Source organism: Tachypleus tridentatus, chromosome 13 (genome assembly GCF_004210375.1).
Source record: "Tachypleus tridentatus isolate NWPU-2018 chromosome 13, ASM421037v1, whole genome shotgun sequence".
Lineage (NCBI taxonomy): Eukaryota > Metazoa > Arthropoda > Merostomata > Xiphosura > Limulidae > Tachypleus > Tachypleus tridentatus.
Genome location: NC_134837.1, coordinates 100,938,809 through 101,082,987, shown reverse-complemented (window position 1 = coordinate 101,082,987; position 144,179 = coordinate 100,938,809). Strand labels below are relative to the sequence as shown.

General features: G+C 33.7%; 3 protein-coding genes across 3 annotated transcripts; 1 reads left to right on the top strand and 2 right to left on the bottom strand.

The window, feature by feature from the left end:
* Positions 1 to 40,674: 40,674 nt before the first annotated feature.
* Positions 40,675 to 67,548, bottom strand: LOC143237551 (protein Wnt-2b-like). The gene is made up of 5 exons (XM_076476951.1): positions 67,325 to 67,548; positions 52,013 to 52,242; positions 48,170 to 48,450; positions 45,401 to 45,665; positions 40,675 to 41,256 (listed from the first exon to the last, which is right to left on the bottom strand). Exons 1-5 carry the CDS (start codon positions 67,417 to 67,419, stop codon positions 41,048 to 41,050), a joined length of 1,080 nt encoding a protein of 359 aa, XP_076333066.1. The 5' UTR covers positions 67,420 to 67,548; the 3' UTR covers positions 40,675 to 41,047.
* A 14,319-nt stretch (positions 67,549 to 81,867) lies between these two features.
* On the top strand, positions 81,868 to 105,825 carry LOC143237216 (mitochondrial inner membrane protease subunit 2-like). The gene is made up of 6 exons (XM_076476218.1): positions 81,868 to 81,959; positions 82,701 to 82,909; positions 88,396 to 88,508; positions 95,323 to 95,388; positions 101,742 to 101,844; positions 103,618 to 105,825. The coding sequence occupies exons 2-6, from the start codon at positions 82,787 to 82,789 to the stop codon at positions 103,786 to 103,788; spliced, it is 576 nt and encodes a 191-aa protein (XP_076332333.1). The 5' UTR covers positions 81,868 to 81,959; positions 82,701 to 82,786; the 3' UTR covers positions 103,789 to 105,825.
* A 10,108-nt stretch (positions 105,826 to 115,933) lies between these two features.
* Positions 115,934 to 139,739, bottom strand: LOC143237550 (leucine-rich repeat neuronal protein 1-like). The gene is made up of 2 exons (XM_076476949.1): positions 139,493 to 139,739; positions 115,934 to 119,574 (listed from the first exon to the last, which is right to left on the bottom strand). Exon 2 carries the CDS (start codon positions 119,219 to 119,221, stop codon positions 117,482 to 117,484), a length of 1,740 nt encoding a protein of 579 aa, XP_076333064.1. The 5' UTR covers positions 119,222 to 119,574; positions 139,493 to 139,739; the 3' UTR covers positions 115,934 to 117,481.
* Between the last annotated feature and the right edge of the window lie 4,440 nt (positions 139,740 to 144,179).

Here is a 144,179-nt window from a genome sequence, read left to right as displayed (position 1 = left end):
TTCTTTCCACTTTAGTACATTGTTTTACAAATTTAATGTTTTAAATTTTTCATCGAATGTTGACGTTATGAGCCTCCCTGCTCGAATTAATCAACTGAATAGGGGATGAAACTTTTGCACATGTAGAAAGACCGTATGGTTAAACTGACTGTCTTTAAAAGTTAATGATAAGAATGGATTTACACATCAAACTTTAAAAGTTAATAATAAGAATGGATTTACACATCAAACTTTAAAATTTAATAATAAGAATGGATTTACACATTAAACTTTAAGGCGTATCTGTTTCAAGAGGCTTAGCATTGAGTAATTACTGTAGCCTAGGGCTCTTTGAATATTCATTTGAACAACCGTTTTGTTATAAAAACATGCTGCAATATGCAATACTGAATAAACTAAGTTTGTGTTATTGTTTTTCAAACTACCAAGACCAGAATACTCAGATGATGAACCTATCTTTCAGAAACCGTGAAGAACTCATTAAAAAATATTGCAATACAAACTTGTACCTTTATTACTGAACTCTCACGAATCTTGTCACGTTGAATTTTCTGTTGTTATTTAGGTTTAAACTTTATTTATTGTTTCCTGTTGCCTGTTCTGTGTGTTAAGTTGTATTAAAAATGTCACTATTTATTTTGAATTAATTTTCAAAGTTTTCATTAGTTTATTAGGAATTTAACACCATTCCTCTATATTTCTTTACTTTTATAATATGCGAATTACTCACAGTGGTAATGTTACACAGCATGTGTCAGACATACAGTGCTGGCCAAAATCTTGAGGCCAATGAACATAAAGACAAAATATGTATTTTGCGTTGTTAGACTCAACCACTTATTTGAGGAAAGCTTCGAAAGGTGGCAATAAGAAAATGGAAAATAAAAATAAAAAACTTTTTTTTAAAATTTAATAAGGAAAATGTGAACATTATGAAATTAGCCCAAATACTAGCTGGTCAAAAGTTTAAGACCATACTGAAACGAAGCGTTAATCGGTAAACACGTAACTAAATTTAATCATTTGTGTTCAAGCATTAGCGTTGTCAACATCTCCCACTTAGATCTCCTGTGTTACATTGGGCAAAAACATGGCAAAGGCTAAAATGTTGAAAGAGTTTGAACGTGGCAGAATTGTCGAGCTGCAAAAGCAAGGTCTCTCTCAACGTGCCATCGCTGGTGAGACTGGGCGTAGTAAAACTGCTGTTGCAAATTTCTTAAAAGATCCTGAGGGATACGAAACGAGAATTTTAAGTGGTCGGCCCAAGAAAATTTTGCCTGCGTTGAGCAGAAGGATTCGACGGGTTGTCCGGCAAGAAACCAGCCGATCGTCGAAACAGATTAAGGCCCTTACGAACGCAGAATACAGCTCAAGAACAATAAGACGGTATCTACGAGAGAAAGGCTTTAAAATCCGTAAACACCACGAAACAACTCGGTTAAACTTTGCTGAGAAGCACCAAACATGGAACGTTGAAAAGTGGAAGAAGGTTTTGTTCTCTGATGAGAAAAAATTTAACCTGGATGGTCCAGATGGCTTCCAACGTTACTGGCACGATAAAGATATCCCACCAAAGACATTTTCTACACGACACAGTGAAGGAGGTTCCATCATGATCAGGGGTGCTTTCTCCTTCCATGGAACAATGGAGCTTTAGGTTATATAGGGGCGTCAAACAGCAGGTGGCTACATTGGCATGTTGGAGAGAGCATCCTTATTGACTGAAGGCCCTTGCTCGTGTGGAAATGACTGGATCTTTCAGCAGAACAACGCTGCAATCCACAATGCCCGCAGGACAAGGGACTTTTTCATGACAAATAACGTGATTCTATTGGACCATCCAGCATGTTCGCCCGAACTGAACCTCATTGGAAATGTTTGGTGGTGGATGGCAAGGGAAGTCTATAAAAATGGACGTCATTTCTAAACAGTGCACGATCTTTGTAAAGCCATCTTGACCACTTGGAATAACATTCCAGCCATCCTTCTGCAAACGCTTATATCACAATGCCAAAGCGAATGTTTACAATTATTCGCAATAACGGCCATGCAACTCACTACTGAGACCTCTTGTTGGGCATTTCCTACCCTGTTTAGGACTTGTTTTCAGTATGGTCTTAAACGTTTGACCAGCTAGTATTTAGGCTAATTTCATAGTTCTCACATTTTCCCTAGTAAATGCTAAAAATGTTGTTTTTTATTTTCCCTTTTCATATTTTCATCTTTCGAAGCTCTACTCAAATAAGTGGTTGAGTCTAACAACGCAAAATGCATATTTTGTCTTTATGTTCATTGACCTGAAGATTTTGGCCAACAGTGTATGTCTTTGTATCTATTTCATGTCTTTTTTTTCTTTTTCTGATAAAAAGGCCCAAACCTAGATAACCCTATGTAAAGAGTAGATGCTTCCTTAAGTGAAAAAGGTTAGTTAAAGTCGAATTAGTTTCTTCGTTGTTGTAGTTATTTTTTTTTCATTTCGCGCATAGCGACACGAGGTCTATCTGCGCTAATTGTCCCTAATTTAGCAGTGTAAGACTAGAAGGAAAGCACCTAGTCATCACCACCCACTGTAAACTAACTCTTGGGCTACTCTTTTACAAATGAATAGTGGGATTAACCATTACATAATAATTCCCCCCGACCAAAAGGGCGAACACATTCGGTCTGACAGGGATTTGAACCCGCAACTCTCAAATTACTAGTCAAGTATCCTAACCACCTATCCATGCCTGGCCAATTACCTTAGAGATCTCTTAGAGTATGTGTAATATATTAGTCCGTAACACTATATTGCTTTTATGAATTTAAAATGGTTATATTTCAATTAGAGAACCAATATTTCACCTGTTTATTATCCTGCTACCTCTCTCTACACAACGCGTTGTAGAAATGTGTTTAAGATATCAAACTCCTCCAAAAATTACATTGTCAAAGACGTGGGTTTTTACTGGTCGTAAGACATATTAAAGGATTTAGTATTTGTATTTGTGATTAAGCTGCTAAGATTATCTGCCGCTGTTCCTAATTTTGAGCTACGGGCCACAAGATTTTGCCACTCATCATCCACATGGAGGTATGGCTGTTACTTTTATAACGCATCCACATCGTAAAATACGGGGGAGTATTTAGTTGTATTTTACGGATTCGAACCAGGCCTACCGGCTCCTAAATCCAGAGCTCTGCCAGGTCAACTATGCGCTGTATTGAAAGATGTTTGTGTAACGGTTTGCTGATTCACGGTTATACTGATATTACATTCTCCAACGAATATTATATTTAGAACAGTTCTTTAAGCTAACAAATACCGTCTGTGTGTTTCATTATTTATATTAACAGTATTGGTTCGAACATATAATAAATTTAGTTTCATTATCTTTATTTATAAGCCTTTTTACATTGTTAGATTTGTGTACGGATTTAAAGTTCACCTAAATCTTTTAAGCTGGTCGAACCTGGTAAGATATTATTGGATTTACGTCCAAAAATATCGTTAATTATTGGAAGTATATAATTTATAAATCAATGTAATCTAATCGTTGAAAGAAAGCAAGAAAGAAAAATATATTTGATTAGTTACGTTCGTTACGCGGTTGATTTTCGTTTACTATGTTTTATTTTTTATCTAAGTAGACAGCTACTTTGGTTAGAAATTAATATTAATATCCTGATGGAAACACAAAGTTCTTTTTATTGGTGCTAAGAATTGTTTAATTAAATATGCCTATCTATCTAACACCATCTTGTCACGTAATGTTTCCCAACCTCAGAATAATTTTTAAAAACACTTTTTTTTAATATGCTGACTAAGTATACAACATGTATTTCGGCAACTTAAAAGAACAAGTGAACGCGTAAAAATTTCGTGATTTAATTGACAAGCGACAACCCTCTAAAACTAGGTACCAAAATCTTGACACATTAAACGGATATTTTGGTCTCGTGACTTCTGTACAAACCAACGATTAAAATTTGCGTTTTTCTCTAAAGTTATGTTTCAGTGAAAAGGGCGTGGTTGGCATTCACTTCAAACTCTTAACTGATAGTTCTTGCCGAGAAATAACACAAAATACTTTCAAATTATTGGCTCCAAGAAGACAGGTTAATTACTGAATTGCGTCTTTTTATTTAGAGCTGTCTCACAAATTCCTGAATCATCCGCGATCTGATAACTTGTAGATTAGAGCTTTCCATATTATTAAATATATATTTGGTAGAGGGCGTTGACCAACTTATATGATTACTTGATTCGCAATGAAGTACTGTGACATGAATAGGACAACTTTGAACACTAGAGGGGGTTAGCTCAATTTATCCAAGATTTTCTGTAGTGGGAGTTCTCTTTCATTTAGCTTTCATATTTATTATACATTTGTGAATAATTGTAATGTGTTCATTTAGAACTAACACTTTTCTTTGCTAGGAGCTTATTTACTCCGAAGAAAAACTGAGACGTGGCTGGGCTCAAATACACACAACTTTTCTTCCTAAGTAAGCCTTTTACTGGAAACAAATTTTATGATTTTTTACTATAATAATAAAATAATAATTTTGATAGGGATAAACAATTGTGTGAAATGTTGTGTTATGGTATCATTAGTAATACACGTTTAACAAGTAAAATTCTGTGAAAAGTTTCGATATGCTGCTAATAGATCATTTTATAATCACATTTGAGGAAATATTAATTATTTTTAATCAAAATTTCGCACAAAGCCACACGAGGGCTATATTCGCTGGCTATCCCTAATTTAGCAGTGTAAGATTAAAGAGAAAGCAGATAGTTATTACCGCCAACGAAAAGTAGGATTGACAGATAATTATAACACTCCGACCGCGATTTTATTAGATGTGACGGAGATTCGAAATCACGACATTTAGATTATGAATTGAGCACCCCTAACCACCTGGACATACCAGGACTTTAAGGAAATGTAATGCTGAGATCAACTTGAGAAGTACTACTAAACCTAGGGAGATATTCTTATCTTTCTTATTATAGAATACATAATCAACACGTCTGAAATAATTTGTTACTTTATTTTTGGTGAACACTTAAGAAATAGACATGTTTCGACAGATCGAGCTTCACCAACAGTTTTTAAACAAAGTCATGGAACATTCCCAGTTAGGATCTCTTAAGACTTTAAAAAAAACTAGTAATATGATTGTCTTTTAGTCTTTAATATCTTTTTAAGTCTAACAATAACTGTTATCAATAATACTTTTATATAAATCTGTATCGCGTGGCACAGAATAGCGTAGAAAAAATTATTTTAGAAAATGGTATTGTAGCGCCATCTAGTAACTGAAAAGACACAAAACTGTTTTACAAAAGTTAAGTTGCACAACAAACAGTCAACCAGAATACTTTGACAAACAATTCTGATTTCCTCTTCTTCTATATATTTTGAAATAATAAAGCGATTTTCACCGTCGCTTCAACTAGTATTGTGACTAATTTTCCTACACGTTTTATTCTAAACTATATTTCATACATTTATTGACCACTCAGGTGTACACCTTTAAATCTACTGACCCTTGATAAGTTTTTGGTATCCAGTTGTTACGTCATTTTGTGTTAGTTATTTACCAATGTCTTTCGTAAAACATTTTCTTGATTTTGACTTTAATTATGAGTAGGTATTTAACGTATATTTACTGAAAAACGTCAAAATACCTTTTATTATTGTCCAGTATCAATTAACAGATATGCCTGCAAAATACGAAATATGATAATAACAAAAGAGCTTAATCCAGGATTATTAAAACGAGTATTTTTATCCAAACTTCTATAATATCTTACAAGTAAAACATGGAAATAAACTATTTTAACAATGCAGATTAGTTAATTCTATATTAGTAGCAGTTTATAGGTTTAAATTTTCTTCTACTTCTACTCGAGAATTTTTAAAAGTTTATTAATCCACAACTTTCTTACTTGTTTGCCTCCTGTTCACTACTGGTAGGGTCCAAATATTGGTTTGTTTGTTCGTTTACCTGTTACTACACTCAAGAACTGGCCAAGAAATTGGGTAAAATCATTCATTTACTATGTGAAATACATAAGAAACCTTGAGCAACAATGAGTTTAATTATGATATTCACGGTAGTTTGTTTAAACGGTTTTTTGTGATATTAAGAATTACAGTTTTAATTATTTTAAAGACACAATGTGTTCGTATACTAAGAGTAACAACCGAACCGCAAAAATGAAGTTTTTTTGACACAATAATAAATATAATTATTTAATATAATTTAAGCAAATCAATTTCGGTAAACGTGTTTTCATCAACAGAACAAAATTATATAGTGTCCTTTCAGTAAGTATTTGGCTTCAACCATTAATGGTTGGAAGGGGAGATAATTCGTATGTGCTAGAATATTAAAGATAAACAGGTCTTCCAATAGGACATGTTGATTGGCCCATCATCTCCATTTATACATAGGAGTATGTTTTTAATTATGCAAATACTTTCTCTCAAGTTTCTTTATATGTTAGTTTGTTCGTATCTTAAGATTTTTTAGAATTATTTCTGTTATCAGTTACATCACAGTTCCAGAAGTATTAGTTTACTGCAGAAGACATCATGTTAACACGTTGTATATGAAACCGGTGTTCTTTCCTTGTTGTTTGTTCTATGTACATTTTACTCCAACTGAGTTGATATATTTCATCTTTATCTTCATTCTTTATTCAAAAGGCCCGGCTAGACTCGCTACCTCAGGTTCGCGGGTTCGAATCCCTGTCACACTAAACATGCTCGCCCTTTCTGTCATGGGTGTGTTATATAGTAACGGTCAATCCCACTATTTGTTGGTAAAAGAGTAGCCCAAGAGTTGGCGGTGAGTGATTATGGCTAGCTGCCTTCCATCTAGTCTTAAGCTGCTAAATTAGGGGCAACTAATGCAGCTAGATCTTGTAGCTTTGCGCGAAATTAAAAATAAACGAAAACCAAATAAAACTTTTTTTTTTGTATCTTTGAGCCACTGTCATACAGAAATATTCGGGAAAAATGATATTCTGACGAACTTAGTTTGTGATTTCTGAAACAAATTTAGGAAAGGATTCCGATTAACGAATCATAGAGATCAAAGGTTACAGTCGATCATGGGTCTGTATCTCTGTAGGCAGCTGTGGTAGCATTTATTATGTAACCTCAGCCTTGCTATCTCTCAGCGTTTATTTCAGTCAGTTTATCATTTTAATCATCTCAAACTAGGTAATAACTAACGACACTTTAACATAATTTTACGATGCCTTGTTTTACTTCTGCGGTTTTAACCTTGACCTTACCCTAATGCTTCTTTTTTAAACTTTATCTTTCCAGAGCTGGTCTAATTATGTAACTTGACTTTGGCCTCAATCTTCTTATTTTGTGAACTCCAATTTATCCACTCCAATTCTGCAGTTTTAACTCTAACCTCAGCCACAGTTAATTGAAAAGCTTAAAATTACCAGCTGTGACTTTACCCAAACTTTAACCTCAGCATTTACTTTTTTTAGATAAGAGTGCCAGTTATGGCCTAAGACTACCCACACCAAATTAAGAGAAATTTTGAATAAACGTAATTCAGGCAAGATATCAGGTCATTCCATAAGTAATGTCCGAGTATTTAATACAGAAAGTGCATCATCATTTCTGTCTTTGTAGAAGGCTTTAATGACTAAAATATGTAGTAGGACGTGTATAAAAATGTTCAGACAAATAAAAGAAACTAATCTAACTCCACTTTTTCAAATCATTAATCAAATAAACCCTTATGAAGATGAATGTGTCTGAGGAGCACATTAAGCATATAATGCTTTATGAGTTCAAAAAAGGCAATAGTGCAACAGAAACTACATGAAACATTTGTTTATGGTTTGAAGTCTCTCAATGCAAAAAAATGTTGAAAGTGGTTTCAGAAGTTCAGATCAGGTGATTACAGCTTAGACAATATGCCACGTTCAATAAGTTTAAAGATGACTTTCTGCTGGCTGCATTTGATAAAGATTGTGCTGTAACAGTTGAAGAACTAGCACAGAAGCTTAATTCAACCCATTCAACAGTTCACGGTCATTTGCAACAGCTTAGAAAGGTGCCAAAACTTGGAAAATGGGTACCCCATGATTTGACAGAAGCCAGCATTAGAGCAAGAATGAAAATTTGCACTTCTCTACACTCTCGTGAACGTAACTCTCACCTTTTTTGGACAGGTTAGTGACTGTATATGAAAAATGAATATATTATTAAAATGTTAAGCGCCGCAGACAATGGCTCAATGCAGGTAAACTGGCTAAAGCACAGCCCAAAATGGACCTCCACCCTAGGAAAGTCTTGTTATGGGTTTGATGGGATATTGTTGCTGTGATCCACTTGGAGTTGCTACCACTCAATGTAACGATTACATCAGACTTCTATTATCAACAATTAGAGCGATTGAATGTTGCACTGATAGAAAAGAGGCCTGTTTTGACCAGTCGTAAAGGTGTTGTGTTACACTAGAATAATGCATGGCCCCATACAGCAAGGATCACATCTGCAAAGATTGAGGAGCTAGACTGGGAAAAAATTCCACATCCTCCTTATTCTCCAGACCTTGACACATCTGACTGTCACAGATTCTGAAGTTTGCAGAACTATCTTGATAGAAAAGAGCTTGAAACACATAAAGATGTCAAAACTACCCTCTCTACATTCTTTTCCTCCAAACCCCAAGAATTTTATAGAAGTGGCATTCAGAAGCTTGTCAATAGTTGGCAGGAAGTAATTAATAATAATGGAACATATATTATTGATTAAATAACATTAAAAGCGTTTGAAATCCTTTATCTTTTTTGTGAATCTAAAATCGGACATTAATTAAGGGATGACCTGATAGTTGATGGCATGTTACAATGTTATCATGTCATACTTCCTAAATTGGGAGTTACTAATACTGTTAAACTTTATTCTAATCAGGATAAAGTTTTTGTATTAATAATTTTGGAAATAGTTGCAAAAAAGTTATAAATTTATTAATAAGTACAATAATATATAGAAGCTCATTTGGTTTAAGAAGGAGGAATTTACTTCACCGTATTTCAAATCATCAAGTTAGCAACACTGAGCATGCAAAACATTAGCATGAAATGTCATTGTTTCAGATGATGATCATTTGAAACAAATCTTAGTTTCATTACCTATCCAGAGCCTAATGAATCTAGAATACTTTTATTTAATTGTTTACATCATATGCATCATTCTCAGAAGAATGCCATTCCTGATCAATTACGTCAAGCTCATACTAATCTTGTAGAACTGGAAGAGGTGGAAACGCATCCTTGGGAACCGGATTCCATAAAGTCTAGACACCATAACAATGGTAGCTGTACGCCAGCTTTTCTTGTCCGTGGTTGACATTAGCAATACCAGACACATATATTGGCCAACCATCTTATATTGTCTCATAAGGAATAGACAGAAAGTAGATCTTTAACATTTCATGCTATCAGTAATGTTCTTACAATAGTAGATTATTGTTATGGTACTTTTGATGGAACAGTATATAAACTTTGTGTAAGTCCTTGAGTAATGGGCAAGTACCAATAGATGGGAAATTAACTAATGTCTCTCCTATCTTCATGGGAAGCAATAGAAGTTGTTCCAGTAATTATAGTCCCACATCAGTTGTGAGAAAAGTTTTGGACACGCCCTGAAAATGTTACTGCATTAGTAGGTAAGGTTAAGGGTGCAGATACGGTGTACCTTGATTTTCAGAAAACATTTGACAAAAACAAAATACCACATAAAAGGCTTGTAAAGAAACTTATCTGTATAGGTGTAGGGGATAAGTTAACTAATTTGATCAAGTATTGGTTTGATGAATCAAATCATAGAGTTGTTATAAATGGAGTTCAGGGCTTAGTCTTAGAATCTTTGATGTTTTCGATTTACATCAATAACACAGATAAAGAAATGGTCAATATATTACTTACATTTGCTCGTGATATCAAGGTCTTGGGTTAACAAGTTGTAAAGAGGATGATGCTACTTTACAAAAAGATTTAGATCAATTAGTGAATTGGACTAATAAATGGCAAATGGGTTTTAATTGTGATAAATGAAAGTTATTGCAGGTGGGTTATCATAATTTGAATTATGATTATAATCTGGATGAGAATATTCTTAACAGTCATAAAAGAAAAGGATCTTGGTGTAATGCTTGATCAATCTCTTAAGCCATCCAAGCAGTGTATGATTGCTTGTGATAGGGCAAATAGGAGTTTGAGTTGTATTTACAGAAATATTGAATACCAGTCTAAAAATGTTATAATTTCACGGCATAGGTCACTGATTTGGCCACATCTGAAGTCTTGAGTTTCTTACCTTTGAAAATACATTGACTTTTTGGAAGGGAATCAGAGGAAGGTTACAGAAATGGTACCTGGGATGGCAGGGTTGTCATATGAGGAGAGATTAAGATCCTTAAAATTGTTTTATTCTTGAAAGAAAAAAAAAGATAGATGGGGATCTGATTCAAGTGCTTAAGTCTCATAATATTGATGCATCAATTTTTTCATACTTAACAGTGAGATTATAGAACTAGTGAACACAAATAAGGTAATGTAGACTTTGTCTTCAGCTAAGACAATTTTATTTTTCAAATTGGGTGTTTGACCAATGGAATGGCTTGTTTTCGGGTATTCTGGAGGCAGTAAATATGAGTGGGTTTAAAAGAAAACTTGACAGATACATGAATGATAAAGGCTGGCTATTTTTATGTATTTCATAGTTTTAGTTTGGCTTAGAAGATAGGGCAGTTGAGGTGGACCAACAGTTCCCTTGTTGTCTATAAATGTTATGTTATGTTACAAGGTTTCATGCATATTCCATGATTTCCAATCATATTCATACATGTTTTCACTTTATAAATGTAGGGAAATGAAGTTCTCCATGGAGTACACACTTAATCTTTCCTTCAAGTAAATGTTTGAGTGATTACTATGGAAATACATTCAAAATATCTTACTCTACATTAAACCATTCCAAATGTTTACATCCTTTTGTTTTCTTAAATTTACTTGATTAAAATCGTTTAAGAGTACGTTGTTATCAACGTAAGATTTATATTATATTCAAACAATTGTGAAACCTCATCATGTAGTTACAGTCCATGTCACCATGTTCAGTCATGCTCTGTCTCACAACCTTGAATCTTGATAATAGCGTTGCTGTGTAATCTTCGTTGTCAAAGGCTCTGTCATAAGGCATCATGTTCAAACAGATCGGTCTTCCTGTTAGCCTTCCATATTACACCTAGTGTACTATAGATTTCAAATACCCATTTCAACAGTTCTATCATACAGAAAGCCAAGGGCACTGCATATACGTAATAACACGAATATTCGTTTCATTATTTAGTTGTTTGAGATACGAGGTAGGTCAACGGACATGTCATGAAAATAACTGTTATACACCGACTTGCGTTACTTTTCCAAACAAAGATTCCACTTGCTTATATGCCACACTTACTTACCTGTAGTTCTCTTTCTACGTAGTCCTAGTGCCTCAGTTATACATATTTATTTGTTTTTCAATACTATTAACAACAACAGATACCCTCATTTTCAAAATTCCTTGATTTGAACGCATCTTTATTATAACCAAAATAACTGTTACATACTCTTTTGGTGACATTATACTACGTATGAAACTCCAAGTATTCTCAAAATGTAGTTATTATACATGCATATCCACTACAGCTTTATAATGGTTGTGATTTACAAGTGGCTTGGTTTGGTTTGTTTTGAATTTCGTGAAAAGCTACACGAGGGCTTTCTGCGTTAGCCATCCCTAATTTAGCAGTGTAAGACTAGAGGGAAGGCAGCTAGTCATCATCACCCACCGCCAACTCTTGGGCTACTCTTTTATCAACGAATAGTGGGATTGATCGTAATATTATAACGCCCCCACGGCTGAAAGGGCGAGAATGTTTGGTGTGACGGAAATTTCAACCTGCGACCCTCGAATTACGAGTCGAGTGCCTTAATCACCTGGCCATGCCGGGCAGTGATTGACAAGTAACTCGTTAATTTGAAAATTAAAATATTTTTAATACAAAGGACCCAACCATCTACACAGCACGAGGTTTTGTTATTACTATGACAAATAACATCTTCAATATTACATAGAGACGTTGAAGCATCATCCTCAGCTTATGTTATTTCTTTTGCATGAACCATTTTTAGACTCTAATTCCCTAATTTCAATTTTAGTTTTGGCTACTGTCTAACTTTAGCTTTACTAGCTCAAACTCTGTATCTTTCATCTTGATTTATTGCAAGACCTAGTTTACATTTTGTTTTGTTTTTTAATTCCATAAGGATTAATCAATGCAGTAAATAAACAGACCTCTTCCCATAAACTCTTCTATCGACGTAATATAACAATGAGCTTAGTAATATATTAAATTTAACTCAAGACTTGAACAACGTGTTGTCCGCTAATATAACAACCTAAGCCGCTGTCAATCGATGCTACGAGGTATCTATTTAAAAGGATTCAAACTTGACTAATCTTTTCTTTCACATAAAATTGCAGAACTTTATCGATTTTATTCGAAGTTTCAACTGATGGAGGAGGAATTTCAAAGAATTGTAAGGGTAATTAAAAAACCATTTGTCACTGTCAAAGTTATGAATTTTAGGGGCAGTTTCTACCGTTTGAGTGATTACTATACAGAGCTGAATTTTTTGCTGCTTATTATATATATATTTCATAGAGATTACCTTGAAATTTCTGGTGTGTTGTCTTGTAAATTCTCAAACACTTTTACTCGAGTCACTAAGACGTGGAGTTTTATCTACTGACGGCTTCTACAGAAGTGAAGCTAATCGAAAATCACAGTTTTTTCTTTGTAATTTTTCTCTCAAACACAAACAAACCTTTAAATTATTTCACTTCAAAAATCTCTTCTTCGCTGATTGCCCTGTTTTGTTTTCTGGGTCTATACATTTATTTTATATTTTCCTCAAAATGAAAACAACAATGTACTTGTTAATACCAAAAATAATTACAATATAATCAAACATAAATACGCGTTTAAACTTTATTATTATTAAATATAATTTTAATAAGATAATAAAATATTTTCAGTAGGTTTGGTATCTGAAAATCGTAATGTTTTTTGGAAAATTTTTTTATTCTCTTCATTCATTTTCTCTGTGTGGTAAGTTTTACATTTATTATTTCATAATAAACGCATTTTTTGTATATAAACTAGAATTCAAGATTTGATTTTAAAACAAATAGATGTAACAAAACTTGCATCATTTTTCTTCTCCCAAAATGTTTTCTTTATCAAACTGGTTGCCTAGCATCACAGTATAAAAATAAAAAAACAATAAAAATTAATTAGAAACTTTATTTTCTTCTATTGCTAAAGATAATGATAATAAAGAATTATAAACTTTAAAACTTACATGTGTCGTATATAACATAATTATTGTCATTTTTTGTTTTATTTAAAGTCCACATAAAGTATTATTATAAGTAATTTTATTACAAGTTCGAGCCAATAATGGTACAAATCAGGCTAGTGATAGACTTTGACAGCGTTTTGTGGTGGACGAACTGTTACAGATAAAGCGTGAGCAGAAGAGGTAACAAGTATTTTATAAAAATTAAAGGTATATAATTTAAAACGAAATATAAAAGCCAAAATTCAAACCAAAATATAGCTTAGTGAGAAAAAATAAGCAAATACTATATTAATAAATAATTCTTTAAATTAATAGTTATTTTCAAAATTGGTTTGGTTTGTTTTGAATTTCGTGCTAAGCTACACGAAGGCTATCTGCGCCAGCCGTCCCTAATTTAGTAGTAGTCATCACCACCCACCGCCACATCTTGGACTACTCTTTTACCAACAAATAGTGGGATTGACTGTCGCATTATAATGCCCCCAAAGCTGAATGAGCAAACATGTTTGATGTTATGAGGATTTGAACCGGCAACCCTCAGATTACGAGTCAAGTACTTTAACCACCTACCCATGCTGGGCCACGTTTACAAAATGAGTGAAGGGATAGAAAAATACAAGTCTGGTTCATTAGAAAAATAAGAAAAAATCAGGTAAAGGAAACCAAAAAACACTGAATACATTATTGTACAATGACAGAAGTATCAGTTCATGATGAAATAAAAAAATACGGTCAGCACAGAATAAATAAAGTCAAAATAACAGAAGAGGAGTTTTCTTATTTTGAAGTAACAATCAATGGAGATCAGTACAAGCTTGGCATGTTGTATGCTAGTTCAGACTACAAAATATAGACACAAACTAAAGAGAGTTAATTTAGCGAAACTCTGTAGAGTTTTAAAATGTTATTTGTTTTCCACCTAATGAAAATGGGTCTAAAAGATTATTTTCAGAGAATAACTATTTACCGAAAACGAAATATATGAAAAAAGTGCCATATATTTGCCATGATTGGCATAGTTAAAAAGGAAAGACAAAATGTTCTGTTTTACATCTAACTTATTTAGAAATAAGAAAATGCATCTGACTGGTGAACATTTTTGTTGATAATATACAGTGCTTTGCAACAGTATTCACCTTTTGCAACGATTCCAAATTTTGTTACCGTCTGAGCTTGTAATCATGAAACTATTAAACCTGACTGTCTAAATATCAACTACAAACTGGAAAAGCTAAAAAACACTGATATTATGTAAATAAGAAATTTTCAACGACAATTACAACATTCTTAATTGCATAAGTAATCATCCCCTTTGCTAAGGCAGCCTAAGTCACTACAGATGCAAAATATTGGTTTGAAAGATCAAAAATTGGTGTAATGGTTTCTATCTGTGTGTAATCAAACTAGTTTAACTTGACTTTGAAGTAAATGCATTTATTCAAGACACAACTCACATAGTGATATAACAAACCAATCATGAAGACCATGGAGCTTTCTAATCAAGTCAGAGATAAAACGGTAGAGAAGCACAGATCAGAGAATGTTACAAGAAAATTTCAAAGTCGCTGATTATCCCTTTGAGTTCAATGAAGTCCATCATTAAAAAGTGGAATGTGCTTCATACCACCAGTTACTATCCAGATGAAGCCACTCTTCCAAATTAACAAGTTGACAAGTAGGAAACTGGTTATCACTGTGAAACCAGCATTGACTTTGAAAGATTTACAAAGTTTTATCTCTGACATAGGAGCCAGTGTTCATACAACGACAATATCCTGGTCTCTACACAAAGCTGGCCTATATGGGCGAGTTGTACTAAAGAAGCCATTACTGAAAAATAATTATCTTAAATCTTCTATGGTGCTTTCGACAAGCATATAAATAATACTGCAGACATTTAAAAGAAAGTTTACCGGTCAGACGAGACAAGAATTGAGCATTTTGGTCTAAATTCAAAACGCTACATCTAACATAAGTCCAAACACACATAACCTACTCAACACCAACTCAATTGTCAAGCATGGTGGTGGCAGTAACACGTCATGTGATTCTTCTTATCAATGGGGACTGGGAAGCTTGTCAGGATTGAGAGGAAAATGGATGATGTAGAGTGCAACCGAATTCTAAAGAAAAACCTGCTTGAGTCAGCCAAGAATCCAAAACTGGATCGAAAATTTACATTTCAGCAGGGCAATGACTCGAATCACAAGGATGATTTACACTGGAACAGTTTTAAAAGAAAAAAGCGAATGTCCTGGTGTGGTTCAGTCAAAGTTCTGACTTAAATTCAATGGAAAATATATGGCAAAACTTAAAGATTGCAGTCTACCAACGATCTCCAACAAATTTGTTAGAATTGGAGCAATTTTGTCAGGAATAATAGGCGAAAAATACAGGATCACATCGTGCAACGCATGTAGAGACCTATCTAAAAAGACTCACAGCTACTAAAGACTCTTCCACCAAGTACTTAGGGAACTGAATGCTTTTGTAATGAGTAAAATTTCAGTTTGTATATTTTCTTTCCAAAATGTCCTGACATTTCACATATAACAGTGTTAAATTTGATCATTAGAGTTTTGAACAAAAAAAAAGTTCATTCTTAAGCTTTTTACATGCCTTTAAAAAGCACTGTATTTATATTTGTACCTGGTCACATGACCATTTTTGGATTCCCGTATAATGTCAACGCAATTCAAAATGTTAAGCACAATGAATTACTATGATGATCTCCTCAGCCTCATCGGGTTGGTCAGAGTTTTCAACAAAAATAATATTGCAACAATGTTGAATTTCCAGGTATTTTTCCGACGAATTTGTTACAAAAGCAGCTAAAAGTAAGTTTTCACATAACTATATAAAAATGATATGGATGCACAACATTAATATTTCTTAAAAAATAATTGTTTGTTTGTAATTAAGCACAAATCTGCACAATGGTCTGCTCACCACAGGTATCGAAACCCGCTAGGTAGTTAGAAGATAAAACAGATTTCCTATTTTCGCGTCCAATTTATGTACTAAAAGGAATATAAAATTCAATACGTCGCAGAGAGATCATAATTTTGTCACGACGCTTCTGTCTTCCATTTTGCCATTGAACCACCACTAGGGAGGTGAGCTGAAACGTATTAGAAGTGTATGTGTCTCTTTATGGATACGTTGTACGCTAATGTCTAAGTCTGTTGGCTTCCTCTAAAAGCTATTATCGATATATGCGCGTAACATTGATGCTGTGTTACGTTGCTCCTAGATACAATTACTGGTACAAGTGAACCAGAAAATACTTTCGTTTTCTTCATTTGGACGCAGCCCGTTTATTCTTTCCGCGTATCAGTTACAATAACGACTTCGATCCAATCGATTAATCCTCACATCAGTAGGATCTATGTTAAAAGTCCAACACCGTTGGTCATTTGTCAAAATTGACAATGTTTGCACCAACTAAGGCTTTATCCATTGCGAACTCGCGTGTATTAAGGACATAGTTTACCGGTTACTTTGGCTTTCCGTATTATAAAATGTTCAATTTTCACATCACGACTTAGTTATGTGATAAATTTAGTGCCAAAAAGTTTCGAACACGTTTCTTCCTCCTAAGAATAAGTTGAAAAGTCTTAAGCATCCGAAGAATGGGAAGTCTTATTTCAGTTTCTCTTTTTCTTTCTACAAAATGTCTGCCTTCAGTTTTATTCTCTAGCTCTCTTCTTTCTGTCTTTCTTCCTAAAAATTTTCATTTTAACATTTCTATATACTTATAGTAATCAACCACTTTCCTTCATTCTTGATTGTGGTTAAACAATATATTGTTGTGTTGTGTTTCTTATCTCTTTTACATGCCCGTTTGACAGGTATGCTAACGATGTCTTATCTGACAGTCGACATGTACAAAAATCTACCCATTTTTGTACCTTTAACCGTACACAATGATGGCTTTTATTTTAGTATGTTCCGTGATGGCTGAACTTTTCTTCGCTATTTTTTATTTGGGAAAAACACACACAACTCTCGGATATTTCAATATGAGTACGAAAAAATCATAAAAAAATTTCAGTTAAAGCAGAGTTTGAGGCAAATAAATAAATCATATCTGTATTAATTTATAGTTAGAGTTAACGTAATATTACAAAGTACCAGCTGAGAAACACTTTGTGACAAAATCGTTTCCACTACGTAATTTAAGAATATAAATTTAGAAACTCACTATATATAAAATAATGCAAAAAACAAACAACCTTGTAGTTGATATTGAGAAACTGTAAGAAAGTAATATTAAAAAAACCTTATAAGCTGGTTACAGTAAAATAATTTTGCTACTTTATTAAAAGGTGGATAGGACATAGCCTAGTGATTAGCTTGACCAGGCAATGAATACGAAGGTTCAATGTATTAGTCTAGTTGCCTCAAAAATATGTACCTCATCTTGGTGACATGGGTGCATTGTAAAAGTGATAGTCAAATCCAACATTTAGTAAAAGAAGAGAAGCCACAGGGTTGGCGGATGATGCTGTTGACCAGTCCATGGGCTCAATTTAAACACGGCTATTCACGAGTAGCCCTCGTGTAACTTCATAAGAAAAGTTTAAAACAAAAAAAACAATTAAAAAGACATTAGTTTAACGTTGTGAGCATTTAAATACATATTTCAGTTTAATAACATCAGCTACATTGAGAATAAACTGGAATACAGAAGTTGCTAAAGAGGACAAATCAGATATACCATATTTGTATCTTATGTTTCCTATGTCCATTTCTAAAATACATTAGTATAAATCATTCTGCGGAAAAGTACAGCATAAGTTAAAATTTAAACTGTTGATCTCATTTTACTCTGAAAGGGTCATGTTGACCTATCTGATGTGCCCACCACAAGGAGTCGAAAGCCAGACTTTAGTGTTGCAACATCGTATACTTACCGCTGTCCCACCGATGGTCTTTTCGTAAACGATGGTTACAACAGAAATCTGAGGGAAGTAAAAAGAAATTTATGATGTTATCGAAAAAATATAAATTTAGAAACACCTTTAAACTAAGATGGCCCACTCCAGTGTCCGAAAAAATAGATATATAACGTAATATCATTTCAGAGAGGTTGTTTGTTTGTTGCTTGAATTTATATCACTACAGCTTTGGTGTCGTATACAGACTCAACTCGAAAATTTCGAGTTCGAAACCCGTTTAGCCGTAAGGGATATCATAAAGTGACAGTCAATCACGATATTCATTGGTAACAAATAATCTAAGAGGAGTTGAAGAGGAGTCACGATAACTAGTTATCTTCCCTCTGGTCTATCACTTCAAAACTGCGGACGAGTAGCGCAGATAGTCCTCGAATAGCTGTACGGGAAGTTCAAAACAAACAAACAAATTAAATATGAACAGACATTTCTTAGTAATTATTAGACAATATCCTCTCACTTCTGTTACTGCTGCAATTTGACAGAGTGCGTGACCACACTGACACCTATACTTTATTAGTGGAATTAGATAAGTCAAAGTCTGATGATAGCGCAAAAGTATTTCAAAATGAGACAACGTCATGCCATAATTAAAAGACGTATATGTACTGAAATACAAAAAAATTACGCGAAGTTTCACGAATGGATAAAGAGCACAGCTTATCTTGTTTTTTTTAGAAAATTCCTTTGAAATACCAGCAGTGGCCAGACCCCCAGTGGCACAGTGGTATGTTCGCGGACTTACACACTAAAAACCGGGTTTCGATAGCCCATTGTGTAGCTTTGTGCTTCATTTTATACAAGAAAACAAAGCATTGACCAGATAAATTAATGTTTGCTGCCCGTATCATAAAACACATACTTATTTTCAAGTTTAAGTAATATAGTTTTTCCTCTTGAATTTTATCAGTGTTTAACCTTTCTTTGTATTATTCAAAACATTGTTCATAATGGCCTAACAAAGATAAAATGTAGTTATTCAAACAAAAATTGTGTTAATAAAATTAATCGCTAATCCTTTTGCACGTTACTCACTGGTCAAGCCCAACTACGGAGTTGAGATTCTGTGGTATGCATTCCGTTACAACCAAAACAAAAATTAAATCGTGTTTCATACTTTGGGACCGTAGATGCGTAATAAGAGTGACAGTCAAATCTAATTATTCAGTCTGAGAAGGGTAGCCCAGTGAGTGAGTAGTGTCGGCTAGCTGCCTTCCCTTAAGTCCACAATTTCCAAATTAGAGAGAGCTAGTGCAGAGTTGTGCAAAATCGCGAAAACGAATAAAAACCAGAATGAATCATTATCCACAATTAGATATTGGTTTATTACAGTTATAACTAATTGACAGAGGAAGAAAGCACTGGGAACTTATAGTTTGGATAATATTTTTTCTCTTTCACTTAGTGTGGTAGCTTCACATGTGTGAGAATTCGGTGTAATTACAAATCTGTGCTTAATAACGTAAGTCTATTTACTATAAATTACTTTCCATGCGTCGCACATTTAATTTAGATATGTCACTTCCTGCTATTATTTTTATTTTCAATCTAATTATAACTCATTTTTAAAGATATATGTATACAAAGAAACCGTCTGTAATTTATCATTCTAATTTTTGCCGCATTCGTCAAAGTAGCCGTCTTCTCTTTATTGTCATGGATATTCTCCAAATTCTCTCATATACATGTAAATCTAAATAAATACAAACCTAGCTGTAACACTATAGGTTTTTATTATAATCATAACTTAACATACGAGTGTTCAATTACATTAATTAATTAATAAAGCGCATCTCAATTTTTCCTTGTACTTTCAATATTCTAAACAACAAAATAATAATAATAAATTTTTACAATTATATGGAGAAAGTATTATTAAAATCCAGCTTTAATCAATTCCCAGCAGATGGCAGCACATAATGGCATAACGGATATATTAAAAAACATCCGTATAGTTTGTTGCATAAATTAGCAGGCACAAAAATTCGATAAAATAACAAGAAATGTATAATGTAGAAAAATAAGTACAACACATAGCATACTGCTTTTTCAGGAAGCAGAAATCCAAAGTGTATTGTGTATTTCATAATGATTTATTAAATGTGAAACATAAATCTTGTTAAATGTCAGTATTTAGAGAAATTGGAAATATATTGTATTCATCATAATTCATAAAGTGTTTCTGGTACTGCATTTCTATCACACTGTGTAGTATACTGTCAATGGAAGTTTGGTTGCAATTTAACTGCATTATATTGTACTGTAGCCAATTTAATGGAAAAGAATTACAATGAAATGACTTGTTTTGAATTTTCCGCAAAGCTACACCCTAGTTGTCCCTAATTTTGCAATGTAAGATTAGAACGAAGGCAGCTTGTCATCTCCACCCACCGCCAATTCTTGGGTTATTCTTTTACCAATAAACAGTGAGACTGACCATCACATTATAATGTCCCCATGGCTGAAAGGGCGAGTATGTTTGGTACGATAGGAATTCGAACCCGCGACCCTCAGATTACCAGTCGAGTGCTTTAACCACCTGGCCATGCCGGACGTCCGATGGAATGGTAATTATATGGCAGTTATTTTCATTTCCAAGAGATAACAAGGGACCATTTAGATTATCCAGGCTAACCTATGGCCATACTCCAAATTACATAAATAAATATTATTTTTCTTAGATACAACCCTCATCTTTAAAGCACTTATTTAACCTCTCCTTGACTTTTTTCAATGTTGTAGCGTCTATCACAACATGTTTATAACAAGCCATTTAGTTAAAATAAGAGAGTTATTCTACTAGAAAAGTAACATTACCTTAAACAGAGTTGTTTCCGAGTTTTTCACATCACAAACTTGTTACCTATAGTCTTACTGTCTGTAAACGTTTGAAAAAAAATCTGGACATATACATTTTAAACCTCTAAAAATCTTGAAAACATTAATCAGGTCACTTGAGGTATTTGACACTCCAGTGGGAAAGCATCAATACATATTAACTGACTCAAACCCGATATCATCCTAACATTTTCTAAACCTTCTTCGACACCTTAATACATATATATATATATTTTTAAATACGTTCATCAGAATTAAACAAAATATTATGAACGAGGTATTACCAGTACCTTTTAGTCTGAACTGATGAATCCTTTGACATGTACTCATTATTTCTATGTTTAGTCTGAACTGATGAATCCTTTGACATGTACTCATTATTTCTATGTTTAGTCTGAACTGATGAATCCTTTGACATGTACTCATTATTTCTATGTTTAGTCTGAACTGATGAATCCTTTGACATGTACTCATTATTTCTATGTTTAGTCTGAACTGATGAATCCTTTGACATGTACTCATTATTTCTATGTTTAGTCTGAACTGATGAACCCTTTGACATGTACTCATTATTTCTATGTACACAACATAAAATCATGTTTTCCTAATTACTAGCTAACATACATTGTACAAAAAATATTTAGAGGCTTTGAATTAACTATTCTTACATCTTTTGTTCTCGACAACTTAACTTACATCTTCCCCCCTTAAGACTATAAGAATAACTAAAGTTTGATAACTAATACGAATAACCTAACTCTTAAGACTTATCCGTATTAAGAGGTACATAACTTATGTTCTCGTGATGTTCAACAGTGTGGTGAAAAAAATATGAACCATTCCTTGAAGCATTTCAGTCAAATACAACTTGAAATGGCTGATCTTCAGAAACGAACTGGTTGTATGAGATCTGATCTTGAGCCTAAATTGTCTGATCTTTGAATCTATCAAGCACTTGAATGATAAACAGTCTTTGGAGCGTGTTAATATCATTACTAAATATTTAACCGAGTGTAAATTTAGACAATTTACAATAAAGTGGGCTATGATATATGCTGGGAGAGTTGTCACCCACATTAATGATATACACAATTTGCACAGAAAGGCTTATTCTGCAGTGGCTTTGTTAAATCGCAAAAATATCATTGACATGTTGTTGAAAGGACTGTCCAGTGAAATGATGAGACATCAACTAGGTATAAGAGATCTTCTGACTCCTACTGAAGAACTTGCTATAGCAATTCAGGAAAAAGTGGTAATTTCTCCAAGATTGCCTCACCATTACCAGCTCTCACTAAACTAAAGCACTTCAGATGGGATGATAAAAGTAAACAAGCATTCCGTTTCCTTAAGTGTGCTTTAGTAGATGCCCCAGAACCGGTTTATATATTATAAGATACAATCAGTAGTGACAGTTAAATCAGAAGAGTGTTATCATGGTTGCAGGATACATAAGAATGTGTAGCTGTTTATGCTAATCAAATGATCAATGCTCCTGTATGCAGATGCTGAAAGACAAAGAATGAATTTCTTCCAGTTGTGACCTTCTTAAAACACTATTGACACTACTCGTATGGTTTTGCTGAGTGAGTGGACTATGCGTCACTTAAATGATATATGCACTTTTAAAACTTCCAAATGAATAATAGCATCTTAGGGTGCTGCAAGAGGATGGATTTCTTATAGTCAATAAGGCCCTCAAAACATAAATTGTCTATATACATTATGATACCCAGGGTGATCTTTGTCATTCTGGAGCCCCAGACAGAATTTAATAAATGGGGCTCTACATTGATATGAAAACTAAGAAATAGATTAAAAGGCATAGCATCGGAGACAGTTTCATGTATGGGCCCCTGGAAATTACCCAGTTTACTCAATAGGTAAGACCACCTATGGTGATACCCTGTCTATTCATTGAATACCCTGATTTTGGACACTGTATTTTAGTTAAAACCATTTTACCAAAGTGATAACAAGCACTTTATCAGGAGATTCCACGAGTGAGTTAATACCACAATTAGCACATTGGAAGCTTTGAAAAGAGCAACTCGATGACCACATGGAGTATGGGTAGTTCTTGCCATGAAACAAGGTAAAATATGATCAGCTCAGATTGAGAACTGAAGCACAGACACACGAAACCTATAGCACTTGCATGAACAGTTATAGGTGCGGGATGGTGTACCATACTTTTGCTACAAACCATCAACCAATGGTTCTCATACTGTGTTACAGGTAGTACATTGAGGAATAAGACTTTCAAAATTTTACTTAAAGTTGTTCTCACTGAAAACAGAAATACAATTATACATAACAAATTATGTTCATTACAAAAATCAATAACACATAAATTTATAAATATATTTTGTTTCTTGTTAACAACATAGTACTTCTTTTGCTCTCTCTCTCATCTTCTGGTCTTTTTCTCTTCTTCTGTGAAACTTTGTTTTTATATCCCTTTCTCAAAACTCGTGATAAACACACTTATTTTTCTTATATTGGATTGTAATGTCTCATAATCATAGGGATTCTGTAAATTTAACATTGGTTTAATCAGAAAGTTCACTGATCTTCATCCAATAATTTTCTCATATTTAGTGCTGCAGTCCTCTAACCTTTTAGGGAATGATCAAAATCTTTCCGTTTTTTCATCTGTTTGAATTCTCACTGATGTTCCTTACAGTAAACGTCATAACACACATATATATTTATTTATACACGTATATTGCTATATACATATATCTTCATTACTTACCACATAGATTAATACTTCAAAATATATTACTTTTGGCTCCTATGAAAGTTACGTTAGTAATTCAAATGGTACACAGTCTACTATTTGAAAGTCATTGCACAGTAATTTGCTGTCATTTAGAAACTGTGAAACTCACCACATTTTCCTTTTCAAGACATGAAATACAAAATCAATGACAGAATTTACTTACACTAACACTTTCTATTGAAAGTTTCATAAGTTATGATTATATAATATATCTGCATATACTCAAAAAACACAACTCCCGCAACACATGTATAAGAGTTGTGGTATGACTGTGTTCAATCTCAACTATTTCAACTGGGAGGTTGTTGAGAATGGCTTGAGAATTTATCTGTTATTTCTAAATCTCTTGCTTCCACATCCACTTTCTCCTGAACATCTAGATAAGTGCTCTCAGTTCCTTCCTCATCTTCTGGGTTAGAGCCTGATAAGACGGTGCACCCATGCTACACTAATTTACTAGTCTTTTCCTCTGGTTCCTCGTCAAGAGAGTTTATGAGAGGTTTGTAAGTAATATACAAATGCATATGATCAACAAGTGATGCACTTTTGAGTTCTTTCAGCTGCTGTATCTTGTAGATCAGTGGCATGACTTGTTGGGGCCTGATGAGAGATCTGGTTTAATTAGATCAAAACAGTTTTTGTAGTGCTGACTTATATAAAGTCACAACCGGTCTCATACTGACGCATTTGTTTCTTTACTGTCTTGTATAATATATCTTCTGTGTTATGACATCTTTTCTTTACCTGATGACTTACAAAATCATCCACGACAAGTAGAAATTAACCACTCGACATATTCTTTTGGGCATTGAAGAATGGTTGCTCTAGGAGGAGAATCATTCAACACATTTAGAAGAAGCAGAACTTCCTACTTGAACATCAGCATGTTCAGCAAACAATTTGTTGATCTCTACTTAGTTGTATAATATGCCAGCATAAAAGAGATAAGCATTGGTTCCAGTTGGTTTGGTCATAATTAACAAACATAGTAAATATATACTTGACAATCTGTATTACACACTTCATTATGTCACCAGACTGGTGACGATAACTAAAAGTGTGAGTCTTCATCAAATCTCATCCAGAAAACAGTTTACTGTTAGAGTAAATTCCCTTAACCATGTACATCTCTTCAGGTGCTTTGAACTAGGCTATTCAGTGTTCTGCCAATACATTGTAAACTAACTGTGTTGACATGTCGTTCAATGGATATGCGTCAGCTAACTGTGTGAACAACGCAATGATCATGAATAACATCATTCTGTATCAAGGAGTGGAACAATGATATCGAGGAATATTCTTTGTATGAGAGAATCAACAAATCTTTGCTGAACTTTATTCTATACACACTGTTTTTTTCTCTCGGTGGAAAACACCATACATTTTTAATACCATTACTAAATTTCTTGACTTGATGCTTCAGTCTTTGTATCAACCCTTTCATGTCAACTATTTTACTGTGTTACATTCAAAATTAGTTAAAGCACTTTACAATATGTTTATTTGTACGACATTAACGTTTTCTGGTACATTATAATTCAAATTTTATGTTATTTAATTTTTATTTGTAAAGAAGCTACTAAAGGAATACTTATAAATCAGTTTTATTGTCACATTATGTGTTGAAGTATTTTAACTTTTGTTTATATTGTTTCTATAACACTCCGTCTGCAGTGCATTTGTACGTCTAAACCAGGGATCTCCAAAGTGGTCAATATCGAACCCCAGGGGTCGATGAGACATTTCCGGGGGTCGAAAATCACCTGGGGGTCAGTTAGAAATTGTTAATACAGAAGCATCGTTGCAAGACTTATTAAATATTGTTGGTTAAATCGACATAATATATTGTGAAGAAAGCAACAGTCATATAATCAAGGAAATAAAAATACCAGCTGTAAATTAATTGTACAAAAATGCATGAGTCATTTACCAGTATTAACAAAAATATTCGTTTACCCTCTGCCCACTTAACTGATGGTTATAATTGAGCCAATCAGGAAACACTGCGAGCGTGACGTATTCTTCAATATGTATTAGGCTCATTCTAGCTTACATTCCTGATGATTACCAATGATAGTTTTTTGGTTATTTTAATTATTTGTTGATGTTTGCTGTATCCAGAAGTGAGGTGTGAGTTTGTTTAGTTTAATAAGGACATTATGTATCGTAATTAATAAAACAGTACTTAAAAGGTTAAAAAAATCAAAAGTTCTATACTTAAAATAAGTAAATGAAAATTTTGTGTTTCATATCTACGAAAAGTGTATAATGTTGTGCCACACGGCCACATAATTCGATAGCAATAAAAATTAAACAAAATCTTTATTACTTTATATTTATATGTACTTTTGGTTATGCTTTAAATTTAAAAGGTTAAAACCTTGATCTGTAGTCTGTTGATAAAGTTCATTTATTTAACTTTAGCCACGACCCCATTAACCCTAATGGCAGCCGCAGATTCTAAAGAGATGTACCGACAATATTCGCTAGATTACTTGAAATTTGGATTCATACCTTCGCTTACAAATGAAACGAAGCCTGTGTGCCTCGTATGCGAAAAGGTTTTCAGTAATGATGCTATGAAACTGAGAAGATGAAAGACCACCTTCAAAGAATTCATCCTGATAAGACAGATAAATATCTTGATTTTTTAGAACGTTAAAGAAAAATATAAAAAAATCGACCAATTATAATATCATTTATGGAAGCAGCTGTTCAGGTTGATAATGAAGGAGGGTTAAGGATATCATATAATGTTGTTCTTAATATAGCAAAGAGTGTGTTTTTTATATAGCAAAGCCACAAAGGGCTATCTGCTCAGCCCACCGAGGGGAATCAAACCCCTGATTTTAGCGTTGTAAATCCGGAGACATACCGTTGTACTAGCGGGGGGCATATAGCAAAGAAATGAAAACCCTATTCTATTGTAAAGGAGAGCATAATACAATCAATTAAAAAAGTGATTGAAACTGTTATGAAAAAAGATTCTCGTCCTGTTTTATAAGTGCAAATACAGTTCAAAGACGTGTTGATGAGATGGCTGAAGATGCGGTTAAAAACTTTGGCACCTGAGCTTATGTATTGTAAGTTTTCCATCCAACTTGATGAATCAATTTTTGATAGTTCAAACATTCTCATGGCTCATGTGAGGTATTTTAGTCAAATTCAAAAACAAATTATTGACGAGTTTGGGTCCGCAAGGTGTATCTTAAAGATGGTGCAAAAGGGGTGACGATTTTTCAATACTTGGAAGAATATTTAAACAAGCACAATATTCCACTCAGCAATATAATTGCGGTTGCCACAGATGGCGCACCTTCACTGTTCTATAATGTAATGTAAGATTAAGCTCTTGTTGCAAGAGATTCTATCACAGCGGTTTTCTATTTTTAGGCTTCACGTATTTTCCCCTACTTCACTGCTTCAGCCAGTTGACTTTCCTCATTGGCTTGTGTAGATGTGGTTTCAACCTTCAATTCTTATTTCATTAATGAGTTTTAGTTTCTAACGAACTGATGAATCACGAATCTCACAATACTTTGTTGTGGGTCGTGCTTCAAACATCACTTTTAGATAGACTGTCCACTTTTGAAAACACTTTGTTACGATTCTTTGATAGGTTGTTTAGGCAGAGTATTCATGATGAAACTTTGTAGAACGAACGGCAACTGCTGTTAAGGAAACACGAGTGTAGAGGACGACGTTTTGAAAGTTTTCCGCCTTTCATCTTCAATCAAACTAAACTGTTTTTCTCTACTACTTGTTGTTCTAGGTCATTCCTTTTGGTGTCAGTGTACTTTCTCATAGTAATCGAATTTTGTATGTACATGAAATGAGCAACATACCATGATATTGCAAAAACTGCTGCTTTCTTTAAAAAAATGTACATTATTACCAACTGTTAATGAAACAGTAAATGCTTTATTACTGAAACTTTCTAAAACATACGCTATAACTTCTTAGATACTTGCGGGACTTAAAAAAAGTTGTTTGTTTTATTGCCCATTTTGATTTGAATATTATTTAATACACTTTCCATACTTTATAGATTGGACATTTCAGTACTCTGATCAAAACAATCTTTCTATGCTAATTTCATATTTCTATTGTAAAACACATATGCAAGCTAAATGTATTTGATGTTTCAGCTTAAATTACTTCGTGGTAATGTAAAAAGTAAATCTTATATTTAATTGGAAGTTATTATTACTTCTAAAAATAAAACAACACTAGTAGAGAGCTTACCACGCTGGTGTTCCTGATATCACTTAATATAAAACATTTTGGATTGAAGAATTTATCTTGTGAATGATTTTCATTTGTTGCTAACGAATGTATTCCAGATATTCCATTCTACAACTAGCTATAAAACACCTAGATGTAAGAGTTTATCATTTAGATACCAGTTCTTCAAATAACCATAAAACATTTAGGTTGAAAAGTTTATCATCAGGTTATTCCTCTCTTCTACTAGTTATAAAAGACATCGATTAAAATTATCATATGAATATTCGTTCTTCAAATATCTAGAAACTACCTCAGGTATAAAGTATTCCTCTAGGTATTTGTTCTTCAACTGGCTATAAAACAGATGGATTAAAAAGATTGTCATGTGGTTATTTCCTTCTGCAAGTAGCTGTGAAACATCTCAATTTAAGTATTTATCATGTACATAATCCCTTATTCAGCTAGATATAAAATACTGGGATTTTAAAAGCTTATCATTTCACCATTCCCTTCTACAACTAGCTATAAAACACCTAATTTGTTATGAGGAAAAGCCAACTTGAAGTAAAATTGTGTTCTCAAGATGGCTGGTATGGGTATTATTCAGGTTAACCTGAAGATGGCCTAAGGTCGAAACGCTGCTCTGTACTTTATTTTAAAGTTTTAATACCCATAACAGCAGTCTTGAGAATACAACATATGAAACACCTAACTTAAAAAGTTTACTACGTGGTTATTCCCTTCTATAACTAGCTATAAAACACCTAGATTAAAATACGTATCAAATGTATATTCCCTTCTTCAACTAGTTATAAATAATCTCAGTTAGAAAGTTTATCATGTAGCATTTTCCTCCTACAACTAGACAAAATTATCTGTTGTGAATTGGGCAACTTAATTATTCAAAGACATTGATAAAATTTAGAAAATGTTTGAAGATGAAATTTTAAGCATTCAAGATAAGCATGTTCCTTACAGAAAGAAAAGGGTTACTGCAATAAAAGCCAGGTTGGCTCACAAACAGTATAATTGATAAAATTACACTAAAGCATTACAGTTTTAAGGAATTTAAGTTGATCTATATGACGAAAGATTTGGAAAATTACAAAGATCTGCAAAATGGTCAAACAGTAATTAAAACGTCAATTAAAATATATGAGAAAAGGTGGCTGAAAATGTAAAAATTAAAAGTAAGGTTTCTTTAAATACATTAAAGGCAAAGAAAATATTTGGATGGGATAGGGTCCTTGAGAGATGATAAAGGAACGTTTGTGTTTAGTGATGATGAGATGGCTATTGAATTATACTTTTACTTACAAACACTTGATTGATGGAAAGGAGGTTGAACAAAATACTTGTTGATATGTGTTTATTCATTGAGAACACATTTACAAAAAAAAAAATAAAGTGTGACATCACAATACCTCCTGTTCCTGTCATGAATAATGTTCTCCTACAGGTGGCAGCACTTATCTCAATATTCTTAACACTCCCACTTAATTTTAAGTTTTACACAAACTTACAATTACTGTCAATAATCGTACAGTTATTCTACATGTTTTACAATTACTTTTAATCTGTTATTATAATCGTCACTTTATCTGGTTCATTTATCCATTGGTGCCAGTCCAACATTATATCTGAACCTTTCAAATGCATTTCTAGCAAGTGGCTTTGTAAGAATATCAGCAGTCATACTGTTTGTAGGACAATATTCCAGTTTTACTGATCCGTTCTGCACACATTGGCGAATGAAGTGGTAACGAATATCAATGTATTTTGTTCTTGCATGACCCACTGGATTCTGTGCCATGGCAATTGTTTCTTGGTTATCTTCCATGATACAAACAGGGTCATCAACTTTGGAACCTATTTCTTGCAGTAGTCTTCTCAACCATACTGTTTCCTGTACTACAATACTCAAGGCTATATACTCTGCCTCTGAAGTGGACAGAGCCACCGTGAATTGCTTTTTGCTAATCCAAGTTACAGCTGCTCCTGCTTGAATGAAGCTATTTCCTGATGTGGACTTCCTATCATCCAGGTCTACAGCAAAATCTGAATCTGAGTAACCAGTAATGACGTCTCCTGGTACCTTTTCAAACTTAATACTAAGATCAGCTGTTCCTTTCAAGTAACGTAGGATTCTCTTTGCTGTTGTCAAATGTGATGTGTTGGGCTGAGCACAATATTTCAATATTGCTACCACTGTATATACAATATCTGGTCTTGTTTCCATTGCAGCATACAGAAGGCTGCCTACCAACGACTGGTACAAACTGTGGTCAACCTGAATGCTACACCATCATCCTTTTGTAGTTTCACGTTTACATCTGATGGAGTTGCAACTGCCTTACACTCAGTCATTTCAAATTTCACCAGCATAGTTTGGATATACTGTCTTTGATTTAACCATACACAGCCATTCTTTTCATCCTAAACAACACTGAGTCCAAGGATGTAATGGAGCTTTCCAAGGTCTTTCATGCGGAATTTTTCCTTCAGTGCTTCCTTTATAGTGATTATTTCATCATCACTTTCAGCAACCAAAATAATATCATCCACATATACTGCAGCTATTGCTAGATTTTCACCCTTCCGTATGTAAACACATGGATCTACTGAACTCTGAACAAATTCCAGTTCCATCATCTGTTCATGAAATGATTTGTTCCAACAGCGTGGTGATTGTTTTAATCCATACAGTGATTTTTTCAGTTTACACACAAGGTTTTCCTTCCTTGGAATAGTGTAGCCTTCCGGATGTTCCATGTATATCTCTTCATCCAGATTTTCATTCAGAAATGCAGTTATGACATCCATCTGGTGAAGTTTCAAGTTGTTCTGCACAGCAAATGCAATCAAGGAGCGAATTGATGCATAGCACACCACTGGGGAGAAGGTTTTCTCGTAATCCAGACCATAATTCTGCGAGTAACCTTTGGCCACCAGCCTACTCTTGAACCTCTCTACATTTCCAGTATTTCCATACTTAACTTTGAACACCCACTTACAACCTATAGGTTTTCTTCCAACTGGTAATTCCATCAGATCCCAGGTGTCACTTTCTTGTAAAGACTAAAATTCCAAATCTGTGACTGACTTCCACTCCTTTGCATTGTCACTTGACATTGCTTCACTTAATATGCTTGGCTCTAACATACTGCATAAATTTACAGTGTGACAAACTGATTCATTTGCTGCTACCATATCAGCATACTCATCATATCCATAGTGGATGGGGGGTTTCCTGTTTCTTGCTGGTCGTTCAGCTTTATCTTTAGCTTTAACTTCTGTTTCTTGGTCCACTATTCGTTCACTTGGTGAGATATACTCATTTGTCACAGGCTTTTGACCAAATTCTTTTCATTAAAGATAACATCTCGCCGCATGAAAATCTTCCTGGATTTTTCATCACACAGTCGATATCCCTTGGTGCAGTTATCATATCCAATGAAACGTATCTTCATAGACTTCATGTCTAATTTCTGTCTTGACGCATCTAGCACATGTGCATACGCAAGACATTCGAACACTTTCATGTGTTCTACATCTGGTTTCTTCCCATACCATCTCTCATATGGCGTACTACCATCTTTTACTGCCGATATGGATACTCTGTTACCCACATACGCTGCAGTAGCTACAGCTCCCGCCCAGTACATTCTTGGTAACTTAGCATGTGACAGCATGCTTCTTGCTGATTCCACAAGAGTTCTGTTCCTTCTCTCAGCAACACCATTTTGTTTTGAACAATATGCTATTGACTTCTCATGATGAATGCCTCTTGACTTCAAATATTGCTGAAACTCATTTGACGTATATTCTCCGCCGTTATCTGTGCGCAGGGTTTTTATGCGCTCTCCATATTCATTTGAGTACAACTTCTCAAATTCCTTAAATTTCTCAAAGACTTCTGCTTCAAGAAATACACTCTGCAGCATCTTGAGAAATCATCAATAAATGTAACAAAGTATTGCTACCTCCAGTAGATGGAGTTTGCATAGGACCACAGACATCACTGTGTACCAGTTGCAGTCTTCCCTTTGATCTGATTTCTTAAATGGCTTCCTGTGCATTTTACCTTTAGTGCATCCCTCATAGAAACTGGCTTCATCAGACTTCTGAAATTTGATTCCACTTACATTTCCACTCCTGACAAGCTTCTATAACTGTGAAACACTGATATGCTCTAGTCGTTGATGCCATATATCCAAGCCATTCATGCTGCTGTTTGAGGCTACTGAGGCATTCTCAATAACACTGGTCTTACAGTCCAATTTGTATAGAACATCATTCTTTCTCGTACCCATGCCATGGAGTTGTCCTGATTTACTTCTGATGTAACAGCGATTAACTCCAAACTGCATAATATTTCCTATTTCAGTAGCAGCTCCAACTGAAAATAGATTGTTAGTTAATTTTGGTATATGAAGGACACTCTGCATTGTGACATGCTTTGAATTACTGACTTTAAATGTCATTTCTAGTTTACAGTTTCCAACTCCAAGAGCTTCAACAGTTCTTCCATCACCAATCCTAACTTGCTGAGGTGTGCTAAACTTGTGATAATTTGATAATATGTTCCTCTGGTGTGTTATATGCCTAGACGCACCAGAATCCACCAACCATTTCCCATTTCCTATTAATTTATCCTGGTTTGTTACAAAGGAAAAACCATTGTTTCCATCAGTATAATCTTCCGCCACATTAATATCCACATTCTTAGCTTTGTGGTCCATTTCCTTCAGTGTTGGACAATTGCGTTTTATATGTCCCTCTCTGCCACACTTGTAACACTTGAAGCTGTTACCCCTTTTCTTTGTTTCTTATGTTCCATGTGGTTTGAAGTTGCTGCGAGTGGCTAATGCAGTTGATGATGTTTCATTCGATGTGGTCTTTTTCTTCTTTTGTTTTTGATTAATCAGTGCCTGTTGCACAAATTCTAATGAGATATCATCAATTTTGGTTTCCAGGATTGTTACAATTGTATTATATCTAGCTGGCAGACTACCAAGTAAGGTAACAATTTGATCCTCTTCTGCTATTTCCGCTTCAATCGCAGTAAGCTGATCCATTAATTCCTTCATTTGTTTCAAATGTTCCTGGACCATCATGCTTTCTTTCATCTCACATCGAAAATACTTCTTTTTCAGGAATAGTTTATTGGCTAGTATGTTCCTATCATAGTGAGCACGCAGTACATTGCATGCTTTTTTAGGAGTTGTGCATGAGGTAACAAGACAGAGTTATACACCTTGAATATTCAGAACAATTGTTGAAAATGTTCTTTCCCTTTTCCTGTTGAAATCTGCCCTTGTTTGATTATTGTCTGTCTCTGCCAATACCTCTGTTTCAGTCACATGGCCCCATAGGCCTTTTCCTCTTAATAAATGTTCCATTTGAAATTTCCATGTGGCTCAATTATTTTCTCCCAACTTATAAATTGATATTTTATCTTCCATTGTCAAACTATTTCAACCACAACTGTAATATTCCTTTCTTTGATTTAGATCTATTTCTCCCTTTATATGACTTGAGAAAATAGTGTCAATCAATATTTTACTTACAGTTTATCTTGGTATTTCACAATGGCTTCCAGACAAAGGAACGAATCACCCAGCACTTGTGATGAAGTATCCATGTAAATCTTGTACCATCCAACAAAAATTATCATCCAGAACTGTTCTACAGTAATCATCAGTAACTCCTTGTACTAACAATTTTAAAACAGTTTCATCTGTTTAAGCACTATTAGAGCATTCCTGCGCCCATAATCTGTTGATATGTGTTTATTCATTGAGTACACATTTAAAAAAAAAAAAATAAAGTGTGACATCACAATACTTCCTGTTCCTGTCATGAATAATGTTCTCCTACAGGTGACAGCACTTATCTCAATACTCTCAACAACACTTGTATTAATTCTAAGCTTGTTAAGAAAAACTGGTAAGTTTAAAGAATGATAAACTATCTGAACAAGATAGTTCATCTTGTTCCTCTTAATGTAACAGCTTCAAGTGTTACAAGTGACGTTAGCTGATGTCACTCCTCTGGCCCGGCATGGCCAAGCGTGTTAAGGCGTTCGATTCGTAATCTGAGGGTCGCAGGTTCGAATCCCCCTCGCGCCAAACATGCTCGCCCTTTCAGCCGTGGAGGCGTTATAATGTTACGGTCAATCCCACTATTCGTTGGTAAAAGAGTAGTCCAAGAGTTGGCGGTGGGTGGTGATGACTAGCTGCTTTTCCCTCTGGTCTTACACTGCTAAATCAGGGACGGCTAGTACACAAAGCCCTCGAGTAGCTTTGTGCGAAATTCAAAAAACAAACAATAAAAGGCTCGTAAAATAAGTTAACTCTTTACGTGTGGGATATAAGCTAGCAAACTGGTAGAAGAATGACTGGTTGTTACAAATGCAGTTCAGTCAAACTGGATTAATATCACAAATTGGGTATCTTGGGGGCCAGTCTGAGAATCTCTGTTGTTGTTGTTTCTTTATTTACATCGAGGACATAGATGAAGAAATGTCAATAACTTTCTTAAATATCACAAGTTGGGTACCTCGGGGGCCAGTCTGAAAATCTCTGTTATTGTGTTTTACTTACATCAATAACATAGATGAAGTTATATCAATTACTTACTTAAATCTGAAGATGATATTAAGGTCTTAGGTATTTCTAGCTGTGAAGAAAATGATGCTGCTTTACAAAAGGATTTTAATCGTTTCGTGAGTTGAGCAAATAAATGGCATATTGGTTATAAAATAATAATAAATGCAAGATAATGCAGGTTAGATTATCTTATTTTGAATTATAAATATAATTTAGATGGGAATAACCTTAATGGTCAAGAAAAAAAGGTATATTGATGTAATTGTTGACCAATCTCTCAAGTTATTCAAGCAGTGTGCTATTGCTAGTGGTACAGCAACTATAATTTTAGCTTATATCTACAGACGTATTAAATGTAAGTCTAAAGAGGTTATAATTTCATTGTGTACATCACTGATTAGGCCACATTTGGAGAATTGTGTCAGTCTTAGGTTCCTTACCTTATGAAGGACATTGAATTATTGGAAAGGGTTCAGAAAAGAGTTACTAGAATTGTGTCTGGGATGGAGGAATTGTCATATGAAAAGAGATTAAAATATATGAAATTGTTTTCTTTCCAAAAAAAAAAAGAAAGTAGCTAGAAGGGATCTGATTGAGGCTTTTAAGATTTCAAATATGGTGCATTATATTTTTTCATACTTAACAAAGTCAGTAGTAGGATACAAATATAAAGTTTGGAAAGGTAGAAGCCATCTTCAGCTAAGACAGTTTTATTTTTTTCTCACAGAGTATTTAGCCTCTGGAATGCGTTATCTTCAGATCTTGTGGAGGTAGTAATGTTTCTTGACTTAAAAAGAAACCTTGATAACTATACGAACAATAAGAGCTTGGTTTAAGATTTTTATTTTTCAATTTATTAATTAATTTAATAGTTTTTAATATAGCTTATACGATGGGACAGACGAGATGAACCAATAGGTCTTTTGTTGACCCTAAAAATTATATTATAAAACACATCATGTAGCTGTCCCCTTCTTTAACTAGTTATAAAACACGTCGATTGTAAAGTTTATCATATGGTTATTACCTTTTACAACTAGCTATAGAACATTTCATTTAGAAAGTGTATCATACAGATATTTTCTCCTGCTACTAACAATAAAACATCATTTTATGGTGCAAACGATTTTCACAAAAAGGTGAAACATTATCATAAATAATTATACTTGTAGACGTTAGTACTTTACAAATTACATTCCATATTTCGTCCAATAGAGATTTTCAAGAATTTGAAGATTGCACATAACAGTATTAGTACGTAATGGAATTAGCACGTAACAGTATTCCAACCACGCTATATTCGTAGTAGTCTTTGTCGACCATACGTTTCGCTCAACAGTTCAGCTAGGATACAAGAAAGACAGTGCCAGTTGGAATATTTATTTAAACCATGTTATGGTGTAAACACCTTTTACATAATGAAGTAAATATAGTTGGCATAAGACATTAGTACAAGTACATCCTGAATTGTAACATTTAAATGGTTATTTAATAGTGCTTTAGACACGCACGCACACATATACACAAAACATAGTGGTGTAGCCAGGTTTTCCACTTGGGAAGTGGAAAATTATAAGGGGGCAAATAAATTTAAAAACGGAAGTTGATCTAAATTTTAATACAATGTTCATTAAAACAAATCAAGTCAAACTTAATAGTGTTTATAAAAATTCTATTTTTCTATTAAATGATACAAAACGAGTTTATTACACAAAAAAACTGAAAAATAATATATGATCGATAAGTCTAGATTTTCAGGGGTATACAAATTTTCCTTTTAATGTATTTCCGCTGGGACTTCAAATAAAGTTGAATATATTAGAAAGTTTATAAGGTAATTAACCCATCTTGTTACCGACAATAAAATGCGTTGTGTTGAAGAGATACTATATTTGTATATATATATTTAGGGGATTACTTTGTTTTACATTGTTAAGCTCTTCCTAAGAACAGCGTTATTCGAGATGTTGTTGCCATGATAACGACTTGCATGTTTCATTTAAATATTAAAATATTAACCTAGAATGTGTAAAGTTACGTATAAACTCTTGTATTAAATATATACAGGGTGGCCCATAAGTCCATACCCATCCATATGTTATTATGTTATATTCAATTATGCAAGTATTATAAATTTGTTTGTTTTTTTTCAGAACATTTGGAACATTAACCCTGTAAGTTGAGGAAAATGTCTCACAGAACATGGCGTTGCATAATATTATGCAGCGAGAATGAGGGACAGCACTCAGATACACTAGATACATAAGATATATGGATGGGTAGTGACTTACGGGCCACCCTGTATATGTAGATGTATATGAGTCTGCTTAATTTTTTCTTTCTTATGGTATATTAAAACCTTAATGACACATTGGTTTTAAACACGAAGACATTTTCAATATTTCAGTATTTATAAGGTTTTGTTCGTTTCCACAGAAAATCAATCCTTGTTCATCAGATTTTCGACGTTTTTTGCAGATTTAGACTTATATATATTGCAATACTTGTTTTATTTTTTGGTGTCGAAAATGCTCGAAATTTAATGAGCTGAAAATGAAAACAAAATTATTGACATATGTAAGAAAAAAATACGTGCTAAGTTGACTAGATTTTGAAGGCGGCGTTACTGTTTTAAATTATTATAATTACTTTTTTTTAAAGCTAGAATTATGTGTTAAGTTACATTTATTAAATTCTGAAAGTGGCGTTAATATTATAAAAGTTGTATTTTTAAAACATTACTTTTAGTATTCGTGTAAAGTGCTTTCGGCACATTTTAGAAGATTTGGTGTTCTCTGTTATCTTGGGAAGTTTCTATGTAAGTAATTATGTAAAACATATTCTTTTTTCGTAGTTTTATATTTTCATGTTGTTTTTTCTCTCGTGTAAAGTAATGTAAACTCGTTATTTGCTGCAGCAATCGCTGGTTGTGTAACCACAGCTCTTCTGGGAGGTTTTTGTAAGAATTTCTTGGTAAAATATTCATTAACAGTTTGTTTGTTTTGAATTTCGCGCAAAGCTACACGAGGACTATCTGTGCTAGCCGTCCCTAATTTAGCAGTGTAAAATTAAAGGAAACGCAGCTAGTCATCACCACCCACCGCCAACTCTTGGGCTACTCTTTTACCAACGAGTAGTGGAATTGACCGTCACATTATAACGCCCCCCCACGGCTGAAAGGACAAGCACGTTTGGTGTAAGGGAGATTCGAACCTGCGACCCTCAGATTACGAGTAGAGGGCCTGAACCACTCGGCCAAGCCGGGCCGTTTATTAATAGATATTTAGTTAATTTTATAGAGGGTGCTGTGAATAAATTACAAATTAACAGAAATTTCAATCAAAATGTATTTCTGTGGAGAATGGCTAGAATAGATATTTAGTTAATTTTATAGAGGGTGCTGTGAATAAATTACAAATTAACAGAAATTTCAATCAAAATGTATTTCTGTGGAAAATGGCTAGAATAAATAAGTGGTGTGTTTCGATCACTGTTATTAAAAGTCTATGTTTGTTTTGAAACAATAAAAAGTACGTACTACCATCTTTCTATGAACTGGAAGGCAATTAATGATGCCTCTGACAAAATAAAACATCTAGTAGTATGTTTAAATCAAGTGCCAGATCTTCCGAAAGATGCAACTACAAATACTAATTCGTGCTATTTCATTGGCAGGTATATGTAAAGTACCATGGACTTTGTTTCTTCAGGCTTCCCGAGTGGGTCCTCGTTAGTCGTCATCCCTGCATGGTTGGTGGACGGGACTTTGGTAAGCAGAACCAGAAGAATAGTCCTTCACCACAACTCTCAGACAGAACACCATCGCTATTCAGAGTACGAGGTGTAAAACTTACACATGTATTTTTGTAACGTTTTACAGGTCTTTAACACCTCTTTTTACGTAGTTGTTAAACTTGTATCTCGAGAAACGTTATTGAATGGGTAACTGTTTAGTATTTTGCGCTTGTTCTTGTTTAATAGACGTTAGGTCTTACGATTATGTACAAAAGTTTTTTTAAGACTTAGCTTTAGTCGCTTTTAGATTCAAACACTCGATAGTTAACGTAATGCAGTAATATTTTATGTTTATATTCTGTTTTAACTGTTGTTGTTATCCACTTTAATAATATATCGATTCTTACTGTCCTATATCGTATTTGTTTTAGTTTTAAAATATTAAAGATATAGAGTAATTACGTGACATTAATATTTTATGCAACTAATTAAGAAGACAATCCAGTGAAATCAGAAGAAATCTAAGGGTTAAACAAATGGGTAGACTTGTCAAGATCTGATAGGCGATTATTTGCAAATTATAAACATTTAGTGTTATCTGAACACCTTTTATCAAACTCAACGTAGATTAAACGACAAGGTCAGAAATCCCAAGTTTCGGGGGTAGTGATCTCTAACCTGGAGCTGCTAATCAGATGGAGGGCAGCCAACCAGCGGCGTCTTCAGCTTTCACTGCTGCTCTTAATCAAATAGCAGAATCGAGAGACACAGTTACCACATACCAAATAGTCACAGTTATGGAGTATGTTCAGTTGTATATCGCAGCACTCCACGATACAAATGAAACCTAATCACTGGTACTGTCCAATATATAGAAAATATTAGCATAATTCTCTCAGACATTTGTAAAGACTACTACATAAATACAATCTTAACATAAGGACTAAAGTCGTTTTTAACCCTGGAATAAAAATTAAAAACATGTTCACATAGTTATTTAACAAACCAACACCGTAAGAAAACATTTACAAATTAAAGTAAAACAATTCTCCAACCTATAGCCCTGCGGTTTAACTGCTAGTCACGCCCTGCCCATCAACATGAAAAATAGAACATTCAAAGTTTAGATCGAATGTAGAATAGTTACATCAAAAGAAAATATTTGCAACATACAAAATAAGTGTTGAAGGACTGGGTCAATTGGAATGATGTATGTTGGACTGTACAAGTTTTTGGCAGACTTGTTGGATGCTTATTATTACTATTGTTGACAGACTAATAATAGTTGGTCAAAGAAACAGCCTTCAAACAGGCTTTTTTGGTATAAGTTCAAAAATTCCTTGCTCTTACCTATTGTCTTGTATCAAACTATAACATGATCACACATGTATAGTATTAGGTTTCAATGATAACACTATGTAACAAAATTTTTACTTTTTCTTGTTCCTGGGCAGAAAGTGTTATTTCCCAATTGCTTATGCCTAAAGTAAATGGAAAAGACCTATTTTTCTCTTCAAACTTTACTTATGTGACCTGGGAGCGTATAACGAAAACGTGATGGGAAACTATATTTGGGGGCTGATACGTGAAAGTGATTTACATTACAGACTCAAATCTCGAAAAACTACTCACTTCTAAACATTTTTGTATAACTTTAGTATAAATACATGTAAATCTTGATTCATATGTTGTTTTATTCAGACCTTATGTAAATGAAAATGTACAAATTTGCCCATTTTTACATACAAAATAGGTTAGTTTCTAAATTTCATTATCCAGGTCACAAAAGCAAAGTTTGAAGGGAATAACGGCCATTTTCTGTACTTTTACAACATAAGCAATTAAGAAATAATACATACTATCCAGGAACAAAATTTGTGTTACAAATTATAATTTGTAAGTGTAAACATAAGTTAAACAAATCTAATGTTGTATACGCACATAAATTAATAGTTTTTTGTTTGTTTTACAATTGTTGGAAGGAGAAAGTCCTAGTAATGTAGCAAGTCAGTGTATGTATTTAAATAAAATGAAAATAACGTGAACGAACTTTTCTATTATAAATCTTTAAAACGTTTTATTTAGAGTTTCACATTTATACAGCCTACAGAGACTGAAAAATATCTTGAAGAAACTAAACAGTAAACATAAACCATATTTCTTAAACAACAAGTAATCACAGATCATTGAAGTTATTATGTACAAAACTCAGATCTCTTGGACATTGGCTCATCTTCTCATGGATAACCTGGTTTTCTAATTCAAACTTATTTCTTGACCGCTGTCATGATATAGAATTATACTGGAGTTTAAACTAAAATAACAACGGCGTAGTTTAGAGTGACGCAAGTTCTGCAAAACGTTTACAGACTGACGCAAGTCCTGCAAAATGTTAAATCCTTCCTTCTGTAGCAATCTGCTCGTGATTTTATAAATGTTTATTTTGCGCTTATTTGTCAGTAGGTTTACACACGTGAATGTCTTTCCATTCGTGGCACTCGTTGCAATCAACAAAACAACACCAGTGAAACTTACAGTTACATTTTTTCACAGATAACGCTCTTCGTGTGTTATACCCTCTCCCACAGCACAAGATCTCGCAGCCGTCGGTTCCCACCGAAAACTTGTTACATTCTCTTCCAGATGTTCCCAGAGATCCTGAGAAATACAAAAAAAAAATTAATGAGCTTTATTAGTTTGTAAGTATATCTAAGGTCCTACAGATATATGGTGTAAACTTGATCTGAACTAATAAAACAACTTGCCTATGTGTGACAGTCGGTCAGTTAAGGCCATAACTTCACAAAGAAATATCCTAGAGACCTGATACTTTGCACGCGTACTAAGAGAATTTTGAAGATATGTATCTGGGTATTACTTTTATCCCAAAAGATAAAATTGGCTATTTTTTTTCTATAACCCTCAATCCATAAAAAAAGGAAAAAAGTGTATGTTGCCATATGTCGCTTAATACAATAAATTGTGAGGGAATAACAGTAGTTATAGTAACGGTTTTGTAACAATAGGTTTTAAAAGTAACGCCGTATAAAAGTGTTAGAATTCATGTTATTGGCGGAAATGATTATATTTAAATTTTTGTACTTTTATATCTTAAATAAACTATTTTCAAAATATCCGTGTAAAGTTAAGGAATTTTATCATAATGTTATTATTTTAAATAAAACCTTATATTGAATGTGTGTTTTCTTACAGCAAAGCCACATCGGGCTATCTACTGAGTCCTGTCCCGGCATGGCCAAGCGTGTTAAGGCGTGCGACTCGTAATCCGAGGGTCGCGGGCTCGAATGCCTGTCACACCACACATGCTTGCGTTATAATGTGATGGTCGTTCCTACTATTCGTTGGTAAAAGAACAGCCCAAGAGTTTGCGGTAGGTGATGATGACTAGATTCCTTCCCTTTAGTCTTACACTGTTAAAATAGGGACGACAAGAGCAGACAGCCCTCGTGAAGCTTTGCGCGAAATTCAAAACAAACCAATTATAGGCATTATGTATAGAGACAAATAAAGATTTTTCTTAATACTGTAACTTAAAGGTTCAATTTTACGTTCAAATCACAACAAATAAAGATGCCCAAGCGGTACTGAGTAGTTGCTTGTCTTTGTTTTGATTAACACCCACTGGTTCATTGTCTTGTGCTTGCAAGACAATAGTTTTCTCAGTTTTTCTACGTTTAGTTGTTTCCACAGTTAGCATACTTCTGTCGCTCAGTACTTTGTTACCCGATGTAGACTACGGTAAGAGAGCCAAAAGTTCGCAACAAAAAGTATTTGAACATATAAAAAAGTCATTGTATAATTTTTCGTAGTTCCTTCTGTGATTGTGAGTTCGAACAAACAAAGTTTCTGATTTTCAAACTGATGAAAAATCATTTTAATGAAAGTAGTTTTTACACTTGCAGCATAAAAACAAATTCGGCCTTTGTTCACACTAAACAAGAAGGAAATATGTATGACGTAAAACTTTCTTCAAACTAAGTTTGTGTCTGTTTGTTCGCACCCTTCAGCCCCTATAATAGTGGGCCTATAAAGATACTGAATCAGCGTATTCAGGTTCAATATCTGAGACGACACATTTTTTAGTGTCAATAAGAACTTTGTAATCTATTTGTACAACAGAAGACAAACTGAATTTTTGTCTTATTTAAGTATAAATAAAGTGAGAAACGTTTATGTGCATTTTATAGAGAGATGTGCTACCGTCGTTGTGTCACAATAAAAACACAATCAATTGTGGTCGAACACACAAAATTAGCTTTTTAAATTCCTTGGTACTTGTGCAATGTTCAATGTTCAAAACTCAATTTTTTTAAAAACAACGATTATTTTACAATAATTCTAGAAATAAGACCATTTTTAGTTTCAAAATTACAATAACATACAAATGCTTATTGTAAAGGACTCCAAAACGAGTAAAAACTCGATAAGACTAGAAAAGTCTCATGCACTCTACGTGTTTCTACGTATGACTAATGTGTCACCCTTAGAACGTGTATAAAATAGTCTTTTTTTTAATAAAAGAGAAGTTGAACCCGCGATATTCTGCATAAATAATTGTTTTTTTTATCCTATGAATTGTACATCTGTTTCAAATAATCGCGCAAAACGACACGAGGGCTATCTGCGCTAACTTTTCTTAAGCTTGAGCTGACAGAATAAAGGGGACGCAGCTTGTTACACCACCGAACACCAACTTTTAAGCTACTCTAGCCGAATAATGTAATTTGGCTGTCACTTTTACAATATACTAAATAACTCGAAGTATGAAGCGCGATTTTTTTGGCAAAAGTGCGCGAAATATGGACTATCTGATCTCCAGATCCTCACATTAATTCATGCTCAGACTAAAATGTAAATTATAAAACTAAATATACTAGAAACACGGAGAAATAGAAATTGTAAACTAAGCATAGACTTGGATTGCAGATGTGCTAAAGATTTAACGAAGTTTACTGAATCTTTAACGGTTTATCCATTAGCGATAAAAAAGTATTTGAAAATTATGAGTTAATGTAAACTTTAAAATTTTAGTACAAAAATCTTTAATCATGTTTATTTGAAACGTACAACAAAATATTCACAAAGTTTTTCTTTTTGTTATTTTTTATCATCTTTATTTTTTGTTTTTTGCAATATGGCCGCAGAAGAGGTAGCGAAAAATCTACAATAATCGGTTTTGTAGGTGCAAGTTTTTTATTCATTGCATTACCAGGAATAACGGAAAATTTATACACAATTTTTACAAATGTATAAAGCTATTTCATAAAGCAAGAATAAAAAATATATTGAAATATTTGATACACAAGATAAATGACAAAAGTCTGTGAAACGTGAATATTAACGATGTAATCCAGGCACGTGAATATTACGATGTAATCCAGGGCCCCTGAAACATTGATAATGGCAGCACGTACTATGTATTGTTTCCATTTATCAACCGTACTTTAATTCCAATTAGAACAAATAGTTTATGTCACAGTTCAGATACAATGCTGATAGCTAAATTTTTATCAGATGGCATTATAACACTTTTAATTTCAGTTTCTCACTGGACGTTTTTATAGTAAAGATATCACTCTTGCAAACAAACAAACAAACAAAATATACATTGTCTACAAGTTTTTTTTACAATAAAAATAATTTTTTGTACCGTCTTAGATTTTATACTTGTAGACAACTAGTGTGTAAAAATCTAAAATAAACAAAGTGAAAAACAGTGGCGTAGCGATATGTGTGCGGATTTAGAACACTAGAATCCGGATTTCGATACCCGTGACGGACAGAACACCGATTTATCCATTATTTAACTTTGTGTTTAATTACAAAGAAACTTAATTCATTCTACGTGTAAGTAAACAAAGTGCATCTAAAACCTTTCTAGGCTTTTATTACCCACGAACATTTGAACTGTTAAAAAATATAACTCATAAACAGGAGTTAAAAATGTGTATGAAAGTTTGATCTATAGTTAAAGTTTTAGTTAAAAGTGACATTAGAAGGCTAAGTTTCAGCTTAACCTACAGGTGGATTTCGGTTAATAAATTTATTTTAGCACATGAATTTCAAAGAAAAACTCATAAAACAGAAACTTTTGTGCTCGGATCCATCTACTGAATAAAATTACAGATTCAATTTAAATATGTGTCTTTCTGACGTGATTTAATCGCCGAAAACGGTGGTTGGACATTTATACTTAAAATATTATAGTGCTAACTGGTGATACAAGTTCAGTTTTCTGCACACAAACGTTTGATAAATCCGCTCGATGAATAACTGGTCACTAAATATAATATACAAGTAGCTAAACTATATGCAGTAACATTAAGTTGTTGTTATGTTACATGTTTGTTACATACACAAATAATAGCAACAATTTAATGTTAATCAAGATAATTTAGTTTCGAAATATATTTGTTGCTCATGCACAAGGATCGTAGACCTTTGCAAACGAAAGAGACGTAATTATGATCACGTGCTCTTCATGTGAAGGTCTACAGTATGATCACGTGAAAATGAATTCATCTTTTATAACGGATAAAAACGAGTGAGAAACAAACTGGTTTTTGAGATACAAACGTAAGAAGCATCCATAGTATTATACGATTTGATGTAAACTGCAAGAATAGAGGATCTATGAAACAGACAACGTGCTAGAACATTAACAAAAGTACCGTTAGAGACTGATTGAACCAATAAAAATAAACATGCGATATTCTTCCAAAACACGGGAGAAGATTTCGCTTGGGTTAATACGTGCAGATAAACTGAAACTGAAACTTACCTGTTTCTTCATTACTGTTGCAAAAATCTGGAGAGTCGTCAAAATATATTAAGTCGGACTTAAGAAATTGTTTATGGTTCTTGTTGACAGCTATGAGATGATCACCTGCCTGGTCCACCATCACCTGTACGGCACTGTCATACTTCTTCTTCAAATAGTCCCCAACTTCCCGAAAGTTCACCATGGCCACCCAACAGGTGCGAACTGCGCATGAGCCACTCACACCATGACATTTACACTGGAGCTTTACCAGTGCAGTGACAGCCTGTTTGAATGGAAAATAAATCACTGATATTTTACCACATACAAAAATAAATTATCTTAGGGGCAGCACCAATTTGTGAGCCGACTTATAAAAGTTAAATATATGACTATGGTATGATTGTCATAATACTTATTTTAATGTTAAATTATAAGCCATCTTGAACAATTATGGTGAAAAACTTGCGCATTCACTGATTCACCTCGTTGGAAAACTTAGCATAATAATTATCCAGAAATTTGTCCCTGAGCGTTTTAAATTCTATATCCTCTTGAGAAATTTAAAATGATTAGCTGTCTAAACGTTACTAAATTATTTTAACGTGTTAAATTCGTATCCTTTAACGTTTTGTTCATTGCTGTTTTTCATTAGTGCTGTGCCCACCACCGGTATCGAAACCTCTGGTTTTATAATTACAAGGCTCCAGAATTACCACTGCGCCAGTAGGAGGCTCATTCGTAAAATATCCTATTTTGTTATTAATATCCTATTTTGTTATTAATGTGGAACCTGAGGGCTTCATTCATATTTAATCTCGTACTTCATGTTTTTGTTGGAAAACACTTTCCGATAAATTGTGTATTTTTCAGAATTATTTTGCACAAAAACAAGTACAGCTTTTATTTTTATTGTGCTTATGAAATGTATACATTTTTATATGAGATACAGATTCTGTTCCAATAATTAAATCGAATTCAACATACATATTCAGATTTATTTATTAACAAAGCAAAGCTATACAAATGGCTCCCAGAAGGTTAGCGGTGACCTAGAGGGCATATAACGCTAAAAATTAAATGGGGATTTGACCGCCGTTCCTAATTTTGAACTGATAAGCTAGAGGGAACCGTAAATACCCAGGTTCACAGTTGGGGAACAATAACCACTTAGCTTCACCTAAACATTAAGAGCTTTAAAAACTATCACTAAACAAACATTAAGGCAAGCAAGAACTATAATGTTTCGGTCTCTTTTTAAAACAATTGCAGATAAGTATAGATGCTAGAGGTACTGCCGTAAGGTCCCCGAAAGTGTTCTGATTCAAGAGTAAATGAAACCAAAATTAAGAGTAACAAAAATGTTATTTATTGCTTTAAAGTTCACGTCATGTTGTATTGTAGCTTACAGACTGCATAACTTTTGTAGCTATTCACGGCAAGTGCACATTTTATTTGTCGTCACGAAAGTACAAATTGCGACGTTAAACATTGTTATGTGACGTTATTTTAGTGTTTACTGTTTGACTGATAGACAATACACTACTGTCAAGTGATGAGAGTGATAAAGATAGGTGACACCTCCAGGCAACCTTCGACCCCTTTCGGGAAAACTAGAAAAACTATACTGTTATAATAAATTTGAAAAATGGTTTCAGTCTAATTTTAAACAAATTTTACGTTACAAAAAACTATACCATATAGAAAACGATGTAGTCCATAAATCTTCCAAAATGTCTATTATTGAACCTTATTAACATCAACTTCCGATCAAAACAAGCTACTTGCATAATTTAGAATTAAAAAAAAATTAACCAAGTTCTAAAAATAGCTAATATAATATATCTTTCTTATATTGATTAAAATGCATTGATTTATCAGTTGGTGCTCTTATTGTAAGCGATATTGAAGTAGTAATGTTTATGATATTTTACGCGATTCGAGAAGCGTAGAAGAATTGATTTAGTCCTATCTCTACGATAACCAGGCCATGTGGAGAAATCTTGTCATGTAGATATTCCAAAACATCCTTATCTGAAAAATATTCTTTATCGAAATATGATTTCAACCCACAGTTTTTAGATGTTTCTTTATGAAATTCTCCACAAAACAACTTGTCAGATTGTTTTACAACAAACACAAAATTACAGCTTTCAGTAAAAATTATTGATTAAAATTACCTAAGCCTTTCACCTTCAGGAGAGAAAAGTAAGTTTACTTCGAAATACACAAGAAGCAGTTAAAACACTAAGAGAAAGGTTTAGTACGAAACTGTGGAGTACTAGTAAAGTTTTGGGATCAGTTTAACACATAAATAACACAAGGTGTCTGGAGCACGCTATCTTGCAACACAACAAACAGGTGTGTGGGTTCATTATATTTAATTACAGTCAAATTCTACTTTGGTTGAAAGGAATGAAGTCAAATCGTTATTCTCGTTAGATGGTTGTCGTAGCAACTAGTGCAACTGAGAAGCGAAATACATTTAAAAAGAACACACCTTTAGTAGCTTCGAGGTAAAAAATCTATACGATGTTAATATTTCTAATAACACAAGCAGATATTTTATAATTCTGTTTTACTTTACTATTAAACTACGGGCTGTTTTATCTAGTTCTTCAAGATTCTGGGACCATCGAATTAGCGTGCACCTAGATTAACAGAAGCAGGAAAAGTCTATATAAGAACATAGTCCACGTATCATATATAGTGTTTATCCCCTTCACAAATATAGTATAGTTATCTACAAAGAAATTATATTATTTTATGTACTGTGTAATTCACACTCACCCCTCGTCCGACTCTGTTATTATGGACATTCATCTTTGCTCGGCCGTCACTTTGGCGACGTTCTCTGGCATCCGCAAATTTCCGTGTAAATTTGGTACCGTAACGTATATATTCAGAACAACCACCCCAGGTGAACTCTCCCTGAGAATCTCGATAGGTTCCTCTCTTCCTTGGGTCGCAGGCACAGTTACGAAGCTCTCCCCGACTACACGATCTGGTGATGGAATGCACAGCACCTGCGGAGCTGATAGCGTATACAAACGCAGCCTCTCGGCTACCGACTGAAATGCGATCAGATTATGACTCAAATAACAATTTTTCATGAAATCATCGTGTTATATCTAAAAAAGAAAGGGGACATTCTGGCTGAGTTAAAATATGATATAAACATATCAATGCTGTTTTGTTAACGACCTTCATATGATGACATTAACACTATTCATGATGACGAGAAAGTCACTTGAAGTAAAACTATATTATAAATATTTTATATTAATCAAACTTTCCATACTCATACCAGCCGTCTTTAGAATACATTAACACCATTCATGATGACGAGAAAGTCACTTGAAGTAAAACTATATTCTAAATATTTTATATTAATCAAACTTTCCATACTCATACCAGCCGTCTTTAGAATACATTAACACCATTCATGATGACGAGAAAGTCACTTGAAGTAAAACTATATTATAAATATTTTATATTAATCAAAGTTTCCATACTCATACCAGCCGTCTGTAGAATACACTAACACTATTCATGATGACGAGAAAGTCACTTGAAGTGAAACTATATTCTAAATATTTTATATTAATCAAACTTTCCATACTCATACCAGCCGTCTTTAGAATACATTAACACCATTCATGATGACGAGAAAGTCACTTGAAGTAAAACTATATTATAAATATTTTATATTAATCAATCTTTCCATACTCATATCAGCCGTCTGTAGAATACACTAACACTATTCATGATGACGAGAAAGTCACTTGAAGTGAAACTATATTCTAAATATTTTATATTAATCAAACTTTCCATACTCATACCAGCCGTCTTTAGAATACATTAACACCATTCATGATGACGAGAAAGTCACTTGAAGTAAAACTATATTATAAATATTTTATATTAATCAATCTTTCCATACTCATATCAGCCGTCTGTAGAATACACTAACACTATTCATGATGACGAGAAAGTCACTTGAAGTGAAACTATATTCTAAATATTTGATATTAATCAAAGTTTTAATACTCATACCAGCCGTCTTTAGAATACATTAACACCATTCATGATGACGAGAAAGTCACTTGAAGTAAAACTATATTCTAGATATGTTATATTAATAAATCTTTCAATACTCATATCAGCCGTCTGTAGAATACACTAACACTATTCATGATGAAAAGAAAGTCACTTGAAGTGAAACTATATTCTAAATATTTGATATTAATCAAAGTTTTAATACCCATATCAGTCGTCTGTAGAATACACTAACACTATTCATGATGACGAGAAAGTCACTTGAAGTAAAACTATATTATAAATATTTTATATTAATCAATCTTTCCATACTCATATCTGCCGTCTGTAGAATACATTAACACCATTCATGATGACGAGAAAGTCACTTGAAGTAAAACTATATTATAAATATTTTATATTAATCAAACTTTCCATACTCATACCAGCCGTCTTTAGAATACATTAACACCATTCATGATGACGAGAAAGTCACTTGAAGTAAAACTATATTATAAATATTTTATATTAATCAATCTTTCCATACTCATATCAGCCGTTTGTAGAATACACTAACACTATTCATGATGACGAGAAAGTCACTTGAAGTGAAACTATATTCTAAATATTTGATATTAATCAAAGTTTTAATACTCATACCAGCCGTCTTTAGAATACATTAACACCATTCATGATGACGAGAAAGTCACTTGAAGTAAAACTATATTCTAGATATTTTATATTAATAAATCTTTCAATACTCATATCAGCCGTCTGTAGAATACACTAACACTATTCATGATGAAAAGAAAGTCACTTGAAGTGAAACTATATTCTAAATATTTGATATTAATCAAAGTTTTAATACCCATATCAGTCGTCTGTAGAATACACTAACACTATTCATGATGACGAGAAAGTCACTTGAAGTAAAACTATATTATAAATATTTTGTATTAATCAAAGTTTAAATACCCATATCAGCCGTCTGTGGAATACATTAACACTATTCCTGTTGTTCATTTCAAATATTATCAGTGATTTAAATACCTCTATGTCATATGTAGTATATAAAACTAATTATGGTCTACTATCCGTAATTCAAAGAATTATACGCTAGTTGAAAAGTTCTTCCAAAAACAACTCATCTGATATTACATATAAAGATAAGAACAGTTTTGTTAGAACCGTAGTTATCATCCCTACAGTTACATAATGAATTGTTTTATACGTCACGTGTGTATGGATATCTTTTGCATTGTTTTGACTTTTTTTTTATTCTTTCGAGAAAGTTCTGCTTCACGTGCGAATTTAGCTTAAAATCAAGTGTATGTCTGACTGATCTACTTAGTAATGAAAACCAAGTCGCCAGAAATTTAACAGTAAATTGAGTGAGCGAAGTCCATCGTTAAAAAATCTCTCTCATAGCTTGCAGTGTTCTAATAGAGTTGAATTGAAAGAATGTTATTTAGGTCGTAATAAAGTTTTAAGAATGCACATCAATGTATTTATTTTTAGACATTTACAACTACTCACTTTATCATAAATTACTGAGAAAATGTGTTTAGTTTTGTCTGTTTTCGCTCGTTTTAAACGAATTCTCACCGGAGCTTATCAAACCGAGAACAATTTCGAATGTAACTTTCAGTACAACATTGTATATCATTCTAGTCTCGAGATTGTCAACGGATATCGATATTATCAGCTCCAGTTGTTTTTGTTGTGACCTTTAAGAACCCACAGTAATTATTAAGACAATTTCAAAGTGCTCCATAATAGGATATTTGAACATTTTGGTACCAGATCAGTAACTGTCGTTTCAATAATATGGATATAACATTATTTAAGAAATTTTAAAATACTGAACTAACTTCACCATAATAATGCGTTAGAAAACAAGTTGCACTACCATCATTTATATACAAAGTATTCACCTCTTTTGAAAATTCTCGGGGTTTCGACAAGATATCATCCAACAGGATGTTTTACTTTCATCTTTTATATTCTTGTGTAAAAGATTTAGCCAATCAAAAATGTGCTTGAGAAATCAATATTATTTTTTTTTTCACTTTTACTATAAGAAATATGTTTAAAATAAATTTATATGAATTCTCATGGGAAACTTCTTCAAACCTTAATGGGCTACAAGAATCGTGTCAGATATTATGTCAAGGCGATTCTTTACATTTTGTGATAGGTATCTCTAAACTAAATTGCTTTATATATTTGTTTAGACTTAATAGAATCTTAGTTGCACTCACAAAGCTACAATAACATGAGAAACAGTTATCCCAGTTGAACTAGTTGTTTTTTTCCTTTTCGAAAAATATTAATAAGAATATAAATAAAGTTTACAATAGCTAAGAATAGATATATCCTTATGACAAAAATATATGGTATTTATTGTAAGCCCTTATGGAACAACCTCTAGGGTATAAAATATTAATATGGACAAGTAACTTTAGTTAAATATGTATATTCTTAAAAGATTAACTATGTTTCTGTCCTTAATCGGACTTTTAGAGTTTAGGGTTAGTTTTTTGTTTAAAACTCAGTGTAATTAAGAAGGCAAATATGAAATCTTCCCCTACTTACTTTTAAGCATGTATTTTCCAAACACTGAAGTATCTTTGTCCAGCGTTGAACAGTTCCAACGATGATTATGAAACTGGTGTTGGCACTCTTTTATGCCTAATCTCACCCCTCTGCTGATACTTGCCATCACATTTGGATACTTTCGACACAGACGGCGCTGTTTCTGAATAAAGCCTGGTATGTTATTACACATCAAAGGAGCTCCTAAGGAGGACATCTTACTTAAAAACCTATAAATGAAAAGATATAACAATGCACATTAAAAGATACAATTAGCATTCGTTTTTGAAATATACATTTTGCAAATTAAGCACTGTAAATATATTTTTCTGAGATCTTTCTATATCTGAATGACTGAACTGTTGACTTAAGGTTTTATAGTGTTCAAATTCGAAATCCAATCCCTTCAGCAGGCAATGAGCAGATACTGCATTGTGTGCACTGTGCAAATTTTACGCTTAACAGCCAATTAACTGCTAAGTTTGTCAAGCTACAATTACCTTCGTATCTAAACTCGGCTAAAGTCTTACTTCAGTTATAATTTGAAGCTTTTAAGTTACAAGTTAATGTAGTATTTTATTTAATATTTCTATTGAATTTTTCTCACACCAGTGGCACAGTGGAATGTCTGCGGTGTGCTTGTTTTTGAATTTCGCACAAAACTACACGAGATCTATCAGCGCTAGTCGAACCTAATTTAGTAGTGCTTACACTATGGGGAAGGCAACTAGTCATCTCCACCCACCGCCAACGCTTGGAATTCTCTTTTACCAATTAATAGTGAATTGACCGCACATTATAACGTTCCCACGGCTGAAAGAACGAAGATGTTTGGTGTGACGGAGATTCGATCCCGCTATCCTCGGATTACGAGTCGAGCGCCTTAACCACCTAGCCATGCCGAGCCTGTCGACGAACTTACAGCTTTGGAAACCAGGTTTCTGTGCCCTGTGGACAGAGCACAGATAGCCATTGTGTAGCTTTGTGGTTAACTTCAAACAAACAAATCATTGGGGTTTTCTCTAATTTGAATAGATATAGAAAAATTAATTTGCTCAGTTAAGACTCAGAATTCACATTTGTGTTTGTACTTTATATGTTTTTATTTGAGTTATATTTTACTATGGCATTTTTTTTCTGTTGGATTCTGTATAAAGTTACTCCAGAGCTGTTTGCTCTAGTCGCCGCTAATTTTGAGGTACTTGACAAGAGAAAAGACTGCTAGTCAACACTATCCATTGTTAGCGCTCAGGCTACTCTTCTCAGACTAAATAGATGGATGTAACTCACACTCTTTTAACATCCGCACAGCACCAAAGTACAGAGCTTAGTTTTGATGGTAAAAAGACGAGTATCTCAGATCCACAGTCAGACGTACTGTAACTATTTACTACTATAAATTTTATTTTAATATCGATGTTTGTTTTAGTTAAATATATATTTAGAAATGCACGTAACTTACGAGGGCTGTTCAAAAAATACGCGGACTGACGTCATAAAACAAAATGTACTTTATTTAGAAGTTACAGGTCTGGGACCCCTTCAAAGTACTCTCCTCCCCAACGCACACACTTATCCCAACGGTGTTTCCACTTGTTGAAACAGTCCTGGTACGCTTCTTTTGTAATGTCCTCCAGCTCCTTCGTCGCATTTGCCTTAATCTCGGAATCGTCTCAAATCTTCTTTCTTTCAAGGGTCTTTTGAGTTTGGGGAACAAGAAAATATCTCAAGAAGCAAGGTCAGGTGAGTAGGGGGGTGGGGAGGAACAGTGATCGAGTGTTTGGCCAAAAACTCACGAGTTCTGAGGCACAAATTTCGCAGCAACGCGGTGCATCTTCAATTTTTCGGTCAAAATATCGTAACAAGATCCAATTGATATCCCACACTCTTCAGCAAGCTCCCTGACAGTCAGACGTCGATTTGCCCGCACCAGGGTGTTGATTTTGTCAACGTGTGGGTCGTCAGTTGACGTGGAAGGACGTCCAGGACGCTCATCATCTTCAATGGACTTTCGATTATCCTTAAAACGTTCATGCCATTTGAAACATGCCGTACGCTTCATAGCAACATCACCGTAAGCCGTGTTAAGCATAACAAAAGTTTCAGTCGCAGAGTTTCCACGTTTAACACAAAATTTCACAGTGAGTCGTTGCTCCTTCAGGTCATTCATTCTGACATCCGCCAAACGAAAAATCGCACTTCACTTAAAACCGCGTAGCTAATACACAAATGAAGATATCTGCAATCGGGAAATGGTGTCGTAATCAGCTGATCTGTGCGAACCTAGCGACACCAAGCGGATTCCCCTGGAACCAACTGGAGCCGCGTAATTCAAACAGTCCGCGTATTTTTGAACAGCCCTCGTATACTGTTAAATGTGTATTGCGAAATTCTCGCCTGTTCACTAAATTTGTAGAAGATTCTCGAGCGTAAGAATCAACAAGGTATTTTTTTTTAATTTCGCACAAAGCTACTCGAGGGCTATCTGTGCTAGCCGTCCCTAATTTAGCAGTGTAAGACTAGAGGAAAGGCAGCTAGTCATCACCACCCACTGCCAACTCTTGGGCTACTCTTTTACCAATATATAGTGGGATTGACCGTCACATTATAACGCCCCACGGCTGAAAGGGCGAGCATGTTTAGCGCGACGGGGATGCGAACCCGCGACCATCAAATTACGAGTCGCACGCCTTAACACGCTTTGCCATGCCGGGCAACAAGGTATATATGTATCTAAATATCAGTATTGTTGCCTAAGCTGAAATATCTAGAAACTCTTTTCTCAAGTTCATAAAAGATAACCATTGCGATGCGCCAACAGACAGTATATGTCTCGGAAGCTATAACTTTGATAAATGCTTGTCAATCGGGAAACTATAGATATTTTACCAGAAACGTTTACAGATCACGAACATTACAAACCGTTCAACTTCAGAAAATTAACTTCGGACGTAAGTATTTCTACAAGGACATTACATAGCTTCAGCAGTGAAAAGTCATATAGTAAACGGCGTGAGGCCAGCGAAGAATATAGCGCTAGCTCGCTGCCCGTTAAGTGAACAGTACTGATATCAAATCAGAATTAATTAATTCATCGTGAACCGTCGATAAAATATTCTGTTCCTGACCAAATAGAAGATTCAGTATTATTTATAATTTTGTGAAGCTTTTGTATACAAATTATTTTTTGGAATAACCTTTATTATAAAATGTATTATTGTATGTATGTTAAAATATATTTATGTTAAGAAAGAAAACTGTGTGTATCAGTTTTGTTGGTAAATATCATATATTTGATACTATCGACGTTTAATTAATTTCTAAATGAAAATTACAATTTAACTTAGTTCAGGCTGTTTGAATTCGTAATACGTAACAGAACTAACTACTTGGCGGCTTTCGGCATTTGATCATTTCTTGCTCGAAAATGATGGCAACTTGAATTTATTTGAAAAAGTTATTAGAGTAGACACAGCTGGTACCTGAATTTTTAGAAATACATTAAATGACTTTAGCTTTTAACAAGATTTGGAAAGTATGAAATTGAAAGAGACTGATGGACAGAGTTATTCTCTGTTTTTGGAAAGAATAGACACAGCTCCCTGGAATTTATTGGTTTAATTATCCTGATTATAGACGACAAGGGGAGAAGATGACAGTAGATTCTTGAGAAGGCATGACATGGAAGTATTATTAGTTTTAAATGTAAATGTGATGTGAATTTATGAATGAGCACTTTTGATGAATGAGTGATAAATTGACAGTAATTTTTAAAAAGTCCTCAGATTTGTATGTCATGCATTTTATATAGAGATGTTACATTTTTTCTTCACATACTAGTGAAACAAACGAATATTTTACTATTATTATATTACATTATGGAAAGCCTTAGGTTGTACTGATTAAATTAGATCAAAAAGCATAAATATTCCTTGAGATGCGACTTCATAAGTGCGATATCATTTCTCTAACTATTCACTTAATTTACTTATATTAACTAATGCTTTATTCATATTTTATTATTATTTAATGTTCAACTTGTTCTGAGCTCCTAGTAGTATCCTGCTCAGACGAAAGTGTCTAATTAGTCACGTATCCTGCTCAGACGAAAGTGTCTAATTAGTCACGTATCCTGCTCAGACAAAGATGTCAGGTTTGCAAAAGAACACCTAGGTAAATTCTATGACAACAAACCTAAGTAAAAACAACAAAAAAGTATTTATTTTGATAGAAATAAAAATTAATGATATCAATTTATAATTTATCAATTTATCCATCAGATCAGAATGGAAATTTTATACTGAATCATGCAAGACCATACGAAATCTGAAGCACTGACATAAAACAAAATTAACTAAAAAGATTGTTTTTTTCCGATCGTAAAGAAATGTTTGATAAAAATTAGCCTAAGTAATAAAAGCTGGTTCCTAAGTCGAAAACCATTTTTTCGATTTCTTTCAAAAGGTACATTTTGCCTAAAAAGAGTATTGTTTCTTTATTTTGGAGCAAAGCCACATTGGGTTATATGCTATGATCACGACAGGAACTCGAACACTGGATTTTAGTGTCGTAAGTCAGTAAAATTACAACTGTCCTACCTAGCACACAAAAGTGTCTTTTAGATAGATTTTTGTTTTCTCGGGTAAATTTGTTTGTTTTGGAATTTCGCACAAAGCTACTCGAGGGCTATCTGTGCTAGCCGTCCCTAATTTAGCAGTGTAAGACTAGAGGGAAGGCAGCTAGTCATCACCACCCACCGCCAACTATTGGGCTGCTCTTTTACCAACGAATAATGGGATTGACCGTCACATTATAAGACCCCCACGGCTAGGAGGGCGAGCATGTTTGGCGCGACTCGGGCGCGAACCCGCGACCCTCAGATTACGAAGCGCACGCCTTAACGCGCTAGGCAATGCCAGGCCCTTCTCGGGTAAAGAAAACCCAGTCAGCTCAGAATATCCATGTCTTTTTTTGTCTCCTACGATCAATATTTTTGCTGTTACCACACTATTATGTTTTTAATCAAATCTAAGTCACTCTAAGAAGGCTTGATAAAGAGGGCGATTTTAAGTATGATATATTTAACAAATTCCAATTACGTTTTTTAACAAGAGAAAAAAGTTTTTAATCAGTTTCCACACATATAAATGTCTTTATTTTAAATCCTGAAATTATTGTAATGATTTTCTCATTTAGTGGGCATTCTTGAGCAATCTTACATTCAGACATTTGATCAGGAAACGCTCATGATGTAACTACCTCAATAACTAAAAAAAAACCAAAAAAACTTTTCGTTCAACAGAAAAATAATGAAAATAATACAGGGTGTTCGGAAAGTCACTTATATATTTATTAACAGCCATGTTTCAATATAGAATATAGGAGGTAAATATGAATGACAATAACAAACAATGTTGAAAGTGACCCCAGTTGGCATCAATACAGGCTTTGATCCTTCTTATTTTGTTTCTAAACACCGCTATCGGTTGCTGGCTTGAAATAGACTGAACAGACATATGATTACAAAACTGCACAGTGTCTTCCCGAACACTCTGTAGAACAGCTTCCTGAACTGCACAGTGTCTTCCCGAACACTCTGTAGAACAGCTTCCTGAACTGCACAGTGTCTTCCCGAACACTCTGTAGAACAGCTTCCTGAACTGCACAGTGTCTTCCCGAACACTCTGTAGAACAGCTTCCTGAACTGCACAGTGTCTTCCCGAACACTCTGTAGAACAGCTTCCTGAACTGCACAGTGTCTTCCCGAACACTCTGTAGAACAGCTTCCTGAACTGCACAGTGTCTTCCCGAACACTCTGTAGAACAGCTTCCTGAACTGCACAGTGTCTTCCCGAACACTCTGTAGAACAGCTTCCTGAACAATTACCAGCTCATTCTCTTTCTCCCAAAACCCAAAATGTGAACCATTTCTTCAGAAAAGCTAGAACATTAAATTTGAGATCAAATAAAATCGTTTAAAACCGAGTTTCGACATACGTGGTGGGCAGAGCACATATAACCCCGTCGGCAGCTTTGTACTTAATTACAAACAAATAAAATATTGAGTTAATTTTATGAAAAAGAATTAGGATTAATTAAGTACTTGTTTAACGGAAACAGTGACTTGTAAGCATTAAATTTGTGTGCATGAAATAAAGGTTTTATTTTAGTTTGTTCTTTTGTTGAAGTTCATGCAAAGTTACTCGAGGACGGTGTTAACCGTCCCTGATTTATAAGCGACAGACTGAAGGGAGGCGTGTGTGTGTTTTCTCATTACAAAACAACATCGGGCTATCTGCTAAGTCCTCCGAGGGAATTGAATCTCTGATTTTAGTGTTGTAAATCTGTAGACTTACAGATGTAGCAGCGGGGGTTCTGAATGGAGGCAGCTAGTCAATATTACCCACCGCATTCTCTTCGAATATTTTATCAACAAAAAGTGGGATTGACCAGAAGTTGAAAAATTCCCCTATGGTTGAAATGGGCGATCATGCTCAGTGACTGGATTCGAATTCACGACCCTAGATTGAGAGTCGAATGACTTGGCTACTAAAGAGAAGAGAACAAGAATTCCAAGTATGTACTACATCACACTGAAATTATTTGCTTATAAATCACGAGAAGATCCTCTATATAAGGTAATAAGTTTCTTGCAGGGTTATCATTAGTTTTGGATTAAGCTTTACTTTGACGAACACTACTTCAAGTTCGCAATTGGTCCATTAGCTCAGATGAAGGATTATGAGGCTGCAAATCAGTTTTCTTAACTGCTGTGGGCAGAGTGTGAATTATCGCTTTCGTTCCTTTATCCTAAACAACTCACAAAAATTCGCACTATTTTAAAACCATTCGCGTTACTAATCACCTTAACACATTTCAAACTTTTTGGTGATATATAATTGTAACGAATGGACAAAAATTGTTTGTGGACGATTAGAGAGAATATCCATACAACCCGGAATTTGAACCTACGACTCTCATAGGACGACTCGAGTGTCCTAACCACCTGGCAATGCTGGGTCTCATATAGTTTAAGAAGAATAAACTAATAAAATTATTAACTACTAAAAAATATCAGATGGGTTAATTGTAAAATTATCTTTTTTTAACCTGTATCAATACAATATGTCAACAGCATGGAAACTGTGCGTAGTGTTAAAACCACTTTTGTATATTTGAAATAATCATCAATTTAATCTTGTTTGAAACCAGAAACAGGCTTGAGTCTCCTAAAATCACACGTTAAACCTCACGTCTAGTCCTTATAAGTTATATTTGTCTTCTCACGCATGAAAAACTCATCCAATTAAATATTATGGCTAGCGTGTCACAATGTTTGTTTGCACTTTTCAAGCGCAAACCACAAGATTGTCTGTCTGCATTGTGTGTGTCATGGGAATCTAACTTCGGATTCTAGTGCTATATATTCTTAAGTTTATTACTTCATTGACGACAGTAACCGGTAGCTTCTTTAGATTTGTAACATAATGCACAGTTATCTTTATTTCACATAATCAAAACGTTTTAACCTTGCGTGTAGACCCGGCATTACCAGATGGTTAAGGCACTCGACTCGTAATTTGAGGGTCGCTGGTTCGAATCCCCATCACGCCAAACATGCTCGCCCTTTCAGCCAGGGGGACGTTATAATGTAACGGTCAATCCCACTAGTCGTTGGTAAAACAACGGTCCAAGAATTGGCGGTGAGTGGTAATGACTAGCTGCCTTCCCTCTAGTCTTACACTGCTAAATCAGGGACGGCTAGCGCAGATAGTTCTCGAGTAGTTTTGCGCGAATTTCAAAACCAAACCTTACATATAATTACTGTATTTATTTCTGGGTTAATGTTTAGTTCCGATTTCTTCAACTAGTTTGATTTGGTTGGAAATTAATGATAATAGCACAATAAAATTACTCTAAGAGTAACTTAAGTTTGTTATTTCATTAATAATGAGCAGGGTAAGTGTAATTCGTTTGTGTTGTTTTTTTTTTTTGTAACTTTCACGTATGTGAAACTTTGGATTTGTTATTTCGAATAGAACGATACAGAAAGATTTTTGTGATAAGGCCTACTATAAATATATTAATAATAAAATTTTGAGAACACAAAATTTAGAATACTTATTAATGAAATGGTATGTTAGAAGTCATGGGAATCGTTCTAGCAAATAAAATTGACAACCTTTTTACGCAGGAGGTTATGTTATTTATTAAATGTTATTGTACTTTACCTGTTAATTTTAATTAGGATTAAGAATACACCATACACGTATATCCACATTAAAACTGTTATAAATACTTTCATGTTTACATTTTGTACGACTACACATCTGTATTGCAGCTTAACCTTTTATATCATAACACATATATCGGGTTGAGGCCCGGCATGACTAAATGGTTAGAGCGCTCGACTCGCAGTCTGAGAGTCGCGAAATCGAGTCCCCATCACGCCAAAAATGTTAGCCCTTTCAACCGTGTAGGCATTATGTTATGGTCAATCTCACTATCTGTTGGTAAAAGAGTATCCCAAGAGTTGGCGGTTCCCTCTAGACCTACACTGCTGAATTAGAGACGGCTAGCGCAAATATCCCTCGTTTAGCTTTGCACGAAATTAAAAAAACAAAAACACAAGTACCTTTTAATTACGTCTTGTATGATTATGTCGTCTTTTTTGTTAATTATACATTGACGCTAAGTTCTCAGTTATCCCATAATGGTTGGTATAATGCAAAATCCAATATTTAGTTGTCTTATAATTTTGACATACACATAAACACATGTGTGTGTCAAAATTATAAGATTATTAATATCGTATTCTACTCGTTATTCCCATTCGAATACACCCATATTTCCCTAGTTTATGAACAGTTTAAAACAGAATCATCTGAGTTGCTAGCGGGCTTAATATCCAAATACAACAAGATAAATCTTATTAATCTATAAATCAAACTCTTCTGATCGCGCACCTTTGACTGCAGTCCTGTGCTACTAATGAACTAATACAGAACTAAATAAGCCACATGCTACTAATAAACTGATATAGAACCAGACTAATTATTTGCTGTGAATAAGCTGATATAAAATTAGATAAGTCACTTCTTACTAGTGAACCGATATAGAACTAGATAAATCACTTGCTACTAATGAACCGATATAGAACAAGATAAATCACTTGCTACGAATGAAGTGATACAGAACTAAATAAATCACTTTCTACTAATAAACCGACATAGAACTAAATAAATCACTTGTTACTAATGGACCGCTATAGAACTAAATAAATCACTTGTTACTAATGAAGTGATATAGAACCAAACAAGTCATTTGCTGTGAATAAGCTGATATAAAATTAGATAAATCACTTGCTACTAATGAACCGATATAGAACTGGATAAATCACTTGTTACTAATGAACCTATATAAAACTAGAAAAATCACTTGCTACTAATGAACCAGTATGGAACTACATAAATCACTTGTTACTAATAAACCTATATGGAACTAGATAAATCACTTGTTACTAATAAAGTGATACAGAACTAGATAAATCACTCGTTACTAATAAGCCTATATAGAACAAGATAAATCGCTTGTTACCAATGAAGTGATATAGAAATAGATAAATCACTTGCTACTAATGAACTGATATGGAACTAGATAAATCAGTTGCTACTAATGAACCGATATAAAACTAGATAAATCACTTGTTAGTAATAGACCTATATGGAGCTAGATAAATCACTTATTACTAATGAAGTGATATAGAACTAGATAAATCACTTGTTAGTGATGAAGTGATATAGAACTAGATAAATCACTTGATAGTGATGAACTGATATAGAACTAGATAAATCGCTTGTTAGTAATAGACCTGTATGGAACTAGATAAATCGCTTGTTAGTAATAGACCTGTATGGAACTAGATAAATCACTTGTCACTAATGAAGTGATATAGAACTAGATAAATCACTTGTTACTAATGAAGTGATATAGAACCAAACAAGTCATTTGCTGTGAATAAGCTGATATAAAATTAGATAAATCACTTGCTACTAATGAACCGATATAGAACTGGATAAATCACTTGTTATTAATGAACCTATATAAAACTAGAAAAATCACTTGCTACTAATGAACCAATATGGAACTACATAAATCACTTGTTACAAATAAACCTATATGGAACTAGATAAATCACTTGTTACTAATAAAGTGATACAGAACTAGATAAATCACTTGTTACTAATAAGCCTATATAGAACAAGATAAATCGCTTGTTACCAATGAAGTGATATAGAACTAGATAAATCACTTGCTACTAATGAACTGATATGGAACTAGATAAATCAGTTGCTACTAATGAACCGATATGAAACTAGATAAATCACTTGTTAGTAATAGACCTATATGGAGCTAGATAAATCACTTCTTACTAATGAAGTGATATAGAACTAGATAAATCACTTGTTACTAATGAAGTGATATAGAACCAAACAAGTCATTTGGTGTGAATAAGCTGATATAAAATTAGATAAATCACTTGCTACTAATGAACCGATATAGAACTGGATAAATCACTTGTTACTAATGAACCTATATAAAACTAGAAAAATCACTTGCTACTAATGAACCGATATGGAACTACATAAATCAGTTGCTACAAATGAACCGATATAGAACTAGATAAATCACTTGTTACTAATAAACCTATATAGAACAAGATAACTCGCTTGTTACCAATGAAGTGATATAGAATTAGATAAATCACTTGCTACTCATGAACCGATATAGAACTAGAAAAATCACTTGTTACTAATAAACCTATATGGAACTAGATAAATCACTTGTTACTAATGAAGTGATACAGAACTAGATAAATCACTTGTTACTAATAAGCCTATATAGAACAAGATAAATCGCTTGTTACCAATGAAATAATATAGAACTAGATAAATCACTTGCTACTAATGAACTGATATGGAACTAGATAAATCAGTTGCTACTAATGAACCGATATAGAACTAGATAAATCACTTGTTAGTAATAGACCTATATGGAGCTAGATAAATCACTTGTTACTAATGAAGTGATATAGAACTAGATAAATCACTTGTTAGTAATGAAGTGATATAGAACTAGATAAATCACTTGTTAGTAATGAAGTGATATAGAACTAGATAAATCACTTGTTAGTAATAGACCTATATGGAACTAGATAAATCACTTGTTAGTAATAGATCTATATGGAACTAGATAAATCACTTGTTACTAATGAAGTGATATAGCGGTGATTTCTTGGTTGGTAGTTTTTTCTTACTAGAATTTCCTTTTAACTCAATCCTATATTATTTTTAAGATATATCATTTTGGATTACGTGTATTCGTACTTCTTAACACAAATCAAACGTTTTAGTTTCTAATACTTCGTATTATGTATGTTGCTCGTATGTTGCCTTTATTGTTTTGTCCGGTTGTTTCTATTTTTTCTCACTGTATTATAAACCAAAATGTTAACGTACACGCTATTGAAAAATCAGGTTACATGTCAGATTCTACCGCCCTACTCGGCTCTAGTGTCAGACCATAAGAACACTAAGCTAACCATTCACGTTATCAACTGACCACAAATTGTTTCTCAGTCGTATTCAGTTTTGTGTTTATATCTTATACGTTCTACAACGATACTAACATATTTTCCAAAGGTGAGGTTCATTTACATTTTAAAATGTTTTTCATATTAATACACAAGAAAATGTCAGTATTAATTTTAAGATGTTCAACTATAAGAGGCGGTAGTTCCGAGTGATCTTCAGCGGGTAAATTCTTATTCGGTAATTAGAAACAACGCACTTGAATAATCTTATGCAGTTTATTTAAAGATGTATACAAACTATATACTGAGGAAATTTCTAATAATTATTATTATTGCTGCGCTTTTAAAATAGCTCGAAAGGGTATGGTTTGTTTTGAACTTCGCGCAAAGCTACTCCAGGGTTATCTGCGCTAGCCGTCCCTAATTTAGCAGTATAAGACTAGAGGGAAGGCAGCTAGTCATCACCACCCACCGCCAACTCTTGAGATACTATTTTACCAATGAATAATGGGATTCACCATCACTTTATAACGACCTCACGGCTGAAAGGACGAGCATGTGTGGTGTGACAGGGATTCGAACCCGTGTTCATCGGATTTCGAGTCGAGTGCCTTACCCACCTGGCCATGACGGGCCCAATTTGAAAGGGAAGAGCTAAAATAGGATTTAAACAACATCTAGCCAACTTTTCTTAAAAGCATGTAAAAAGACTAGGAGCTGTATACATCAAGTTAAGTGTTGATAATTTATCAAGTAATGAAGTTTGGTCAAGCACGTCAAAATCACAAACAGTTTATCATGGGATTTAAGGATGAACCAGGCGTCTATTTTCAGAGGAGCACCTGAACGAGTTATCATATTTATATGTATTTACGTAATAGAGCCTATTAAAAATTTGTTTCACAAATGCTCTTTTCACTTAAAAAGTCGTTGAATAATATTCATTTTTAAAATGTGTGTTTTAAAGTAATTACGATTGTAAGCTGAGACTTGAGTGGACTCTCGACAACCTGTTATTATTTCCGGTTTTCTTTAAGTAATAAAGATTATTTCTATCAAAGATCTTATTCATTACTGATTGTTGAGGGAACGTGGGGATCACAAACGGAACATAAGTTTTCGAATAAACTGCTACGACCTGATAAATTTTCTAACACATTTGCTTCTAATAAATATTGAACTCATATTTTTTTCGACCTTCAGCATGCATACACCAGAATATCCACGCTGTTGTTCTTTTAATAAACCAAATTAGAAGAGTTTTGTTTTTCGAGATATATTCAGTAAATAGGTAGCTAATAGCGAAGTTCCACGCGTTACAGCGTAATGCCAATATTAACAAAAGTTTCTTGTATTAATGATAACTGACTTCAATTAACCTTTAATAACAGTAATTTGTTTTAATTACTTTTACATGAGTTTCAATCTAAACTTTTTAAATGTGCAAAAAAATCAAAAACCTTTCCATTTATTAAGAGTGCATCCACAGTTATCCTATCTGATTATTAAAAGCGTATATCCATAACTATTCTATCTGTTTCTTAAGTGTATACCCACAGCTACCCCATCTGATTCTTAAATATATATCCACAACTACCCTATCTGATTCTTAAGTTTATATCTACTGTTATCCTATCCGTTTATTAAGTGTATATCCACAGTTATCCTATCTGATTATTAAATGTGTGTTCACAGGAATCCTATCTAATTCTTAATAGTATATCGAAAACTATCCCATCTGGTTGTTAAGTATATATTCACAGTTGTCTCACCTAATTATCAAATGTATATCCGTACTTATCTCATCTAAGTGTCAAGTTTTTCCACACTTGTCTCATCTGATTGTTACTATATATATATATATATATGTAGATGAAAATGTACAACAAAATATATAATCAATTATACTTATTGAGATGGTAACAACTAAATGTAACGAACTACAATTTTCAACAATGTTACTGGGATGGTAACAACTAAATGTAACGAACTACAATTTTCAACAATAAAATAATTAAAAATCCTGTTTTAATCTGTTATTCGATGGATAAAATGAAACACAGTGTCAAACAGAAGCGAAGACTGATCGTAATGTTTATTAATAAATGATAACATTTGTGTGTGTGTGTGCTATTTTAACGTTTATTAATAAATAATAGCTACTTGTGAGTTTGTTTCTAGATAAGTACACAGCTACATAATTGGCTATCTAGGCTCTGCCCACCACGAGTATCGAAAGCCAGTTGGAAGTCATATTAGTCCGGAAACATGCCGCTGTGCTACCGTGCGGCCCCTTTTTACATGTAATGTTATAATATTTATTATTAAATGAACACAGTTTTTATGTGTAATATTTTAATATATATTTGATCATGAATGCTAATCGTTTTCAGTTTTTAATATTTTACGTGTACCAGTTTCCAAATTGTCATAAAGATTCTACAGTTTAACCTTTGTTACAAAAGCCAGTAATATATTTTCATTTATTTGTACTTTGAACGATATACAATTTCAAGAAATATGTTAATTTCTCTTTGCTAGAAAATTAATATCATAAAATTTGTTAGATTCTTGTTGAACTATTAACAACGCAAAATGTGTTAATGTCTTCTTTTTTTAACTATAACAATACGAATGGGTTAGCTTTTCCTTTTTCAATTATTAACAACAAGAATCTGCGCTAGCCTTACCTAATTTAGCAGTATAAGACTAGAGGGAAGGCAGCTAGTCATCACCACCTACCGCCAACTCTTCGGCTACTATTTTACAAACGAATATTGGGATTGACCGCAACATTCTAACGCCCCCACAGCTGAAAGGGTAAGCATGTTTGGTGTGATAAGGATTTGAACCCGCGACCTCTAGTTAAATTTTTAAAAGTATAAAACATGTTAAGTTTTACGCGATGGTCAGTTAACAGTGTGAAATATCTCCTTAATCTGTCAGCGATATGAGACGTGTTAGTTTTTCTTTTTGACTAGTCTGTCACGTTCTGATTGTTTTGTATCACGTCGAGAGGAAAAAACAAAAATAAATGAACATATACAAAACACGTACAGTATGTTTTACATACTCTAAATTAACCTTAAAAACACATTTTACTAGATATTAAACATCTTTGTTTATTTCATTCTCCGTTCTCTCATTTCCAGCCGCTGATGAAAATATCTAATGATCTGTGTGTCAGTATTTTCATAATGTTATTATCAACTAGTTAATTTGTACAGGCAGAAGAAAGTAGAGGATGCGACTTGTGCAATCACACCCACTAAACTGCTCCTTTAAATATGTATAAAACATATTTAAAAGGTGTAAAATTTCTCACCTTCTTATACCACCAAGAAGCACCATCTTCAGTTAAAATGGCAAAACTTATTTAAGTGAGCATACCACTCTCTTCCCTTCCCCCACTATGGTTTCGCTACTAATTTCCTTATTTCTTCCTTTAAAAGTAGCGACCAATTATAGATTTTTGAATACGTCTCTGCACCCTGCTTTAATACTATGATGTTAAAATTGGCGGTTGGCGCATGTTCAGCTTCTCGCCAAACCTTTGAAACATTGCGTTATTCCCTTTAGCTTGAAAACAAAATTATCTTTAGATTATGTTCTTTGAAAGATTTTGTTATGTTAAAGTATATTGCTAGTTATAAGTGAAATGTGAATATTGTAGCAAATGGGCGTAATCGTTAAAATAACTCCTGCTTCACGTAACTTACCACCACGTTCCTGAAGCTGGGGTGGACAGGAAGATAGTTAGAATGAGAAAAGATATCGCTAACTTCTTGTAAGCATCATAGACTTCAAACTTCATCTCAGCAGTTGAACTATAATACTGGAGAAATGCTTTAGCTGTGTCTTTGTTATGATCCGCGGAACGAATCCACTGTTTAGACTTGTTTAATGAATATCAGTCTCAAAAGATTAGAAAAAGCAAATAAACAAAACGAAATTGTGATCAGCTAACGAAGATTATTTGTCACATCCGTCAAACTCCAAACTTCTCAGAGGAAATTAATAGCAAATAGAACCAGCGTGAAGCACAGAGTCACGCGGAGCTAGTACCTTATTGTCACTGCTCGCTGATTGGTTGATAGTGAAAAGTGTCCAGGTGACGATACAACATGAAACTTAGCGGCACAAACAATTTGGCCGTTAGTGTCCATACTTTTGTCCACTTGTGGGAAAAGAAAAGAAACTTACAAGGTAACTGATGATGCGGCGGCGGGCATGTGTCAATGTTTCCGATGAGGCACGCTTCCACTTACCTGAAAACTCCAGCTGAGAAGCAGGTGACATGCCGGTTTAGTGCGGCCTTTGACAGTTCGTGTGTGGCTTTATGTCTCAGTTGCTCATTACTGGTCAGTTCACTCGATAGAGTATCTTATCTTCTAAAGAGCCACCTAGTAGCAAGTGGGAGTATTTAATAGAGTCTCTTATAGAAGCATTAGTTCTGAATTATACATCTGTTTCAATTATACGGTGTATATCTCGCAGATTAGGCAAACATTACACTCTAGAGCATCCATGGGTTCTCAGACATCTTTGCACTGCGACCCCTTCTAACAACCTTTAGCTGTATGTGTGTGGCTTCACATCTCAGTTGCTCGTTACTGGTCAGTTCTCTAGCTATAATACCTTATCTTCTACAGAGCCTTCCAGTAGCACAGTGACTGGTCTGTGTACTTATAACCCTAAAGTAGTTTATTGTGTAGTTTTGTGCTTAACTACAAACAAACTAAACTTTCCGAGTGTGAGTCACCTTATGCAAAAAATACCAATCAGAAGAAGAAAGTAGCAATGCTTATACAAGTGGTAGGAATTTAAGACAGTAGTCATCATATAGTCGTTTGCCATAGTTATACACAGTAAGTATAACATAACTATGTCTATAATATTACTTATTACATATTTCTTTATTCTATGATTTTGAATGAGACTAATTTTTTTTAAAAATGGTTCTATCTGTATGATACATACAAATATGTTTTATGACTTTCCAGTTGTATACGTATAGTTTATATCAGTTAAGTAAATGTAATACGTATCGTCATAATTTAAGAAGTAAAGGAATAAAACACGGAAGACATTCTGAAAACTAAAACAAAATACAGTTGTAGAGACTCTCATAACATTTCACACAAAATCCGGCGAAATTAAATGTGTATGTTTTTCTCATGCAAAAGTGATATCGGGCTATCTCCTGTGTTTACTGTAGGAAATCTAATTTCAGCATTGTAAGTCCGTAGACTTACCGTTTTACAAACTTACTGTTAACTATGACAACAGCAAAATATGACAGATTCACACCGTAAAAAACTACATCAAATTTTAGAAATTATTGGTAACAATGCAAAAAAAAGGTAATTTCAATAAGGTAGCCAGTGAAACATTAAACACAAAAACTATAGCAGTGCTTTCTTAGAACAAAAGCTTTGTTGTTAAGCACAAAGCTACACAAAGGGCTATCTGTGATCTGCTACCCGCAGGTATCGAAACCTGATTTTAACGTTATGATCCCGCAAAAATATCGATGAATATTGATGAAGGGGGCAGAGCAGACCATGATAATAGATTATTTGTTTGTTTTGAATTTTCGTATGAAAAGCTAATTGTGAACAGATGGACTAGAAGGAAGGTAATTGACCAACAGCACTCATCGAGAACTCTTTGACTGATTGTTGCTGATTGAATAGTGGGGGGGGGGGTTTACTGTCACTTTATAATGAATGCTTCAATGGTTCCAAAGTGCGGAAATTAAAAGCTAATAATATATATATATATATATATATTCAGTGAAATCTCTCATAACACTACAGCACCGCTAACACTACCTTCAAAAATTTACTATTTGCTTTTTAAAAGGTACACACTTAGCTTATGGATAGTACGTGGTTTTGGAAGCGCTATTGGTGGATAACAGATTTATTTCTGCACAATGTTGTTTCATCTCTAACAGTGGAACATAATTATAATTATGTGCAACAATTACATACTCACGCAAATACAGATACTTTCAAATATAATTTTATTAATATTTCACACAATTTGGTCACCTCAAAAGGTGTAAGTCAGTTCTAAATACATATTTAAAGCTAAACGTGTATAATAATTTTCTAATATGTTAAATAACATCTGAGAAAAATACTGAAATTTATTTTATCACGTAGGCAATAAGATTTAGTGAAAATAATTATGAAGGAAAACGAGAATGTTGTACGGTGCAATAATTTAATGGTGATCTTTACACATTAATGTGATTATCAGTGATGAAATGTTATGTTAATAAAAACCTTAAAGAAAACGTCGTAAGCTTTGTCTCTGTAACAATGTTAAACCTTACTGTGAAAGTTTTAGTAACGTAGCTTTAAGAATTATATTTCAAACAGTTTTAGTTTCCACTGACACTAGAGGAAGCAACCTAAATTTACGAATTGAACGATTAAGTGAAAATTAGAATATCTCCACGTCGTAAATGGCTGTAAGTATTTTCACAAGTAAAGTTGATAGATTACTTATGAAAAATGAATCTCTCAGTAAAAAATGTGGATAGTAAGACTATAAGCATTAGTTCTAAATTATACGTTTGTTTTCAGTTATATGGTGTATATATCTCTCACGATCAGGCAAACGTCACTTAGTAACTTAAAAATCAAAAGTGATATTCGTTATTAAATTACGCAAGTATTCGCCACCCCTTGAAAGGCACTTTCGGTAAACCTTGAGGTAGTGACCCACACACAGTTTCAGAACTGCTGATCTAGAGTCCACTGTCATACAAAGTTTAGTTTTTTTATCCAATATACATCATCCATATGAATAAGTGAAAACAACAGTTTTCTGAAGTCGCTTATAAGAATTTAATTATCTTGCTTTAGGAGCCTCTTGATGTAATCTTTATTGTTCCATAACAAAAGTATTTCTGTGACTACATTGAGATGATGTTACAAACAACAAGAAAAGCCTGTGACGTTGATATATTACTTGTGGGATCTGCAGATAAGTGATATAACTTTGACCTATAGAGTATTAACATGTTTCTAACTTGCAGTTCAAGGCATCATATAATAGTGTTTACAACTTAATATCTGTCTGTAAATTGTTGGAATATGCAGCATGTTTCTCTTTTATAACTAATCATACAATAAAGAACAAAGGAAACTTTGTGTTTTTAGTTCCTAACACTGCGCGATCATTGATGGTTTAAACTGTTGTATAGTGATTGTTTCAAATTACCTTCTGGCGATATGGTTCGATTTTCGTATTATTTTGTTAGATTTATCTTCAGCAGATTTTAGTACAAGTTCAGTGAGTTTTTTTTTTAGTGTCGCGCAAAGCTAGATGAAGGCTATCCGCGCTATCCGTCCCTAATTTAAGAGTGAAATACCAGAAGGAAGGCACCTACTCACCACCACCCACCTCAACTCTTGGGCTACTCTTTTACCACCGAATAGTGGGATTGACCAGTGATGTCGAGAAAACCCACTTGTAGAGAAATATATATGCAAAAACGGTTCGTTTGGGCTGAGAAAATATTTTACGTAGAAGAGCGAACAACGTTTAGACCTTCTTCGGTCATCGTCAAGTTCACAAAGAAAAAAAGAGGTAACTGACCGGAAGCTGACCACATGTTTGGAAGGGGTTGTGTAACTGGGTGTCGGAATGTAGAGGGCGGTGTTAGATGTTTGAATATAATTTTATTTTATTATATTTAATATAGGTATAAAGGCGTTCCTTTATATTGGTTTATTTTGGGTTTAAGTTGTTATATAAGTAAGACTTCTCTAATTTTGCGTTTGTTTATGTTTGTTTCTTTATTTAGCATTTGAGTGTTTTCTATGGTTATGTTGTGTTTATTTGACTTGCAGTGTTCGAAAAAGTGTGACGGTGACTTTTTATGTTCTTTGAATCTGGTTTCCATTTTTCTACTTGTTTCTCCAATATAGAAGTCGTGGCAGTTATCACATTGTATTTTATAAATAATGTTGGTGTGGTGTTTGTCAGTGTAGTTTTTACATAGTATAGACCTCAGTTTTGTGCTTGGTTTTTGAATAAATTTGGTATTAACTGGAATGTCATATTTTGTTACTAGTTTTTGCCAAATGTTGGTTATTTGTCTGCTTATGTCGGGAATATATGGTATGCAGCAGTATATAGTTTCGAGATTTTTTGATTCGTGAGATATATTTACTTTTGTTGGTTGATTTTGCTTTCTGTCTAGGTGTGTGCGTATAATGTTTTTTACGGTTTGGGAAGGAAACTTATTGATGTTGATGAAGTATTGTTTTATTTTGTCTAATTCATTGTTAATTTTATCTGGTGAGCATAGTTTTATGGCTGTGTTTATTTGGTTTCTTAGAATGTTGAGTTTTTGTTTTATTTCATGTGCTAAGTCCCAAGGAATGTATAGTCCAGTATGGGTTATTTTTCGGTGGATTTCTGTTTTGAATTGTGTGTCGGTTCTTGTAATTTTGAGGTTAAGAAATGATATTTGATTGCTTTATTCCTGTTCACATGTGAAGTTAATGTTGGGATGTATAGAGTTAATGTGATTGAAAAAATTAAGTGTGTGTTTTGTAGATCTGAATCCCGCAACCGTGTCATCTACTTATCTGTACCAGTCAATCCCACTATTCGTTGGTAAAAGAGTAGCCCAAGAGTTGACGGTGGGTGGTGATGACTAGCTGCCTTCCCTCTAGTCTCACACTGCTAAATTAGGGACGGCTAGCACAGATAGCCCTCGAGTAGCTTTGTGCGAAATTCCAAAACAAACAAACAAGCTTTTAGAATTTTTATGATCTTGTCTTGTTTTAGGTTTTTAATGGAATTAATGTCTCTTTTTGTAAGACTGTTTTTTAGCTTTTCGTTTTGTGAAATTATGTTGATGGTTTTGTGAGAAAATTCTTTGAAAAAATCGTTTAAGATGTTGTTTTTAGGTGTTTCTGGAAAATATAAATTTTATAATTTTACCTGGAAAATTTGGCTGTTAAATGTCAATAAAATTATCTAAGTTGTCTTCTTTCTGTTGGTTGTTTCCTTGTTTTTGTTTTTTGTAGAAAGTATCACAAGTCTGCTGGCTAGATCTTCTAAACATGTTTTGATTTCTATGGTTGGAATGTACCTAGGTGCTATTGCGAAGTTGAGTCCTTTGTTAAGTAGATGTATTTCGTCTGTGTTTAATTGTCGGTCGGATCTGTTAATTATGAGGTTAGTCAACGGTTTGTCGTGATGTCTTTTCTGTTGCTTGCATCTTAGTTTTTCTCTCTGTATATAAATGTGTATATAACATTTATCTAATTATATTAGGCAGCAAAATTTATTCTCTTTATTCGTATGTTGTATGATAAATTATAAAACCTGGGTGAGAATAATACTAGTGGTATGTTATTATAATCCCGCAAAACTACACGAGAATTATTTGTACATTTTGTTTATTTGTTTTTGAATTTCGCGCAAAGCTGCACGAAGGCTATCTGCGCTAACCGTCCATAATTTAGCAGTGTAAGACAAGAGGAAAGGCAGCTAGTCATCACCACCCACCGCCAACTCTTGGGCTACACTTTTACCAACGAATAGTGGAATTGAACGTCATATTGTAACGCTCCCATGGCTGAAATGGCAAAAATATTTTAGTATGACGGAGATTCGAACCCGCCTTTACAAGTTGAGCGCCCTAACCAGCCATACTGGGCTTTTATTTGTACATAGTCACATCTAATTTTGAAGTGATACTTTGTTTTCCTTTACGACTTTAATCCCAACAGTAGAAGAAAAGTAGTTACCCACAACACCTCCCGCCAACTCTTGGGTTACTCTTATCTGATCGAATAATTAGATTTGACTGTCACTTATAACAAAGCCACAGTTCCATAATGCAAAGTGCACTTGTACGAAAACAGGACACAAACCTTTAACCATCGAATTTACGCTGACCACTAAACTACGCCCCCTCAGTTGGAGAGAGCTCAAAAATTCATTAAAACACTCATTACCTGTTTAATTTACTTGATATTTTAAATGAAAACAAAAGGAACTAACATATAGTTATTAGAATGCATTGAATATACTGACTATTAATGACATTTTCAGCGATAATCCCAATAACATCTCGCTAAGCTCGGCCCACTTAGATTTAAGTTAGTCCTAAATTTATCTAATTATGTCAAAGGCAATATCCTTGTAACGCACGAATAGAAAACCATTTTAAAGCGTAGTTTCCCTGATATAAGCAAACTTGATAACTTCTCTGTAAAAAATAATATGAAATCATTTTTTATTATTTTCGTAGTCTCATCTCCCAGGAAACTTGCTTGTAGTTACTTAAGGTAATTGACTCAGTTGCATCAACATTTTAAATGTCTTATGAGTTCTATTTTTTAAACGGTAAAAATAGTAATGAATAAAGATTGTTTTTATGAAGGAAATATATGTTACTAGTAAGTTAAAAAATTTAATCTGAATTAAAAGGTTATACATTTCTCCTGCACAATCGCTTAGACTTAGAACCGGAATACAAATAAAATTGTTTGCTTGGTTTTGTATGCATTATACAAATAAGCTTTATGATAACAGTGGCCAATGATAGCAACGTATAGAAAAGCCCCTTTTTCGTATTGGTTGTCGACAGCATATCCGGTATACAAGGCATTGAATAGAATTTGATGCAGGTAGGTGTAGTTTAGCAACCTTACAATGCATTTACAGAATTGGGTGGTACATTTTATGTGCGATGCTGGTAATACCTACTACATCTCATTATTGTAAAGGCTTAAGAATGTTTAGAAAAATTATAAGAATCATGAAATGAAAAACTCAATAATTAGAGTGCTTTCAGAAGAAATCTTTCTTAGAACTAGATACCCAAAGAAAGCACTATTTTCCAAGAGAGCGCTCGAATTATTAAATATTATATTCTATGTCTTACATTTGTGTAAGTGTAAGTAAAATACATTTTTTATTTACTATGAGTAATATTGAAAGGCATTAAATTCCACGTGATATTCTAAAACTAACTACTTCATTACGATGTTTAACAGCAGATACCGATTGTGTAAATAGCCTTGCGGAGAGTAAACCCGCTCACTACAAAAGAATAGAGATGTCGGTGATGCACATTGTATAAAACGTCTCCGTCGTTTTTAGGAATTTTCCATCGTCAAGAAAAAAACACCTTAAAAAGTGTACGTTCCCATCAACCAACACTGGTTAAGCCTACAGACACTAAATCGTGGTTCTTGCATTTCCATTATTGTATTGGCTGATGACGATTTTGTCCTCCTTGATAAGGAGATCAGACAGCTCCACCCGCAGGGTGGTTTTTGTTCTCACTCCCTGTAAGTCGTCCAATACGCTGAATGATAGCGATTTGACGAGCCTTTACTGCTGTCAGTAATAATAGCCAGCTTGGACGTCTCTATTCAACCTGTTTAAGTGCTAGACTAATGGGTTTACTTGTACTGTCCTGTTTACACTCGACGATAATGATTCACCTTCTCAGTTTAAACTACGAAAGCCATCATTGTATCCTATACGCTAACATAGAGAATTCGAAGGAATGTCAAAAGAAGGAAGTAAAGACCTCTGGTATTAGATAGTTTAATAGAAATCCACTCCTTCAGAATGATTCGAATCTTTTGTAACTCAGAAACGCTGAGATCTTCTCACTATCCTAACACAATAAGACAACTCGACAGCACAAAAACATTCTATTAATGACAAAGGTTCAAAGAAATCTACATAGCGTCCAGCTCGAATATTCCAATAGTAAAAGGAAATTATAGTAAATGAAAGTGGCGTTATAATAGGTTATCAAAAACAATACATTTAAAGTTATAATACAGCCCAATGAGAAATGTATATACCGTGAAACATGTGTCACACTTAGATATTGAATTCCCCGTAAACATGCACTAATGTGATTCAGTTATATTGTGTCAAACGTATTCAGCTACATCAAAGCTTTCTCAACGTTAGAAATGTACCTGTATTATCCAAACCAGATTCACTTCAGCTTGATACTTTTATTATGTTTATATAAATATGTAAAAATATTTTAGTAAGAAATAAAACTATTTTTCCATTTAGTAAATATTCATTAGCAAAATACTCATCATTTAAAGTTTTAATTTTTTCTTGAATTTTGTTTATGAATGTCTTGAATTTCTGTGCCTTTTACTCCAAGCCAGTCATAGCCAGGTGGTTAGGGCGTTCGACTCCTTGTCGCACCCAACATGCTTTAAGCTTTGGGAGCGTTATAATGTAATGTAGTCAATCCTACTATTCGTTAGTAAAAGAGTAGCCCAAAAGTTGGCGGTCGGTGGTGATAACTAGCTGTCTTCCCTCTAGTCTTACACTGTTAAATTAGGGACGGCTAGCGCAGGTAGCCCTCACGTAGTTTTGCGCGAAATTCAAAAACAAACTTTTACTCCAAACTGGAATAATAGTTTACCATAATAACGAAGATTATCTGCGCTAGCCGTTCTTAATTTCTGAAGTGATAGGCTAGAAGAAACCAGGCAGCTAGTCAATACTACTTACCGTCATCTTTTGAGCTACTCTTTACTAACGAATAGTGGGATTAATAGACACATCTTAACGTTCCCACGGTTTATGGGCTGAACATGTTCGGGGAAAGAATGCGAGTTTACCAACAGATGACAAAGTTTGAGCAGATCTAATTTTTCAAAACTTCTAAAGGAGACATTGCTGTTATGGGTTGTTTAGAACAGCAAGTCCTGTTTCTAAATATCAGGTACTGTATACTTAGTAACAGTAAGTTACTTTAAGAGACATTAAAAGTATGTCTTTTAATATAACTGTCACAGGAAAGAGAAAATAAAAAAATATGAAGTCATAACATTTTCACAATCATAAAGCATTCAAAAGAAGCACAATGCTCTGATTGTATATCGAAACTCAAACCTAAAAGCCAGTAAACCAGTTGGCTTAAACTAAAACTAGTATTTTTCCATCAAATATTATAACCTCAGCGACTTACTTCGTAAGATTGTAATATTTTTGTATGCTTAATCTTTTCGCACAAAGGTAAATGAGGAACATCTGCGAATATTCATCCGAAATTTTGAACCAACTGCGGCTCGGCATGGCCCGGTAGTTAGAGAACTCGATTCACAATCTGAAGGTCGCGAAAACAAATCTCTGTTACACCAAGCATGTTCGCCCTTTCAGCCGCAGAGAAGTTATTATGTAACGATCAATCCCACTATTCGTTGGTAAGAGAGTAGCCCAAGAGTTGGCGGTGGGTGGTGATGACTAGTTGTCGTCCCTCTAGTCTTACTCTGCTAAATTAGGGGCATCTAGTGCAGATAGACCTCGTATAGCTTTGAGGAAAATTCAGAAACCAAGTAGAGGAAGGATCTAGTCAACAACACCTAACTCTAACCTCATGAGTAATCGAATAGTAAAATTTGACTGTCACTCTTATGGAGCGTCTTTAGTCCCATAACACGAAGTGTTTTGTTGTTGTTTTTTTTGCGACTACGGGAGATGAAATTGAACCCTGTGAATTTTGTGTATTAGAAAGATAATTTAAGATTTTTAATTTGAATTTTAATGGTAGAGCAATCAGAGGCTGTTCAATGTAGAGACCAATTTATATATAGTATAATGTATATGAATTTTTATCCACTTATCGAAGATATTTTTAGTATGGCTACTTTCCAAACGTGCTATCTCGCATACATAAGCAATGAGACTGATTTCTGCATCATAACTAGTTATGACGAACTAATAAAAGTTTTTTTTAAAACAAAAATAGTGGAGTAAATGGAAGAAAATCATTTGTTATGTGAGTAACAAAAAAAAAGAGACTTCATCAAAATAGTAAGTAATATGTAATTCGTGATTTAGCAAGTAATCTCTGACTATATGGCCAAAAGTATGATTATTTTGATAGATGGTGGGGTATCCCTTCCGATCCCTAACTATGGAAGCCTAAGAGTGAGGCACAAGGCTATGTAGGGCATAAGTCCAGGAATACTTTTTCAGTGCTATTTTCTTTTATGTGACTAGTTCTTTAAATGTTTTGATCATGCTATGGTCATGCCCTTTTGATATTATTTTAATATTCCCTTCTCCTCTTATCCTTGTAATACTCTTGTACTGCACATAGAAGAAAGGCATTCCAATTTTCTGTTCCTTAGCTGATCTTGTATTGTTTTCCTCCTTCTTCTCTCATCTCCATTTGAGGTCAAGTCGTTGGATACATCAGTACGTTTACCATTCACGTATTCAAATGCATTTCTTTTTTTGGGAGCTTGACAGCACCTCCTCCGCCGAAGATTCTCTAATCTCTCTTACGGGTACATTTTAGTGCAACTGGTGTGCCATCGTGATTGCATCCATACATGCAACACTTGTAGCAACTGAGACATTTTGCTACTTCAAATTTACAGGTTAGCTTTGAATTCGTCTTCGTTTCCATCTCGAGAAGAACAAAAGTCCCCTGCTGGGACAGTGGTAAGTGTTTAGATTTACAACGCTAAAATCAGTGGTTCAATTCCCCTATATGGCTTTCATATAAGAAAAACAGACATGCACACACTCACAAAAACTACAAAAAGCAAAATTGAAAATTTGTGTGTACTTTCCCATAAACCTGATAATCTTCCATACCAATTTTGGTGAAGATCCATCCACACCCTGCGAAGTATCTACATGGACATATAACAGACAGTGCTATTATATCTATATAAATGGCGCCAGTGAATTAGATTCACGTGTAAAGTATTCATGACGTCACATCTGAACCATGAAAATGGAAAAATAATATTCTCCGTGACGGGAAACGGAAGAGAAAGGCTTATAACGTTAAAACAAACATATCTTCCTGAGAAAAAAATATGCATCCGCTTCTATAGATGTTAATGAATGTTCCATGTGTAAACATCGACATCTCTTTATTTATCAGTTTAGAACATAAAAGTATGATGAATAATACAGATTATACTTCAAATACACCTTAATGTGACTCAGTACTATTTAGTGCCACAAAAATAGCTAACAAGGATTTTGAAATTCGGATTTTAGGTGTTACAACTTGTCAAGTTGACAAAATGGTAAGAACAAAAAGCTTTATCACTATGGGTTTTAAAACATAAAAACGATTGAAATGGCATTAGACCAAGTTTGTAAAACGAGGTTTCAAATTTTCATATACATAATGGCACCGCGATATTTCTGCAGACTTATACTGCTAGAAACAGGGTTTCGATACCTGTAGTGGGCAGAGCACAGATATCCATTTGTATAACTTAGCACTTAAATACCAAACAAATTACATATATTTTAGTTATATTTTCTCTCAGTTATTATCCTGAAAGATATCATGTTTCACTAGCACAACATAGTAAACCGTAAAGTATATTACTTCTATTGTACTTCTAAAGTGCTTCTTAGCATTTTACTATTACAAATTATTGTCAGTGGTGGATTTACCACTGTGCGCAAAAGGCGCGCACCAGGACCTTCGATTTAAATAATGCACAAACTTTAAATTAAAAATGTTCATATACATGTTTTGTATTTTATAGAACATGTACAGAACATATTTTTTCATTTATTACACAGTGTGCAATTTAGCTTTTATGAACTTTGTTCATATTACTATATCTTAACCCTTTCACTTTATTCATTGTAACATCTTTTACTGAAACACTTTAGTACTCCTTATTTTCCATTACATATGACAAAAAACATATCTTTGAAAGGATATAATAGTGTATTTCTCCCATTTAACTAATTCAAAACTTATTTTTACGTTTCTGTAACTGGATGAACATATAGAGCAAATTTATTGAGCACGAAATGTTTAAAGACCATCTATCTAGTATGTGCAAATTTTTCAAGACGTTGTACTAATTTCGGTCGTGTTGACTCAGAAGTGAGATAACAAATTAATAGTGTTTGTTTTGTTTGTTTGGTTTTGAATTTCGCGCAAAGCTACACGAGGGGTATCTGCGCCAGTCGTCCATAATTTAGCAGTGCTTACACTATGGGGAAGGCAGCTAATCATCACCACCCATTGCCAACTCTTAAGCTACTCTTTTAGCAACGAATAGTGGGATTGAACGTCACATAATAAGGTCCCCATGACTGAAAGGGCAATCATGTTTGGTGAGAGCAAAGACAATGGTATTAAATTTTGAAAAGTGTGGTGGCCACTGTTAAACTGTTGTCTAGGTTAGTATCATGTTTCAGAGGCCATGATGAAAGTTTAATTTCAAACCTGAAATATAATTATTTAAATTCTGTTGAGTATGTTAGAGAATCTGATGCTCTCTTTTTAAATCATTTGGAACGCTATAATATCGGGCTCAAGGAATTACAAGCTATTTGTCTCATCAAACCTGTGATGAGTTCATAAAATTAATGGCGAAACAGATTTAGCTTAAATTCACAAAAGAAATTAAAAGTGCAATTTATTTTCCAGTAATTATTGATTCAACACCGTACGTAAGTGATGTTGTTCAATTTACTTGTATCATAAAATACATTATGAAAGACACGTAAATAACAGAACAGTTTTCGGGAGTTATTCCTATAAAATTTTTCACTGATAAAATTTTAGAAAGAAAGTTGTTCTGAATATCTTGTAAGTATTAAGCCTGAAGATCAAAACTGTGGAAGGTAAACCTATGGTAATACTTCAAATATGGCTCGAAAATATTCGGGACTTCAAACAATCAAGCAACGTCTGCCTTATTATGCAAAACTTATTTGTATTTTTTCTGCTTCTACATGAAGGTGGAATATTCTTATGGATTACTCAGGGAAAAATACAACATTGAAAAAAAATCTAAACAAGGTTGTCTTCAAAGGCAGACGCTGTTTATGCTCTTAAATTTTTGTCGTGATGTCAAAGACGCTCTTTTCAAAATTACCAAGACTCCTGCACCAAATATTAAGCTAAAGTAGAAGCTGCATCTTTAAATAAAAAGTTTGACAGTTATCACACAAAATTGATGAGCTTGTTAGTCCAAAACATTACGATGAGTAAATGCGGTAAATATATCACTACAAGTTCCAAAGATGAATGTTTTGAAGAAAGAAACGCTATTAAAATCATTGAAAAATCCGTCATTGAAATGATAAATATTTCAAATCAACTAGTAACAAATTACTTTACAGAAAAAGAAGCTTGCGAAAAACGAGAAGTAATATTTGATAAAAATACTAATAATGAAATATTGTTAACAGGAAGAGATTGATTCATTTCAAGTGTTTCTTTTATAATTTGTAATATACTAGTTACTGAAATTGACAAAAGAACCTAAAGTTACGGTGATATTATTAAACATTTTAAAATATTCTTTTCTTTCACAATAGATAACAAATAATAACATGAAAGATTAAAAATATTATGTATTTAGTATATGAGAGGTCTAGAAACTGAATCCTTGAAGAGGAAACGACACATTTTTTGTTAGTAGTTGAGCACAAAGCTACATGATGTAGTGTTTGTGAGTTGCCAACGACGGGTACCGAAACCTTGTTTTTGCATTGTAAATCTGCAGACATACCATCGTGTCAGTGGTAGCCTTGCTGAGAACACAATGTTTTTTGCCTGAATGACATGTATAATTTATTGTCGAACGGATTATATTCAACATTTTTAAATGTGTTTAGAATGTTTTTAACTGTTGCTATTAATAATTTTATGGGTAAAAGGTTATTTTCCGTGTTAAAAAGAGTAAAGGACTATTTACGGAACACGATATCCCAAGATCATTTATCTTTTCTTTCACTTCTGCACATAGAAAACTAGAAATTAGAACATATGAATTGCAAACAAATTATTGATCAATTTCCAACTAAAAAAAATCAGGAAAGTAAATAGCATTAGCTTTAGGATCGCGATAGTTTTCCCCTCTAAAACAGTGTAAACACCTTTTTTTATATGCTTATGCCACGAAATTTAGATTTTTTCCCATCCTCCATTTGTAATCGGTACAGCCGTACCAAGCATCATTATTTACTAATTCACACCGTTCTGACTTATCCAAATAATTATATTAAAAGTAACGCTATCGATTAAGCTTCAAACTTGAGGTTGAGCTTAGGTCCGCAGAATAGCTAAATTTGTCACTGATCCGTAGAGCAAAAAAAATAAAATGATATATTGTTAGTGTAACATAAATTATTTTGTATTCAATAAATAAATGGTTTTTATATGTACATATATTTCATTGTACTGGTATAACAAAATAACCAAAATTAATAAACAACAAGAATTAAAATTCTAGCAGTTTATAATATACCAACAGGGGTCACTAAAAGCAACACTTATGGATACTTACATAGAATGAATTGTGATCTTTTAACCTCGAACTAAAGGTAATTAAAATGAATAACTTTCACTACAGCTTTACAGACATTAGTCATAACGGTTCATATCAAAATGTTAACTAGTAAAGGTTTTAGTGTAATGGTTCTTCCCGTTTTTAGTAAATCACATTTATTGTACTTCTAGCATTGCTACGATTAGTTATTAGCTTTTGCACAGAAATGCATCTTTATTCAATATTAGATATAGAGATGCCACCACATTTTTCACTGTTCTGTCGCTTCTACTTTTTATTTTCAAAACTTTCCTCAAACCACCATTTGCTTGATAAGGAATTGTCCACAAGGTTTACCAATAGACCAGGTCTTTCATTTTGTACCTGTAATTATTCTGCTGACAGAAAAATAAGAAATAGGAACACTTAAATTTGCAAAATCAGTATTCCTTTTATGTTTTGATTTAGTGTTTTTTGTAAGAGATTTGATTTTCAAATGTTTAGTATACAAAGTTTCTTATCTGTAATATGAGAAAGCATTGAGATCATTGTTTTTCTTCATGAAACTTACTTTTCAATACATAAAACAAACAGTGTTGGCATAACAAGTAATCATGTCATACAATCCCAAATAAAGGATCAAGTTAGACTCTCATTAGGTGTCTATTTATTATTTTCAGGGAGTAAACATTACATATTTTTTGCACTTTTGGAAAGTTAAAAATCTAGATGTTTCATCATCTAGATTTCATTGAAATAGAAAGTGAAGAAAAAGTTTTTTTCTCCCTATATACAGATTGTTCCACACACACTATGCAATATATTTTTAATCAAAATGTCTGAGACTATCCATGAAAAAGCATTTATTTAAGAGAAGTTACAATGATAGTTTGGAGTCGTATCCTGAAGAGAGTTGTTCGTCATCTGGGTTTTACACTTCCTGTAGCAGTTACGTTTTTAGACTGTGTGGCATATGTAGCCAAGGTGGAAGGTGTTTCTATGCAGGTAATAGGTCTGTTGTATCTAACAAACATTGGGTATTACACATAATAATGATGATTATTTGGTGTAACATATTTCTTTTGAGTTTCAAACTTGAAATGTTTTTGGTATGAACTTGTTATTAAAGATTTATAATGCTCTTGTTTACTTTTACAGAAATGCCTTTTACTTACACAGGTGTTAAATATAGTTATGTCAAGTATGATCAAAAGTTAGATTTTAGTGCCATTAAATAACAGAAATGCCATAAATTATAATTCTTCATTAATTTGTTAATTTGCAACATTTCAAGTTAGAGCCTCTCAGTTGTTTTTCTTCTAAATGTGAAAACAAAGCAAAAAATTAAAGGTGTTGATAATACTCTGGATAATTTGTGAGACTGAACAGAAATTGTATTAGAACTTTGAGAGAAATACAATCAAATGTTGCTGATAAATATTTGATCATAATTAGACATTTTTCATTTCGTTATTTATGTTCTTTCATTAGGTTATAACAGGCAAGCATTCCTGTAAATACATGGTATGCATGTAGTTTTTCAATGTTTCTCATGACTACAACAAAATTGCAAATGAAACCTTATCAAATAAAAACAGTATACAGTCTGTAACTGTAGAGTAAATCAAAAGATTAAAATATCCAAAAGAATAACAGTAAAAAAAATCACATTTGCTATTTCATTAAATATAATATTAGTAACTTTTGACATTACATTTTATTTTTTATTTGATTTTCATTGATAAAGCAAAGATTGTATAATTTTTTGTTATTTTCTTGCCCTGTTACTTGCTAAATGACATAAATATTATTCTAGTTGTAGCAATACACATACAGAAAATTCAGTAGATTATACTAAAACAATTTTTCAAATATGAAAATCTGCAAGGTACATTACAACCACAGCCAATATTAAGTTGTAGAGGAGTGGCATGTATTAAAACTATTATTTTGATCTTTTTTGAGTTTTTCAGATAGAGTGATGACATGGAAAATTTTAAAATTTGGGGAAGGGTAAGTAACAGAATTTTCAGACACAAAATATCCATGTACTTACATCATAAAGATGTGTTCCATAAGGAGATTTAGAATTTCAAAGAAAGTAATATCTCCTTATATTTAATGTTATTGGAAAACAAAGAAATATAGATAAAGTTGGAGTACCAGAACCATAAAAAAAAATGGCAATAAGTTGTAACTCGGCCATGGTAAGCAAAATGAAATGTCTTTGTAATAAGTGATAATCCAAACCACAAAAGCCAGCAGTAACAATCTATTATCCACAGTTCAAAGCAACAGTTGCAACAGAATCAAGAAGGGTTCGTCGTGATAAAGCTTTCAGTCATACTTCCCTATTCTATCATTTTGTATCTCATATAACTGGAGAATAAACTAGGTGATCATGTTTTTCTGTATTAAGATTAGCCACTCATGTGTTAGGATACACCATGTGTGTGTCACTGTTTGGTTATTAATAGTATTAATACAAATACTATGAATCATAATCTTAACACACTAGATGGATTGTGGAAAGATACTAGGGAGGAGTGATGTGCTTTGGACATAAAAGTCTTACCATGCATTATTTTGCAATAAAAACTTATACTGCAGGGCTGTTTTCAAAATAATGGGCATAATCCCCTCTGGGGTGATTCTAGTATTGATGTGAGGGGTCGTGCTATAGAGTATATGTTCCTGAATCACAACCTGTATCTCTTCAGTACTGGCTCTTACACTTATTTTCATGTACCCAGTCAGTCATTTACTGCTATAAATCTTTCTATCTGCTCCTCTTCACTTTTCACTTGCTTTTCTTGGGAGGTTGACATCAATCAATGGGGTAGTGATAATTTTCCTATCATATTATGAGAAATTGGCCATGGTCAGTGCCACCTGACCTGTGTGCCTCAGTGGAAGTTGGACCAGGCCATCTTATGCAACTCATCAGTAGATGATTGTGTAATGGAAGTAACTAACTATATTATCCATGCAGCTGCTCAGTGCATCCCCAAAACCTCAATATCTTTCCCATGGCATCCCCACCCTTGGTGGAATTTTGCTTTTTTCTGTAACACAAAAAGCTCAGAAATGTGCTTGGGATAAATTTCGTTGATATTCCATGCTTACAAACCACACTACATTTCAGCAAGCCTGTGCAAAGGCTCAGCGAGTTAGACATCAAAGCCAGAAGGAATCTTGGATTAAATATACCTCCAGCATATCTTCAACCACCAGTTGAAAAGTCATATGGGACAAGATCTGGAAGGTGAGTGGATGGTATACTTCTGCCCCCCTCTCTATCTTAATATTCAATGGCCATGAACTTACTGATGCTCAGAGCATTGCCAGTACTTTTGGTGAATGTTTCTCTCATTTATCTAGATCTTCAAACTCATCCCCTTCCTTCCTAGCTATTAAAACACAAGTTGAGCATCTGACTCTTTCCTTTTTGACTGATCATCCCTATGACTGCAATCTCCCTCTTACACTGGTGGAACTCAAACTTGCGCGCTTCATTGGTCTGGCACTACATCAGATGGATCTGATGCTATGCATTATAAGATGCTATGCCACTTTTCACCTGCCTCTCTTACTATTATCCTGGCTGTCTTTAACTGGATATGGCAGGAAGATGTCTTTCCTGATGCTTGGTGCCAAGCTGTTGTACTCCCTATTCTTAAACCTGGGAAGGATCGAAAGATTCTTTCGAATTACCATCCCATTGTTTTGACAAGTTGTCTCAGTAAGATCATAGAGAGGATGATTAATGCTCATCTTGTTTGGTTCTTTGAATCGAACAACCTTCTCTCACCCACTCAGTGTGGGTTCCGAAGACAATGCTCCATGATAGACCACTTAATTCACCTGGAAACATCAGTTAGAGATGCCTTGTTTGAAGTGACAACATCTTGTTTCTGTTTGTTTTTTTATTTAGAGAAAGCTTATGATACAATGGAGATATGGTATCTTATGAGACCTTCACTCATATGGATTGCATGGCAATTTGCCACTTTTTATTGAGCATTTTTTAATGAACTGCCAATTCCAAGTCTGTGGGCTCAACACTTTCCAGATTTTTCCCACAGGAACTTGGAGTTTTTCAGGGCTGTGTTCTGAGTGTCACACTTTTCATTATAATGATTAATGCCATCAGTGAACAGCTACCCCCTACAGTTTCAAATGGTCTTTTCATTGATGACTTTCACATCTCATGTCAATCATCGAACATATGGTTTATTGAGCAGCAGCTACAAACTCCAATCAATCATATACTTAAGTGGACCACAGCAAATGGTTTTCAACTTTTTCTCTCTAAAACTGTTTGTATACATTTCTGTCACCAACAGGGTATTCATCCAGATCTAGAACTTTGTACTGATGATGCTGTACTTACTGTCATCACTGAGGCAAAGTTCTTATGCCTTGTATTTGACTGTAAATTAAACTTTATTTCTCATATCAAACAAATTCATGTCAAATGTATAAGAGCACTGAACATCCTCCGTGTCCTCTCTTCCACCTCTTGAGGAGCAGATCAATACTCCATGCTTAAAATTTATCGTGCCCTCATCTGATCCAAACTTGACTATGGTTTTATGGTTCTGCCAGAACCTTAGCACTGAAATTGCTGGATCCTATCTACCATCAGTCCAAAGTTTGTATGTGGAGTCCCATGAATTCCCTCTGTATATTTGCCGTTTGTAACTGTCTCTTATGTATGCTTCCAAATTTCGCTCTTTACCACAACATCCTTCTTGGGGTTGGGGTTGTGTTTTCCATCCTCAGTGGGCCACACTTTTATATAATAGAAAATCTACTATTGTTCCTTTTAGCCTTTGTATTCGGACACAATCAGAAAAATTGGATATATCTATGAATAGCATAGCAGTATCAACAGTTCGGCCTCTTCCACCATGGCTAATTACTATCCCCAACTGTGACCTATCTTTGAGTCATCTGAGGAAGGCCGGTACTCTCAGTTGGAAATATTGCTTTGTATTTGCTGAACATCTTTCAAATGATCCATCCATTCCCATATATATGGATTGTTCAAAATCAGGTGACTCTCTAGGTTCTACCATGGTTTGTTACAGTTCAGTTGTAGCACACAGAATCCCCACTATAGTTTTTGTTTGCTGCTGAATTGTATGCCATTTCTCTTGTCCTGAATCATATTGAAACTGCAATATACAAATTGTACCATCTATACTGATTCACTTAGCTGTCTATTGTCTGACATCATACCATGTTAGTTGCCATTTTTTTCTTATCAATATCCAAAACAAGCTGGCTCATCTCTCTCTATCATCTATGTTTGTCCAATCTTTTGGATACCAGGTCATGTTGGTATTCATGGGATTGAGCTAGCTGACAGAGCAGCAAAGTCCGTCTGTTCTGGCTCTATCTCCACTGTCCCTGTTCCATACATGGACTAGGGTCCAGTTATCAAAGCCTGACTATACACCAGTTGGCAGTTCACTTGGAATGAGCAGTGAAATAATAAGCTTTTTCAAATCAAGCCTTCTTTAGCTCTTTGGCCATCTTGTTTCTGCAAAGATCAAAGGGAGGAAGTTGTTTTGGCTAGGCTACACATTGGTTACTGTTTTTTAACTTGTTACTTCCTTTTATCTGATATTGATACACCAATATGAGGTCTGTGTGGCGCTCAGGTCACAATCGTACATATTTTATTATCATGCCATCATTACAACCAAGAACGAGGACGTCATTTTAAACATATTTTTAAGGTAGGTTTGCCCTTGACATTAGCCAGTGTCATAGGTGATGCTGGCCACCTCACTCATGTTTTTACATTTTTAAGAGCCATTGGTCTTTTTAACTTAATTTAAGGTTTTTACTGGACTATACACTGTTTTTGCATGATTTCTTTTACACATTTTAATTTTATTTTGGCATGAACCCAGAACTGGAAAAGCCAACTTCAGGTGATTGACAGCAAGTTTGAACTTAATGCTTCAGTTTTCCTGGCAGGTCTTAATTTTACATATTTTATGTATTTTTACCCTCATTTCCATTTACAATTATAGTATACTACTACTTGTTTGGCACAGATAGTCTAGTAGCTTTGTACCAATAAACATGAAATATCTGCCCACCTACCTGTTTTCAAAATGCACAAGTGTCAGAAAATGTATGAATAGATGTGGACATATGGACCGTAAGGACATGGTTAAACTCTAAAATTGTTTAATATAATGAACTTCTATATTTTTGGAATAGATTTTCAAGTAAATGTTGTATTATAAAACTATATATAGCTATGTAAATATCAATATTGTAGTTAATAAAAAGAAATGAATAAAAGTAGAAAGTCCTCAATTATTATATACTTGTATTTTAGTACATTAATCATTAAGTATAAATATATTGAGAGTGGTATACTTAAAAACTAATGTACCATGTAATTACAGAAAGAGAAGTGAAAAAATTAAGTATTAAAAGCAATTTTCATGTAATTCTTTTTACCATAGCCAGAGTTAAATCCTGAACAGGAAGATGGAAACATTCTTTCTGACTATGTGTTACTTAACCGTTGGAAAGCACGTTATTTTGACATACATCGAGGGGATGTTGTTACTTTATCGTAAGTACAATTATTTATTTTGGAAAGCAGTATTGGATTAACATTTGTAAATAAATTTGTTATGTAAATTAATATCAGTAGTTAATATTATAGAAAAAATTCATATATGATGTCATTGGTGAAAATATCTTTTCATTTGAAATTCTTTAAAAAATCATAGTTCATGTTGTGATATAAAGCTCTACAATTTGAAAACTTGTAAGTGCATAAATAAATAAACTTAAGTTATTAAAATTAAGATATATTTGTCACACACACACACACACACATATATATATATAAATGTTACCTGGACCAAGAATATTGTTATCAAAATTATTGTTGTCTAGCTTGACAAAGGTAATGGTGATACCAATTTGAAGGAAGATTTTCAAGGGTACTTATAAATGTTTGTCAGTTGTTGCAATGTTTTTAAGAATTTATAGGTGGAAACAGTGACTATTGTAATTAGTAAAATATAGCAGCAAAAAGAAATATGTCTGATTATAAAAGAGCCTCTCTATATATGTGTTTAACTACCATAGCTCCAAAGGAGAAAACTTAATAGACTTGAAATTTTTCATGCATACTAAGAAGATTCTGAGGATACTATGTATCTGTGTATGTGTGATAAATGGAAGGGTATAAATACTTTATTAGATGGTAAGGGACAAACACATTTTCCAGTTTGTGTGTAGTAGACAAACTTGGTTGTATCGAAATTGATTTAATATTTTTGTCTGCCTTAGTATCCATCTGTTTAAGTTTTTTCCTGTTCAAAAAGTAGGTAATAAGTCACTGGCTAGAAGCCTGATCTTTAACATATATTTGTAACTTCAGTAAAAATTGTGTTGATGTTATGCAAATATTCTGCTGGTGGTGGTTTCCATCTATGTGTTATACCAAATATCTTTGTTTAATTAATTATATTTAAAAAAGTGTTGCACTTAAACATTCTTTTTGCTTGTAATTGAATTTGCACATGTAATTTATTTTTAAAGGCTGTTGTGTGTATGCATTATACATGTACTATCTTTTTAAACTTATTACTTGTATCTCTAATTGTTATCTATATAGTTTGAACTTAATCAAAACTGGCATGAACAAGGTATTTCAATGATTTTTAAATTGTAACTTCTTGATTATGGAAATTGCTTTTAAAAATTTCTGTCATGCTATTTGAAACACAAAAGTTATCAGGCTAGAAACACCTCTGTGCAAGTGTGCCAACCAATCACCTGCCAGATACTTCACTATAGTAGCCTTGGTAGCAAAATTTCATTTAAATTGTGTAAATATTAATCATTTTTGCATTCCACTTAAAATAATATACATATCCATTCAAAATCCACAATTTTGCAAACACTGAAAATATTAAACATTTGAATGTGAACATAAACCTACAGTGTAAAATACTTCCTCAAGCAAATGATTTTTTTTTCTCTAAAAGCCTTCAGCAGAGTTGATGATGTCAAAGAAAAATGTTTGTTGAAATACTGACTTCATTTATACTATTAAATACGGTTGAAAGATTACCTTATCTCTGTAAGTACAAAGTTGAGTGATTTGACCAACTTTGAGACTGTAAAACTATACATAGTATAACTGAATATACTGTATATATATTCATGAAATGCAGCAAGCTATTAATAAGCAGTAAAAGTCTGTTCTGCACAAAAAAATACTAAATTTCCCATACAGCATTTGTTCTAAATATTTATACATTTTCAAATGAATCAATCAGGGTGAGAGGTGGTTTTTCATGCAAACAATAAACTTCTTTTCATCTTAACTTTTCTTATTTCATTTGCTTCTGTAACCTCCTAAATGAATATCAAAGTTTTTTGTTTTTTTAAGTCAAACTATATTATATCTATTTTTTGCCTTAACAATAACTGTAAATAAATTATCAGTATGCAATATATCAATAAAATGAATAATATTATTTTTCCTCTGCACTAACTACAGTATTGATCAGGTAGTATTATATCATTTGTTTTAATAATTTCAAACGCTAACATTTTAATATATGTTTCCTTTTAATGTAATGATTTTATTCCTGTACTTTGTACTTATTGGGGCAGTAATGCTTGCAACAAAAGTGATAAATTGCAGTTGGGAGCCCATTAGCTGTTTCAAGTAGAGCTTATATAAGCAGCACCTGCTTAATTAGCCTTTTACTGTAACATCATAAAAGGTAATGAAATTCTCACTTTAACCTACCTGAGGTGAACATTGTAGCAAAAAACTCAAACTATTAACTAATATTGAAACAATATCCACCTTTTATACTATTAACTGGGGCAGTACATGTACATGCACTTTTTGATCTACCTAAGGTTAACATTGTAGTAAAAGAATTAAACTATTAACTAGTTTATGCATCATATGTTTATGGACAGTAAGGAACCTATTAGTTTATCCTGTCTCTCCAATCATGTAAATTAAACCTACTAAATAAGTTTTTTTAAACAATCTTAAACCCATAAAGTTTCATTCATAATCATTGAACCTGAACTTAAATTCATGTTTCCTAGTCCTACTATTCTCTATATTAATTATAAAAAAATGATACCTCAGTCATGTTTCTTTTAGCTCTTGTTTTTTTTTCTAGAGAAAATAATTTTAGAGATCTTAACCTCTCTTCATATGACAGCCCCTCCCTTTTAGTACCCCTCCTCTGAACCCTTTTCAACAATTCAATTTCTTTCCTAAGGTAAGGAGCAAAAGGTTGAACACAATACTTCAGATGTGGCTGAACCTGTGCCCTGTACAATGAAATTATACCCTCTTTAGACTTGCATTCAGTATTTCTATAGATACAACTTAAAATCCTATTTGCCCTACTACAAGTAGCACCCCACTTCATGGATGACAAAAAACTGATCAACCATGACACCAAGATCCCTTTCTTGACACTGATAAGATTATTCAAATTCAAATTGTGATAACCAACATGTATTTTTTATGCATTTATTATAATTAAAACCCATTTGCCATATATTTGTCCAACTCACTACATGATCTAAATTCTTTTGTATGTCAGCAGCATCCTCTTCACAGTTAGAAACACCCAAGACCTTGTTACCATTTGCAAATTTAAGTAATTTATTGACTATTCTCCTTCATCTATGTCATTGATGTAAATCAAAAAGATCAAAGGTCCTAATTCAGAGCTCTGAGGTAACCTGCTTGTGACATTAATCCAGTTTGGCTGAACCCCATTTATAACAACTCTGCTTTCTTCTGTCCAGCCACTCTTTTATCCAATTTGCTAACTTATCCCCCATGCCTAATGAAACAATTATTTTACAAGCCTTTTATGTGACACCTTGTCAAATGCTTTCTGAAAATCCAGACACACCACATCTACAATCCACTTACTGTCATCTACATATAGAAACACACACACAAAAAACATAAAATTGTACACACAATTTCATTTTTTAAGTCATATATATATATATATATATATATAGGTAAAGTTCTAAATGTATCTCTATTCTGAGACAGTAAAAATTAATGCCCTTCCTAAATCTGATCTTAGCTTCATAAAGTACTCAGTTTTTATCTATCCAAACTGAAAATTACTTAAGTATACTTCAACAATCATCTGAAACATTAAAGGTTGTATTATTACACTCGTTTTTTGATCACTAGATGGCATTGACATAACTTTTCTTATGTTGAAGAATCTGGTGATGTGATGCACAACTGACATAATATTTCTACAGTTCAAAATAATTTTATAAAAATGCAGTTCAAATATTTTTAATAGAAAAAGCTAATTTTATTACTACATGATTTTTAGGCAATACATAGTGATGTAAAATTTAATGTTTAGGAACATATTGGTGTTATATTTGCAATGTCTACTTATATGCATGTGTGCATGTGTATATATATCGGTTTTAAGTTATCAACTTATTGTCACAGCAAAGAACGTCTGTGTCAGTAGTACCCAGATGAGTAGGAAATATCCCACCTGACTGACAAAGTCCAAATGTGGATGTTAATCCTAGTCAGCTATCATGGAAATTCAAATTGTATGGTAATCAAATTAGGGTACGAAGATGATTCAGTCATCTGTTAACAATTATTGTAACCGATAGTCTGAAAGATATATGTATATAACTAAGTTGGATTTAAAAGCTTTGATAATAATATTTATTCACATTTCTTTTTGTTTACTAGACTTTAATAATCCCAGGTGGTTAGAGCACTTAACTCATAACTTGAGGGTCGCAGGAATCCCCATCACACCAAATAAGCGTGCCATTTCAACCGTGGGGGCATTATAATGTAACGATCAATCCTACTATTCATTGGTATAAAAGAATAGCCCAAGAGTTGGTGGTGGGTAGTAATAACTGCTTTCCCTCCAATATTACAGTGCTAAAGTAGGGACGGCTAGCGCAGATAGCTCTTGTGTAGCTTTGCACAAAATGCAAAAAAAAAAAAAAAACCTGGAAAACTATGAGATTTTATTAAAGTAAATTTTGAAAATAGACAGCTTACAAATATTCTAAGAAGATGCACAGCATGTTTATCAAAGTAACAGAGAATAACCCTTAAATTGCAGCCATCATCAATTGATGTTTTCCTAGAAAAAAGCAGTCATCATTAACTGATTATTTCATGCTTCACACTCAATACATCTATCATCAATTGAAGATGCAGGCTAAGAAACATTTAGTTGACAACCCCCTCATGCTATAGTGACTGTACCCACTCAAAGTGTTATGCCTAAGTCATTTTCTCAGTGTAAGTCATGGATCACAAAAGTAAAGTTGCATCAGCTAAGGGAATGAAGCTAAAACATTTTTCATCAAAAGATGAAATTGAAGTATTAGCATATGATAATTATTTCAATAAAGAAGTAAACTTTTCATATTTGTCATAATCATCAAATTCAGTTGTTTTAAGCTCTGAACATGATTTAGATAGTGAATCACAATCCATTGGTTCCCAAAGGGTAAGGTGTCAGAATTTTGATCCATTTATTCATTTGATAATAGAAAAGCTGGACTTGCAGATAAATTTAGTCTCATGGATGAATCTAAAGAATATGAATTTTTTTACTGCTTTATTTGATCAAAGTATAATGAGTTATATTGTGCAAGAAACAAACAGATATTGAGTTTTGTAAATACTTGAATTCTGAAAGAAGTGAAAGTAACACTGAAACTAGCAATGCAATGTGTGTGTGTGTGTATTGTTAATAAAAGTTATGATAAAGAAGTAATATCAGTGTACCTTACTTTGGGAATACAGAAACTCTAGTTGTTGGCATGAATTAGTGTTGCACAATTAATTTCCTATGAAAAGGAAAGCATCGGTATAACTTTCCAAAATTTCCCTAAGTCGTTTTTTAACCAACATAAACTCATCAAGCAACTCTGACAGTGTAACTGTAGAGGAATATGCATATGTGACAAATTTACTAACACTTGTTACTTTTTAGACTGTGTCAACTCAAGTGGCAAGAATTTGCCAATAATACAACCAATAACTAACGTTTATAAAGGTCAGACAAAATAAGAAATGTAAAAAATAAAAAGAACCACATGAATTACTCATGAAAAAGAAAGTTAAATATAAAATAAACAGTATGTTAAACATACTATACAGGTTTTGCCTAACAATACAGGTCTCATTTTAATTTGTGTTACTTAAATTCATAGAGGGGACAATATGAAGTAATAAATACATCTTCTGTAAAACTTGACAAAAAACATAAGTATTTTAAAAGTTCAGTAATGATAACAAGACTTGAAAAAGCATGTTGCAGCACATGACAAAGAAAGTAACTGACCAAAAATAATACCGTAACTGTTTAAATTGTCATTGACATATTGGGATTACACAGAAGTAGCATGATTATTTACTATCATTATTGATCTCTCCTTTATAAGAACTATCAGAAAAAAAGAATGTAATAGGTCAACTTCATGATATCTGCTATACTTAATGCTGATGAGGCCCTACAACGAAACCAGGTTCATCAAACCTGCTAGGATACTACAGACATACTAATCTGTTTATCTTTGGCTGTAATTTATGACTTAGGAACCATAAGCGCTAAGAAATAGACAATTCCCCTTCATCTCCCTAGTGGATTAATAAACATAATGAGAAGACTTTGTGGGGAAAAATGTCAAATTGTTCATGTCTTTTTTCATTCAGATAATAGCTGCGAAAGAAGCCAGAAAAGCCCAAACAGCCAATCAATCATCTTGCTTTTTAACTATCTTCTTGATGCTCTGTAATATAGATATCGCACTTATTGAGACCCTCTACATTGTTACTTACTTGAACTGTTACAGTGTAAACTAGATTAAGTTGGTTAACAGTTAAATTTAAATTATTTGTTTAAGTCATTACAAAACATATTTTTATTGATGTGAAATTATTTATTAGAGGGTGTTATGCCCATTATGGCCAAGTGGTTAGGGCGCTTGCCTTGCAATCTGAGAGTCGAAGCTTGATTCCTCATCCCACCAAATGTGTTCACCAGTATAGGTATTATAATGTTACCAGTCAATCCCACCATTCATTGGTAAAAGAGTGACCCAAGAGTTGGAGGTGGATAACCCTCATCTAGTTTTGCCTGACATTCAGAAACAAACAAATAATAACAGACAGTGTAAAGTTATTACCACAGAATGACACAACATCACGGGATTGCATTATCGTATTTCTCGCTTTGCTTGACACTAATTGCTGTGCTCTCTCTGTACAATCTTATTGACCATTTAAAAGGTAACACACCAAGAATTTGCCTAAACAATACAACATTAAAAAAAGTTCTCTAACGTCTTTTCTTTAATTCCAGATCTCCACGAGACCCAAGCCAGAAGATTATCAAGAGAGTCGTTGCTTTAGAAGGAGATGTCATAAGGTTGGAACAGGTTTTAATTATTCATTAAACTAGATATGTTGTATATTGGATGAAAATATCATGCCTGGCCCTTATGATTAGTCAGTCCTTAGCTATAAACTTTTTAAATGTAGTTTTATATTTGTGAAGAGATTGAATTCTATGATAATATAAATATCTACAGTTTTGTTAGTGTACAAAAATAGGAAGTTTAGGTAGTAGAGATCTAAACGATATTACATGTTCAAAAAATTTTGTTATCAGCATTATTGATCATATGTATAAAAATAAATGAATGTGTGGATGAAAGCTTGACAACATTTTGAAAGAAAGATTAACAATTTGTATATATTTTCATGTAAAGGCTCACTTTTTATTGTTTTTTATATTAATCCTGAAATTACGCAGTTGCTTTTTCACCTTCCACTATCACTACCATTGTATTGAGTAATTTTGTCTCAGCCTATTATGACACTCAATAAATCAACTGGCAAAAATAAACTTGGTGAAATTACTCAATTTGAATGTAAGATACAAAGGAATTCCCATTTTATTACAAGTTACAGCTTTTACAGTGAGGAAAACAATTTGTGAAACAGATGTGACATTTTGATCACTGGTGTGGTCATTTTCCAGTACACAAATTTTAATGGCAAGGAAGATTTTAGTAGTTAAATAAACATTCAACAGTTTTAATAGTGTGTTTAAATTTTGTAACTGATAGTGATTACTTATGTACGTGCATATTAACCCATGTGAATTTACTGATCATTTATTTTTAGCTGAACAGAAAGAACAAAAAAAATTAAATATGAAAATATAGATATGTTGTATATTTACACAAGATTAGGAGTATGTTGGGAAATAGCAATCAAAGTCACATTGAAATGTGCCTGAATGTATGTTAATATATAATTGGAGTATTGTTTGATTTTATTAATGAGGCTTAGCTGATTTTCTTCTGTTAGTGCAAGGTTCATGTTTGAGTATAGTGACATTTTGTTGAGACTAAACTGTGATTGCTTTTAGTAATACGTTCATGGATTTGGGAAGGGTTTTTTGGTGTTCTTTTAACTTAATGTTGGAGTTATATGTTCTGTTTCAATTAAAATGTTTTGAGTTTGTTATACTTGTCTTTACATTGATAGCTTATATAAGTACAGTAGTATGGATCTGGTTGATGTTAATGAATCATTCAGTCAAATGTGCAGTTTCTTCAATGCTTTCTGTGGTGCATATATTGCATACAAAATTCAGTAAGAAGTTTAGAGTGCCTGTCTTCTTGTGGATTACATCATTAGAAAATCACTTCATGTAATTTCCACTGTATATGGTGTTTTATATGAATTTTAATGGTGAAACCTTGGAGGCTTTTTTAAAATTATTCAGCAGTTCTTTTCATGTGCAACTGAAAATTGTATGTCTTTGCATAGGTTATTTGTATATTGAAGGAAGTTTGGTTATTCATCTTGACAGTAAAGCCACAAAAACAAAACCTACAATCCTAAGCCACAATGGAGACTTATATATAAAAATATGACTGGAATGTTTTATCCAGTACAAGTCAGGATTGAAAGCAAATAAATGTTATTGGTTGTGACAGTTTGAGTAAGTGTTTGTTTTATGTTGATTCTCTTTTTTAAGGTATTGTGAAACAATTGCTGCTCTGAGTTGCATTGCTTCATGACGAAATAACGTAATAACATAATAACGTAAGAGGTGTGAAATGTTTATTTTTTTTTTAATGGGTGTTTATTTTGGAAACATGCCAAAGTCACTTATATAAGTGTATTGTATTTTGGTTTAAGATATATAGATGAAAAATTAACAAATATAATTCCTTCAATACATAAACAACTTATAACAAAGTCTGAAATGATTTTTTCCTATTTTGGAAACAAGTCTCCAACACCCAGTTGAACAATTTCTTAAGATTGTAGATTAAAGAGTTACAAGACATGACAGGATGTAAGATTACTGGGTTTTATAGACTGTCAGCAAACTGTAGATTTTAGGTGTTTTTAATTGGTTTGCATGAAAACAATTGTAAAATTTAACAGTAATAGTTTATTTTTAATAGTGTTTTGAATAGTTTGCCCATTTTATTGTTGTATGTATTGACTGAGTAAATATGAGCATATCATTTAACTATTTATTATTAAGGAATTGTACTCTTTGGTTAACAGAATTGTGATGGAGTATATTTTTAATGACTCTTTGGGTGACAATATCTTTGTTGATTTTAAGAAGTTAAAACACCATCAAAAACCCCTTCATAAGTCCATGAATATATATATATATATATAAAAACAACTACAGTTTATTCTGAACAGAATTTCACTATAATTGTACATGAACCTAACATTAACAGAAGAAAAATCAGGTTGGCCATGTTAATCAAATCAAACAGTCACACACAGTTACCTAATACCAAGACGCATTTCTATATGTCTTTGAGCATTATTTCTCCTGACATCTAATCTTATGCAAATATTTCACAAAACATTTCAAAATTTTCATATTTATTCACTTTTTTGTTTGTTTTAAATAAATAATCTGTCAATACACGCAGACCGATATACACATGCATAAGTAACCACTATCAGTTCTAAAATATGAATAGTGTTAAATAGTTGAATGTTGATTTAAATACTAAAATCTTCTTTGCTGCACCAGTGACCAAACATCATAACTATTGTACAAGTATCATTTGTTACTGTGAAAGATGTAACTTGTAATAAAATATTTATAATTAGTATGTAAACTCAAAATAAAACTATTAGGTTGTTTGAAAATAATGACGGATTTTAAATTTTAACTTTAATAACAAATAAAAAATTCAAAAGCAACTATTAATTAAAGTATTAACCTGGTGAATCTACACAGTTTTGGACAATGTGAAACAAGATTATTTATGTCATGATGATGAAACTCTGAAGTCCTAGAACTCAAAAATTCTTTAAAGTTATTCTCTGCTGCTGTTCTGTTGTTGAACTTTTTGTCAAAAAAGTTGTCTAAATGCCTAAAAAAGTGGGGAGTAAGGAGGATGAGGCAATGTTTTATAGCCTGAGCTTCTGGAGCATCATTTGAGCAACGTATGGCTGAGCATTATCATAAAACAAGATTGGTGCTTTTTTGATTGACTACTTCTGGCATTTTTTCATGCAACTTTCTATATACGTTTTCCAGTTCTTGACCCTAAATCACTTCAGTGGTATTTTGGCCCTGGTTGAGCTAGCTGTAATGGATAATATTGATAGCAGACCCCTCCATACAGTGACCATAATCTTCTGTTAGTGCACCTTTGGCTTTGAGAATTGTTTTTTAAGCCTTGTCATTGTTGAGCAACTGTGCATATTGTTTTCTGTTGTCATAAAGAATCCACTTTTCATCACAGGTGGCAATTCAAGCAAGAAATGGATCATTTCTTGCACAAAATCAACAAAGAGCACAGTTCAAAATGGCAATTATTTTCTGATTTTCACTTAGTTCGTTTGAAAACCAAATGTCAAGTTTTCACTTTTCCAATTTGCTTGAGATGGTCAGAAATAGTAGAAATGCCAACAACCAGTTCTTGTGTCACTGTTCAAACAATTTGACATGGTTTTTTTTTCTACTGATGTTCTCAGTTGGTCAATTCCAACAGCAGAAGGACGTTCTCTGCTCTGTTTATCTTCAAGACTAACATCTCCATGATGAAACTTTGTAACTAACACTGTACTGTGCATTTATAGATGGTTTTTTCTTCCTATGCTAAGTTCATATTGTGAACTGTTTGTGATGCATTACAGACAAATTTGAATTCATGCAAAAAAATGAGATGCAACGTTTTCTTTCCTTCATTAATTGTAAGAGTCTGAAATATTGGAAATAAAGTTTTAGAAAAGAATAAAAGCACTAATGAATAGAAGAAAGTTTTTTAGTTTTTCAATGGTATATATATATATAAAAGAAGCTATAAAAAAGACAGGTTTCTTATAGCTATAAATGACTGAGATTTTAATATAAAAATCCACCATTATTCTTTGAACAACCTAATATTAATATCAATCATATATTTGTTTTAAAAAAAGTAGGTTACTATGGGCCCTAATGAACAAAGTCATTGGCCCACAAGGAATTTAGTGCATAAATAGGTTATAAATAGTAAATTACACAAATTTGTCTAGGAATGTAAGTTTCTAGTGAATGCAACAGAAAATACACAGATTTCCTACTCTGTTTAAATATTTGAAAAGAAATTACTTTTAATAGGTTTGTCTCAAGTTAACTTCAACATTCACATATCAGATAACACCCATGAATATAGTCAGAAAATATCTCATAGAAAATTCAGAGGTTTATCAAATATTCAGTGTAGCAGGAGCCATTAGATTATGCTAGCATAAAGTTGCACAGTTTGCTTTGTACTTGAACAACTTGTGAATATTGGGTTTAACAAATCATTGGACTGACTTGGTTCATCAGGTAATTTCAAACATTTTTTTATGTAATGCACTGTGCCTCATTTAACGTAAACTGTAATTAAAATATTGTTCTCAAATGTTTTGTTGATTGATATTTTTCTGCTTTGATCAGTGCTATGTCATACATATTCTGGTTGAATGTATGAAAAAAGTTGAATGTAGTTCATCTGATATTCATATTTCTTTGTTTGTTTATTTTTGTATAAGGTAAAAAAGGAATTGTGTCTGAAGTAAAAATAAATATTTGAATTTGAAAGTATAGTGTTCTTTAATCATGTGATAGCATCATATCTGTAAATAAGTAAACTTTTGTCGAACTTTATATCAACAATTTTCATTTTCAATCATGCTTTCTTTATTGAAGTGTCAGCTGTTGTGTTTTCATTTTAAAATTTTAACATCAAGAACTGAAAATATTGTTTAGAACAACTCCTTTATCAAGTGCTCAATTTTAGAGAAATAAGTTGTATTAAGATCCTACAAGAGTCAATTATATACTGTGATAATAATGCTATTTATTAGGATACTGGATACTGGCTGTTGTTTATTAAGATTGAGATAGTGAAATCTTCTTTGTTGATATTTGTGTATAATACTTATTAAAAACTTCAGATATTGGAAATGTTATCAATCATGGATCGTAAAATATAAATAATCTACATAGTATTATGCATTGATATTTTGCATGGGTCATTGCAAAGTTTAATTGTGTGCAAATATTGCAGGAATTGAGGATATTGTTATAAAAGTAAGTTATTAGTTGTTTGCATCACAATTTCTTTCCATACTGGCACAGCTAAGTAGTGTAATAATTTGGGTATTCACTGTTTCTGAATTGTACTTCTAGTATTAGGGTGTATTGGAATTATCTTGAGGAACATGACAATCTACTATCAGTGGTGGATCCAAGATTTTGACTAGGGATGGTGAATTTAATGTTGTCTAGGTACACCTGTACACATATGTAGGAAGTCAGGGGAAGCACACTGGGGTCCCTAAATATCAATACTTTTGAACTTTGTCACCCATCCCCTGAAACAAAAGAAAATGTTGCAATGTTTCATGAACTACAAATGCACCAGCACATACTAATACATTTGTTATAGAGTCATATCAACCCACATTAACACCACTGTGCATGTGTCTTTCTCAAACAGCATTTATCAACAATCAGCATATAAGTACCTCACATATGGCCTGACTGAAAAATACCTTGCTTCTGCAATACTTACACGTCCATACGTTACTGAGTAATGTTTTCAGGTTCCTTTCATTAAAAACATTTGTATTTAATGAATAAGATACTTAAACAAGCAAAACTCAAAGTTTTGTTAGAACAAATATATCCTCATGAGTCAGGTAACCCTTCAACTGTTTAGAGCCAGTCGAAGCATCATCGGAATTTATGTCGCATGTAAACGAGAAAGTGTTGAGTGCATATTTGAACTCTTCCTCTATCCTTGATTGTTATTTTAGTTTAAGGCTTGTAGATATTTATCTTATTTTTCTGTCTATTCTGTCCCTTTTCCAAGGCCATGTCTATCAATATTAATCTCAAGCTGATATAAGTGAAGCTCTGGAATGGGGTGGCTTTCATTTTTACTTTGTTTCAGATATTTTATTAATTTATTGTGTGGAATATGGGTTCTAGAATAGTGTATGATGTGTTGTATAATAAGTATTAGGTGTTGTTTAGCTCTTCCTGTGAAAGGTATGAAGCTTTCAGTATTATTTAATGATTTCTGTGCTGTTGTATGAATGTTGTTTTCTAAAAAACAATAGTAGATTATTTAATTTATCTGAATTTACGTACGTCAATTTTAGAAGCTAGTGTGAGATGGGCTTGTTGCTCATTTCAGTTTTTATATAAAATATATATGCAGTAACCCTTGTTTAATATTTCATCAGAACGCTAAATTACAAGGAAAAATATGTGAAAGTTCCACGAGGACATTGCTGGGTTGAAGGTGATCACCACTCACACAGTATGGATAGCAACTATTTCGGACCTGTAAGTCTGGAATTGTATATTATATTTACTCTTCCTTTATGGTTATTGCATTCTCTGGTAAACAGATCCATTTCAACACATACTCAAGTATAGAGAAATGTGTCAGCTATGCTGATTAAGGGTAAATATGTTACGTTAAAATTCGTTGTCCATGCATCATAGCGTTAGTGATTTAGAGTCTTTACTTTATTTGTTGTTAATTAGAAACGATATTGAGAATTTTCTCACGAAACTTTCACCTGATAAGCCTGATAACAGTATGTTACATACAGTTACTTCATGGTTTTTTGTTTCGTTTATGACTTACCTTGTCAACGTTACGAACGTAACACCAATAATATCATGGTTATGGAAGGTTCGTCATTGTTTGAGTTATGTTGTTGTTGTATTTTTTTTCAGGTGTTTGTTCATAAGGTAAACAATACCCGAAAACTAATGTATTAAGTTCCATATTGTTAATATTTCACTTCAAGGCCCGGCATGGCCAGGTGGTTAGTGTTCTCGACTCTTATTCTGAGGATCACAAGTTTGAATCCCTGTGACACCAAACAAGCTAACCGTTTCAGTCTTGGGATCAGTATAATGTAACGGTCGGTCAATCCCATTATTCATTGGTAAAAGAGTAGCCCAAGAGTAATGGCGATTGGTGGTGATGACTCGCTGTCTTCCCTCTAGTCTTAAACTGCTAAATTAGGGACTGGTAGCGCAGATAATCCTCGTGTAGCTTTGCGCGAAATTTAAAACAAACATTTCATTGAAATCGTAAGTTTTAAAAGTAAACATTTTCTGATTGAAGCATGTCGTCTATCATTCAATAAATAAAAATGTTTCACTATGTATCGCACTTGTGACACAAATTATTTCGATAATCATTTGTTGAAATAATAAGAAATATCCATCTGAATACCTAAACGAATTCTATTACCATCAACAGTTGTAGTGGCTATTGTGTTGGACTGTGAAGTTGGAGTTCCGTGGTTCGCGACTCGTTACCATAAAAAAAAAACAAATACAAAATCCCGACTTTTGATCCGTGTGTGCGTCATAAAAGTGAAAATCAAATCTCACTGTACGTTCTAACAAGAGAGTTTTGTTTGTTTCGTTGTTAAACATAAAGCTACATTTTGCCCATCACGAGTATCTGTTTCAGGCATTATAATCCGTCAGACTCAAAGCCATCGTAGATAGCTTTCCGTGATATCTGTCTAAACAAACAAATGATATTACAAATTTAAATAGCTTCCTAGCGTAATTCATTTACTGCAATGTATAAACTTTGCAAAATATATGTTTTACATATTATAATGTTTAAGGTAACTTTTTCAAGTCTATCACTGTGAACCTTTCATCAAACTTTCAAAAGCACTGTGTGTTATATTTTAATTGTTTTTAATTAGAAATAGCTTCTCTGTTGGTATGTTGAAGTTTGCGCAAAGCTACACAAGGATATCTGCGCTAGCCGTTCCTAAGTTAGCAGTGATTGGCTAGAAGGAAAGCAGTTAGTCAACACCATCCCCCCACAACTCTTGGGCTACTCTTTTACTAACAAATAATGAGATTGATCTAACATTATAACGTCCCCACGGCTGAAAGCTCAAGCATGTTCGAAGTTGGGATTCGATATTGCGACCTGTAAGTTACGAGTCGGGTGACCTATCCATCAGCCATGTTAGGCCTATTAGAAATATTCCAATACTCAATACTTTTAAGTATTAACAGTTTTAAAATATCATGTTGGTCTTCACAACATTTTCAGATAATGTTTACTCACAGGTTTCTCTAGGTCTCGTGACAGCAATTGCAACACATGTTGTATGGCCGCCCACCAGGTATCGCCGGTTGGAACCCAGTCTCCCAACGAAAAGAAAACCAGTTAACGTGGGGTATCCAATGTTCAGCTGGTTTGAAGGAGAAGCTCAGGAGTTAGAGGAATACATAGATTAACAGTAACATTATTAAACTGGAAGACAAAGAATCAATAATTCTTAAAATTGATGAATTGTATAGTGTATAGTTGTTCTTGTCATGGTTTGGGCCTTTGTTTATTCTGACGCTCGTAAATTACAAGCGTGATAGTACAATATAGTACAGAAACGTAAAGCTATAATCGGTTGTAATAAACTAGAAATGCTTTTAAATCTGAATATTCTTTCAAAACCAAAAGGGCTGAGTCTCATTTGGAAGATAATAGACGTTTACTTGCAATCGTGTGTTTTCCACTACGCGTAAATTTCAATTTTACGTAATACACAAGTTCAAGAAAATATTTTGTAGTGCATTTTTATAGTAAAAAAGCGGTCAGGATTTTATGAAAGCATTTGAGGTAATTTTTCAATATCATAGTTGGCTAGAAGCAGTCATGGGAGCCTGTATTTCAGTGTAGCCTGATGAAAGAAATCAACGCTTCATGGCGGAATCAAGATCTCAATACAAGCTGATGGAAAAAAATCAAAGTTTCACAGAGAAACCTAAATTTCAGTGTAGACTGATGAAAAAAATTAATGCTTCTTGAAGAAATCTAGGTTTAAATATAAACTGATTAAAAAAAAAAGGCAAGACTTCATAATTATTATTTTGTGAACTTCGAATTGTATGAACAGTTAAGATAGAGTAGAAGGTTGAGAAGAACAGTGAATGATTAATTAGTGGAAGTGTTTATATGAACATAAGTGTCACGGTCTTCAGAAGTCGGGAAAATGTCAATTTTTGATGTAATTATCGAAATGAATTTCGTAGTATTTCTTTTAAAAATCGGTAGTAATGCAAAAGTACGGCGTTTACTGGAACCTGCAGATTAAAGTTATAATATGTGAATAGTCTTTCAGTCGATTTGTAGAGAGAATATTTTAAAGGGTTTTATTCATCTTTATCTAATACCGTTCTGTTGTATACAGGTTTCCAAGGTACATTATCGACCGTACATTAAACTAAGCCCCACCATATATATATATCGCTACCGTTTTCACATTATTTGCCTATGTAATAATATTTCATTATATGTTTTACTAATGTTCAGTTAGACTTAAAAGGAAGTAACATTAATGCCCATATGTCAGTCAGTGTTATCACAAGATATTTAGCGGTGATAGTACACAGTAAATAAGCAGACCACCAAATGTGTAATTATTAGGACGTTACAATGCAAGATATTTAGGAACCTAAGTAGTCACTTTATGAGTTCTGTGAGACCAAATCATTTGTAACTGAAAGCACATTACTATTTACTTAATGTATTTTCTATTTAGTCCATGTGAACCAAAGGTGAGTGAAGCATTTTCGTTTTACAAATTCGAAGACCTTCACCAGTATATTAAACTTTATTTAAAATGTCTAAACTTTTCTTCAAATAAGTTTAATTTTTCAAACTGTTGTATGTTTTGTTAACAAACGTTCATGATAAATTTAAGCATTTTATTAAAAGTCTTCAGGATTTAACAAATGATTGACAGGAATGTGTGTACAATGATGCGTAACCAAGGTTAAGCGAAACAACTTTGAGAATGTACATGTATATGTGTAGGATTTGAAGTAGATATAGAAAGCAAGAGAAGAACACACCATGCTTCTATTTTTCACTGTGTTCTCTAATCTACATATTCTGAATATTGAAAAGGCTGCCAACCAGTGAAACCACATGATGCTAGCTTTTTTGCTTTTTTTTTTTAAGTGGTGGGGGTGGAGACGAATTGATATTTCTAACTGTTACAGTGTGGGTGTAACTTCTTTTAACATTTTCAGCCATGGCTTTTAGCTGCTACACAATGGAATCATGTCCACTATCAATCCATTGGTTTTAACTCGTAATGAAGAGGGATACATCAGTACTCTCGTCTGTGCTGTTTTTACAATGTGGTTTCCATAATTATTTCTTCTACAGTACACCAATATTTGTGCTTTTGTCTTGTACCTTTTTTCCACTCACTTGTAAAGGAGGATGGAAATAATAATCAAAGGACAGAAAATTATTCTATCCAATTAAAAGCCATTGTTTTTGATCCATTCTAGTTTAAGGTAAACTGAAGATGCTGCTTCAGTTACAACAATCCTGGATAGTACATGTAATAGCACCACCTGATTTTGTTTGTTTTTTATTTGTTGTAAAATTTACAAATTAGTATGCCATGACGTCATCAATGATAATATTTATTAAGTTGGATTTTACCAGTTTCACAGATATATCGTGTTAAGCTGCTTAAAATCTCATCTTCAATTAACTGTGCATTAGAAGATGGTGCTATTAACTTCACACTTAGTTTTAGGTAGGAGAGTGCTGTATTTTTATGAACAAATTATTATTTGACTGTCATCTTCCTCGTCTTCACTATCACTAAGTAACCCTAATGCTGCGTTTCATGTTTCTTCAAAGATTTAGTGTTGTAGTTTTCACACTAATGTTGATACAAGTATTCTTTAATTAAACCAGTAACTTTAAAGTCAGTTGAATAAAAGAAAAATAAATTCTTGAAATATGCGCAGCAACAAACAGCATATAACAACATCTTAGTTTGCACTTTAGAAGTCTCACGTGCTTTGTATGCTTTCTTCTTATTCGAGTTTTTTTTTGTCCCCAATGATACCATGTCACTTAGATATGAAAGGCATTGCAGTCTCTATACTTTCGTTCAAAATGCTTAATTTCACAAAAAAAAAGTATATTTTTCCAAATACTCTGTGTAATTTACCATTATTAACATCAACATAAAGTTTAAATGAAGAACACCAACAACTGTGGTTTCCATACTTGTACATATCTGAAATATACTTTAGATTCTCTCTAAAATACTTTCTATATAGAACAATTCATGCTGTAGCTAGATATTATGAATAATAAATACCAAAATACAATGAGAAAAAAATGATAATGTATCTGATAACCAATTTCCCAAAAATGGATAAATTCTGTAATCAGAAATTTACAACCTTGTTAATAACTTCAGAAGAGTACATAGAGCTATAAAATTTTGTGCAACTCATTGTTAAATATAAACTAAATTTTGTGAATTTTTAAAATCCCCCAGTTGGATAGAGGTAATTCTATGGGTTTATAACTTTAAAATCAGATGTTCGATTCCCTTTGGTGGACACAGCAGAGAATGCGGTGTGACTTTTATATAAAACATACGCATTTGCAATTTGTTTGTCATGGAGTTAAGTCATGTAAACGTTAAGGTAGGACTAAACTTGAAGCCAGAGTTGCTTCCTGTCAGTCTTCACTAGTAAGATTACTTGATAGTTAGGACGCTCGACTCGCAATCTGAGGGTCACGGTTTTCGATCCCTATGACATCATACATGCTCGCCCTTTCAAGTGTGGTGGTGTTATAATGGTACGCTCAATCTCACTATTCGTTGGTAAAAGAGTAGCCCAAAAGTTTGCGGTGGATGGTAGTGACTAGCTGCTTTCCGTCTCGTCTTACACTGCTAAATTAGGAACGGCTAGCGCAGTTAGCTCTCGCGTAGCTTTGTGCGAAATTTAAAACAAACCAAATACTTGAAAGTTTAAAACTAAAACAGTATTATGAAGGTTTATCTATGAACGATCTTTTTATGAATAACACTGGAAAAAACTAGAAAATATTTTGTATATCTACACCCATGTTCAAGGGCTTTTTTGCTTAAGAAATTTATACTAAAATGATTATGAGTTAATTGCATATACATGTTTAATATAGTCTATGTGCTTGTGTCAGCTATCTATTATAACGTGTATAATTTTCACCAAACCCAGGTGAAGGTTATAGTCGCTTTACATGGAGTCTCAAAAAAAAAAAAAAAAAAAAGGTACTCTGTGCCATCATCTAGACAATATAGTTTGGTTTGTTTTAAATTTATAGCAAAGCTATACGAGGGCTTTCTGCGATAGCCGTCCCCAATTTAGCAGTGTAACACTATAAGGAAAACAGCTAATCATCACCCATCGTCAACTGTTGGGCTACTCTTTTATCAACGAATAGTGAGATTGATCGTAACATGAATAAGAATATGACTTAAACCAGAGATTCTCATTCTTTTGGGGGATTCAAACTCTGTTTTACCAAAAATATGTATTTTGCATAACCACGTGATATGCAGATAAGAAAGTACATAATATTGAAACGATTTTGAAGATGTAACAGCCGTTTCCAACATGAATTATTCGTATACCTTGATCATAAGAATGTGTTTTTATCGAGAATTTAGAGCTTCAAAGACTTGGATATAATTCGTGATGACGAGAAACCCGCTTGAAGTAAAAATGTATCTCAGGACAGCTGGTATAGGTATTAAAACTTTTATTAAACTAAAATAGAGAATAACGTTTCGACCTTCTTAAGTCATCATCAAGTTAAATTTTTCAATACCATGAAGAACGAATTGTATCCACAAATGTATCTCAAGACGACTTTTATCTACCGTTTAACCGTCACATACCTCAAGCAGCTGTAAAACGAATCAAATAGTCAGACTAATAGTCTGAAGGTCGCAGATTCCAATCCCCGTCAAGCCAAACGTGCTCGCTCTTTCAGGCGTGGAGGCATTATAATATTACGGTCAATTCCACTATTCATTGATAAAAGAGTAGCCCAAGAGTTTGCGGTTGGTATTGGTGACTAGTTGCCTTCCCTCTCGTCTTAAACTGCTAAATTAGGGACGATTAGCGCAGATAGCCCTCGTGTAGCTTTGCACAAAATTAAAAAAAAAAAGAGCATTAACGACCAGGACAGAAGCTCTCGTGGTTCAGGCGTAGTCGTTCCTAATCTTGAATTACGGACAAGAGGGAAAACAAGCAATTGAAAGCATCTGTCTAAAGCGACTACTCTTAACCAAAGAGTACTGTTAACTGTCACTTTTAAAAACACAGTTGAAATTGAGAAAAAATTTTAGTAGCACCACGTTTCGAACCCGAGACTTTGGATACCCAGTTCGTTATGCTAATCATAACTCCATAATCAGGTTCATCTTCTACAACATAATTAAAGCAAGTTTCATTCGGATAAATATTTACCCCTCTAGAAACTTTCGCTTTATGATATTGTAAAACAACCAAATGACTGATAACGGTTATTGTAGTAACAACAGAATAGGATAATAGTATCACGTTGTTCATGTTTTTAAACGTAAAATTTAGCAAACATTTTATCTTTACACGAAAAAGAGGGTCAGAGCACGCGAAAAAATAGAAAAGAAACAATAGTTAAACTATTATTATTAACAGCTGAAATGTCACAACCAAAACGAATGTATATTTTGGAATTTACAAAGCTTTATGTTCTGGTTGTTGTTTTACAACTCTAACTACTAAAACATAATGAAATATTTAATTTAAATTGAAACATTATACACACACAGTTTAAATGTCCAGGTCAAATACCCTGAGGATTCTACTAAAGCCTATCCTAATTTTCAGCAACTGACCAAAGGAAAGGCATCCTTCAGTACTCACTACCCTAAGACTTTGACGATTTGAATCGAATAATTGAATTGGTTCTCGCATACGTAACACATTCACAGGTGAAAGTAAAGTACGTGGTCAACGGCATTGCATATTGTATCTCGGAGGATCCATTGATCTGGAGCTTGACTCGCTATAACCACAAGGCCACACTCAGCTCTACGATACAAGATTATACTGCACAACAAAGTTTTTGCTTCTTGAACACTGTTCCTTATACATTTTTGGCTTCTGATCACGAAAATCACATCCAAATTTGCTCATCACCTACTGTTTCATCGAAATCTTCAGTTTTGCTACAATGGAGAAACGATATCAGGGCAACTGTAATCCGTCAATGCTTGCTGACTACTGTTGGACACTGCAACGTGATGCACCGGACATTGAATACAAACGAAAATCGGGAGCAAAACACTTTTTAATTATATTGAACGTAATAGCGTATTAGAAACATAAACGCAATTAAATACGTTATTGCCGGTAAATAGTTAACTGTCTATTTCTCAGAGTTCCTACGTGATGAAGGAAAACCAAAACAATATTTATGCATACCCACCAGGTACCTGTCACAATCAGCAAAGACTTTTCAGGAAGCGAAACTTTTCAAAAAAATTGTTGTGCAATGTTATCTGATGATAAGATAAACACGTAGCTGTTATGTTTGGCAAGTAAGTAGTCGCATATGATAAAAGAAATAATACCCAAGACATAAGTGTAACTTAAATAAGTACAGACTTGTTAATAGCACAATTACTCCCTGTAAACAAAATTTAAAAAAAATATTTACCCTATATAAACTTTCTTTGAAAATTAAACTTACATTCCATATCTGAGCACATAAATATTTATTAACACATCGAACTGCCCCTTAGTGCCTCAGCAGTAAGTCTGAAAGCTTAAAGCGCTAAAAACCGGGTTCAGATACCCTTGGTGGGCACAGCACAAATAGCACTTATTTGTGTGGCTTTCTGTTTAGCGACAACCAAACCTTTAATACATCAGTTCATTGCTGTACTTATTGAGATGAAGAAGGATACTGTCAGCTGAACTTTCATTGTGTTGAGGTATTTAATCAAATGTTATGAACACCTTTCTTCCCTGTTTCATTAGGAATGTGAGGTCTAGTTATATATTATCAGGCCAATATTAAATATTTATGAATTTAAAAGCATAAACTATGCACCATTGTTAGACATAACACTTCGAGAAATGTGATAGTTGAGTTATTTATGAATTCATTTAAATAGTGTTTAGCAAGACAAGTTTGTAAGCCTAACTGCAGCTTCAAGATATAGTGATTAATAAGTAACAGTTGAAATAAAATGGTGCGATTTTTGACGAATCTGATAAAATCCACATGGAAACCATCAATAAATTGCACAAGTAATAACTTTGCACGTTTGCACATGATGCAAGTTGACGATCCGTTAATTTTGTTACCAGTGTTAATACAGGAAGATTTTACTTAAACATACATCTATTAATGAATCTCATGAACATATACCCAGAGCTGTAAATCAGCGTAAGAAATGAAGTCGTATACGTGGTTGCTATGGTTACTTCTTGTTCTTTGGACCAACCTGAGTTTTGTTTATTATATTTCTTCGTGACAAGTATACGTGCTCCAGCTAATAACTCGTGAAAATTTTGTTTTCAGTTGACGTCCTTTGAATTCACTAAATTGCACTGAAGGTGCGACGAAATATTCCAGAAAAGCTGTTGTTGTTTTCTGATGTTCAAAGCCCGGCATGGCCAGGTGGTTAAGGCACTCCACTCGTAATCCGAGGGTCACGGGTTCGAATCCCAATCACCCCAAACATGTTCGCCATTTCAGCTGTGGGGGCGTTATAAACTTATTGTCAATCCCATTATTCGTTGGTAAAAGAGTAGCCTGAATGTTGGCGGTGGGTGGTGATCACTAGCTGCCTTCCCTCTGTCCCTACACTTGTTACGTTAGGGATGGCCAGCGCAGATAGCCCTCGAGTAGCTTTGCACGAAATTAAAAAAAACAAAGAAATTAATGTTCAAATGTACCCATTTACTTTCAAGTTATTTTTATGAAACGGGCACATTAAAAAGCATATGTATGTATACACATATAACATGTCTTACTTATTTAAATTATTATGAATATTAAGATACAATAATTTTGGGATATTGATCTGGAAATGGACAATTTCCTGTATATTTTATTAAGTAGTATGTATTTACCAAATTTTAATCATTTTACGGCCGTGGAATGTCATTAACTTATCACCTCAGTGTTTAGTGTTACATTACAAGTTTAAAGTTATGAGCTGCAAATGACGAATGACAGCTTAGATGTGTGATGCTGTAAGCTTAAACACGCGAATGCGATCCATATTTTCATGCTGAATTTAAAATCTTGAAACACGTATGAAACTTAAGACCAGCTTTTAATTATATGATTTTCTTTGTAGAATATTTGTCCAAAGCTAATCAAGGGCCATCTCCCTAGTCATCCATAATTTTAAAATGATAAGCTAGAGGGAAAGCAACTCACTAGTCAATATCCCCACTGTCAACTCTTAGGCTAATTTATACGAACGAATAGTAGCATTATAACACCTTTGCAACGCTCCTTTTTTTTCGAAAGTATAGTTTAATTTTCTTTGTTTTTTGGAATTTCACGTAAAGCTACATAAGGGCTATCTGCGCTAGCCGTCCCTAATTTAGGGAGTGAAAGACGAGAGGGAAGGCAGTTAGTCATCATCACCACCTACCATCAACTCTTGGGCTACTCTTTTATCAACGAATAGTGGGATTAACCGTCACATTATAATGCCCTCACAGCTGAAAGGGCGAACATGTTTGGTGTGAGGAGGATTTGAACCCGGAACTCTCAGATTACAAGTCGAGCGCCCTAATCACCGGACCGTTAATTTTCTTTAAGATATCAAATTGCTTTTGCATCAGGCTGATTTATATCCCATTTAAAGATAATTGGAAAATAACATTTTAAAAAAACAAAAAACAACGACTATCATTTTGAATGTACAGTGAAAGAACGTTAAAAAATGTGTGATCCCATAAGAGAGTCTATCGCTGACAAAACTGAAGTGAAATGAAGGTCGTAAACTGACCTCATTTTTTGCAGGCAATAGCTACTTCTCTTAAACTTAGTAGATGTGATCCAAAATTGAACAAATTAGGCAATTACTTGAAAAGAAAGCAATAGGTTTAGAGTAGACAATTCACTTAGGCAAATAACTCTCTGTGTAAAGATTTGCAATAAGTCAGTAGGTTTTGTTTGGCGTGTTACAGACTCCTAGTAACAAATTTTATCATAAAAACTGAAATATCCTGCTGTATTACTTCCCAGATAATCGAATGGTATGCATACACATAAAACGTGACTAAAAAGTAATTATTCTTATCGTTTCTGTCCGTTAAACAACTTTAATTGGAAGTATTGCTTCTATAATAAATTACACCACATCAATGAAAGACTTTTGCTTGTTTGTTTAGGTTTTTCGAGCATAGTTGCCCTTAGTTCAGAGCTGAAAGAGTAGAGGTAAAACAACTAGTCAACAATAACCATCGCTAAGTTTAGCGGTAACTTTGTCTGTCCTTAGTTTTGAGCAGAAGGAGTAGAGGTAAAACAACTGGTCAACAATAACCATCGCAAATATTTGGAGTAATTTTGTTCGTCCTTAGATTTGAGCTGAAGGAATAGAGGTAAAACAATTAGTCAACAGTACTCGTTGCTATGTTTAGGGGTCCTTTTGTTTGTCCTTAGTCCTGAGCTGAAACAGTAGAGGTAAAACAATTAGTCACCAGTACCCGTCACTAAGTTTTGGGGTGCTTTTGTCTGACCTTTTGGTAGCTTCGAATTTTCAGAAGATTGGTTGAACAAGAAAAAAAAAAGACAATTTCAAGTCAAAATGATTTTATAGTTCTTGTACTTAAAATTACACGAAAATCTGGATGTATAATGAAAATATGTTTAAAACTCTAAGTTGGCTGTTTGTTTTTATTGTCCGAACTGTTCCAGCTTGTTCTTCGAGTTTTAAGTTGATACTTTATATATTAGAATACCTTTGCCACTCGTGACAACCTAATTTATGTAACAATAAAGTGATTACCATCAAGATGTTTAAATATTTTACTTATTTCTCGGATGATTCCGAAAATATGACTTGAACTGAAATAGTTGTTTGTTTTATAATTTCGCGCAAAGCTACTCGAGGGCTATCTGCGCTAGCCGTCCATAATTTAGCAGTATAAGACTAGAGAAAAGCAGCTAGTCATCACTACCCACCGCCAACTCCTGGGCTACTCTTTTATCAACGAATAGTGGGATTGACCGTAACATTATAACGTCCACATGGCTGAAAAGGCGAGCATGTTTGGTGCGACGGGGATGCGAACCTGCGACCCTCAGATTACGAGTCGCACGCCTTAACCCACCTGGCCATGCCGGGCCACGAACTAATATAATATGAGAAACGTCGCATGAAGAAAACTTTCTTGTCCTGTTGCATAAAAAAAAAAACACGTTTACCCATTGCACTACAAGTCCGTATCTATCTGTTGAACCAAATTATTTAGCATGTCACTTTACGCATGCTAAAAGTTGTCATTTAACATTATTTTAGGCATTTGATGTCAGTAATCAACGTTTCATGTTACTCTACATTGTTGATTTTGTGTTAGAATAGAGAAAATATCAGGTATGGTATATAGAAAAACTGAAAATCTAAAGAGATACATTTAGTAGGCTGTAGAGACTATGCAAATGCAAATACCAAATTGTATGGTGGACAAAAAGTATCTTTATTCTTCAGATGAACATCACCTTGCACTCCACTTATCAAAGTGTGAACCAGACTGGTGTCCGTATGTCACAGACATATCGTGAGTACAAAGTCTTTAGTAATGGGTCTGACTGTACAACAGGCTTGTACTGTTGAATAAAAGCTTGCCACGCTTCGTGATAATATATTATATCATGTAAATTCGGAATTATAGCAAACATTATTTTTCAATGCCCCAGTATCACAGTGGTACGTTTATGGACTTATACTGATAGAAACTGGGTTTAGATACATGGTGGGCAGATCACAAATATTTCTTTGTATGGCTTTATGCTTAATAACAAACAAAAATAACATTTTTTTCAATACGGAGTCGGTCCATTAGACCGTTTATTTGAAATTTCTAAGAGCTCAGAAAAACTTATTATTTATTTTATCTATATATAAGTTTATAGTTAAAACTGTTTATATATAAGTTATCACGCATTGTGTTTGTATTTCCTTTGATTAAGATGTTAGTGTGTTAACAAACACAAGTAGTTAGATGTTTGAAACTGGAAACATTTCGTATCGATTTTGCTTGAATACTAACAAGGACTTTTGCTGACTCTTGACTTTCTTTTAGGAACACTTTGCTAAGTTTACTGCTGAACTAGAGACCTATTTCCTTAAAGAATAGTATTTAAATAATTTCTCTACGTTTTCCTTTCACATTACATCAGCCTCAGAGCTAGTAGTGTGAAATATGTGTTTAGAAATTCACTAGTAAACTGCAAAGTCGAATTTATTAACATCACGTCTAAAGTGTTCTTAACTTTTAATATCATGCGACCTTTGAAGTGAGTAATCATATAATGATTAATTTTTATACTTTATACGAGTGCCTACAGTTGGTATGCATCTGATTTGTACGGAATTATTGAAATCGGTGAACTAATGAACAAATCCCGAAACTTCTAGTCGATTTAACTGTTAAATTGAATAAGCTGTATAAATGGTTTCAAATTAAGAAATGTAAATAGTACAAAGTCACCTGGTGGCGAGATAATTTTTATTTTAATATTATTGTGCGAAAAATAAAGAAATAAAAGAATTTTCGAAAACTGATAACTTCATAAACACCTACAACATATTTCACTGTATCCATGGAAACGTTTTCCAATGTCCCAAACATGTATATACAGCATTGTTGGAAATGGGTGAGATGAAATACAAGCAAAACACCTACAACTGTCATTAAATCCAATTATCTATGTGTTACATGCTCACCGAGACAAAAGTACGACATAAATTGCTTGTATTGCTTCCGTGAAGAAATACTTTTGTTTTCCAAAACCCTCTAGTTTTATATGTATTTTAATCTCAAATACATTTCCAGTGTTACTTCATGCGAGTCTTGTTAACTATAATAAACAGGAGGTATTTGTTACTTAAAGTTCCTGAACTGATAAATTGATAAGACCGGAAGATTGGTTTATGCTACAGCTCTTGAACAGAAAGTCAGAATATTAGTAGTTGAAATTACACAACAAACCATGAACTGGAAACCAGGTTATTTAACGTTTGAAGTTATATTTCTGTCCTTGAATTGGAAATTAGATTGCTGGCGGTTTTTGTGTGATATTACAGTTTTTAAATCACGAAATAGATTTTTGGCATTTAAAATTACGTTACAATCATTGAAATAAAATCACATTATTGGCGTTTTTAAAGTGATGTTTAATATTTGCGTTAATAATTAGATTCCTTATATTACAAGAAAGCTACCATTCACAGTTAAAAATAATAATAATAATAGTGAAGGAAATTAGACTACTCTGTGTGAATTATTCGTGGATGACCAAGCGTTGTAGTCCTTAGATTGAAACATGAGAAAATTATTTTTAATTGTTTATTAACTTCATATATTCATTTACACATTTTACGCTTTAACCAGATGTGAACATTACATCTGAATTGATAACAAGAACAATGACAGTTGAGAAGTAATTAATATTCACGTTGATAAAATTATTGTTCAGATTAAAATGCAAAAATTACCTAGAACTACATTTCTAGAACAGTTCAACGTTAAATGTTCTTTTGTTACATAAGTAGAATGAAATGTTCTAAATAATACATAGGGTCATAGACCCTATTGTGCATTTAGGGTTATATCTTCGAAAGTATGTTAGTAATTTTGTGTACATATATAATAAAAGAGGAAATTGTGCGATTATTAATAACGTATTTTCAAACTAGAGTGAGAATTGATGATTAAGTACCAATGTGTAGTAAAAAAAAAAAAAGTTACACTCATCGCCTATAGTAAACATCATAAGAACTGTTATACATCCAGGAAAACTACATTTTTCCCGTTGAATACTGTAAAGCTTGGAATTGTTTTCATTACCCTGTAAAATAATCATCTGATGATGGTTAGATTAATCACCACTTTGGAGATGTAACCAGAACCTACTGGGTTAAACAGACAGGATATGTTTTATAAGTGATATTTATAGCACGCCCTGTACTTCAGTTTGATTATAATTCTCTTGGATATGTTTCACCAGTCTAATAGTTCTAATCACTTGAAAATATCTATATCAACAATATGTAAAATTAAAAAGTTCACTTTGGTAGACATTATTTTCTATTGTAGTAAACCTAATTAGAAGTGGTAATATAGCAGATGCTTTTCTAAATATAAAAGGGCCAACAAACAAACATCATACGTTCTAATAAAATAGCATCAAATAGAAACACAAGTTCACAATGTAAATCTTTTAGCTTAGATAAGAAGTTTGTTCCATTCAAATAAATTATATGAGAAGGTAGTGTGCTTTGCTTCAAGAGATAAATAGTTAGGTTCGTTTAAAAAACATGTTCAACTGTAACATCCACACCTGTCAAGGCAAGCTTAGAAATTCTACTACTTTTCTTGTCAGCTTTCGAAAGTTAGTATCAGAAAACATTAAAATCATGCACTATATCCTAAAAATCTTTTAAGTTGAGCTTAATCTTAGAAACTGTTCTATTCGAAAGGCGTATTGAATACTAACATCTATGACTACATTTTCTTATGATTATTATTATTTCTATGAATAAGGGATTTTTCTTTTATAACTCTAATAATCAACAAACGAAATTATTTAAAGTAACCATTTTCTAAACACTTATGAATTTAATTAAAAAGAAGAAAACAGCCGCTTTGTGTTTGAAAACTTGATTCAAAACTGGTTGGTCTGACGGAAATATATTAAGCGCATCTTCAAGAAACCTTTCTTCCCTATTCGTCTAAAATGTATTCTCATTCACAAACCAATTTTACCAGCTATGATAATACTGTGTGCAACTTTACCAACTAGGATTTTCTTCAACCAGCTTGTGAACGTAAAATAACAAAATCAACAACTCCAGAAATCATCCTGCTCATTTTATTTTTATTTTCAGGATCTAATCCGAGGCATCAAAGGGCTGTTAAGGTTCTCTGGGGGTACGTGAGCCATGCCAGTAATGAGAGACTTTTCAGGTGTTTCGTAGTGTCGCTGTCTGTACTTCTTGGCTGCCATGGAAACCAAACAAACAATACACAACATTGCCGCAACAATTCCTAGCACTACCGCGACCGCCACGTTGCTTGTGGTGTAAATGCCTTGCATAATAAAACTGGCATCTCGGGTATGAACGTGAGTACAAGATAGTTTGATGTATTTGTCTTCTTCTCTAATCTTGACAGCAATGCAAATCTTGTAATTTGTATCTGGTTCAAGATTATTTATAGTATAAGAGCGATATACGTAACTGACTGTGACTGTTTGATATTGCTCTTCTGGCTGGTTGTCAATTTTGTAAAGTATATCATACTCTGGAAAGTTATTCCGTGCTGTGCCATTCCACACAACTGTTACGAATGTGGAAGACACTCGTTGGGGAAACAGCCCAATGTCTACACTGCCAATGTGAAGAATTATGTTCTTTATGGCAACACCCATATTGTTTTCGGCAACACACTGGTAAGTTCCAGAATCTTTGTACTTCAAGTGGTACAAAATTAGCGTATTAGGATGTTTTATCTGAACGCGTAAGTCATTGTTTGATTCATTCACTACACCTCCAGAGGGTAGAATCCAATGGATCTTGGGTGGAGGTATACCAAAAGCACGACATTCAAAAATATGAGAATCTCCAATTTTTGTGTCAACTGTTTCCTTACGAGAATCAACTAAAACTGGTTTACACTGCTCAGGAATGTTGGTGAAGCTCAAAGCCTTGAGCGGAAAAGAACGGAGATTCTGAGGTTGAGAACAATTTAACTGATCCGAGTTTAAAAAATCGATTGAAGAATTTTCTTTTTTGTTTAGTGCCATTAGGATCCATCGAACATTACAATCACAGAGAAGTGGATTGCCGTACATTGTGAGCTGAACGGCTGGTCGTTCGTAGACAGTTTCATAACTTAAGACAGAAAGATTGTTTTTATGCAACATCAAGACTCTCAGCTTAGGAACATTGATGAAAGCATGGGGATCTACGAACTGTAAACTTGGGTTGTTGTGAAGATAAACCTTCTCCAGGTTATTTAAATCTCGAAATGACCCACGATCTATCATCTGAAGCGTAGATGTGTTTGACAAAGATATCTCTTTTACAGAAAGAAGAGTAAAATCATCTGTCAGCAACTTAGGAACTGGATTAGCGTCAAGGAAAAGAACATTCAGATGTTTCATAGATTGGAGAGCTGTTGTGGGAACTTCAGAAATGTTGTTGTGATTCAGCAGCAAAGTTTTCAGGTTACGAAGTCCATGAAAAGCTTCTTCGCTAATTCCTCTGATCCTGTTATGAGATAAAGAAAGGTTCCGGAGGTTATTTAGTGCTGTGAACGTCCCACTATTGAGATAATAAATTTCGTTGTTGTCAAGCTCTAGGGTTTCTAAATTCATCATATCGTAAAACCATTCTACTGACAATGAATGAATAGAATTTTCCCTTAGGTTCAGATGTTTAAGATTACTCATGCCATCAAAGACGTGTTCATCAATGAACTTGAGGTGGCCGTTTGTAACGACAAGCGTTTCCAACTTGTACAAACCACGAAAGACTCCGTTGAATAAGGTCCGAAACTTGTTATTAGACAAGTCCAGTAAGCGTAGTTCTGTCAAATTTTGAAAGATTGACCCACGGCCCATTTGCTTGATTTCATTGGTTGATAAATTCAACTCTAACAGACGAGGCAGAAAGGGTATTTGTTTGACCAAGTTCGTTAACCGATTATCAGATAGAAACAGTAACTCAGTCTGCAGAGGAATATTTTAGGAATTTTTTGCAACCCACATGATGTACAATTTACCATACTTTGTGCGCAATCACAATGAAGTGGACAATTGACATGCAAACTAATAACCGACGTCAGTCGTAACACACCAAATACGAGAAAAATCCACGATAACATGACGATGCAAATTTCGGATTAATTATTTATCGATAAGACACCTTTTACATTGTAAATAAATGGAATACTTGCTTGTGAAATCCCACGGACCTAAATAAACAAGAAGAACATTTTTCAAAAGAATTATAGAACATACTTGTCGTTTGACATGTTAATTAAAGTCCGTAATCTCTAAAATATAGCTCTCAGACCTAATACTTATATTTCCAATCTATGTAATCTTCAGGTTTTTCTTTTAACCATTACAATGTAATCACTATGAAACACTCACACATCACAGAATTACTATAAAATAAACAACTAATTAAATCATTCAACATAAAAGTTATTAATATACTGGGTGGTTCATAAGTCCAATGACAAATAAATCATTCACGTGTGGAAAATATCTGTTAATGTTATGGGAAACGTTGAGGCCTACTCTGTGATAGTATTCTTCGATGTCATTAAACATTATATCCTTCGACACTTCAATTAATAAGTATCATACATAAAAAATATCAGCTGCAAACGTATAGAAAATAATAAACAAAACACAATAAAGATTCTAAGCTCGCACCTTAAACCTAAGGTTTGTGTAACAGCCTTTACTCTGATTGTATATCAATCTTCTGAGGCACAACTTCATATACATATAAAATGTGCATTTATGCCTACAAGAGTTGTTCTTGAAGAGCAAATTTGGTAATTTAAGCTTAAAATATTTGATTTATGGCTGTCTGCACATCTTTACCTTTAATATTTTAGGTACATGGTGTAGACTGATAAATTATTCGAATGACATGAAACTGACGATGACTACCAACAGTCTCGGCGAGGTTCTCACAGGGTAGGTCCCTAACACCTCATTTCACACCACAAACAATTATTTTCTTATGCATCTCAGTTGCTGTGGTATTTGCCTGGATGTTGATGACTCATAATAATAATTTAAATGATATATATATTTTATGGTATAATTACTATAGGGGACCATCTCAAATATATATATGTAACAAAAAAGGTTTACACCGAAGCCAAGTGGAATTAAACTGCTATCAAACCTATCTGGATATTCAGCGAAATTTTACGCAAATACTTTTTTTTATGAAGAAACTTAATGGACCCTTTGATTTTAGTGCAAAGCTACACAGTGTACTATCTATAACGTACCCTCCGCTGGGTCCCTAGCCCTAATTTCAGTATTATCAACTGTTAGGCTTACTGCTGATATACCGAAAGAATTTTTTACAGTTATATTGATACTTTTTCTCGCCAAATATCTCGTTCAATAGAAATTATATTTTTCAATATTTAATTTCTTTAGTGCGTATTAGTGTATAGAAGAAAAATTAGCGATCTTATAACACTAAAATGTTGTTTTTATTTTATTAGATATTCAACGTTTCACTTCGCAACTTCTTCAGGAGCGTTTACTGAAATACAAATCGAAATTCAGATATTTTTGTTTCAAATGTTAATAACAATCAAGAAAACATCACAACAGTTAAAAAATAACAGTACAAAATAACCTCCCAACCTCAACTTCCTCTATGAACCTACTAGCTAAAGGATTTGATTTCACAGTAACAAATAAACTTTCAAACCAAGTGTGTTTAAACACAATATCTTCTCTTGAATAAACTTTTTATTCTATTCGATAGAAACACATCTATGGAAATAAAGAAACAATTAAAACCCAGCAAAATATCACAAACTCAAACCTCCACTATAACCAACATCTCGGCATTAGGAAAAACTGATAACAATGATTTACACATTAATTCCATTTGTAAAATTTGTTAAACTAGAGATGCAACAAATTACTCAGCTTCTAAATATCTCAATTAACACCCTTTTGATACAATCACGTAACAACCTTCCCATGCTAACAAAAATATTCAAACCAAAATCGCGGATGTGAGGATTCATTTGTTTGGTTCGTTTTGAATTTCGCGCAAAGCTATACGAGAGCTATCTACGCTATCCGTCCCTAATTTTGCAGTGTAAGACGAGAGGGAAGGCAGCTAGTCATACCCACCCACCGTCAACTTTTTGGCTACTCCTTTACCAACGAATAGTAGGACTGACCGTAACATTATAACGCCCCCACAACTGAAAGGGTGAGCGTGTTTGGTGTGACGGGGGAGATGTGAGGAAAAAGAACAGGAAAATTTTGCAAAAGCATTAGAATAATCAATCCAAGTACAACTTAAATCTCTCAAAATAACTTGCCCTTAAAAATAATCGGGCAAGTGTAAAGATTTTATAGTTATGAATAGGAATACTTACTAACAAAATATTTGATCACCTCAAGAATAAATTTTAAATATTTAAGATGACACCACAAAAAATTGAGAAGGAAGTTAAAGAGATGTCACCCCTGTGGGACAGCAGTAAGTCATTGAATTTACAACGCTAAAATCAAAGGTTCGATTCCCCTCAGTGGACACAGGAGTTAGCCTAATTTGACTTTGCTATACTAAAAACATCCAAAACACACTCTAAAAATATTATATATGAATTTACAAAAACAAATAATCTTCCAAAGAAGCTAATGGATGAACTTAAAACTTCTGGTAGTCGCATGTCAGAATTATAAGGTTTACCAAAGAAACATAAACCGGATATGTCACCAAAACCCATAGTCTCAGTATATAACAGTGCTGCTGAAAGGCTTTCCTAGTTTATGCGTACAATTTTAGTACTGTTGTTAAATTACGTTGCAGTTAGTTGTTTGTTTGTTTTTTTAAATTTCGCACAAAGCTACTCGAGCGCTATCAGGGGCTAGCCGTCACTAATTTAGTAGTGTCAGATTAGAGGGAAGGCAGCTAGTCATCACTACCCACCGCCAACTCTTGGGCTACTCTTTTACCAATGAATAGTGGGATTGACCGTCATATTATAACGCCCCGACAGCTGAAAGAACAAGCATGTTTGGTGCGACGGGGTATTCGAACCCGCGACCCTCAGATCATAAGTCGAACGCCTTAATCCACCTGGCCATGTCAAGCTTACGTTCCAGTTCAGTTAAATAATACACAATATGTTATCATGAATCAAGTAACCAACATAATGATACTCTTTAGATTGGACGTCGTAGTTTCCTGTCCATCATTACTGAGGATGTTGTCAATGCAGTGTATGAATTCATGTCAAATTACATAAACAATTTGGAGATATATAGAACGTCAACAGGTACTGTCACAGAAATCTTATTTTTCATCCTTCATAATAGATATTTTCGTTTTGACAACAAACTATATTTCCAACTCAGTGGTGTCTTAATATGTATTAGAATTGCTGTTATTTATACCATAATATTTGTGTACATTTTAAAACAATCGTAGCTGACAAGTGGTTTCAAGGTGACATCACTCGTCCTGATCTCTAGCTTAGATAATTCGATGACATGGTTGGACTAAGGAACCACAGTCTTTCTTCTTTAACCCAATTTTTAGACTTTCTAAGTTCCATAGACCTCAACACTGAGCTCACACTGAATCATTCGAATGATAAGAGAAACACAGATTTTCTTGCTGTTGCCTTGAGTATCGACAAAGATAACAATATACAATTTACCTTGTTTCAAAAACCAATAAGAAAACCTGTGTTCCTTACTCCAACTGCCATCATCCCAAATCTTCCAAGAAAAGCAGTTACTGGAGAAGTAAACAGAATCGATCGCAACTGTGGTGAAAAAAAAACTATACACACTTGGATCTAAAATCACTTCTTCTGAGCAATGAATATTCACTTTTTTACATCGAACAAATTTTCAAGGACTATAACTCACAAAAATCAGCATCCCACTTCAAACATGAGAAAACACAGATAAAAAAGGAAGAAAAATTCGATTTTACAAAGATAACACAAAAAAGTTATTTTTATAACACCTCTTTGAACTACCGATTAAAATTATACAACGGCCAGGTACAACCCCAAAAAAGCCAACTTTCAAAGCCTCTATACACTACACTATAATGTGATAAAGCCAACTGTCTTACAGACATTTATTTGCAATCTGAAATTGGGTGTCTTGTCTCCAATGTTGTTTACCAGTTTAAATGTAACATCCACAATCATTCGTATATAGGAGAAAACGAAAGAACCCAACACACTGACTATCTTTATAAACAACAGCATGAGAGAAACGCAGTTGATAATTATTTTAACTAATCACAGACAAGTAACACCTGACATAAAACCACCCTTTTCTGGATAAAGCCTTACCAAAGCCACCATGTACACTGAAAGAAATTCTTGTTGAAGAACTATGATAACAGGTGAAGAGAGACAAAGGATCGCAGTTATACTGTTTATTGTTTTATTTGTTCATCATATCTTTTATTATTGCAATCTGTTCCTTGATAGAATTTTAGTTTACTACGGGTGACAGTTAATTATTTCAATAATACTTTTCTTTCAACAATAAGCTTTACTACGTAATATGTTAAAAGCACAAATGTACGTTATAGATTTGAACAGAATTTAGTGATTAAACAATTTAAAAGATTTGTACTGTCAGTGGACACTTCTGAAGAAACTGTAAAACGAAACTAATTAAATAAAGGGCCCGGCATGGTCAGGTGGTTAGGGCGCTCGACTCGTAATCTGAGGGTCGCGGGTTCGAATCCCCGTCACATCAAACATAATTGTCCTTTCAGTTATGGGTACATTATAATGCGATGGTTAATCCCACTATTTGTTGGTACTTTTACTTTTTTTCTTTAGTAGACCAAGAGTTGACAGTAACTAGCTGCCTTCCCTCTAGTCTTACACTGGTAAATGAAGAAGGGTTAGCGCAGATAGACCTCTTGTAGCTTTATTCGAAATTCAAAAGAAACAAACAAACAATTCTTGACAGCTTTACGAGAATATCCGAAATAAACCAACTGATAAGTTCTTTCAAAGAATCGATAGACATTCACCATGTTATATTTCATGCTGCCTGTTCTAATTTTCTAAGTAATAAGCATTCTAGAACCAGTGATTCAAGTTATAGACCTCCATAATCAAATAATTTAATGCTACTCGTTAGCACGAGGAATGTTCTATTGTTCGCTTTTTCAGTTTGTCTATGCGTTCACCATTCCCCAAACACCATATTTGCTTTTTATATATATATGTGTGTGTGTGATGTTCCTTTTCTTCTTTTAGCCGCATTTGCTTATTTTTACGATTCGTGAAGCCACATACGGTTCAGAATATGAGAAAAAAAACATTTACATGATTCATCAAACGTTTCGGTATGTACTTATTCGATTAGCAGCAGTGAAGTCTTAAAAACAAGGAGAAAAGTAATATATTTGACAATTTCAGTCAAATATCAATTTGCAATTAACCAGTGTGTATTTTAAAATTATAGTGTTTCCACGCTTTAGAGTTCAAAAACGACAACATCAAGAAAATATTGAATATTTTGGATTCGGAAAGATGGGATAGAAATTACATACTGTTTAACACCTCTTTTCATTTCGGGCTTAGAACCATCACATATGTTCAACAACATGAATGTATTTGTCTTCTTGACTGGGCTTTTTGGACTTGGTAAGCTCTTCATTATTAATTTATTAACTCCAGCTGAAAGTGCCAACATTCATAATTAATATATATTTATTTGTACTTGTATTTAATATTTATGGCAAAGTTATTAATGTTGTCTGCCGCTTTCCCCAATTTTGAAATAATTACCAGAGGGAAGGCAGCTAGCAAGTTAGAAGAAACTTACCAACCACCATCCCCTCTAAGGAATTGACTGTAACTCTTAAAACGCACACATAACTGAAAATGTGGCGAATATTTTGTGGCGTCACATTCGAACCAGCTCTCCGGCTCTGAAATCTAGAGACCACAACAAGGTCACCTCGTGACCCATTCATTTTGATGTACAAAAACTACGTGGCATCCTGGCCGTAGTCTTTGCAGAGATCATCTTACGGAAAACATTGATCTTAACTTAGATTTTATTCAGTTTGTTTACACACTTTTTTTTAACAATATTAAACAGTAGCCATGAATTTTCTCAGGTAATATCTCATGAAAGACGTTGCTCCAAAACTAGGTTTTTCAATGGTTCCATACTTGTCACAAATGTTAACCGTTATCCCAGTAAAACTGGATAAAAAATATTACATTTATATTAAGAATGATACGTTGCTATCTTACTTGCGGAAGGTTATATTGATATTCTCTGTGATAATAACAAATGGAAATTATATACGTTTTAAAAATACTAGTTCATAAAGTGTGGCTCTATAAACAGCTTGCCTAGGCCGAAGTGTGATGAGACTAAACATCATTCATACTTCAAGAGATCACCGGCTTTCTTACTTAATATGTTAGAGGTCCTAGCCCAACCTGGTGATCATAGCGCTCAACTCACAATTTACGTGTCGCACCCTCGAATGCCCGTCACCGAATGTACTTACCCTTCAGAAATAAAGGCGTTGTTAAGCGACGGTCACACTCACTTCGTTCAAAGAGGATTATTGAACAGCTCTATCCTGCTTTTTAGTATTTCAAATTCTTAGAATCTTGCGTTAAACTCATCTATGATATCTTCAATATTTACCTAAAATTCTGAAAAATCAAGTGGCTCGTCATCTTTGAACTGTTCTGTTAATTGCTGGCAACTTGGAACGTGGGCCAAGTCGTTGGTTTCTAAACAAACTTTGTAATTCTTAACCTATTTCGAAACCCATTTATGTTTCACATTAAATCTGATACCATCTGGTTCCGACCCTGGAGCTTCAGGTTGAGACCGTTAAGATGAGTGGTGATGTCTGTGAGAAAAGGCAGTTGTTTCAGAAAATCCTTACTTTTGAGCTTTTCTTCCAACTGTGTTGTATCCGATGAAACAAATTGATCAAAGAATGCAGGGATTTCTTTCCTTATTCCAAAGAATCGTTCCAGACACTTTCAGGCACTGAGTCACCTTACTTTCTGTCTCCATATCCTCAAAAAACTGATTCAGCTCCTCTTATCATGTTAATAACTTTAACAACAAGTTTAAAAACTTCGTTTCATTTCACTGGTTTCCCATACAAATCTCCTTGATGAATAAGACGATGAAATGTTGGACAAGTTACTTCATTTTCCCTTAGAAAAACCAACAAAGCCTAATTTTTTCCAGTCATCGCAAGTGCGCTATCTGTCACTGTTGTTGAACACTTATTGAAACCTTCAATTTTATCAACTGAATTTTTCATTGCCTTGAAGATATCCTTTTCTTCTGTGGTCCCACGGAGAGCACATACATTCAATAATTCCTCTTTCGTTGAAAAATCTTCATGAATAATGCGTACATATATTAACAGCTGACTTACATCTGCTTGATCAGTACTTTCGTCAAGACAAAGTGAGAAATAAGTACTTTTTTCAACCAATCTAACAAGTGAGTTTTCTAATTGTTCTCCCATATTAGTGACCCTTCTTTGTATGGTTTGGTTGGAAAGCTGCACTGATTCATTTTGGCATCTCCAAACGTCTTAGCCATTTCAACAGCACATTTCTTTACTAAACTGTCATCAATAAAAGGTTTCTTTGCTCTTGCAAGTTCAAGATAAACGATGTACGAAGTATTCAAAGCAGATGTCTGGCTTTCTGACAACTTGTTAAACATACTCGTTTGTTGTTTTAATTTCTTGCTGAAATCCGCAATCTGAACTTTTCGAGTTTCTCCTTCATATTTTTTTTATACTTTTCTTCATGTATCGTTGAATAATGTCTTTTCATATTAAAGTCTTTGGGCACTGATGTAATTTGCATATAAATCAAACACTGCAACTTGCCGTTATTGTTTGTAGTCAAATAATCAAGTTCCCAACATTCCTAGTGAACTCTGTTTTCACTGTCAATCTTACGTTTCTTGAAAACTTTACTCATGTTTATATTTATCACAGAATTGAACAGTGATAATTTAGAACACGTCAACCTCCACAACAGCAAATTGACAGACTGGCAACAGCCACCAACCAGAGAAATCCACTTTGTCTAGCAGGAGTAATGCTGGTATAATACGCCGAGGTGTATGTGATATAATTTAAAAGCAATTACTATCAAGTTATTACTGTGAAATTATAGAGGCATAAATAATAAACATACAGGTGCTCACAAAATAAATTTTAAAATTTCATTAGTATATGTCAGTTGGAGCTTTCATGCATTTTTACCTCGCAAGTCAGAATTTTCCATTTCTTTACTACAAAAAAAATTATTAAAGTAGTTATTTTTCAATAGACTTTCGCCGCCACTCAAAACCATGCCGCGGGCCGCATGCTGCCTCCATGCCTCTTGTTGGAAGTCTCTGCTCTAGTCTAGCACTGCTAAATTATAAGTAATACAGATAGCCATGGACGAAACTCAAACCAAAGCAATATTTCAGAATGTGACATAAAAAAATTCACAACAAAAGTAACTAAACACGACTGTCGCCGTAGTAGTTAAGTTACATACACACACTTGATTTTTAATAATCTGAAGGAGTTTAGAAGTTATTAGACATACTCGTTTAGGCGTTTATTGCACAGCAATTTCTGTCCACTCGCATCATGACACCGATAGAGAATTTTACTTTTGGATGAGTTAATTAGCTTGGAGAAACAGGTAAGGAATCTACAGTTAAAAATGATAGGCCTAAGAAGAGCACCTTTTCACTAAGGTCATTAATGCTGAAACGAATTGCTGAAAATCTCCCAATTATTAGTGTTTTGACAGATAAGACTGTGACAGTATTTAAGTGTACAAAACATATCTCTCAACACGTATGAAAATCCAAAGTATTAGGTCTTTACACCCATTCTGTTTCATCATAATGTTTCATATGTAAGTAGAGAGATAAGCAAGTCTGTATAACGTTTATATCCACCCATATTATTTATATGGACAAAGAATGTGGACTTTTTACCACTCGGTGTACACTAGCATAAAAATTATTTTGTTATTCAATTCAAAATATTTTTGATAATTCTATTGTCTTTACATTAGCTACACACTGATAACGTTGTTCTCAGAACTTGTCACATGCAACACTTTTAGTTACTATATGGCTCCTCAGTCCTTGTCCAGAACTTGTCACATGCAACACTTTTAGTTACTATACGACTCCTAAGTCCTTGTCCAGAACTTGTTACATGTAATATTTTACCATTAATATGCACTCTGTCTTTTGTACGTTACAATACATCAATTTCCAGTTACTATAATAATTTATTTTGTTATCCTCCTTACTTTTATTGTTTTGCGCTATTCATTCTTTGTTCTGAAGTATATACTAGTACTTGCACTTTATATTATATAACCCTATATTCTTTGTCTTAAATACTAGCTACAAAATTACGTTGAATCAACTTGGCTATCATCGAGGCCTTACTTGCCCTAGTTATATCAAATGGAAATTCATGCAAGCATTAAAACTTCGCCCCAACTAAATTAACTAGAATCCTTAAGCAGTAAAAAAAAGACTTTCAGTATTCCCTAAGAATCTTTTGTGCATGAAAAGGTGCTGCTTTAGAGTGCATCTTAATTCAGTACTCGGTACAAACCCCTTGTAAAATCTCACGAGACAGTCAGGATTGAATATTTTCCCAAGCAAGAACTTTTGTTTGATATTTACTTAACAAAGGAAATTTGTAAAACCCATTTCTTGTGATCGAATATTCAAGCTTTCTCTCGTGCATTAAACTATTTTCATTCTTGTTTTTTCCCCACTAACGTAGCACTTAAGCTCTAGCTGTCAAAACGAACGCTTGAAATTTGGACTAAGATAGATTGTTTCGTAGCAAATGTTAAACAGCGAATCGATTATTACTAGTTTTATTTGTTGAGCAAATTTAAATCTTTCATATAACAAACAACATCATTCTGAATGCTATGGCTGCACTCTGTTGTTTCAGTACACTGATGTTTCGTTAATTAAAGCGAAGTTAATTAAATCCAATACAAAATAACTTTCGTAAGAATCCTTTAGTAATCCTTTATTTAACGGAAATTGTGTTTTAAAATCCAAATAAAAATAGTTATGATCTAAGAAAACAAAAATACGCCAGACCTGGGAGTGTAGACAGGAGACATCGTAGAGTTATATATAATACTGCTGTTTCCATTCAATCCAATATTTAAAATGTAAAATTCACTTGAAATTAATTAATATATTTTTAATTCAATGTGTATAACATCTACCATAGTCATTAAATTGTTTTTTTTTTTGAATTTCGCACAAAGCTACTCGAGGGCTATCTGTGCTAGCCGTCCCTAATTTAGCAGTGTAAGACTAGAGGGAAGGCAGCTAGTCATCACCACCCACCGCCAACTCTTGGGCTACTCTTTTACCAACGAATAGTGGGATTGACCGTAACATTATAATGCCCCCACGGCTGGGAGGCCAAGCATGTTTGGCACGACTCGGGCGCGAACGCGCGACCCTCAGATTACGAAGCGCACGCCTTAACGCGTTAGGCCATAGTCATTAAATACATTTTTACTTAGATGTAACAAGAGTGATGTTTTCTCTTTTGGTTCGGTGATGATGATTTACTTTGAAAGAACAAAGGCTTACCACCAAACCCTCTATTCAGGCTAAAGATTACAACTAACGAAAAGTTTTGAAACTATTTACCAAAAAAAAAAAAAGGATACGTTCATTTATTTAAACGCTGAAAAATATATAAACTATAAAAATAAAATAACTTTAGAGTAATAAAATGATGAAATGGATCCACCTTTAGTCCAGTCTCGATAGAAAACGAAATAATAAATATATGAAATTGGTACCATTTCTCGGTGATCCTTGCGTGTTCCGTTTATCACGAACCCCAATTTTTTTTTTTTTTTTGGAAAATACATATAATGCTATTTTCTTCTTCACGTAATATTCTACGTAAACCTAGTTTATACGTAACGTGAAATACATTTAGTTTATTCTTTTTTCTTCTAATACAATTTCTGTCGCTTTTCTTTCATGATGGCATTTTATCGGAAACTGGTTATTATGGATCGAATAGTTGCCTCGCGAACAACGGTTAAAGAAAGAAAATAATGCAGAACCTTCAAGTTTCATTGTGAATACAGACTGTTCTTCATTATCAAGTTTTGCGCTTCTAGCTTAAAGTCCCCAGTATTTCGATCTTGAGCAAAGATAATACGTTTCTTCAATAGGAAAATGTCATACAACTTCTGAAAGTAAAAATCAATGAATTTCACAAATGAAAAATGCCGGCAATCTATAAATAGTAATCTAGACAAGATAATTATGAAACATTTTACGTTGCTTTATTTCACAATCTTATTAACAACGAATAAAACAAGAGAGACATGTTTTCGACGAAACAATAACATTGCTCAATAAATTAAAACCTATTCAATCTCGTTAAAAATATACAGAGATAGTTATTTGTTTGTCAGCTTTAAATATAAAGCTTTACGAAGGGTTTTATACACTTTATTCATTATTGGAATCGAATCCATATTTTAACAGTATAGCCCTCAAAGTTACCTCTGAACCACTGAAGTGTATATGTTGTGTGTGTGTTTCTTATAGCAAAGTCACATCGGGCTATTTGCTGAGTCCACCGAGGGGAAATGAACCTCTAATTTTAAGGTTATAAATCCGTAGATTTACTGCTGTACTAGCGGAGACTGAACCACTGGAGAGAAAAAGAAAACTGTTACAGCATCACTAATAAAACATTTTTTAAAAACTTGTGACATTTTGTTTGTATATACAGTGATAAAATGTGACTCCTTCCTATTCACGATACCTTAAAAATTTGTGGCATATTTATAGCAACATTTTCTTCTAATATATATATGCGTTGTAGTAATTCCTGATATTTTAGTTGCACTACAAAACATAATGACATGTTTCTGTTCAGTGTGTTTTAAAATTCGTATTTTTTACTTTTTCGATAATCTTCAATAATTTGTAAAATATTCTTTTTTATGTTTTAAAAATTCTGGACTTTTCTTTTGTGGTTGTAATGTAGAAATTCTGGCATCTTCTTTTCAATATACTGAAAATTTTGACATCATTGTCATCATGGCTGCATCATTAACATTATGATATATTTTCGTGGTTGCATTCAAAAGCTGTTTAGGTTTTACACAATATGCCCAGCGATGGTACAGCGCTATGTTTGCGGACGTATGACGCTAGAAACCTGGTTTCAATACCCGTGTTGAACAGAGCACAGACAGCTCGTTGTTTAGCTTTGTGCTTAATTATAAACAAACAAGAAAATAAACAAATTTTGCACGATGAATAAAGTGAGACAAAATAAGCGAGGGAAACTGAGTTTCGTGGTATTAGTTCTCTGATGTTTGTTGGTGTACACAATTATGAGTTCTCAATGTTTGGTTATATCACCTAACCACACTGAATACAACTTAAGGCAAATGTTGATATAACATTTTTTTGGATCCTGCTACTACAAGTTCTTAAGTACACATTATATGGAATAATTTAATGTTTTTGTCCCTAACCACCAGAAACTACCGGAACACCTATAAAAGCTCTTACCTGCAATAAGTATAACTCACACTTTTTTAATATAACAAACAGGGTCCTAGAAAGCCACGATCACCTTTTCATGGCATGTACAGCTACAACTTACGTATTAAAACTTCTTTCTGTTAACCCAGTACATTACATATTCTTTTTTATGGTAAAAATAGTAGTCCTAGAGTTGGCGGATGTGTTGACTAGCTGCCTTCTTTCTAGACTATCGCTTCTACTTAGGGACGGCTAGCACAAGTAGCTCTTTACTAGATTTGTGCGAAATTCAATAAGAAAAATAAACAGGTTAAGGCAAATAGTGTCTAATTTATGCTGTTTTTAATTTGTTTTCAGATATTCGCGCACAGCAACTCCAGCTAATCTATTTAAAATATTTACTTTTGAGTTTGTTTGTAGTTATTATTTTGTTTTGTTTGTGGAGGGGGGATTCAAGATATTTTGAATTTCGCGCAAAACTACTCGAGTGCTATCTGCGCTAGCCGTCCCTAATTTAGCAGTGTAAGACTAGAGAGAAAGCAGCTAGTCATCACCACCCACCGCCAACTCTTGGGCTACTCTTTTACCAACGAATAGTGGGATTGATCGTAACATTATAACGCCCCCACGGCTGAAAGGGCGAGCATGCTTGGTTCGACCGGGATTCGAACGCCTTAACACGCTTGGCCATGCCGGGCCAAGATATTTTAGTACTATAAGGTTATGAAAAAAATAAATAAATAAACAGCAAAACTTTAGCCGTATAACTGATATTTAGACAGGAATATAAGCTGCTAATGTATATTTGTTAAATACCGTTATTTTTATATCAAATAACAAAATTTGGCTTCATCTAGTGTTTTCTGTCAAACACATCCTCTAATTCAGTCTAACTTGAACCAACTGACAGCGGATGTTTGAAATAAGATTGCATAGCGAATTGCTCGTACCTAAGGTTTGGTCACGGCAAGTACGTGCTGGAAATAATTTTCTAAAGTATTCTCTGTATGTTGTGCAGAAAATCAATGAGAAAGCACTACCGTTTATATGAATTTTCAAAATTTCCGCCGGCGTAAGTGCATAACAGAAGATTGTTTAGCATTTAGGTGCTTCTAGTAGGAAGCATGATGTTCTGAACGCCAGACGAACTTCCTGAAATATTAGATAAGGCCAGTAAGAGCGGTCGTTACTTCGCCACTTAGACCTTACTTTATGAACTGAGTCATACTTTTTGGATACTACTGTTGATGAAACAGAAATCTCTAACAAGTGATAACGTAACTTATATTCTTATGAAATATCAGAAAAATAGTGAGATACAGGAATATACAAGTTTAAATACCTTCTGAAAGTGTCTTACGTAATCTTTACTGAGAAAACATTTACAATAGCCTGTATGTCAGACTAACACTTTGTAACAGCTATTAGGATTTATCGTAACTGATAATCTCCACCTAGAACTTTGCAAAAAGTTACTAATCCACTCCAGGGTTTTGTAGTAATTGGCTATCCCTACCTAGGGTTATGTAACCATTTATTATCCCAGTTTTGCAGTGATTTATTAAACTAACTAAGAATTTTGCAAGAATTGATTATTTCAGTCCAGGATTTTGTTATAATTGATTAAAAATGTATAAGATATTGTAGCAATTGATTTTCCGAGTTTAAGTTTTTCTTTGTATTTCTTATACTAGTTCAGGATTTTGTCTGGAACATTTTTAACGATCTACAATTATGGCCTGAGAGTTTTGGAACAATTCATTTAATCGAAAAATAATTTTCAAAGGGTTATCTTTCCCTCTATGATTTTTTTTTTTAATTGAGTATTTCCACTTATAATTTGACAATAAATTATTAACATCCGCCCCTCAAGTGTTTTATAACGAATAATTACTTCTATTCAGGAATTTTTAATAATTAATTATCTCCATCTGTAATTTTGAAACAATAAATATTATAACCATTAATTATCATTGTCTTAGTTTTGGTTACATTTAAAAACAATAGATCATCCACTTAAACGATTGAACATTGACTTATAAACACTAATTTCAACATCAAAAATATTACTCTGACTAGAAGTTTGTAACAACTAATTATCTATAAGATGTTGTGACAACTGATTGTCCTGTCTAAGATATTACCATTGGTTCTTCCCGTCTAAAATGTTGTCACAAATAGTTATTCTTGTCTAAGATGTTGTCACAACGGGTTATTCCCATGCAAAATGTTGCAACAGTTACATCTGATGATCCAAATATTATAAAAATTGACTACCCCATTTAGATTTTTGTAGCTATTTAACTCAGGGTTCAGTCAATAGCTGTGTATATGTTTTGTGTTTGTAATACCTCTCACACAATAAAACATAATGGTGATCGAGACTGAACTGAACTCTCGGCAGTCGTTACGGAATATGAAAAGCTTGAATACAGAAGATGATCAATGATTGGAAAAATACTAAATAGCCAATCATATAAGACTTCTTATTATCACATAGTAACAGCATCCTTCAAAATATTTGAACTTTCTTGGCTTGTTCTGAAACTTTGTGTCAAATCAAATTTAAATATTATATCTATTAGGGGATTTTTTTCACGTATAACATTAATGTAATTGATGCACAATTCAATTTCTATTTAAGTTTTGTTTATTTGTTTTTTTTAATTTCGCGCAAAGCTGCACAAGGGCTCTCTGCGCTAGCCGTCCCTAATTTAGCAATGTAAGACTAGAAGGAAGGCAGCTAGTCATCACCACGCACAGCCACCTCTTGAACTACTCTTTTCCCAACGAATAATTGGATTGACCGCCACATTATAGCGCCCTCATGGCTGAAAAGGCGAGGATTTGAACCCGCGACCCTCAGAGTACGAGTCAAGCGCCTTAACTACCTAGCCATGTCAGGCGTCTATTTAAGTGAAACATATTTATAATAATGATAAGGACGTGTTTGTGTTTGTGATCGCCATAGCTTTATAAGGAAAGAACCTACAAACCTGAAAATGTTCGCTATGGCTAAGTGGACCCGAGAGTGTCCACTTGTGTATTATTATTTTTCCATGTAAGTACGCACATTCATTTGCGCAACTTCTTACTAGGCAAACTAGCAAAAATGTAGTCATACTGAGTGGATCCTGAGAGTGTGTACTTAAGTGTTGTTACTTATCTACTTGCTTGTGCGCAAGCGCGTACTCACCTTTTTAATGAGGCAAGCTAGAGAAAAACTACAAGAAAAATTATTGGTTCCTTATATTACAAATAGAAATCACAGACAGATAAATATGCACGTGCGTGCACGAATGAGAGTGTGTGTCTGTATATGTGTGATCGCCATAGCTGCAAAAAGAAAGAACCTAGAAATCTGAAATTTTGCACACATACTACATGGATCCTAAAGTTGTGCACTTTGGTATTATTTATCTTATTCACGCGCGCGCATCTTTTTAGTGAGGCAAGCAGCGATAAAACCATATAGAAAAGAGATGACTATTTGTATAACAACTTATATAGAAAAGCCAGTGCGTTTTGGTAACAATGCTTTCCAACAACGGCTTTTATCTTATGTTGCCTAATAACAAAATTATATATATAATGTTTTCATGCTAAAATGGGCTCAGAATACACAAACTATCAACATAATAACACAAGCAAGGCCGGATACTTTCGCTTATGAATACATGTATTGCACTGTAAACACATAAAATAAGTCTGGAATTTCATGCAAGCTACACGAAGACTGTGTGTGCTAGCTGCCCCTAGTTTAACAGTGATAGGCTAGAGAGAATGTAGTTATTCAACACCATCCATCATTAACGCTTGGACTACTCTTTTCCAACAAAAAGTAGGATTGACTGTTAAATTATAACACTTATGCGTGTGTGTGTTTTCTTATAGCAAAGCGACATCAGGCTATCTGCTGAGTCCACCGAGAGTAATCGAACCCCTGATATTAACGTTGTAAATCCGTATACTTACCGCTGTACCAGTGGGCAGCAACACTTATGCGTATGACTGTAAAGGAGAGCTTGTTTAGTGAAGGGGATTCGAAAACTCGACCTTCAGATTACGAATCGAGCGTCTTAACCAGCAGGCCATTCCAAGTCCTGTATCATATTTATCACAAGTTAGTTAGGTAAAAGTATAAATTTTTAACATTTCATGCCTAATGGTATGTTAAACCATATACGTTTAACACTTTTATTAATGGCAGAATTTAGCTTTTATTTATGCTATGTACAGATATTTTTACTTCTTTAACAGCAAAGTAGATAGGCAGGTTTTAGAGATAATTGACCAATATAAAACAAAACTTCGTAGTTCTTAGCACTAGCAATTCAAAATAGACGAGGGATAATATATTACTTTAACCTTCTAGTAAAAAGATGAAAACTACCAATATATATGGATATTTATTTGTGAAATTTGCGCAAAACTAATCGGGGATTATTTGCGATAGCTATCCCTAATTTTGAAGTGATAGATCAGAGGGAAGGCAGCGAGTCAACACCACCCACGACAACTCTTAAGCTATTCACGTAAAACTGGATAATGGGATTTGACTGTAAGTCTTACAATATATTCACAACCAAAAGAGGAGAATGCGATTTTTTTAAGGGGAACGCGGAGCGCAAACCACGAGACCTCGGATTTACATTTCAGCACACCAATCAATAGTGGGTATTAATTCTTAATTGAATAATTCAAAACCAGTTGTAAAGTATAATAACGTAGAACGTAGACGACAGTTTAAAAGGTAACTATGTTTTACAAGTTGCTCGTATGTGTTACACAATCAGTAGCAGAGCTGTAAGTCTGCGGAAACGTATAATGCTAGAAACTTGGTTTCAATAGCATTGGTTGGCATAGCACAGATGTGTAACTTTGTGCTTATCTACAAAATATCAAACGTATTCCTTAAATAAGTATGGGTGGTTGGTATTAGTACGAAACACCTTCCTTGTTTTAAAAACAAAAACAAGCCAAACTCTGAGGTTTGTAATAGTTTAAAATTTGGTACAAATATTAGCTCCTCTAACATACGTCATTAAGTTAGCTTATAATGTTTTACAACAGTAACAGGACTCCAAGTTGCCTGTAACAACTTATCAAAGCCTAAGTTTTGAAAGCAGACCGATTATTTCGTGTAAATGATTCATAAAACCCACATTTCATAAAAAATGAGCTCAAACAGTACTTTGAAGATAGGGGTCGACGTTCTTCACAGTAACCATAACCTAAACCTGTAATAAAAGTCTAATAAATTGAAAAGTATTTTTTGATAAACATCTAATCTCTTATAAAATCACAATACACAATATTGTTGGGACCAGAATAGGTTTACCACGTTTTCCAAAGAACACTTTTCAATAGATAGAAATCTGTAAAAAACATACGTTTTTCTCAGCAATAAACCTGTGAAAATTAATATTTTCATGTTACAGCCTACTTTTTAAACTGGACTCAGAGACGTACAGTATAGTAAATATGTTTAAATTAATATCATTTATTTTTCGATCAAAAATAAAAGTAAATATGGCACTGAATATAGTTAATTGAATATATTTTGTTTTTACATTGTTTACTTATAAACATTAGAAAATATTGTTTCATCTTATTAGGTACCCTCACTATTTACGATATTTTCGGCCGTAAACCCAGTAACGTCTCACAAAATTCAACTGGATTAGTAGATTTAGGTTAGTCTTAAATCTGTATGCTAAACTAACAATGCGAAATAATCTTTGCTACAAAAGCATAATAATAAAATGGGATATATCAAAGGCCTTAACCAATATTGTTAACGAAAGTAACAGTAAACAAAGACTACAATATACCTTACTAACGAAACAGATAGATACTAGTTGTTAGCTTCATGTAAATTGTAATACAATTTACCATTGTATCAGCAAAACTTTACACAGTACTACTCAACAACGTCTTGTGACCAATGAAAGCCCATCAAACGGCTCCGACAATGTAACTTTAGAGGAACTTGACATCTGAGACAAATCACCAAGACACATGCTACATTTTGTAGGTATAGAGTTAAATAGTATGAGAGCGGAAATAGTACAGAAAAAAAGAAATATTTGTGAAGTTAAATAAATACCCGAATCGTACAATAAATAGCTAGAACATTGGAACTCTATAAATGATATTCATGTTAAATGTAGTAACAGAGAAAAACAAAGTATTAAACAAACAGTAAAACATGTCTAACATAATTAAAGCAACCCTAATCAACCTCTGTTATCTCATAAAAAAAAGGAATGTGCAAGAGGAAATACCAGTTAAACGTAAATCTGCAACAAGAGCTAAAGCATCCACTCAATGAGAAGAGCATAGAGATTAAAAATAATAAGGCTTAGAAGAAGCATTAAGAACAATGGTAAATATGAAAATCAAATTAATTAACTAAAACAATTGTAGATTAATTTCTATACAATATATGGAGTTGTTGTATAGCTAGTATCAAGTAGTAAAACATTAAAGTAACTGGAGGTGATTTGTTAGTCCTAAGATAATTTTAGTCCTAAGATAATTTTAAGGGCTCATAGACAACGTGGATAGAGTTTTAGAATAACTTATATTTCTAGTCAGTGACAATGTATGATGTCTTGAATTCTTTCCTTATTTTGGTTAATTTTAATTTACAAGAAAAATCATTCCAGAACTAATTACCAATACTTTACTTACTCTAATGGATGTTAGAACTAGACTGAATAGAAGTTTTCTAGTCATACAGAACAAGATAACGAAATATCTTTAACTTGTTTGTTAGTCCACGTAAGCATGTTAGTACAACCTATGACTCTCCAGCTTACCAGTCAACAAAATCTATTAGTAATCCCAAACTAACTTCTCTTTATTGGTTCAAGAGGTTAGTGTATGCAGTACATTATTTTGTTATATCTTATATCGCATTTAAACAACGTAAGGTTCCATCAATTTCGCTCTTTCTTTTTTTCATCATAAAGATCTTTATATAGAACGTTTGATGTCTTCCTTTTTTAATATTTTTAGTCAGTATTTTTACAAGATAAGTCAAAAATAAAAATATGCCAAGTTCTTATAATAAAAGAAGTGGACATATTTCAACGACAGTGATATATATCGATGGGATGGAAGCGTGCACCTGTAAGGCCTGCTTTTCCTTAAAGTTATATTGTGTACTAGTGAAGCTAACACGCTTTCGCTGCAGTCTTATACATTCTATCAGTGAAGCAAATTATGTTTAACAAGGAACGATTATCAAATTATGCATCCAAAAAACTACGTTTATTCTCTTCAACTAGACATCTACAAACCTATTTACTGGTAAGTTTCTCGACTACAAAGGGCAAACAAAAACAATTCAAATATTAATCTTTTTTCTGAACAATGACATTACATGACTTTACTGGTATTGAAATTCGCTAGGAAAATGTTGTAATTTATGAAATTTACCAAAACAGTAGCAAAAAAAATAGTAAGCAAAATATTTTGTTTAAAAGTGATTTTTGTTGTTAGTGATAGTTTACATACAATAGTGTTACTTACAATTACAATCTCCTCGAATTTACATCATTCTATACATCAGTATTGGACGTTAGTACGGCCAGTCTTTCGGTAGCTAATTCAGAGAACGGATCGAGGTCTCATTCCCCTTTGCTGCTCGACGTCATCATCGATTCTGAGGAAAGATTGCTCGCCCTACTCTGTAAACAACCTCCCCCCATTTCCCAGCACGTAACCTTCCGTGGAAACCAACATTTATTGGTGAATCTACGCGTTCTTGCACGCTAGGACACTGAGCGTGCGCATTCAGAGTTCCGTACTTTCTTACAGTTGACTCGTGCTACAAACCTTGACTAACACGTATTTTGTATAAGACTAATTGCAATCAAACATTCAGTACAGAAGGTGCTTCCAACATTTGTCTCTGTTTTATCACTAAAACCTAAGTGTATTCTAACAAGAAAATCGAGAGATAGTGAGAATATACATTTTATTTCGAACATTTTGCATTATATGTAATCCAGCTCCAGTGATTTTACTTTGTGGAGAATAATCTGAAATTAGAAACTACTTATTTCTTTTGTTTGAATTTTGCGCAAAGCTATACGAGAGCTATCTGCGCTGGCCGTCCCAAACTTAGCAGTGTAAGACAAGATAGAGGGCAGCTAGTCATCACTGCCCACCGCCAGCTATTGGGCTACTCTTTTACCAACGAATAGTGTGATTGACTGAAAGAGCAAGCATGTTGGTGTGACTGGGATTCGAACCAGCAACCCTCAGATTACGAGTCGAGCGCCCTAACTAGCTGGCCATGCCAGGCTAAAAGCTACTTACACAGGAGTTTAGTAAGTTATATTAAAACAATTATTGGAGTCTCATCACGTCATTACAGTCTATGTCACAATATCCAGTTATATTTCATCTGACGATAGTAATGTTAATAATAGCTCTAAAGCGTACTGTCGTAAGGCTGTCAGGCCCAAAGCACGCAACATCCCACAACATACTTCAAATTATGCATCTAATGTAAGAGGACAACAGCTTATCATTGCCCAATTTAATAGTCAGATCGCACTGATTTCCATAAACACTGTGTCCGATGGCTTAGTCGCTATGCCATTGTTTAGAATAGTATGAATATCTGTTTCATTCTCCAACTGTTTAAGGTGTGCGATAGTTCAACAGGAAGTCTGATTGGAAGCCTTCATTGATGAACACTTACTTTATTGGCTTTGTTTCCGGACAGAGTTCTTCTTGATTATATTGAGTACTGTTGTCTGTAGCTCGTGAATGGCTTGTGCTACTGTCCTTCGTCTTCGTGAATTATCAACTCATGTTACAATACATCGCACTTTACTTACCAAAACTGGAATAAGACTTGTTGCAGATCTCTTACTAGGTAGCGCCCTGGTACTCTAAGTTAATTCAAATTGTTTTTTCGTTTGAAATTAAGTGCAAAGGATACCCATACCCTGACTTGGCAATTCTAAATCTCTGAACTGTAAGTGTCTGTTTTATTTGAATGTATGAATAATTTGCATCCGAAAGGGCTTTTCATACCCTTCCAAAAATCGATAAATACTTGGTGATACCAAATTGCTTACAATACACCAAACTAAGTCCAAATATAATTCTGGTACATACTGTTCCACCACAACTTTATATTGGCTGTGACAATTATGTGACTTACTGATCTTCATATTCAAAATCGTTATTACATATCGTACTCAAACCTCTGCTTTGTCGTTAAGCACGAAATTATATGTCAGACTATCTGTGGTATCGAAACCCAGTTTTTAGCGTTATAAGCCTTCAAACTTACCGCTAAGCTATTGAGGGTAAACTGTCAATGAAATCCAACTTTTGTACACATGGTATAATTATAACACATGTAAATAATAACATAATACGAATACTCAAATTTCATTTCGATTCTAGCTCACACTTTATTACCGTCCCTTGGTGGGACAGCGATAATTCTACGGATTTACAACGCTAAAATTAATGGTCGATTCCCCTCGGGGAACACAGCAGATAGTCGGATGTGGTGTTGCTATTAAAACACACACACACATATTCTCTTACCCCCGAATTCTCCTCCAACCATCGACGCCTGCTGATCTATCTTATTTCTGCGAGCCCTGGAATTCACAGTATAATATTAAATGTGCACCCACCAAGAGCCCTACGAACCTTTTCACCGTTTTCCTGAGTGGAGTTCACCAGTCAATCCTACCAAGTGAAATTAAACAAGCCATTGAGAGCCAAACACAATCTGTGATTCACGCCGTGCACCGAATATTCTCGAAAACCACCAAGCATCCGACCCGCTACATGAAAATTGTTACAACCACCAAACAGCATGCCGACTCCATCCTGCATAACGGGTGCTATTACCATATTTTCCATTTCAGTGCTGAACGTCCCCATCGACGCTCATATAACCCGAGACTTCCCAAACAACCATTACCTGTTTTGCCCCCCATGGTTTCACCTAAACTACGCATACATCCCCCGCAACCCACTGTTAGCCCATTACCCGCACAACCGCCCTCCCACTCAACCCATATCTCCATCAATATGACCCACAACTTCACTCAGACAACTGATGACACCTCCGCCGGCCAAGCATCGATCAAACCACAATATTGTAGCAAATTTACCCAGACTGTGCCCAGTCCAATCAATCTGAAAACAGTGCCTGAGTCTAAACCTCTTCAAGTCACCCTGGAGGATAAATCAACTTCTACAGACAAGATCTCCACCATCTCGAAAGCCAGCCAAGCCCAATTGTCCAGGAAGCATAAATTTTCCCAAACAATAGAGAAATTTCCTAAAAACCTATCTTTGAAAGTTCAAACTCATAGTTTACCGCAATCTAGCCCAACTCAGACCAATGATGACGACCAAGATACTGACTTAGAATCTATCCTCAAATTAGGTTTTCCGCTTAAAATACTCCGTAGCCACCCAGGGTATATATCTCGAGATTTGCTCTGGAAAACCTTCGTTAGAGATTCCCCTGTTATTTAAGGCACGATTAGGGTAGACTATTCGGCGCCCTGACCGTGAAAGTGGGTTTTCTCGGGGCACTCCCGTTTCCCCCCACAGCAAAATTTTTGGGTATACCTATACCCAGGCCCTGAAAAGAGGTACGTCGTCCTATCCCGAACTTCTCCTGTATCTTTCTACACCCCTCCACTTTTTGTACCGCCCCTCCCTTTCTCCCCTGACTTCGTTTGTCTCCTGCACTACCATATCTAACAGGCTCTAGAAATTACCCAATAATCCAGGTTCCTCATCGAGAGGTCTTGAACCCTCAATCATGCGTGGGGTTGAAGAGAAACAAAAGTTTCTGAGCACCCCTGGTTTGCCTTAGGGCCTCCCTAAGGTCTTTAAAACCAAAACTACTGTCTAGTCTAAAATAAATAAATTCTCTTACCCCTAAAAGTGATTCAATCTGAAATTTAATGTATTTTGTTTCTAGTAGAAATATTTCGATTTTTTTTCCTCAAGGTAGATTATTAAACTTTTTACAAGACAACGAAAATCTAAAATAAGTCATATTATTATGAATTCTTACATCATTTGTTTATTTTCTTATAGCAAAGCCACATCGCGCTATCTGCTGAGTCCACCGAGGGAATTCGTACATTAAGTGTAATCAGTAAAACGAAAAACTAAAACTAAACCTATTTCTTTGTTTGGCATAATTTTCTTTAAGTATAATGTCCCCTACTCTGGTAGGAGAGCGGTAAGTTTACGAAGTAAGAATGCTAGAATCTAGGGTTCGATTCCCACAATGGATAGAGCGCAAACATCTCATTGGACATCAACAATAATTTTTCTTACTTACTCTTTTCCAAATGCAAAAATTTAGTGTTGTATTTAACAGATTTTATGATCCATCATCTAAAATAAAACAGTCACAGATTGTTTTAACAGGACATGGAATATTCATGATTGTTTGACTTAATGTATTACAGTTATATATTGTAATGTTCCTTTACTTTTCCTGCCACTGCTCCAACAAATAAAAAAACAATGAGTTTGTATAATATAACAACAAACTGTCCTGTTATTATTTTAAACTAAAAGTAGTTTGCAAACTGAGTAAAGAAAAAGTTTGTATTTTTTACTGATTATTAGCAAAATTTCTGAAACTTATTCAAAGCCAACGGAAGTAGTTTCTTATTAGACAACGAATAGTTGGAAGCTTTCGTTAAAAAACAAGTGTTTTTATTTAAGGATTTTTCTTCAACCTAATTATTATATTTAATATTACTTCCAATGCTTTTCCTTTCTCCAAACATAGAAACATTGTTGTTTGAATTCATCTATTGTTCTAAAATAAGTTTAGCATTATAAATATAGCGTTCTCAAAGCCTCATTAGTAAGTCTAATGGTTTATAATTCTAAAAGATCGGGTTTTTATACGCGCGATAGGCACAGATCGTGTAGCTTTGTGCCTAAAAAAAGTGAAAAGGAAAACAAAACAAAAAAATAACATTAGAAATACAGTTGTTTTCACGGAAGGACTTTAACAAGAAACTCTCTTATAGATTTAAGACCAAATCAATAATCTCTGATCCATAGAACGATCTTATAATTCAATTATTCTACTATACCACTGCTCAAGCGAACAAAATATTGTTTTCTACATTGTTTTACTGCGTTTGTATACAGTAATAACGTATTTAATCTTTATGAAATGGACATTCCTAAGCCG

Excerpts from the sequence above, each read along its gene's own strand:
- LOC143237551 (XM_076476951.1), bottom strand. The coding sequence starts at position 67,419 with ATGAAGTTTGAAGTCTATGATGCTTACAAGAAGTTAGCGATATCTTTT. Across the intron at positions 52,243-67,324 it reads CCAGCTTCAGGAACGTGGTG|GTTTTTAAGTAAGATGTCCT; the intron begins GTAAGTTACGTG and ends TTTCATTTATAG. Across the intron at positions 45,666-48,169 it reads ATAACAGAGTCGGACGAGGG|GCTGTCACTGCACTGGTAAA; the intron begins GTGAGTGTGAAT and ends CCATTCAAACAG.
- LOC143237550 (XM_076476949.1), bottom strand. The coding sequence starts at position 119,221 with ATGGGCCGTGGGTCAATCTTTCAAAATTTGACAGAACTACGCTTACTG.
- LOC143237216 (XM_076476218.1), top strand. The coding sequence starts at position 82,787 with ATGATAGTTTGGAGTCGTATCCTGAAGAGAGTTGTTCGTCATCTGGGT. Across the intron at positions 82,910-88,395 it reads TGGAAGGTGTTTCTATGCAG|CCAGAGTTAAATCCTGAACA; the intron begins GTAATAGGTCTG and ends TTTTTACCATAG. Across the intron at positions 88,509-95,322 it reads GGGGATGTTGTTACTTTATC|ATCTCCACGAGACCCAAGCC; the intron begins GTAAGTACAATT and ends CTTTAATTCCAG.